Raw genomic sequence first — 144,179 nt, forward strand, 5'->3', positions numbered from 1 at the left:
GAAAAAAAAAAAATTGCCTCCTCCAAGATGGCGCCGTCTGAGCCTGCGCAGTAGCATCTATCGGCGATCAGGTCCAGCCGGCGCCATCTTAGTGGGGACATTTTTTTTTCTTTTCTCTAGCAAGATGGCACCTGCGCAGTAGCAGCCATCGGTGATCCAATAGATGCTACTGCGCAAGCGGCACCATTTTGGAGGAGGCAATTTATGCTTTCTCTAGCAAGATGGAGTCACCGGAGCCTGCTTAGTAGTAGCCATCGGATCTCCTTTTCACACTGATTTTTGTTATTTTTTTGAGATAAGTCAAAAACTTATCTCAAAAAGACTTTCATAGTCACGACACATGCATGGAGAGCCTGTTTGTTGGGCTCTCCATGCATGTGTTGTGACTGTCACACAGCCGCGACACATGCAGCTGCGGTGCCGATCAGCTGATAGGCCAGTGTGATCCAGGAAGCCGGGTTCCCTCTGCAGCTTGCCGAATAAGAGGGAACCGGAGCAAATTCCCTCAAGTCTAAAGGCCCCATACACATTAGATTTAAGTCAGCTAACCAGTCGATATCAATGGGTTCTGCCCACAGACTTTTAAAAAGTGGTAGATGCCTTCCTCAGCACATATGTCATTGTAGGTTATAGATAATTTAGTGACAAAAGAGTTTATAATTGGTGGAGAAAGGCTGAACTTGATGGACCCAAGTCTATTTTCAACCTATGTAACTAATGTGCATGGGGTACCAGCCAACTGAAGGTCAGGTGAGATGTTGATCAAAGCATGTCCAATTTTGTACTAATTATAGTTTTGTTGTCCTGGAGATAAGCAGTCAGCCAACTTGTCAGTTGGTGGCTCTCTCAATGAATGATCGGCAGAAGCATCGTTCTGTCAACAGCCATTTCATGTGTATGGCCAGCTTTAGAGAATATGTCCCACAATATTCTGGGAAGGACAAAGATTGTATCTGTATCCGTTATCTGACAAGAACCAAGAATATAATGTCGATCTCACACTGGTATTTGTTCTGTCCAAAATCTTACAGACTTTTCACACTTCCAACAGAAAGCAAACTTTGTATGTCAAATCATACAGAATTGACTGTCAGCAATTCGAAGTCTAGGTTTTTATAAAAATCCAGTGTCTTAAAAGTGCATTTATTTTTTTTTTTTTTACCTGGCTTTGGTTTTTAATAAAAAAAAAATAAAAGCAAGGTAAGGATCCCAAAGGATAAGTTAGCTTTATGGTTAGACTTGTGGCACATGTCCTGCTAGTGGGATAAGGTTAGTTGGATTTCAAATTGTGGAATCTGTTTTGACTGCAACACACACACGTTTTTGCTGCTTTTTTCAAAGAAAATTTTAAGCTGCGTTTTACAGTACCAGCAAAAGCTATGACATTTCAGAAATCTCATGCAGTTTTTTTTCCTGACCGATTTGGAAAACTGCTGGGTTTTTGCAAACTGCAGTATGTTACTTCTTTCAGCGTTTTTTTTCACCCATAGAAAGCAAAGCCCAGCAAAAAATGCAGGTATCAAGTTTTGCTGCATTTTTGGTGCAAAAACCTTAAAGGAACTTGCACCATGTTTCTTTGGGGGGGGGGGGTTATATGTAAACTTCATCAGCATGACACATGAGACAACAAAAACACAGTAAATACATAGCAAAACCTGCCCAGACAGGTCTTGCCTGCAGAAAAAAGTAGCAAAAAAGTAACGTGTGAACATAGCCATAAACACATGAAACTGTCGCAATATCTTTAACATTGAAGAGATCCACAGAATAAAAATGTAAATCTCCAAAGTCAGTTCAAAATAAACGCACACATAAGAAAAAGGCAATATTTAATTGCCAAGGTGCCATCATGGAGGACCAGATGTCGTTTTACCAATTTTCACATGACAGGAAAACAAAAAAAGAGTAACTGGAGCTCTAGAAAGAGGTAAAGCATTCTTATCCAGGTGGACAGAAAATTTTAACCACATTGGAGAACACCATGACAGGAAATTCCAGTTAGGAACATAGTAGTTCAGTAAATTTAAACCTGCATAGTTAAAGGCTCGTATAATGTAGTGCTACTCTACATCTTTCATCTATGTAATCTTTGAGTCACTACTTCCCGATACATAATCGATATGTAAATAAGTAGTAAAAATATCACAAATAAGTCATCCATGAAGCCAAGGATGCCAAATAGAGCTTCGGGAATAATGTCCAAGGGTGAAACCAGATAGAACAATGCTCCAAGCAGGCAGAGTACAATCCTTATTCGAAACATCCGAAATAAGCCACCAACGGAAAACATTTCACGGAAGGCATGTCGCAGAAGTGTTGGCAAGTCCATAATTCTATCCATGAGCTAAAATAATGAAAAAAAAAATGCTGTTATTTTACAGGCTTTCATCTACAGACTTGGGTTCTGTATAAAGGTTTACTACAAAAGCATAAAAACGATTTTATTTCACTTACTGATCGGGGCTGACCAGAAAATCTTCTATTATAACTATTAACTTCCTGCAATATTTCTTGGGCATCTTGCTCTTCGCTGGCTTGAAACACTGGAAACAATAACGTTACCTAGCATATGAAATATATCGTTAGTTTACTGTACAAGAGTAAAGCTGCAGTAAATGAATGATATAAAGGAAGGATTTTAAAAACAGTTGCTGCAAAAATTCTTCAGTAGAATTTTGCTATGGAATCTGCAATAAATCCTACAAACAGTTGAATAAAGAGTAAAATTTATTTATTAAAACACTAAAAACAGATATACTGTTAATACATCAAACTATATAAAAAGGTTCCAGAGAACCATCAGCACAATGAGCAGGTCTCAGGGGATTGAAAACATATTACTAATAATCAATGGGAAGTGAATTACACAAAGTTCATCAAATAAATATAATCAAAAATTATATACTGCATTATAAGTAAAGTGCAAGTGCATAAGCATAGCTTCCCCCTTGAGAAAGCTATGTGCGAAACGCGTCAGCGCGCAGGTACCTGGAGACTGGCATGGGTCACCAATGGTTAGTTATCTTTAATATAGTAATATATTTCCATTCCCCTGAGGACCACTGATTGCTCATTGTGCTCTCTGGTACCTTTTACGTATTTTCATGTACCGTATTTATATCTTTTATAAAGATTTAGTAAATATTTTACTCCATACAAGTGTTTTTTTGGTAGCATTTATGACTGATCCATTTTCCCACTTTTATTGTTATTTTTTTTAACTGGTAACCTATGGAATCTGTGAGCAGCATGAAAGGGGCAGACAGCCAGATTCCATCGACGTGTCCCTTGCTGGACTGCTTGTGTGTAGTTTGATAAAAATCCGTTTTCTCTGCTGTAGATGTAGCAGGGGTTATGAATATTGAGCTATGATTGGCAGCTTGCAGACAATGTACAGTGTACATAAGAAGCTGCCAATCAGTAGTGTGGGCAAAGTTACACAGAACAAGTTGACCGCTTCATGCCACATCTAGTCCCGTAGAGAGAAACTCCTACTGGTAAACACAGATTGTATTGAAACTACAGCAAGCTGCTGAGCAAGTGACACATTCCTGGAAGCAGGCTTTCCAACATTTACCATATGTCTACATTATATCAGAGAAGGTGTGAAATCCAGCACCGCAAAAACAATTAAAAAAGACGATCTTTAATACACGAATGTCTTCATAAAATAGAACAATAAAAATCCTATGGAAAGGTATAGAACACAAGACTTATGCGTTTTGGACTGCTGCGACTCAGAGACTTAAGGCCCCGTCTCACATAGCGAGATCGCTAGCGAGATCGCTGCTGAGTCACAAGTTTTGTGACGCAACAGCGACCTCCATAGCGATCTCGCTATGTGTGACACGTACCAGCGATCAGGCCCCTGCTGTGAGATCGCTGGTCGTGTCGGAATGGCCTGGACCTTTTTTTTGGTCGTTGAGGCCCCGCTGACATCGCTGAATCGGTGTGTGTGACACCGATCCAGCGATGTCTTCACTGGTAACCAGGGTAAACATCGGGTTACTAAGCGCAGGGCCGCACTTAGTAACCCAATGTTTACCCTGGTTACCAGCGTAAATGTAAAAAAAAACAAACACTACATACTCGCCTTCTGATGTCCGTCAGGTCCCTTGCCGTCTGCTTCCTGCTCTGACTGACTCCCGGCCGTACAGTGAGAAGTGAGAGCACAGCAGTGACGTCACCGCTGCGCTCTGCTCTCACTGTACGGCGGCTCAGTCAGAGCAGGAAACAGACGGCAAGGGACCTGACGGACACCGAAAGGCGAGTATGTACTGTTTGTTTTTTTTGGTAACCAGGGTAAACATCGGGTTACTAAGCGCAGCCCTGCGCTTAGTAACCCGATGTTTACCCTGGTTACCCGGGTGCTGCAGGGGGACTTCGGCATCGTTGAAGACAGTTTCAACGATGCCGAAGTCGTTCCCCTGATCGTTGGTCGCTGGAGAGAGCGGTCTGTGTGACAGCTCCCCAGCGACCACACAACAACTTACCAACGATCACGGCCAGGTCATATCGCTGGTCGTGATCGTTGGTAAATCGCTTAGTGAGACGGGGCCTTTAAGGCCCCGTCTCACATAGCGAGATCGCTAGCGAGATCGCTGCTGAGTCACAAGTTTTGTGACGCAACAGCGACCTCAGTAGCGATCTCGCTATGTTTGACACGTACCAGCGACCCGGCCCCTGCTGTGAGATCGCTGGTCGTGTCGGAATGGCCTGGACCTTTTTTTGGTCGTTGAGGTCCCGCTGACATCGCTGAATCGGTGTGTGTGACACGGATTCAGCGATGTCTTCACAGGTAACCAGGGTAAACATTGGGTTACTAAGCGCAGGTCCGCGCTTAGTAACCCGATGTTTACCCTGGTTACCATCGTAAATGTAAAAAAAAAAAAACACTACATACTCACATTCCGGTGTCCGTCAGGTCCCTTGCCGTCTGCTTCCCGCACTGACTGACTGCCGGCCGTAAAATGAAAGCACAGCACAGCGGTGACGTCACCGCTCTGCTGTTAGGGCCGGTGCTCAGTCAGTGCAGGAAGCGGACGCCGGGGGACGCGAAGGTGAGTATGTAGTGTTTGTTATTTTACACTGGTAACCAGGGTAAACATCGGTTTACTAAGCGCGGCCCTGCGCTTAGTAACCCGATGTTTACCCTGGTTACCCGGGGACTTTGGCATCATTGGTCGCTGGAGAGCCGTCTGTGTGACAGCTCCCCAGCGACCACACAGCGACGCTGCAGCGATCGGCATCGTTGTCTGTATCGCTGCAGCGTCGCTAAGTGTGTCGGGGCCTTAAGAATTTGGTGGGATTCTAACAGATTACAACAGTATATGAAAAAAAGAAAAAAAAAAAAAAATCACACTTCTACACTTACGGATTTTGGAAAAAAACTACCGTAAATTACAACAATTGGAAGTGGACGTTAATAAATTATATGATGCTTTAAAATTCACTCATTTGGAATTTGATAAACCTAATTCTAAAATGAATAATAAAATCATCAATACAGAGTAATCCATAATCTCCATTAAAATAGCAAAGCTTGATTGGGATTGTAAAGGTTATAAATTAAATATGGTATACTCATGAAAAACTGACAAGCCCAAAATCATCATACAGTCATAGATGCCAAAACAGACATGTCATTTTTCTTCCTCAGACCAGGACACCACAGAAGGTAATGCGTATATGTCTGATTCGAATAGCTTAGACAAACGTTCTACCAGACATCAATTTAATCCTACCAGCGCAGAAATAGAGTGGGCAGAAAGTACCATTAAAAGTCGCAGGTATCCTACTCGTTATCACAAATAGTGAACCGTGAAGATTTTTGTCTCCCGATTCTTCAGTTTTGGATTTTTTAGTGGTGAACTAACCTGCTAACATTATTTCTACTGCTCAAAACAGAGTGCTAGAAAAAGGACTACATTTTGCACCTACTACAAGAGGGGATTGTTTCAAAGATTAAAAACCATTAAACAGATTTGTGCGTCCTTCTTACTGTAAAGATTTTTTTTTTTTTTTTTTAAAGAGGATCAATACGACCATTCATCTGCTTCCGAATCTGCTCATAAGTAAACCTGGTGTACCCCCTGTATAAGGACTTTTTGGAGCAAATTTCTGCCATTACCATGATGGATTTGAAATCGGAAGGAAATAACACTGGGAATGTATTGCACGCTACATGGATATGCTCAAACATTTTATTTAGCAGGAAGTTAGTAATCTTTTATAAACTCAATCTTAGAATTCCCACAATCTTAGAACAGAAAACACCTATTAAAGAACTAAAAAACAACATTACACATCTCGTGGAGAAAGGTGGATCGTGGTCATTGCGGACAAAATGCTATATAAAAGAGGTGATGTCTACACTAGCTGATACTACTACATATCTTTCTTTACACAGTAATCCCACTTTTACAGTTAAAAAAATACTTCGCCTTTTATTGCAGGAAGGTGTTCACTTGGGTTGAATAGATAATAAGTTGGAGTATCTGTCAATTGATTTTCCAGTATATTCAATTTTACATGCGTTACCCAAGAAACACAAGGAATGTCTTTTCCCCCTCCCTTGTGACGGGCATCGGATCCCTTAATGAACGTCTTTCTGCCTGGCTGGATTGTCTGTTGCAACCACTGGTACTACGCACTACCAGATATATTCAGGACACTATAGAGTTACTTTTCAATCTCCAACAGGTTAAATGGTCCTCTAATTACATTTGAATTACTAGTGATGTTTCTTCACTATATTCAACAATTACTCATGAATTATCTCCATGTGCTCTTTCATACCATTTATCTAAATACAGCGACTATTCTCTAGAATTAGGCCAATTCATAATTACTGTAACCAAATTTTTGTTGGAAAAAAACTTTTTTCATTTCATCTCATATTTTCTTAAAATTTGTGGATGTCCTAAGGGAGTGTAATTTTCACCCTCCCTTGCAAACCTTTATATGTCTTAGCAGGAGGAAAATATTACAACAAAAATATATAACTTTATGGTATCAACTCCACTTTCCGTATTTAGAGGAAGAAGGATAAATACAACCCCAAGAACACTGTCCCAACCGTGAAGCATGGTGGTGCTTTTCTGCAAAGGGGACAGGACAACTGCACCGTATTGAAGGGAGATGGATGGGGTCATGTATCACGAGATTTTGACCAACATCCTCCTTCCCTCAATAAGAGCATTGAAGATGGGTCGTGGCCGGGTCTTACAACATGGCAATGACCCGAAACACACAGCCAGGAAAACTAAGGAGTGGCTCTGTAAGAAGTATTCAAAAGGTGCTAGAGAGGCCTAGCCAGTAGCAAAACCTGAACCCAATAGAAAAATCTTTGGGGGGGAACAAACTCAATGTTGCCCAGCAACAGCCACAAAAAAGATCTTGAGAAGATCTGTATGAAGGAGTGGGCCGAAATCCCTGCTGCAGTGTGTGCAAACTTGGTTAAGACCTACAGGAAACTTCCGACCCAACTCTGTAATTACAAACAACTATTATATCAAATAATAAAGTTCTATTGTATCAACTACTTATTTCATGCAGTAAACTGCAAATTAATTATGTAAAAATGAATGTGATTTTCTTTTTTAATTTTTTTTCTTAAAACTGTCTCTCACAGTTGAAGCACGCCTACGATAAAAAAATGCAGACTACTCCACTATTTGAAGGTGGGACTTGCAAAATCGTGTGTGCATATATGTATGTATGTATGTGCATGCATTCATATATGTGTGTGCATGCGTATGTGCGTGCGTGCGTGCTTATATACACACAGGTGCTTCTCACAAAATTAGAGCATCAAAAAGTGAATTTATTTCAGTTCTTCAATACAAAAAGTGAAACTCATTATGTAGAGTCATTACAAACAGAGCGATCTATTTCACGTGTTTATTTCTGTTAATGTTGATGATTATGGCTTACAGCCAATGAAAACCCAAAAGTCATTATCTCAGTAAATTAGAATAACAAAACCACCTGCAAAGGCTTCCTAAGCGTTAAAAAAGGTCCCTTAGTCTGTTTCAGTAGCTTCCACAATCATGGAGAAGACTGCTGATTTGACAGATGTCCAGAAGGCAGTCATTGACACACTCCACAAGGAGGGGAAGCCAAAAAAGGTCAGAAGCTGGCTCTTCACAGAGTGCGGTTATCCAAGCATATTAATGGAAAGTTGAGTGGAAGGAAAAAGTGTGGTAGAAAAATGTGCACAAGCAACTGGTATAACCGCAGCCTTGTAAGGATTGTTAAGAAAAGGCCATTCAAAAATTTTGGGGAGATTCACAAGGAGTGGACTGCTGCTGGAGTCATTGCTTCAAGAGCCACCACAGAGACGTATCCAGGACATGGGCTACAAGTGTCACATTCCTTGTGTCAAGCCACTCATGACCAATAGACAATGCCAGACATGTGGGCCAAGGAAAAAAAGAACTGGACTGTTGCTCAGTGGACCAATGTGTTTTCAGATGAAAGTAAATTTTGCATTTCATTTGGAAATCAAGGTCCCAGAGTCTGGAGGAAGAGTGGAGAGGCCACAATCCAAGCTGTTTGAGGTCTAGTGTGAAGTTTCCACAATCAGTGATGGTTTGGGGAGCCATGTCATCTGCTGGTGTCGGTCCACAGTGTTTTATCAAGACCAAAGTCTGAGCAGCCATCTACCAGGAAATTTTAGAGCACTTCATGCTTCCCTCTACAGACAAGCTTTTTGGAGTTGGAAATATCATTCTCTAGCAGGACTTGGCACCTGTCCACACTGCTAAAAGTACCAATACCTGGTTTAAAAACAACAGTATCACTGTGCTTGATTGGCCAGCAAGCTCGCCTGACCTTAACCGCTTGGAGAATATATGGCGTATTGTCAAGAGGAAGATGAGAGACACCAGACCCAACAATGCAGACGAGCTAAAGGCTGCTATCAACACAACCTGGGCCCCATAACACCTCAGTAGTGCCACAGTCTGATCGCCTCCATGCCACATCACATTGATGCAGTAATTGAAGCCAAAGGAGCCTCGACCAAGTATTGAGTGCATTTACTGAACATATATTTCAAACATTTCAGATTTTAAAATCATTTTTCAAGCTGGTGTTATAAAGTATTCTAATTTACTGAGATAATGACTTTTGGGCTTTCATTGGCTGTAAGCCATAATCATCAACATTAACAGAAATAAACACTTGAAATAGATCACGCTGTTTGTAATGACTCTATATAATATACGAGTTTCAGCTTTTGCATTGAAGAATGAAAATAAATTAACTTTTTGACGATATTCTAATTTTGTGAGAAGCACATGTGTGTGCGTGCGTGTATAGTGGCCGAGACCACAGAGAACAAGAAAAAATAATAATTTTTCAGAATAAGAGCAAAGTACAAGATCTGAGCCTGTAATCAATTAGAAATTAGACTCACCTGCCCCCCACCTTGTCAGTGGAGCGGGTCTTGACAGACGACATGTGCATCAGTGATAACAAGGACAGCAAAGTATGAGGCTGACAAACAAGTGGACCAGGTAGTATAGTGGAGAAGAGCCAGATGTGTGGATACACACAGGAACAGTAGCAATTTATGAAACTGGAATCTTTCGGCATGGAAGTTAATAACAGAACTGCAGTCTGGTATATTCCAGCAGGACATTGGTTAATGGCAGCAATGTAACAAAAAAGTATATGCAATGAAGTCATTAAAAGCTGGAGATTTTCTTGAGGAAATGCATTATCTTGATTGTACTAACCAAAAGTGAAAAGTTGCTAGAAATTAGTAACTTGCTGAGAGGTTGGTGAGGACAACACCTAAGTGCCCTGGACTGAGCTTGAAAATATCTGAATGTAGCTTAGAAGTCAGGAGTAGAATAGGTGGATAATAAGACACCAGGCTGAAACTCAGCTAATTGAAGTAGGCAAAGCCTCCTGTCAACGTGAGGCAACTGAAGCAATGAAACCTAATATACAATCACCAGGCCTCTGCCAAAGCCGGCCTTAAAGGCCTAGGGTCATGATGACATAGCATTTGCTGGTCTGAGAACCTGAGTGTGGACCACTGCAAAAGGAAGGCATCTATAGAAGAGGGGAACCAGATCTGGAACTTTTGCCAGGACAGGCAAGTAACATGTTCGTTATTCACAATAGCAATGACAAGAGAGCGGTCTGAGCAGACTATAAATTTAATTAAAGCCATGTACAAGCAGTCTAAAAGATTTAATTTAAAAAAAAACTCTCCAAGGTTGTGACATCACGGCTTTAATAGTTCGTAAAGTAATGTTTGCTATTCAAGAAACAATCAATCAAAAACCATCAAGAACATGGAGTAAAGAAGAAATTAAAGAATGCCACAAAAGTTGGTTCCAAATATGACAAAAACACAGATACTACATATAAAAGAACTTCATAGTGACCTGAACATTCCTGGAGTGATTGTTTCAACCCATATTAATACTGGACAAACCAGAGGCAAAGGCCAAGGAAGACTCCACTATTTAAAGAAATGCAAAATAATTGTAGGATTGTAGGAAAATGTTCATTAGCAAGGCAAACCAGAGTTATGTTTATGGGTGACGAAATGAAGCCTATAAAGAAAAATGCACCTCCCTACAGTTAAAAACATTGTGAAGGATTGATAATGTTGTGGGGATGATTTGCCACATCTGGGGTCTCTGGAGGACTTGAACGTGTTACAGGAACAATGAAATCAGAAGATCCTCAGATAATTTGAGAGTGAAATGTGCTCTCAAATATTAAAAAAGCTACATTTTAGCAGAACAAAATGAGTTCTACTGCACCATAATAAACCACAGCACACACCCAATAGTATGCTAGAATGGTTAAAATGACAATGAAAAAAATAACAGGCGCTCACAGGTGGCTACCAAAAAAAAAAAAAAGGTTTGAACTACGTCCGTTGCCAACGGTTGTGCAACCAAGAAAGACTTTTAATCTTGTCAATGTCATATACTATGTTTCATCTTTATTTAAATGAATACAGTAAACTTTTTTTTGCTAAATGTATCAAAATATTCTAATGATACACAGCAATCAGGGTTGCCAATAATGTTGACTACATCTTTACATGAACTTAAAGGGATTGTCCTGCCTTAAGCTACAAAACTGCAATCACTGTATGTGACTGCAAACCTTGTAAGTCCTCACGTTGCGAGCGGTGAGGATTCTCCAGTACAGGGAGGCCATGTGAACTGAAGTATGAGATTTACATACTTTCGCCCACATTCCAAATAGACTTTGTCCACCCTTGCTCAATAAACATACATTGAGTGAGGTCGCGCCTATCTAGTTGGTACACTTGCCGTCACGTGCCTACCATTCCTGGTACCATCACCGGAGAATCCTCACAGCACGAAGTCACAGAGTGACTGCAGACTTGCAGCATAAGGCCGCACAACTCCTTTGACTTGTTTTCCTTTAACTTGTTGGACTTTTAGTGAATATAATTTCAACATCAGAAGAAATTAAACCATGGGAGCTCACAAGTGTTTAGCTTGCTGACCTGGATGCAGTAAAGGAAACAAAGCTATACTATAAATCTTGTTCTCAACTCACACGCACTTATAACAGAAAAAAAAAATCAAACTATGAAAACATTGGTTCTTACGGTCTGTCGGCAAATAGGGCAGCTGATAGCACCAAGCCATGACCCATATCTCCAGTACGCCACAATGCATGGACCTATGCAGGGATAACAATTAGTACATTTTACATTTGTATACTAAACAACAAGAAAGACATTATACTATAAAAAAAAATATAAAGTATGTATATATATTTATAATATAAAATATAACTCAACAGTTTTAATTACCACAAAAAAGATGTCCACAGTTTGTTTCCACTGGAAACGTAGCTTGCTGCAAGCATACTGGGCAAGACATATCTGAGTAGAATTGATGTCGAGGTTGCACTGTTTCCTGTAAATACAAATCAGCAATGGAATAAAAAACTAGAATTTATAAATGTGACTATTTTTCCAAGACTCAATGCACTTTTTGAGAGAAGTCATTTACAAACCCTCTACAGTAAACAAAATAAACAAGAAAACAATCAATACCCCACACTAGTATACATAGACAACATGTACTGTACAGACCAAAAGTTTGGACACACCTTCTCATTTAAAGATTTTTCTGTATTTTCATGACTATGAAAATTGTACATTCACACTGAAGGAATCAAAACTATGAATTAACACATGTGGAATTATATACTTAACAAAAAAGTGTGAAACAACTGAAATTACCGTATTTTTCGGACTACAAGACGCACTTTTCCCCCCAAAAAAAGGGGGGGAAAATAGGGGGTGCGTCTTATAGTCGTAATGCATGTTTACCCGGTGTGGTGGCGGTGGCAGAGGTGCGGTATGGCGTGCGCAGGGTCCCTTCCACCAGTGAGGTGACGCAGCAGCCCGGAATGCAATGTGAGCAGCAGAGCCGGGTTGATTACCGGTTTATCGGTGGCTGCGGCCATCTTCCTGAGGCTGCGCGTGCGCAGATGGAGTGCTCTGCTTCACGGGGCTTCAGGAAAATGGCCGCGGGAGGCCGCACATGCGCAGATGGAGATCGCGGCGGCCATTTTCTTGAAGCCGAGTTCGCAGATTTAGATCTGCACCTCTGCAACCCCCCCATGGACACCAGGCCGTAGCGTCGCCCACCTAAGCAGGAAGGCACCCTGCTCAGGTGCACGCCACACCGCACCTCTGCCGACACCATGCCTCCTGTGACCCTGCTGTGCCACCGCCAGCCCTCAGGTAAGATACTGTAAATTCGGACAAGAAGACGGACCCCCATCTTATAAAAATCTTTTTTTCTGCAATTTTCACCCCAAATTTGGAGGGCGCCTTATGGTCCGGTGCGTCTTATAGTCCAAAAAATACGGTATGTCATATATTCTAGGTTCTTCAAAGTAGCCACCTTTTGCTTTGATGACTGCTTTGCACACTCTTGGCATTCTCTTGATGAGCTTCAAGAGGTAGTCACCGGGAATGGTCTTCCAACAATCTTGAAGGAGTTCCCAGAGATGCTTAGCACTTGTTGGCCCTTTTGCCTTTTAGCACCCCATCACTCTCCTTCTTGGTCAAATAGCCCTTACACAGCCTGGAGGTGTGTTTGGGGTCATTGCCCTGTTGAAAAATAAATGAAGGTCCAACTAAACGCAAACCGGATGGAATAGCATGCCGCTGCAAGATGCTGTGGTAGCCATGCTGGTTCAGTATGCCTTCAATTTTGAATAAATCCCCAACAGTGTCACCAGCAAAGCACCCCCACACCATCACACCTCCTCCTCCATGCTTCACGGTGGGAACCAGGCATGTAGAGTCCATCCGTTCACCTTTTTCTGGATCGCACAAAGACACGGTGGTTGGAACCAAAGATCTTAAATTTGGACTCATCAGACCAAAGCACAGATTTCCACTGGTCTAATGTAAATTCCTTGTGTTCTTTAGCCCAAACAAGTCTCTTCTGCTTGTTGCCTGTCCTTAGCAGTGGTTTCCTAGCAGATATTTTACCATGAAGGCCTGCTGCACAAAGTCTCCTCTTAACAGTTGTTGTAGAGATGTGTCTGCTGCTAGAACTCTGGGTTTCATTGACCTGGTCTCTAATCTGAGCTGCTGTTAACCTGCGATTTCTGAGGCTGGTGACTCAGATAAACTTATCCTCAGAAGCAGAGGTGACTCTTGGTCTTCCTTTCCTGGGGCGGTCCTCATGTGAGCCAGTTTCTTTGTAGCGCTTGATGGTTTTTGCCATTGCACTTGGGGACACTTTCAAAGTTTTCCCAATTTTTTGGACTGACTGACCTTCATTTCTTAGGCTATGTTCACACGCTGCGGGTTTTGCTGCGGACCCGCAGCTGTTTTACAGCTGCGGGTCCGCATCCTTTTTCCATGTAGGTTACAGTACAATGTAACCTAATGGAAAACAAAACCCGCTGTGCCGCCGATCCTTTTTTTCTGTGGAAAATCCGCGCGGATTTTCTGCAGAAAAAAAGAAGGACCATGTCACTTCTTGGTGCAGAATCGCAGCGATTCTGCACCCATAGAAATGCATTGAACCGCTAACTTCCCGCATGGGGCTGTGCCCACGTTGCGGGAAGTTAAGCGGATAATGTGCCGATGGTACCCGGGGTGGAGGAGAGGAGACTCTCCTCCAGGCCCTGGGAACCATATTTGGGTGTAAAAAAAAATAATTAAAATAAAAAATCATGCTATACTCACCTCTCAGCGCTGCCCGCGGCGTCCGGTCTCAGTTGCTGTGCCGAACAGGACCTGTAGTGACGTCGCGGTCACATGACCGTGATGACGCCGCGGTCACATGACCGTGACGTCACGAAGGTCCTTGTCGGCACAGCCGCTTGCAGCGCCGGGGAGATCGCGACGTCAGAGGGTGAGTATAGCCAATTTTTATTATTTTTATCATTACTATTGATGCTGCATATTGCTGCATATGCAGCATCAATAGTACAGCAGTAATCCCGCAGCGGAAACCACGGAACAAACCGCGACAAATCTGCAGGGATAACCGCAGCGGTTTTGCCCTGCAGATTTTCAATTCCGCTGCGGGATTAACCCGCAGAGGAACCCGCAGCGTGTGAACGTGGCCTTAAAGTAATGATGGCCACTCGTTTTTCTTTACTTAGCTCCTTTTTTCTTGCCATAATACAAATTCTAACAGTCTATTCAGTAGGACTATCAGCTGTGTATCCACCAGACTTCTGCACAACACAACTGATGGTCCCAACCCCATTTATAAGGCAAGAAATCCCACTTATTAAACCTGATATGGCACACCTGTGAAGTGAAAACCATTCCCGGCGACTACCTCTTGAAGCTCATCAAGAGAATGCGAATAGCGTGCAAAGCAGTCATCAAAGCAAAAGGTGGCTACTTTGAAGAACCTAGAATATAAGACATGATTTCAGTTGTTTCACACTTTTTTGTTAAGTATATGATTCCACATTTGTTAATTCATAGTTTTGGTGCCTTCAGTGTGAATGTACAATTTTCACAGTCATGAAAATACAGAAAAATCTTTAATTGAGAACGTGTGTCCAAACTTTTGGTCTGTACTGTCTGCCACAACAGCTCCCTGTATCAGATCCACCCAGTAGTAAATTGGTGGAATTCAGAAAAGAAAAACAGCACGTCTGCATTTCAGTTTAGATTCTAGTTTCAGACTGAACATGAGTAACAATATAAAAAAGATAACATACCTGTTCATTTTGTCGCTGCTCTCTAATGGCCTGTACTCGTTCTTGATTTTCAGGGTGAATATTTTGCTGCTCACCTCTGTTTTTTATAAAAAGATAACAATACGTTTGCAACACTAGAACAAAACATTCCCGATCCATTGTTATGGTATAAATTTGTTTTGCCATGAAATTAGTAAATTCTAGAAGTATCTGAAAGCAGCTTTTTTGAGTTATCTCTCGATAAACCATGCACAGTCAAGCAGCCAACACCTATCTAGGATATAACTAGCCTTAAAATGGCCATACACATAAGATGAATGTCTGCTGCACCCTTTGATTTTGGCAGAACTGGTCAACCATCCAAGGTGGATAGGGTGCCATAACTCTTGCCCCAGATGTTAGAAGAAAGATGGGTTTAGCATGTCGGATTTCAACATGACAGATGCTTACTTCTCAATATAGACAAGCCACAAAGTGACATGAATGGTTTTGAGAGATTGTGAAGAACAGCTATTGACTAAATGCACAGCTATCTAAATTGCATGGACCGCTTTAGAGTGATGGCCCTTTCTATATCGGCATCACCAGACTAGTAAACTGTTCAACCACATCACAATAATAAATAAAAAAAAAACAACACTATTCTCTCTGCAAATGTAGTAGATTCAAAATATAAACATTTTTAGGTTATATGTATAGATACCAGACAAAACATACCGTAACATTAAATATGTGAGAGCAGCGATAAAGATTAAACTGATGACTACTGCAACAAGCACTTGGTTGCTTACACCTTCAATTAACGACCCATCATCTAATAAAGGGTGTAAAATATCTTGTTGGTTTTCAGCCATTCCAAAACACAGACATTAAGTTTCTGAAAGACAAGAAATTTTAAAAAAGTTTGTTAAAATAAATGCACAAATAACAGGTTTATTCCATATTTTCAACAGATTTGAAGAAAAAAAGGAAGCTATTCTGAATGATTTTTAATGGAATGACCAAATAGTTAGCGTTCAAACAAAAACTTGTTTTTAAATAAACAACAACATTTAGGCTATGTGCACACGTAGGAAGGGTCCTCTGCGGGTCTCCCGCAGCGGATTTGATAAATCTGCAGGGCAAAACCGCTGCGGTTATCCCTGCAGATTTATCGCGGTTTGTCTTGCTGTTTCCGCTGCAGGTTTACACCTGCACTTGTTTTACTATTGATGCTGCAAAGATCTAATGTTAAAAATTATTTAAAAAATGGTTATACTCACCATCCGACGTCCCGATCTCCTCGGCGCTGCACGCGGCGGTCCGGTTCCAAAGATGCTATGCAAGGACCTTCGTGACGTCACGGTCATGTAACCACGACGTCATCACAGGTCCTGCTCGCATAGCAACCCTGCGACTGGACGGCCACGTGCAGCGCTGAGAGGCGGGAGGACTTCAGGGGCCATCAGAAGGTGAGTATATCATTATTTTTTATTTTAATTATTTTTATTTTTTTTTACACAAATATGGTTCTCAGGGCCTGGAAGAGAGTCTCCTCTCCTCCACCACGGGTACCATCCGCACATGATCCGCTTACTTCCTGCATGGTGGGCATGGCCCCATGCGGGAAGTAAGCGGATCAATGCATCTCTATGTGTGCAGAATCGCTGCCATTCCGCACAAAGAAGTGACGTGCTGAGGATTGTAAACTGCTGCGTTCCCGCGCGTTTTTTCCCCGCAGCATATGCACAGTGTTTTCGGTTTCCCATAGGTTTACATTGAACTGTAAACTCATGGGAAACTGCTGCGGACCCGCAGCAGCAGAAACGCTGCGGATCCGCAGCAAAATCCGCAACGTGTGCACATAGCCTTAGTTTGGATAAATCTTACTTTTATTTATTGTCACAAAGGTTTTCATTGCTTCCCAGTATCTTCTCAGGATTTTTCCGCAGCGGATTTGATAAATCTGCAGGGCAAAAACGCTACGTTTTTGCTGCAGATTTATCGCGGATTTACCGTGGTTTTTCTGCGGATTTCACTGCGGTTTTACAACTGCGGTTTTCTATAGGAGCAGCTGTAAAACCGCTGCGGAATCCGAAAAAGTGACATGCTGCGGAATGTAAACCGCTGCGTTTCCGCGCGTTTTGTTCCGCAGCATGTGCACAGCGTTTTTTGTTTCCCATTGGTTTAGATTGTAATGTAAACTCATGGGAAACTGCTGCGGATCCGCAGCGTTTTCCGCATCGTGTGCACATACCCTTACACTTGCTTCAATAGTCTTAGGCTACTTTCACACTAGCGTCGGCCCGACGTACCGACGCAAGTTGTGAAACAAATGCACAACGGGGGCAGCGGATGCAGTTTTTCAATGCATCCGCTGCCCCATTGTAATGTCCGGGGAGGAGGGGGCGGAGTTTCGGCTGCGCATGCGAAAATGGCGGACGCAACGCACAAAAAAGTTACATGGAACTTTTTTTGTGCTGACGGTCCGCCACAACACGACGCATCCGTCGCACAAAGGATGCGATGTGTGGCCATACGTCGCAATGTGTCGCTAATGCAAGTCTATGGAGAAAAAACGCATCCTACTTTGCAGGATGCCTTTTTTCTCCAAAACGACGCATTGCTACGTACGTCACACGACGCTAGTGTGAAAGTAGCCTTAGTCTATAGGCTTCAGCCCTGCTCTATGTAGCAGAGATGCTCACTTACCATGAGCACTGACCGCTGGGCGGTGCTCAGAGCAATCCAGTAATGACAACCAGAGGGGTCTGCTGCAGACCCCGGGTTGTCATGCCAACCCATTGGCGACCTGTGGTCATGTGACATGACTGCTGATGGGTAGGATTAGTGAACACTTCCGGTGCAATCATATTAAATGCTGCTGTCAGAGATTGACAGTGGCATTTAACAGGTTAACAGCCGCGGGTGAATTCATCTAGGGGTGAAGTGATCATATTGACCCCACAGGTGTGTCACAGAATTGTATACCATTGGGTGGTGAAGAAAAAATAAATACACTGGCATCATAATTTGTCCCACAATTTCTATTGAAGGTGGCAATACCCCATATGTGGCTGTACAGTACTACTTAGCCGTACGGAGCGACTCAGAAGGAATGGAGCACTATTTGCCCCCTGGAGCGCAGATTTTCCTAGAAGAGTTTGCAGACTCCATATACAGAGCCCTTAATTGCTACAAAAGCAGAATCCCCCATCAAGAGACCCCATTTTGGAAAATATACCCATTTGGGAATTTGTCTACAGGTGTAGTGACGATTTTGTCTCCATGGGTGTTCTCCAGAAACAAATAGCAATAAATGTTGCTAAGTGAAAATTGCAAACTGCTGTTGTAGTGCCCAGCACATTATGCCCAGCTCATGCTTCAGGAGGCATGCACCCGTAAATTAGGCAGGCTCTCATCATAGTTTTTATCTTTGACTGCTGTCACACACTAAAAGACGCTTTTTACTGCAAAAAATAGTTTTTTCATCACCATAATTTTCCATATTTTGGCCCACGGAGTCATGTGAGGTGTTGTTTATTGCGTGACAAACTGACATTTTTATTGGTACCATTTACGGGCACATGACTTTTTTTTACCGCTTTCTATTCCGATTTTTGGGAAGCTGATAATGTTAATTTTATAGAAAAAAATTATAATTTTTGCATTGCTTTATTCTGAGAGCTATAACTTTTTATTTTTCCGCTGATAAGCCGCCATACAGCTGTTTTTTGCAAAACAAGATGACGTTTTCAGCGGAACCATGTTTATTTACAGTATATACTCGAGTATATATAGTGCTGGGAGCGGTGCGTGACAGCTGCCAGAATCAGCTGACACCCAGTGGCGATCGCTCACACACCACGCGTGCGCGGATGTAATAATCCGTCCCTTGTTAAATAGACCCAGGTCACATGGACGGATTATTGCGTCTCATGTCAGAAAGGGGTTAAGTTAGTACTTTCTAGAGCCTCCTTTTGCTGCTATTACAGCTGCTAGTCGCTTTGAATAAGTCTATGAGCTTTCCATATCTTGAAATGGGGCAAAAAAAAAAGCAGATTTCTCTGGTAAAATATAACACCTTATCCAAACACATTCGCTCATTACTAGTAATTAAGTTTAAACAGCTCCTGCCTCAGCAGCGATGCCGATGTAGGATCCAGCGATCGACTGCAGCGGTCACAGGGGACGGACTAAACTGCATATTGGGATGATGGGATGATGGGATGATGGGCTGCAATACTAGACTTGACCACTAGATGGCAGCACATTTTCCAAATGCAGACCAGGAAATGACTTCTTGTAATATAGCAAGCAGGGAATTCAATGGAAATACTTAAATGAATCAGAACATCCACAGGGCTGGATTAAAGTGTAATAATAGAACCAGGGAAAAAAGATTGTAACTATATGGGATTATGTGTAGAATATCGGGTTACACACGCCTGGTGATATATCTCATCAACATCTCATAGGAATATGGGTATAACTATTGATCTGTGTGGGGATTATGGGTGAAATATCACACATACACATGCCCAGGAACATACTTCATCTACTTCTGATAGGAATATGGGTATATCTATTGTTCTGTATGGGGATTATGGGTGAAATATCACACATACACATGCCCAGGAACATACTTCATCTACTTCTGATAGGAATATGGGTATATCTATTGTTCTGTATGGGGATTATGGGTGAAATATCACACATACACATGCCCAGGAACATACTTCATCTACTTCTGATAGGAATATGGGTATAACTATTGTTCTGTATGGGGATTATGGGTGAAATATCACACATACACATGCCCAGGAACATACTTCATCTACTTCTGATAGGAATATGGGTATATCTATTGTTCTGTATGGGGATTATGGGTGAAATATCACACATACACATGCCCAGAAACATACTTCATCTACTTCTGATAGGAATATGGGTATATCTATTGTTCTGTATGGGGATTATGGGTGAAATATCACACATACACATGCCCAGGAACATACTTCATCTACTTCTGATAGGAATATGGGTATATCTATTGTTCTGTATGGGGATTATGGGTGAAATATCACACATACACATGCCCAGGAACATACTTCATCTACTTCTGATAGGAATATGGGTATATCTATTGATCTGTGTGGGGATTATGGGTGAAATATCACACATACACATGCCCAGGAACATACTTCATCTACTTCTGATAGGAATATGGGTATATCTATTGTTCTGTATGGGGATAATGGGTGAAATATCCCAAATACACATGCCCAGGAACATACTTCATCTACTTCTGATAGGAATATGGGTATATCTATTGTTCTGTATGGGGATTATGGGTGAAATATCACACATACACATGCCCAGGAACATACTTCATCTACTTCTGATAGGAATATGGGTATATCTATTGTTCTGTATGGGGATTATGGGTGAAATATCCCATATACACATGCCCAGGAACATACTGCATCTACTTCTGATAGGAATATGGGTATAACTATTGATCTGTATGGGGATTATGGGTGAAATATCACACATACACATGCCCAGGAACATACTTCATCTACTTCTGATAGGAATATGGGTATATCTATTGTTCTGTATGGGGATAATGGGTGAAATATCCCAAATACACATGCCCAGGAACATACTTCATCTACTTCTGATAGGAATATGGGTATAACTATTGTTCTGTATGGGGATTATGGGTGAAATATCACACATACACATGCCCAGGAACATACTTCATCTACTTCTGATAGGAATATGGGTATATCTATTGTTCTGTATGGGGATTATGGGTGAAATATCACACATACACATGCCTAGGAACATACTTCATCTACTTCTGATAGGAATATGGGTATATCTATTGTTCTGTATGGGGATTATGGGTGAAATATCACACATACACATGCCCAGGAACATACTGCATCTACTTCTGATAGGAATATGGGTATATCTATTGTTCTGTATGGGGATTATGGGTGAAGTATCACACATACACATGCCCAGGAACATACTTCATCTACTTCTGATAGGAATATGGGTATATCTATTGTTCTGTATGGGGATTATGGGTGAAATATCACACATACACATGCCTAGGAACATACTTCATCTACTTCTGATAGGAATATGGGTATATCTATTGTTCTGTATGGGGATTATGGGTGAAATATCACACATACACATGCCCAGGAACATACTGCATCTACTTCTGATAGGAATATGGGTATATCTATTGTTCTGTATGGGGATTATGGGTGAAATATCACACATACACATGCCCAGGAACATACTTCATCTACTTCTGATAGGAATATGGGTATATCTATTGTTCTGTATGGGGATTATGGGTGAAATATCCCATATACACATGCCCAGGAACATACTTCATCTACTTCTGATAGGAATATGGGTATAACTATTGATCTGTATGGGGATTATGGGTGAAATATCACACATACACATGCCCAGGAACATACTTCATCTACTTCTGATAGGAATATGGGTATATCTATTGTTCTGTATGGGGATTATGGGTGAAATATCACACATACACATGCCTAGGAACATACTTCATCTACTTCTGATAGGAATATGGGTATATCTATTGTTCTGTATGGGGATTATGGGTGAAATATCACACATACACATGCCCAGGAACATACTTCATCTACTTCTGATAGGAATATGGGTATATCTATTGTTCTGTATGGGGATTATGGGTGAAATATCACACATACACATGCCCAGGAACATACTTCATCTACTTCTGATAGGAATATGGGTATATCTATTGTTCTGTATGGGGATTATGGGTGAAATATCACACATACACATGCCCAGGAACATACTTCATCTACTTCTGATAGGAATATGGGTATATCTATTGTTCTGTATGGGGATTATGGGTGAAATATCACACATACACATGCCCAGGAACATACTTCATCTACTTCTGATAGGAATATGGGTATATCTATTGATCTGTGTGGGGATTATGGGTGAAATATCACACATACACATGCCCAGGAACATACTTCATCTACTTCTGATAGGAATATGGGTATATCTATTGTTCTGTATGGGGATAATGGGTGAAATATCCCAAATACACATGCTCAGGAACATACTTCATCTACTTCTGATAGGAATATGGGTATATCTATTGTTCTGTATGGGGATAATGGGTGAAATATCCCAAATACACATGCCCAGGAACATACTTCATCTACTTCTGATAGGAATATGGGTATATCTATTGTTCTGTATGGGGATTATGGGTGAAATATCACACATACACATGCCCAGGAACATACTTCATCTACTTCTGATAGGAATATGGGTATAACTATTGTTCTGTATGGGGATTATGGGTGAAATATCACACATACACATGCCCAGGAACATACTTCATCTACTTCTGATAGGAATATGGGTATAACTATTGTTCTGTATGGGGATTATGGGTGAAATATCACAAATACACATGCCCAGGAACATACTTCATCTACTTCTGATAGGAATATGGGTATATCTATTGTTCTGTATGGGGATTATGGGTGAAATATCACACATACACATGCCCAGGAACATACTTCATCTACTTCTGATAGGAATATGGGTATATCTATTGTTCTGTATGGGGATTATGGGTGAAATATCACACATACACATGCCCAGGAACATACTGCATCTACTTCTGATAGGAATATGGGTATATCTATTGTTCTGTATGGGGATAATGGGTGAAATATCACACATACACATGCCTAGGAACATACTTCATCTACTTCTGATAGGAATATGGGTATATCTATTGTTCTGTATGGGGATTATGGGTGAAATATCACACATACACATGCCCAGGAACATACTGCATCTACTTCTGATAGGAATATGGGTATATCTATTGTTCTGTATGGGGATTATGGGTGAAATATCACACATACACATGCCCAGGAACATACTTCATCTACTTCTGATAGGAATATGGGTATATCTATTGATCTGTGTGGGGATTATGGGTGAAATATCACACATACACATGCCCAGGAACATACTTCATCTACTTCTGATAGGAATATGGGTATATCTATTGTTCTGTATGGGGATTATGGGTGAAATATCACACATACACATGCCTAGGAACATACTTCATCTACTTCTGATAGGAATATGGGTATAACTATTGTTCTGTATGGGGATTATGGGTGAAATATCACACATACACATGCCCAGGAACATACTGCATCTACTTCTGATAGGAATATGGGTATAACTATTGTTCTGTGTGGGGATTATGGGTGAAATATCCCAAATACACATGCCCAGGAACATACTTCATCTACTTCTGATAGGAATATGGGTATATCTATTGTTCTGTATGGGGATTATGGGTGAAATATCACACATACACATGCCCAGGAACATACTTCATCTACTTCAGATAGGAATATGGGTATATCTATTGTTCTGTATGGGGATTATGGGTGAAATATCACACATACACATGCCCAGGAACATACTTCATCTACTTCTGATAGGAATATGGGTATATCTATTGTTCTGTATGGGGATTATGGGTGAAATATCACACATACACATGCCCAGGAACATACTTCATCTACTTCTGATAGGAATATGGGTATAACTATTGTTCTGTATGGGGATTATGGGTGAAATATCACACATACACATGCCCAGGAACATACTTCATCTACTTCTGATAGGAATATGGGTATATCTATTGTTCTGTATGGGGATTATGGGTGAAATATCACACATACACATGCCCAGAAACATACTTCATCTACTTCTGATAGGAATATGGGTATATCTATTGTTCTGTATGGGGATTATGGGTGAAATATCACACATACACATGCCCAGGAACATACTTCATCTACTTCTGATAGGAATATGGGTATATCTATTGTTCTGTATGGGGATTATGGGTGAAATATCACACATACACATGCCCAGGAACATACTTCATCTACTTCTGATAGGAATATGGGTATATCTATTGATCTGTGTGGGGATTATGGGTGAAATATCACACATACACATGCCCAGGAACATACTTCATCTACTTCTGATAGGAATATGGGTATATCTATTGTTCTGTATGGGGATAATGGGTGAAATATCCCAAATACACATGCCCAGGAACATACTTCATCTACTTCTGATAGGAATATGGGTATATCTATTGTTCTGTATGGGGATAATGGGTGAAATATCCCAAATACACATGCCCAGGAACATACTTCATCTACTTCTGATAGGAATATGGGTATAACTATTGTTCTGTATGGGGATTATGGGTGAAATATCACACATACACATGCCCAGGAACATACTTCATCTACTTCTGATAGGAATATGGGTATATCTATTGTTCTGTATGGGGATTATGGGTGAAATATCACACATACACATGCCCAGGAACATACTTCATCTACTTCTGATAGGAATATGGGTATAACTATTGTTCTGTATGGGGATTATGGGTGAAATATCACACATACACATGCCCAGGAACATACTTCATCTACTTCTGATAGGAATATGGGTATATCTATTGTTCTGTATGGGGATTATGGGTGAAATATCACACATACACATGCCTAGGAACATACTTCATCTACTTCTGATAGGAATATGGGTATATCTATTGTTCTGTATGGGGATTATGGGTGAAATATCACACATACACATGCCCAGGAACATACTGCATCTACTTCTGATAGGAATATGGGTATATCTATTGTTCTGTATGGGGATTATGGGTGAAATATCACACATACACATGCCCAGGAACATACTTCATCTACTTCTGATAGGAATATGGGTATATCTATTGTTCTGTATGGGGATTATGGGTGAAATATCACACATACACATGCCTAGGAACATACTTCATCTACTTCTGATAGGAATATGGGTATATCTATTGTTCTGTATGGGGATTATGGGTGAAATATCACACATACACATGCCCAGGAACATACTGCATCTACTTCTGATAGGAATATGGGTATATCTATTGTTCTGTATGGGGATTATGGGTGAAATATCACACATACACATGCCCAGGAACATACTTCATCTACTTCTGATAGGAATATGGGTATATCTATTGTTCTGTATGGGGATTATGGGTGAAATATCCCATATACACATGCCCAGGAACATACTTCATCTACTTCTGATAGGAATATGGGTATAACTATTGATCTGTATGGGGATTATGGGTGAAATATCACACATACACATGCCCAGGAACATACTTCATCTACTTCTGATAGGAATATGGGTATATCTATTGTTCTGTATGGGGATTATGGGTGAAATATCACACATACACATGCCTAGGAACATACTTCATCTACTTCTGATAGGAATATGGGTATATCTATTGTTCTGTATGGGGATTATGGGTGAAATATCACACATACACATGCCCAGGAACATACTTCATCTACTTCTGATAGGAATATGGGTATATCTATTGTTCTGTATGGGGATTATGGGTGAAATATCACACATACACATGCCCAGGAACATACTTCATCTACTTCTGATAGGAATATGGGTATATCTATTGTTCTGTATGGGGATTATGGGTGAAATATCACACATACACATGCCCAGGAACATACTTCATCTACTTCTGATAGGAATATGGGTATATCTATTGTTCTGTATGGGGATTATGGGTGAAATATCACACATACACATGCCCAGGAACATACTTCATCTACTTCTGATAGGAATATGGGTATATCTATTGTTCTGTATGGGGATTATGGGTGAAATATCACACATACACATGCCCAGGAACATACTTCATCTACTTCTGATAGGAATATGGGTATATCTATTGATCTGTGTGGGGATTATGGGTGAAATATCACACATACACATGCCCAGGAACATACTTCATCTACTTCTGATAGGAATATGGGTATATCTATTGTTCTGTATGGGGATAATGGGTGAAATATCCCAAATACACATGCTCAGGAACATACTTCATCTACTTCTGATAGGAATATGGGTATAACTATTGTTCTGTATGGGGATTATGGGTGAAATATCACACATACACATGCCCAGGAACATACTTCATCTACTTCTGATAGGAATATGGGTATATCTATTGTTCTGTATGGGGATTATGGGTGAAATATCACACATACACATGCCCAGGAACATACTTCATCTACTTCTGATAGGAATATGGGTATATCTATTGATCTGTATGGGGATAATGGGTGAAATATCCCAAATACACATGCCCAGGAACATACTTCATCTACTTCTGATAGGAATATGGGTATATCTATTGTTCTGTATGGGGATTATGGGTGAAATATCACACATACACATGCCCAGGAACATACTTCATCTACTTCTGATAGGAATATGGGTATATCTATTGTTCTGTATGGGGATAATGGGTGAAATATCCCAAATACACATGCCCAGGAACATACTTCATCTACTTCTGATAGGAATATGGGTATAACTATTGTTCTGTATGGGGATTATGGGTGAAATATCACAAATACACATGCCCAGGAACATACTTCATCTACTTCTGATAGGAATATGGGTATATCTATTGTTCTGTATGGGGATTATGGGTGAAATATCACACATACACATGCCTAGGAACATACTTCATCTACTTCTGATAGGAATATGGGTATATCTATTGTTCTGTATGGGGATTATGGGTGAAATATCACACATACACATGCCCAGGAACATACTGCATCTACTTCTGATAGGAATATGGGTATATCTATTGTTCTGTATGGGGATTATGGGTGAAATATCACAAATACACATGCCCAGGAACATACTTCATCTACTTCTGATAGGAATATGGGTATAACTATTGTTCTGTATGGGGATTATGGGTGAAATATCACACATACACATGCCCAGGAACATACTTCATCTACTTCTGATAGGAATATGGGTACATCTATTGTTCTGTATGGGGATTATGGGTGAAATATCACACATACACATGCCCAGGAACATACTTCATCTACTTCTGATAGGAATATGGGTATATCTATTGATCTGTGTGGGGATTATGGGTGAAATATCACACATACACATGCCCAGGAACATACTTCATCTACTTCTGATAGGAATATGGGTATATCTATTGTTCTGTATGGGGATTATGGGTGAAATATCACACATACACATGCCTAGGAACATACTTCATCTACTTCTGATAGGAATATGGGTATATCTATTGTTTTGTATGGGGATTATGGGTGAAATATCACACATACACATGCCCAGGAACATACTTCATCTACTTCTGATAGGAATATGGGTATATCTATTGTTCTGTATGGGGATTATGGGTGAAATATCACACATACACATGCCCAGGAACATACTTCATCTACTTCTGATAGGAATATGGGTATATCTATTGATCTGTGTGGGGATTATGGGTGAAATATCACACATACACATGCCCAGGAACATACTTCATCTACTGATAGGAATATGGGTATATCTATTGTTCTGTATGGGGATAATGGGTGAAATATCCCAAATACACATGCTCAGGAACATACTTCATCTACTTCTGATAGGAATATGGGTATATCTATTGTTCTGTATGGGGATAATGGGTGAAATATCCCAAATACACATGCCCAGGAACATACTTCATCTACTTCTGATAGGAATATGGGTATATCTATTGATCTGTGTGGGGATTATGGGTGAAATATCACAAATACACATGCTCAGGAACATACTTCATCTACTTCTGATAGGAATATGGGTATATCTATTGTTCTGTATGGGGATTATGGGTGAAATATCACACATACACATGCCCAGGAACATATTTCATCTACTTCTGATAGGAATATGGGTATATCTATTGTTCTGTATGGGGATTATGGGTGAAATATCACACATACACATGCCCAGGAACATACTTCATCTACTTCTGATAGGAATATGGGTATATCTATTGTTCTGTATGGGGATTATGGGTGAAATATCACACATACACATGCCCAGGAACATACTTCATCTACTTCTGATAGGAATATGGGTATATCTATTGTTCTGTATGGGGATTATGGGTGAAATATCACACATACACATGCCCAGGAACATACTTCATCTACTTCTGATAGGAATATGGGTATATCTATTGATCTGTGTGGGGATTATGGGTGAAATATCACACATACACATGCCCAGGAACATACTTCATCTACTTCTGATAGGAATATGGGTATATCTATTGTTCTGTATGGGGATTATGGGTGAAATATCACACATACACATGCCCAGGAACATACTTCATCTACTTCTGATAGGAATATGGGTATATCTATTGTTCTGTATGGGGATTATGGGTGAAATATCACACATACACATGCCCAGGAACATACTTCATCTACTTCTGATAGGAATATGGCTATATCTATTGTTCTGTATGGGGATTATGGGTGAAATATCACACATACACATGCCCAGGAACATACTGCATCTACTTCTGATAGGAATATGGGTATAACTATTGTTCTGTATGGGGATTATGGGTGAAATATCACAAATACACATGCCCAGGAACATACTTCATCTACTTCTGATAGGAATATGGGTATATCTATTGTTCTGTATGGGGATTATGGGTGAAATATCACACATACACATGCCTAGGAACATACTTCATCTACTTCTGATAGGAATATGGGTATATCTATTGTTCTGTATGGGGATTATGGGTGAAATATCACACATACACATGCCCAGGAACATACTGCATCTACTTCTGATAGGAATATGGGTATATCTATTGTTCTGTATGGGGATTATGGGTGAAATATCACACATACACATGCCCAGGAACATACTTCATCTACTTCTGATAGGAATATGGGTATATCTATTGATCTGTGTGGGGATTATGGGTGAAATATCACACATACACATGCCCAGGAACATACTTCATCTACTTCTGATAGGAATATGGGTATATCTATTGTTCTGTATGGGGATTATGGGTGAAATATCACACATACACATGCCTAGGAACATACTTCATCTACTTCTGATAGGAATATGGGTATATCTATTGTTCTGTATGGGGATTATGGGTGAAATATCACACATACACATGCCCAGGAACATACTTCATCTACTTCTGATAGGAATATGGGTATAACTATTGTTCTGTGTGGGGATTATGGGTGAAATATCACACATACACATGCCCAGGAACATACTTCATCTACTTCTGATAGGAATATGGGTATATCTATTGTTCTGTATGGGGATAATGGGTGAAATATCCCAAATACACATGCTCAGGAACATACTTCATCTACTTCTGATAGGAATATGGGTATATCTATTGTTCTGTATGGGGATTATGGGTGAAATATCACACATACACATGCCCAGGAACATACTTCATCTACTTCTGATAGGAATATGGGTATATCTATTGTTCTGTATGGGGATAATGGGTGAAATATCCCAAATACACATGCTCAGGAACATACTTCATCTACTTCTGATAGGAATATGGGTATATCTATTGTTCTGTATGGGGATTATGGGTGAAATATCACACATACACATGCCCAGGAACATACTTCATCTACTTCTGATAGGAATATGGGTATATCTATTGTTCTGTATGGGGATTATGGGTGAGATATCACACATACACATGCCCAGGAACATACTTCATCTACTTCTGATAGGAATATGGGTATATCTATTGATCTGTATGGGGATTATGGGTGAAATATCACACATACACATGCCCAGGAACATACTTCATCTACTTCTGATAGGAATATGGGTATATCTATTGTTCTGTATGGGGATTATGGGTGAAATATCCCATATACACATGCCCAGGAACATACTTCATCTACTTCTGATAGGAATATGGGTATAACTATTGATCTGTATGGGGATTATGGGTGAAATATCACACATACACATGCCCAGGAACATACTTCATCTACTTCTGATAGGAATATGGGTATATCTATTGTTCTGTATGGGGATTATGGGTGAAATATCACACATACACATGCCTAGGAACATACTTCATCTACTTCTGATAGGAATATGGGTATATCTATTGTTCTGTATGGGGATTATGGGTGAAATATCACACATACACATGCCCAGGAACATACTTCATCTACTTCTGATAGGAATATGGGTATATCTATTGTTCTGTATGGGGATTATGGGTGAAATATCACACATACACATGCCCAGGAACATACTTCATCTACTTCTGATAGGAATATGGGTATATCTATTGATCTGTGTGGGGATTATGGGTGAAATATCACACATACACATGCCCAGGAACATACTTCATCTACTTCTGATAGGAATATGGGTATATCTATTGTTCTGTATGGGGATAATGGGTGAAATATCCCAAATACACATGCTCAGGAACATACTTCATCTACTTCTGATAGGAATATGGGTATATCTATTGTTCTGTATGGGGATAATGGGTGAAATATCCCAAATACACATGCCCAGGAACATACTTCATCTACTTCTGATAGGAATATGGGTATAACTATTGTTCTGTATGGGGATTATGGGTGAAATATCACACATACACATGCCCAGGAACATACTTCATCTACTTCTGATAGGAATATGGGTATATCTATTGTTCTGTATGGGGATTATGGGTGAAATATCACACATACACATGCCTAGGAACATACTTCATCTACTTCTGATAGGAATATGGGTATATCTATTGTTCTGTATGGGGATTATGGGTGAAATATCACACATACACATGCCCAGGAACATACTGCATCTACTTCTGATAGGAATATGGGTATATCTATTGTTCTGTATGGGGATTATGGGTGAAATATCACACATACACATGCCCAGGAACATACTTCATCTACTTCTGATAGGAATATGGGTATATCTATTGTTCTGTATGGGGATTATGGGTGAAATATCCCATATACACATGCCCAGGAACATACTTCATCTACTTCTGATAGGAATATGGGTATAACTATTGATCTGTATGGGGATTATGGGTGAAATATCACACATACACATGCCCAGGAACATACTTCATCTACTTCTGATAGGAATATGGGTATATCTATTGTTCTGTATGGGGATTATGGGTGAAATATCACACATACACATGCCTAGGAACATACTTCATCTACTTCTGATAGGAATATGGGTATATCTATTGTTCTGTGTGGGGATTATGGGTGAAATATCACAAATACACATGCCCAGGAACATACTTCATCTACTTCTGATAGGAATATGGGTATATCTATTGTTCTGTATGGGGATTATGGGTGAAATATCACACATACACATGCCCAGGAACATACTTCATCTACTTCTGATAGGAATATGGGTATATCTATTGTTCTGTATGGGGATTATGGGTGAAATATCACACATACACATGCCCAGGAACATACTTCATCTACTTCTGATAGGAATATGGGTATATCTATTGTTCTGTATGGGGATTATGGGTGAGATATCACACATACACATGCCCAGGAACATACTTCATCTACTTCTGATAGGAATATGGGTATATCTATTGATCTGTATGGGGATTATGGGTGAAATATCACACATACACATGCCCAGGAACATACTTCATCTACTTCTGATAGGAATATGGGTATATCTATTGTTCTGTATGGGGATTATGGGTGAAATATCCCATATACACATGCCCAGGAACATACTTCATCTACTTCTGATAGGAATATGGGTATAACTATTGATCTGTATGGGGATTATGGGTGAAATATCACACATACACATGCCCAGGAACATACTTCATCTACTTCTGATAGGAATATGGGTATATCTATTGTTCTGTATGGGGATTATGGGTGAAATATCACACATACACATGCCTAGGAACATACTTCATCTACTTCTGATAGGAATATGGGTATATCTATTGTTCTGTATGGGGATTATGGGTGAAATATCACACATACACATGCCCAGGAACATACTTCATCTACTTCTGATAGGAATATGGGTATATCTATTGTTCTGTATGGGGATTATGGGTGAAATATCACACATACACATGCCCAGGAACATACTTCATCTACTTCTGATAGGAATATGGGTATATCTATTGATCTGTGTGGGGATTATGGGTGAAATATCACACATACACATGCCCAGGAACATACTTCATCTACTTCTGATAGGAATATGGGTATATCTATTGTTCTGTATGGGGATAATGGGTGAAATATCCCAAATACACATGCTCAGGAACATACTTCATCTACTTCTGATAGGAATATGGGTATATCTATTGTTCTGTATGGGGATAATGGGTGAAATATCCCAAATACACATGCCCAGGAACATACTTCATCTACTTCTGATAGGAATATGGGTATAACTATTGTTCTGTATGGGGATTATGGGTGAAATATCACACATACACATGCCCAGGAACATACTTCATCTACTTCTGATAGGAATATGGGTATATCTATTGTTCTGTATGGGGATTATGGGTGAAATATCACACATACACATGCCTAGGAACATACTTCATCTACTTCTGATAGGAATATGGGTATATCTATTGTTCTGTATGGGGATTATGGGTGAAATATCACACATACACATGCCCAGGAACATACTGCATCTACTTCTGATAGGAATATGGGTATATCTATTGTTCTGTATGGGGATTATGGGTGAAATATCACACATACACATGCCCAGGAACATACTTCATCTACTTCTGATAGGAATATGGGTATATCTATTGTTCTGTATGGGGATTATGGGTGAAATATCACACATACACATGCCTAGGAACATACTTCATCTACTTCTGATAGGAATATGGGTATATCTATTGTTCTGTATGGGGATTATGGGTGAAATATCACACATACACATGCCCAGGAACATACTGCATCTACTTCTGATAGGAATATGGGTATATCTATTGTTCTGTATGGGGATTATGGGTGAAATATCACACATACACATGCCCAGGAACATACTTCATCTACTTCTGATAGGAATATGGGTATATCTATTGTTCTGTATGGGGATTATGGGTGAAATATCCCATATACACATGCCCAGGAACATACTTCATCTACTTCTGATAGGAATATGGGTATAACTATTGATCTGTATGGGGATTATGGGTGAAATATCACACATACACATGCCCAGGAACATACTTCATCTACTTCTGATAGGAATATGGGTATATCTATTGTTCTGTATGGGGATTATGGGTGAAATATCACACATACACATGCCTAGGAACATACTTCATCTACTTCTGATAGGAATATGGGTATATCTATTGTTCTGTGTGGGGATTATGGGTGAAATATCACAAATACACATGCCCAGGAACATACTTCATCTACTTCTGATAGGAATATGGGTATATCTATTGTTCTGTATGGGGATTATGGGTGAAATATCACACATACACATGCCCAGGAACATACTTCATCTACTTCTGATAGGAATATGGGTATATCTATTGTTCTGTATGGGGATTATGGGTGAAATATCACACATACACATGCCCAGGAACATACTTCATCTACTTCTGATAGGAATATGGGTATATCTATTGTTCTGTATGGGGATTATGGGTGAAATATCACACATACACATGCCCAGGAACATACTTCATCTACTTCTGATAGGAATATGGGTATATCTATTGATCTGTGTGGGGATTATGGGTGAAATATCACACATACACATGCCCAGGAACATACTTCATCTACTTCTGATAGGAATATGGGTATATCTATTGTTCTGTATGGGGATAATGGGTGAAATATCCCAAATACACATGCTCAGGAACATACTTCATCTACTTCTGATAGGAATATGGGTATATCTATTGTTCTGTATGGGGATAATGGGTGAAATATCCCAAATACACATGCCCAGGAACATACTTCATCTACTTCTGATAGGAATATGGGTATAACTATTGTTCTGTATGGGGATTATGGGTGAAATATCACAAATACACATGCCCAGGAACATACTTCATCTACTTCTGATAGGAATATGGGTATATCTATTGTTCTGTATGGGGATTATGGGTGAAATATCACACATACACATGCCTAGGAACATACTTCATCTACTTCTGATAGGAATATGGGTATATCTATTGTTCTGTATGGGGATTATGGGTGAAATATCACACATACACATGCCCAGGAACATACTTCATCTACTTCTGATAGGAATATGGGTATATCTATTGTTCTGTATGGGGATAATGGGTGAAATATCCCAAATACACATGCCCAGGAACATACTTCATCTACTTCTGATAGGAATATGGGTATATCTATTGTTCTGTATGGGGATTATGGGTGAAATATCACACATACACATGCCCAGGAACATACTTCATCTACTTCTGATAGGAATATGGGTATATCTATTGTTCTGTATGGGGATTATGGGTGAAATATCACACATACACATGCCCAGGAACATATTTCATCTACTTCTGATAGGAATATGGGTATATCTATTGTTCTGTATGGGGATTATGGGTGAAATATCACACATACACATGCCCAGGAACATACTTCATCTACTTCTGATAGGAATATGGGTATATCTATTGTTCTGTATGGGGATTATGGGTGAAATATCCCAAATACACATGCCCAGGAACATACTTCATCTACTTCTGATAGGAATATGGGTATATCTATTGATCTGTATGGGGATTATGGGTGAAATATCACAAATACACATATCCAGTAACATATTTCTTGTACTTCTGATAGGAATATTGATATTATTCGTATTCTATATGTGGATTTTGGGTCACATATCAGGAATACATATGTGAACAATTTTCAAAAAGAATGATTTTCCCCGATCCTTTAGGAGTGCAATACATGGTGTTATCTGTTGCCTTGTATTCCTCTGGTACTGAAGGGGTTAATTGGAGGGAAGATATTTTCCCGCTATTTTTTCTTAGGTCATGTCAACAAGGTGATAGGGCTAAGTGATTAGTGAGTGGGTCCAGCCACTCAGGGGTCAGTTGTAGGGCAGACAGTATTTTTTGCCCTGGTGACTGCCCCCTGATTGGTCTGGACTTTGGTTACTGGGTAAGTGCAGGGTGATACAAGTGGCCAGCGCCAGAAGTGTGTGTCTGTTCTCCGGCGCTGTCATACCTGGGAGCTGCCCCACCCTCCCTCCCCTATTTTATGCGTTTAGTCATGGCCGGGGTTAGTTGTCCAGGGATCTGGATGGACAGGTAATTTTGGTTAACGGGCTTGAGCCTTATGGCTAAGCTGCGGGTTGATAAAGGTTTTAACTTGGTTTTTAATAAAGTTGAAATATTTATTGGTTTATACTTTAATTTTATGAGTTTTTAATATTTTAAATATTTAAATTAAGGCCATGGCCAATTGTTTTCCATCTAATCAATGTGTCGAGTATGTTGTTTCTTGCGCTGTTTATATAAAGGTTGGGGTAATGTATAATGCTATGTGAGTTGTGGCAGGTTAACCACAGTAATGCTAGTTGTTGGTTGCTAGGAGGCCATATGGACACCCATCCCTGCAGCATAGGGGTTAATCTATTGGGTGCGTCAATTTGGACACTGTTGGGAGGGTTATTTGTTGGCCCTATGCCCTTACAGCAGTATCGTGCATTGCTCCAGGAGGGAGCCGGACCCGGAAGTCTGAAGGATCCCTTGCAGGCGAGAGAGGCCTGTGGGCAAGGAAAATTATTGGGCCATGGGGTCCAAAAGTGTTTGAACAGTGCTGTAACTGAGCCGTATCTTTTTCTGTTGAAATTAACCTGGCAGAGCCATGCCGAAATAATTTGTATACAGGAATCCAAATTCAAACACACAGATAACCCAAAATTTTCACATAAAAACTTCCCATATATCTACAAGTCTGACAACACAAAAAAGAAAGCCGGCGTGGTCACCATCATCAAAGGAACTATCTAATTTGAATTTCTGGAGGAGATCAAAGATGCTAAAGGGAGATTTCATATTCTTGTTTGTTCTCTGAATAACCAGATTTGCGCAATTGTTAATATCTACGCCCCCAACACGGGTCAAATAGGTTTCCTGGACAAAGTAAATAAAAAAGTCATGTCAGTCAAGAGAGGTGCCATGATTTGGTTAGGAGTAGTGTTGAGCGATACCTTCCGATATCGGAAAGTATCGGTATCGGAAAGTATCGGCCGATACCGTCAAAGTATCGGATCTAATCCGATACCGATACCCGATCCCAATGCAAGTCAATGGGACGAAAATATCGGAATTAAAATAAACCCTTTATAAACTTGTAGGTTAATTCTACATGAAGGAAAACAACTAAGAATAATGTAGGATGTATTGGGGGACGTGGCGGAGACATTAAAGGCACAGAGGTTTAGCCCAATGTAATAGAATAGCAGGATTTTGGTTTTTTTTATGACGTTCGGCGTTAGAAAGATTTTGACTATGTTAATTTTTTTTTTATTTTGTCAGATATTGATGTTTCACTACTTCCACGCCCTTCACCTTCTTTTTTACTTCTCCCACACTTTCTTCTTCATTATCCTCATCATCAGCTTCTTTGACATCAACTTCTTCACCTTATTCATCTTCTTCTTCATCTTCTACCTATTATTTTTTTGGTTACATTGTTCATATTCTTTTTATTTTACTATTATCTTCATCATATTCTACTTCTTCATCATATTCTTATTTGTGACAGGCATTCCCGTAGTTGTTATCTATAAAAGTTTGAAGATTACACCGTCCGTTCTGCCTGTCACAAAACAGTTACATTTGTCCGCGTTCAGTTTGGCCTGCAGCATCAGGCTTTATCCAGGGGCACCACGAGGAGGAACGGACTCACCCCCATACACTGCTTAGTCTTCTTCTGCTTATAATTTAGATAATATTTTTTGCTCTGATATTTAGTGTTATGCTTAATGTTCTTCTGCTCTTTGTTCTGCAGCCTCTTGTTCTTCTGCTTCTCGGTCTTCCAGGTCGTCGTCGTCTCCAGGGTCGTCGTCTCCGGGGTCGTCGTCATCGGGGTGGTCTTCAGGGTCGTAGTCTCCGGGGTCGTCGTCATCGGGGTGGTCTTCAGGGTCATCATCTCCAGGGTTGTCGTCATCACGGTGGTTGTCGTCTCTGGTGTCGTCGTCATCTTAGGGGTGGTCTTCCGGGTCATCGTGTTTAGTCTCTTGAACTTGGAAATGTAGCAGAAGGTACAAGAAGGCTGAGAAAATGCCGAGAACCAGCTGATGGAACTGGAACTCGGATGGCTACCCGAAGGTCCAAGAGCCAATGGAACTACCGAGGACCAGCTGACGTTACTGGAACCCGGTTACTAAGCAGGAGGTACCCGTGCTTGAAAGCACTACCAAGGACCACCTGACGTTGGTGGAACTCGGATACCCAGAGGGAGGCACCTAAGCCAAAGGCTCTGCCCGGAACCAGCTGACGGTACTGGAACCAGGATGGGGAGCAGAAGGTACAAGAGCAAAAGACAGTGCCGAGAACCAGCTGACGGTGCTGGAACCCGGATGGGTAGCCGAAGGTCCAAGAGCCAATGGAACTACCGAGGACCAGCTGACGTTACTGGAACCCGGGTACTAAGCAGGAGGTACCCGTGCCTGAAAGCACTACCAAGGACCACCTGACGTTGGTGGAACTCGGATACCCAGAGGGAGGCACCTAAGCCAAAGGCTCTGCCCGGAACCAGCTGACGGTACTGGAACCAGGATGGGGAGCAGAAGGTACAAGAGCAAGTGTCTGCGTGGCTTTTGCAGGACACGATGCCGGCTGCACAGCAGGGGAACAGCTGGCGGTGCTGAACCCCACTGACACATTGGCTGGTGTTTTTCTCTGTGCAGCTAGCAGTACCGGGCCCCAACTGGCGGTGTTAGAGCCCGGGGTCAGCAGGAGGAGGAGAGGGAGCAGAGTGTAGGCCGAAGCCTGCACTGGCGGCAGCTTTGGGTCTGTTGTGCCTGCGTGGCTGTTGCAGGACACGTTGCCGGCTGCACAGCAGGGGAACAGCTGGCGGTGCTGAACCCCACTGACACATTGGCTGGTGTTTTTCTCTGTGCAGCTAGCAGTACCGGGCCCCAACTGGCGGTGTTGGAGCCCGGGCTCTGCAGGGGGAGCAGAGTGTAGGCCGAAGCCTAATTGAACCAATTTCAAAGGTAACCTTTAACCCCCCCTCAGGGGTTACAAAGTAGAAGAGCCACAGCTTATGCAGCAGTAGTGCTGCACAAGTCAAAGGTTGCTCTTTTAATTTTGCTCCTTGCACACGCTGAATGAAACACGTATAACATTTAGCCCTTTATACAGTCAAACTGTGTTGGAGGCGCGAGTTCCCTTTGTAATGAGACGCAGCACAGATGTCAAGAATCCCACCTTGGTGCTGGGTGCAGCCTCCTGAGCGTTATTATTTGCTGTACAGGAGTCTGCGCTGTCGTGTTATCCCCTGGCCTAGCGCTGTTAGCGCTGCCCATCTTCTGACCTCATTTAATGTCGGCCGCTGCGGTTCGCGATGACCATGAATCCCAGCCCCGCGGTGTCTTAACATTGTTAAAACACTGCGGGGCTGTGATTCATGGCCTGGCGCAGCACATATGTTCGCCTCTCGCACTCGGGTCCCTACACCCGCTTCAGACTGTGCGGCGTCAGCTGATCCCTTATCGCATGCCACGGCCATGAAGCCGCACAGTCTGAAGAAGGCGGAAGGAGATGAGGGACAGGCGAACTGATGCACTGCTCATGCCCATCAATCACACCCTCGCAGTCCCAATAAATAAGACACCGAGGGGCGTTGTGTGGGTCAGGGCGGCCGCAGAGGCGCAGGCAGCCAAACAATGATGCCAGAAGACGGGCAGCGCTACCAAGGGGGTTGCAGCGTGTCATTACAAAGGAAAGTCACACCACCGGGACGGTTAAATGGTCACACAGAGGACACATTTCAGACGTGTTTTCAGTTCCACATGTGCGAGGAGAATACGTTTATGAGCCACCTTGCACACATGCAGCATTACCGCTGTACAAGGTGGCTGTAAAACGTAGAAACGCCTGGGGGAGGGGGGACAGGTTCCCTTCAATTTCAGTTCTCTTGTGTCTGCGTGGCTTTTGCAGGACACGTTGCCGGCTACACAGCAGGGGAACAGCTGGCGGTGCTGAACCCCACTGACACATTGGCTGGTGTTTTTCTCTGTGCAGCTAGCACATCTGGGCCAAAACTGGCGGTGTTAGAGCCCAGGGTCAGCAGGAGGAGCAGGGGGAGCGGAGTGTAGGCCGAAGCCTGCACTCGAGCAAGTTGAAAGGAAACCTTTAACCCCCCCCCCCCAGGCGTTTGTAGCTGAAAGAGCCATTGTGTACAGCACTAATGCTGGAAAAGGTAAACTTAGCTCTTTTAATTATGGTCCTTGCACATGCGGAACCTAACAGTTATGAAATGTGTCCCCTCACAGCGTTAAACCGTCCGGTAGGTGGAACTTTCCTTTGTCGTGTGATGCAGCACAGCCATCATTTTTACCCCCTTGGCGCCGTGCGCCGCCTCCTCAGCGTTGTTTGAATCTGTCCCGGAGCCTGCGCTGTTAGGTTAGCCCTTGGCCATGCACACATGTTGCGCTGCCCGTCTTCTGACATCATTTGGTGTCAGGCTGGCTGCGCCTGTGCGGGTGCGCTGGCCGAGATCCCGCCTCGCAGTGTCGTCTAATGTAATCCCACCACGGGCCTGTGATCCGTGGCCATGCGCAGTGCATATCCTCGCCTCTCACTCCCCTCCCTACGGCTTCTTAAGACTGTGCGGTGTCACGGCCGTGGCATGCTATTAGGGATCAGCTGACACCGCACAGTGTGTGTTTTATGTGTCCCTCCACATGCTTGTGCAGGGCAGGGACGGCTTGCCTGCTGAAGTAAAAGCGGCTGGGCACATTGTACTGTGGGACTGCCAATGACATCAAGTCACGGAAGCTCAGTCTCCACCAGCCTGAATGACAGCATTTCCAGTGACAGTCAGAGCCTGTGCTCGTGGGTGGTTTGACGAGAAAGGCCGCCTTTTCTCCCATGCCTGTACTACCGATGGCTGTAGACTGGGCTGGGAGTGTGTGGATGACTGGGAAAGTGGTGCTGCGGGTGGAATTACAGCGGGTCTCTGGACAACAGGGCCAGAGGTTCTTCCACGGCGATCCTGGGAGGAAGCCGAACCAGCTGCGTGTGAGCTGGAGGAAGAGGCAACACGAGCTGAAGAGGTGGTAGCTGCCGCTGTTGGTTGGCCTAGCTCTTCAGTGTTTTTCTAACAACGCCAGGTGCCTGGTGCGCACATGTTTCCACATGTTGGAGGTATTGAGGCTGCTGACATTTCGACCTCTTTTGACTTTGTGATGACACACCTTGCATTTGACATAGCAAATGTCAGCTGCAACTGTGTCAAAAAAGGCCCAGGCACTGCAAGTCTTGGGAGCGCCCTTTTTGGCTTTTGGAAGAGACATGCTCCTAACGGGTGCCAAAGCGGAGGCTGCAGGATCCGCAGTCTTCCCCCTCCCTCTCCCTCTTTGGGCCGTACGGGGAATCTCTTCCTCAGAGCTGCTCCCACCACCTTCCTGTCCCTCACGCCAAGATGGGTCAAGGACCTCATCATCTACACTACCCTCTGCCCCCAACTGCTCCTCCTGGGTAGTCTCAGCAGCAGAGCACGCACCAGTAAGTGGCACCTGAGTGTCATCATCAGCTGATGCGGCCTGCGATGTGGTGACCGGAGCCACTGGCCCACCCGCCTCTTCAGAGGAAGAGAGAAAAAGCTGTTGGGCATCACTGCACCCTGCCTCTTCTTCCATTTCTCCAATGCTGCTTGGCTGGCCCCCTGTTTCCAAGCCAAGAGATTCAGAGAACAGAAGTAGAGACGGCTCCTGTCCTGGGCTCTCTGTCTGCCTGGGCAATTTGGCAGGTGGTGAAGAGACAGATGGCTGCTCTCCAGTGCTCTGTGTCTGAGAGGATGTGGCACTAATTGAAGTTGATGCATTAGCTGCCATCCATCCGACAACGGCTTCAATTTGTTTTTCACGCAGCAGCGGTGTACGGCGCTCTGACACAAAGCTGCGCATGAATGACTGTTGCCTGGTGAAAGTGGGTGCTGATGAGTCACCGGTGCCCGCAGCAGGCACAGAATCCCCACGTCCCCTCCCTGCTCCGCACCCACACCCACGTGCCTTACTCACTGCCTTCTTCATCTTGGTTGACTGATAAAGATAAGCAGAAAAGTACTAACGGATTTGTGTGCTTATTCCTAAACAACTCCTCCTAACAGGTATAAGAAACACTAATTTTCTAAAGTGTGGACTAGACTTTAATATGAGCTAATGTGGCCTACACAAATGTAAAGTGGTGTAACTGGTGTGTTTGGTGAACTTTATTATTTATTTATTTTTTGGGGGCTGAACTGACAACAGATAGAGCTGCAGTCACACGGAGACCGTGCAGACAGCCGTAAACGGCGCTGCAAGGCCCAAAAACCCTCCTCTACGTTATCCTATGTAGTGTTTTTCCACAAATTAGCTGGAGACGGGTGGAAAGACACTAATAGGATTTTTAAAAAAAAATTAGCAGCAGACTACACTACTTAAAAGAAAAGGAAAATTGATTTTACGGTATGACGCAGTGAAGAACCCTGAGCTGGAGACAACCAGGCTATGGCTGCTCACAGACTACAGGGCGAGCTGCAGTCACACGGAGACCGTGCAGACAGCCGTAAATGGCGCTGCAAGGCCCAAAAACCCTCCTCTACGTTATCCTATGTAGTGTTTTTCCACAAATTAGCTGGAGACGGGTGGAAAGACACTAATAGGATTTTAAAAAAAAAATTAGCAGCAGACTACACTACTTAAAAGAAAAGGAAAATTGATTTTACGGTATGACGCAGTGAAGAACCCTGGGCTGGAGACAACCAGGCTATGGCTGCTCACAGACTACAGGGCGAGCTGCAGTCACACGGAGACCGTGCAGACAGCCGTAAACGGCGCTGCAAGGCCCAAAAACCCTCCTCTACGTTATCCTATGTAGTGTTTTTCCACAAATTAGCTGGAGACGGGTGGAAAGACACTAATAGGATTTTTTAAAAAAAATTAGCAGCAGACTACACTACTTAAAATAAAAGGAAAATTGATTTTACGGTATGACGCAGTGAAGAACCCTGAGCTGGAGACAACCAGGCTATGGCTGCTCACAGACTACAGGGCGAGCTGCAGTCACACGGAGACCGTGCAGACAGCCGTAAACGGCGCTGCAAGGCCCAAAAACCCTCCTCTACGTTATCCTATGTAGTGTTTTTCCACAAATTAGCTGGAGACGGGTGGAAAGACACTAATAGGATTTTTAAAAAAAAATTAGCAGCAGACTACACTACTTAAAAGAAAAGGAAAATTGATTTTACGGTATGACGCAGTGAAGAACCCTGAGCTGGAGACAACCAGGCTATGGCTGCTCACAGACTACAGGGCGAGCTGCAGTCACACGGAGACCGTGCAGACAGCCGTAAACGGCGCTGCAAGGCCCAAAAACCCTCCTCTACGTTATCCTATGTAGTGTTTTTCCACAAATTAGCTGGAGACGGGTGGAAAGACACTAATAGGATTTTTTTGAATAAATTAGCAGCAGACTACACTACTTGAAAAAAAAAAAAAAAAAGGACAGTATGAGGCAATGAACCACCCTCCCTGAACTGAATACAACCAGCTATGGATGGCCTATGTGGCTGCACTCAGACTAGAGAGTGGGCTGCACTCACAAACACACACACACACAGACCTTGCAGATCGCTGTGAAAACCGCTACAAGGCAATAGCAAGGTGAATAGTAGGTGAACACAGCGGTTGCTAAATTAGCCTTTGGAAAGCACAAAGAAGCAAATCGCTATCTCTAAACTGGCCCTCAGTCAGCAAACAGCGTCCTGTCACTAACTGAATTCACAGCAGAGTGATCGCAAAATGGCGCCAGCGACTTTTAAACTGCAGCATGACATCATTTCAGCAGCCAATCACAGCCTTGCCAGTAGTTTCATGCCCTCCATGCTAAACAGGATGTGCCCACACTTGGAATCCTTCTCATTGGCTGAATTTGTGCATTTTGAATCTGGGAACTTCCGATTCCGGTATCCGATACGCGGCAAGTATCGGAATACCGGTATCGGAATTCCGATACCGCAAGTATCGGCCGATACCCTATACTTGCGGTATCGGAATGCTCAACACTAGTTAGGAGACTTTAATATGGTTCCGAATGCAAATATGGATTCCTCCAACCCAAATAGATACAGACCACACACTTTAGACAATTGGATACATAAAAATGAATTATTTGACATCTTTCGGTGCCTAAACACCACTTCAATTGAATTCTCCCATTTCTCTGACCCTCATCAATCAGCGTCAACAATTGACTTAATCTTATCAGATATCTTTCCATATAATTACTATAGAAAGGAAAACCTTCTCGGATCACTCCCCAGTTTCAGCGGAAATTCAAATTGGCCACACGATTAATAAAAATCCACTATGGAAATGTGACGCTAATCTATTACACAACCATTATCACAGATCAATAATAGAAAAATCATTAACAAATTATTTCACAGAAAATTCACCTACTGAAACAACCCCATTCACCCATTGGTGCGGCATAAAGCGGTCATAAGGGGCATCATGATCCAAATCTCTGCAAAAAGGAAAATAATGTTTAGAATCCAGATTGACGATATTCAAAATAAAATAAAAGATAAAGAAAGCGAACAACTAAATTCAAACCCTCCATCTACTCAAAATAAAACAGAGCTACTAAAACTCAGGCAGGAGCTCAAGAAAATCATATTTTCATCATACCACACCATGGTCAAAATTTCCAAAATGAAGCAGTATTCCTCAATTAATAAGCCAACACGATACATGACTAATAGAATGAAAAAAATAAGACAAGTAAACAGGATCACCAAAATACAAACGCAAGATGGTACAACAGTATCTCATCCCCAAGATATAGCCAACTCCTTTGCAGATTATTACAGCAAATTGTATAATTTACATTCCCAACCTTCCACCCCACATCCCAATATTTCTGACATCGAAAAATTTCTGACCTCAATTGACCTTCCAAAATTGACCCACAACGATTTAGAAAACCTAACTTCCCCATTCTCCCAAGAATAAATCGAAAAAACTATCCTCCAACTCAAGGACTTTAAATCACCAGGCCCAGATGGTTTCGGAAACGAATATTATAAAACTTTCACTAAATTACTCTCCCTACATCTCCAAAATCTTTTTAATATAGCTAGTTCCTCAGGTAATTTCCCAGCAGAAATGTTATAATCAACAATTATTTTGATCCCCAAACACAATTTCGACTTAACCCTTGTTAAAAATTACAGGCCAATTTCCCTAATCAATACAAATCTGAAGATTTACTCCAAGCTAATAGCAAATAGGCTCAAATCCTATTTGCCGTCATTGATTCATGGGGACCAGATGGGTTTTATTACGGGTCGTCAAGCGCCAGATGGCACTAGAAGACTTATTAACTCTTTCAAATTGATTCATTCCTCTAAAGTGCCAACGGTAATTATAACTCTAGACGCCGAAAAGGCTTTTGACCGACTAAACTGGCTTTACTTAACATCAGTTTTACGGAAATTTGGGTGTAACGAAAAATATATCAACAGTGTCATGGCACTCTATTCAAGGCCAAAAGCTAAAATTTATGCAAACAATTATTCCTCTACACCATTTGATATTTCAAATGGTACAAGACAAGGATGCCCCTTATCTCCGCTTCTTTTCATTTTATCAATGGAACCACTGGCGCAATCAATTAGGCAAAATAATAACATAAAAGGTTTACAAACGCGAACACGTCATTACAAGATCGGGCTTTTTGCCGACGACCTGATGTTTACCCTGAAGGATCCCTATGAATCAATTTCTGAGCTACAAAAAAACCCTTCAAATTTTTTCAAATATTACCTTCTTCAAGATAAATGAAAATAAATCAAAAATATTGCCATTTTACTTGACGGAATCAGAAACAAAGAAAGTTGAGGACATAGCTTCATTAAATTGGTCAGAAGGAGACTTAGACTTATCTAGGTACAATCATCTCAAAAAACTTAGACACAATAATGAGGAAAAATCTGGACAAACTCTTGGAGACTATAAACAAGGACCTAAATTTCCTCGGCACCAAAGATCTCTCACGGTGGGGAAAAGTATTGGTAATAAAAACTTTTATCGTCCCAAAAATTTCTTATATATTGAGAACACTCCCCCTAAAAGTCAACACTTCCTACCTGACTAGTATTCAATCCACAATTAATCTGTTTATTTGGAATAAAAAAAGGGCCCGCATTCCCACAAACATTTTATATAAATGCAAGAAATTTGGGGGCACAGGCCTACCAAACATAACCGCTATATATTTATCGAATTTAATAAAACAAAGCCAGTACTGGTTTATGCAAGCAGACTCTCCGAGATGGCTTGATCTTGAAATTGCACATAACCATAATAAATCACCTAAAGAATTGGTTTTTGACCATATTCTAAACAGACCTTGTAATGCCTACGCTCATCACCCTATCTTTTCTCCCATTATATACGCCTGGGACAAACTGTCTAAACGAAAGAGAGGATCCAACAGGAAAATCCTTCTTCACAACACCCCTATAGAGATTATCATGCTTATCCAAAGTATTAACCCCTCTCCCATATGGAGAGACAATGGGATCAAAATTAAATGATATTCACGATGGGGTTAAATTTCTCAGCTTCAGCTCTGTAAAACAAAAATTTAAAATTCCCTCCTCAGCCTTTTTCCCTTATTTGGCACTGAAGGACCAAGCTCAAAACTTCATCACAAACAAACCAAAAATATCTGAAGCAATTATTAAATTATGAAAAAACCCCAAACATCATCTATTTTGGAGCAACAAGCAAATATATCGGTGGTTTAACAATGATATACATTTTAATAAGTTATCTCACATGACAAAATGGGAAAGGGATCTGAATACAACGTTCACTCCAGAACAGTGGGAAAATGCGATCCACTTTACTTATGCCTCAAACATCTGCATGACATTGAAAGAGGCATACTATAAAATCATCACAAGATGGTACTATACTCCGGTTCGCCTCTCTCATCTACCGTCAGGAGGATCTCCATTGTGCTGGAGAGAATGTGGAGAACACGGAAGTTTGCTACATGTGTTTTAGACATGCCCCCGGGTGAAACCCTTATGGAGACAGGCCATAAAATTAATCAATAAACTATTAACAGACAACACTATAGTCACCCCTGCAATGGCCTTGTCATTGAACTGGGAAAGCACGGACACAAATGTGAGATCTATTATAATTCATATCTGTCTCGTAGTTAAACAAATTATAGCCTTCCATTGGAAAAATCCGATCTTACCGGCCTTTACCGAAATTATAGACCAAATTAACCTACACAAGACATATGAAGAAAACTTCGCAATAGCAAACAATTATTATAAGAAATATGATAGGAAATGGAAGAAGTGGGTTGAGGTAGACTCCAACTTATCGCATTAAAAGGAAAGATGGTGGTTACCGCATACCTGTGAGGATAATATATGTTAATCTGTTAAAATTGTTAATAACTATCAAATTCTGTTATGTCTGGACAGCGTGTCCACAAAGTTGTACTTACCTTTTCCCATTTCCCTTACCTCCCTCCCTCTCCTTACCCTTATTCCCTTGAGAGCTGATTATATGACTATCTTCGCATGTTAATACTAAATTTCAAAGATACAATAAAAATTATTTGAAAAGAAATAAACCTGGCAGGAGCCAGAATTACCTTTAAAACCCATGTGAAGTGGCTTTAATTGAAGAGTGGCATCCGCCTGGAGACGCTAGCGGACATCCCGAGACTGAAGTTGTCACAGGGTATAAATATTTTTACTGGGAATTATGTTTGAAATACAATGAATACACATGCCCAGTAACATATATGATTTACTTCTGTTAGGAATATGGGTATAATGGTTCTTTGTGGGTATTATAGGTGATATATCATGAATACACATGCCCAGTGTCATATTCGATCAATTCCTGGTAAGAACACGTATGTGTACAATTATTGTTTTATATGTTGATTATTGGTAAAATATGATGAAACATTTCATTAACTTCCGGTAAGAATATGGGTATATTTATTATTCTATATGGGGTTATGGTCAGAATGCCATGGATATACAGATCCTGTAACCTATTTGCATCTGACAGGATTACATGTCCATTGACTTCTCCCACCCCTGGGAGATGTGAGCCCTGGCATCATAGGTCTTTGACCCAGTGTTCCCACCTCCTTATTATGCCGGCCATGTCATAGAGATGAGCAGTCTTGCACCATACCTCTTGCTTATATACCTATATTATTCTCAATACATTGTTCTTTATAGGATGTTGGATATTTAGCAGGATTTTATTGGTTACTTAGGTTTGTTGACATCAATAACTTTTAATGGAGATATATAGAATTTTTTTGAAAAAACTTTTAATAAAATAACAGGTTTTATCTTAACAAAAATATTTGGAAATGGAACATGTATTTTAGTGTATACTGGTCTCTAGGTTAATACGAAGGCCATCATAACAAATCCAACAAAATAGCTTTCATGGAACAATAAATGATCCTGCTTACGTTCATATGTCTGATGTAGGACTCGGTATTGCTTCTTCGTCAGTAGGCAAGGCATAATTGAATCTTATGTGCCTGTTTTCCATCCAGGTTCACTTGAATGGGAATGGAAACTTTCATATTGTTCCCCGCTATACAGGGCAGATTTTTTTTTTTTTGTGTGGCTGTTTCTGTGCTGCCACTATCATCCTCTGCTGTGCTTCGGAAACCCAGGTCCAGTGCATGGCATATTTCCTTCTACTTCTTCAAGAGAATTCTGACCTCTGCCGGAACACTCATGTGGAGGGGTGGACATCAGAGGAGGATGATGTCTGCCTGACATAGGTCACAGACATCATCCTCCCTCTCCACTGCAATAGGGATTGGTGGTGGGCAGACCTACTCACCCCTCTCCCTCAGCCCTCACTGCCTCCCTGATTGCACAGTTTAGCTGTGCCACCATCAAAGTCCTATGTTCAGCGCATTCGTTCCTGATGTACAGAACACACATTATGCCAATTGAGAGCCTTGATATACTCTTTACTGTATTTTATGGGCACTTTTGGAAAATAATCAAAGTCTAAAGCGCCCATAAAATAGAAATTACTTGTAAAATTCTGGATTCCAAGCTAAAAATATCAATCTTCCTTGTTTTTAATCAGTTTAAAGAGTCAGTGTACTTTTTACTTGTCATTTTCAGCTCCGTGCCGTCCTCCAGATGCTTTTTGGACCCACGATGCTGGGTCTCCTCATGCTCCTTCACCGCTTCTGACCCGCCGCAGCTCCGGAGTCCGGTGTCAGCACTGCGCTCCAACAAATGAGAAAAATCGGAGCGCAGCACTGAGACCGTGTGCCTGATTGGCTGGCTGCTCGCTGGAGTTTGCAGCTAGCCAATCAGGATCGCTGTATTAGCGCTGGCACTTCCGTGTCATGTGACACAGCTTGCTCAGCGCTGATACAGGATCCGGGATCTTCAGCGGGTCAGAAGCGGGTGAAGGAGCGCGAGGAGACCTGGCACCGCTGGACTGAGGAGGATCTGGAGGACAGCGCGGACCTGAAAATGAAAAGTTAGTAAAAAGGACAGTAACTCTTTAAAAAGTAAGTCCACATTTAAATATAAAGGTTTTTTTTTTTTTAAATATCAAGTCTCTCACCGTAAACAAAATGGCAATAACATTTTGCACTAGTTTCTTTTACATTGTAAACATAGGAAATATTTTGGTGGTCGGCCCATCGGTCCCGCACACTTCTGGTGATACCAATTTCGACACATTACACACAGGATCTGTTTTTCTTCATGATAACTGTCACCTGTGCAATAGCAAGACCTGCAAAATGTCCACCCTTCTGAATTGCTGTAGCGGGATGCAAGAGTACTTATTTCCTGCTCTGTTTCCTTTTCAATTATTTTGATCATTGATGGGCTGTAGGTCTTCATTTTCTCAGCCACAATTTTTTGTTGTGGTGTTTGTTTGTAGCTGAAATGTGAGTAATTAACTTCCCTAATCTTGGTCTGTATCCACCTTCTAACATTATTGCTGTCAAACCAATGAACATAGTTAATACCATTACATATCACATATGAATTTAGTATGACATGCACTCCACAGTCATATGAATTATTCTGTTTTGGGCAGTCGGCGCTCACAATAAAAGTCCATTCATCTTCAAGAAACTCCACAGAGGAGCATAGAGAGTGGATGCCATAGAGAATTTTTTTGAGAACAGCACAGTGTATGTTGTATTCGGAGATCATAGAGTCCATTATTGTCACTGTTTTAGATTTTAGGTCTGCTAAAGCCAAAAACCAGTGGAAACCTGGTCCGTATAAAGTGAGGTCACTGTTTATTGGAAATAGCAAAATGTCATAGTTTAACATTGCTAAGGAATCAGCAAATCTTAAAAAAGATGCGTGTCCTCCATTACTAATAGCATTGAAAAAATATGGAGGAACAGTCAAACAACCACTGGAAATTCCAGATTCCTTAACCAACTGTATTATGGCACTGTCTATTACTTCTCCTTCAAGCCAGGCCTTTGGTTTTAGACATAGTGTCAGACTGTCAATTAGGTCTACTGGTTGATCCCAAGGCTTTCTGTCTATAAAGCTATCAGGCTTTCTTGGTGTGCTTTCATACTTTGGAGATTGTACTGCAATATTCTCATCAGTTAATTCTTTACACGTGAGACTTTCACAGGAAAACGGTGACACTGGTTGGTTATCAATTTGTTTGTGTGAACTGGCAGACTGGTCTTGAGTATTCTCTATTAACTGCATAACTGTAGGTATCAAGATTGCATGAGATTCATTTGCTACATTCTCCTCTAGGTTTTTTTGGTTAAGATTTGGCTGTGAAGAGTTTGGCTGAGTTGCCTTCTCGGAATCTGGTGCAGCCTCTGTTTCATAGTCATAATCTCTCTTTCTTGCCTTTTTACGTCCTGATTTTCCATCTTTCCGACGTTGTCGTTTCCTCAAAGTGGAAAGATTATAAGTGAAATTATCTGGGATAAAAATTCCACATGCCTTTTGGACTGCTATTAAATGGAAACACAGTCCAGAGCTATTACAGGAACATTGAGGTTTTCGTGACAAGCACACTGAATGGACATCATTTTTAAATGGACTCTTAACAACAAACACCTGTAGTTGCCCATTTAAAGAAACTAAATTGTTCTCAATGCATAAGTTTGCAATAGCTGTCTGTGTCATTCTGTTAGTGGATTCTTTTTTAAGGCTGGGAACAATTGTGGAATTTTCTGATTTCACCTTCTCAACAATTTTCTCAACTGGTATATATAATGGGAATTGTGTGTACTCATTGGGGACTTTCTGCAATTTCTTGAATGTTGCTTTCAAGTGATACATTCCTAGACTATAGTAAGCCCTTTGGAACTCATAAACATAAAACAATTGTAAATGGAGTAAGCACAATAGAAGGCAGTCCAAAGACAATTCTTTCCAATCTGTTGCGTTTTTCAATATTTTGTTCATGCTTTCACTTACATTATTTGTTGACCCTTTATATTGAAATGCTGCAAACTTCTTAGTATAGAACCTGCTTGCAAATTTGAATATGTGTTCATGCAAATTATGTTCAAAATATTCAGCGAATGAGTGCGACCAGAGTATTTTGAACTCTTCATATTTGTTCCTCCATTCTTCTTCACTTTCAGAATCTTTCAGCTGTTCTACATGATCCTTCAATACCTTTATGTCATCGTTTTTTCCTCTAGCAGACTTCACCCAATATTCAATATCTCTCAAAATGTGATTTTCACATAACACAAGTGAAATAGATTGTGCCACTTTCTTCACAGCATTAATAATTCCTTTTTCACGATCAGTCACAAATGGAATAGTTTTGATGTCTTTTAGATTTAACTGATTAACAAGTTCTCCAATGAAGAGTTCATGGTATTTTTGAAACTTCCTTTCATGAACCATAAAAGCTACTGGAAATATTGGATTTTTCTCCAACATTGTATTTCTCATAACAAAAGTTGACATGTAGAAATCACCAAGGTTAAAGGTGGTGTCATAGGCAAACATTTGTTCTATTTCCATGTCTTGTAAGGCACTTTTTATTAACTCTTTTCCAAAATCCAATAACTCTTTTGACCACGCAAACACCACAAGATCTGGATATATTGTGACATGTCTTACAAAATCTGTTTGTTCTGCCAGCTGTATTGTACTAAAAATTTCATCTTTACCAATTTTGCGTCTGATAATTTCTGAATAGCGAACATTCTGTACTTGTTTTAGATTTCTTGGGCGATTTACGGCTGCTCTTCCATCATCTCCTCCTGCAGATGCCTCACTATGCAATTTTGAGTATGTGTTTTTTGGAGCACTGGAGTAATGTTGTCTACATTTTAGTAATAGCGATGGAGTGGACGGTATGAACATACGGTTAGATTTTGAATTTCCATGAGGGGTTGGAAGATTTACAGAATGATCTCCAAGATATTGTATAACTTTTATATGTTTGTGTGGCCCAGTCATGTATTGCCATACCTGGGAAAAAATGAAATCTAATGTTAAACAAACATCTTTTTGAGATGAGAACTAAAGAGACATAGTAAAACATTGTTTTTCATAAGTTATTTTGCACATTCAAAATGCTATGCATGTTGTGTTGATCAAATGATAACAGTCCGTTTAAAGGGTTTGGCCCAACTATTGGGACTTTTGGGGAGGGCTGCCCAGTCGCCCCAGCAGCCTAATGATGCGTGTTGCACTGTGGTGCCAGCTCCCGCCACCGCAGCATGAACCACAAAAGTCCCGGCGTGCGCTCCCGCTGAACGTGGTGGATGGATGACCACCGCTAGGGGGAACGCGACTGTGTACCTGAGCTCATGGGAGACTAAATCTCCCATAAATGCTCGTGGTCATGGCACACATGGCGCATGTGTGGCTATAGCCATGGCTATAGACACACATGCGCTGCAGCGAGCTATAGCAAAGAATGCTGGCCAGGGTATGCGCTAGTGCTCATGCCTGGCCAGCCCAGTTATAGAACTACAGGACATATACCTGGGTGATGCAAATAGCATCGCTCTAGGGGTGTCCTGCTTCAGCCCCCCCAGCGGACACAGGGACATAGGAAGCATATTGCAAAAAGTAATATGCTGCTGTGTTCTGTATAATGAGGGGGGATCTTTAAGTTGGTCCTACCCCTTTAAGTCTATTGGATTTGAATTTGTGTTTGACAGCAGCAAAAAGGACAAATGGTCCCGCTCAGCGCTCCGATTTTTCTGGTGGTGCATGGAGCGCTGTGTCGGGACTTAACCAGGCCAAGAAGAGGGTGAAGGAGCCGTCGGGGACCAGGAGAAGCTAATCCAGATGTGATAATCGTGCCGCCATGGGTCTGAATCCGGCAGGTAAGTTAAACCTATACTTCCTCTTTAACAAGACCTCCGGCTGCCATGTGAGTTTCATGGACGGCCATGAATTTAATTGCGGGTGTATGTGTTTCTGCAAGACCATGTAAATGCCACTTTCAGTGTTCACAGTATGTTAAACAGCCACAATCAGTTATCTCTGGTCATAGCCGTTTGCAGGTGTGTCAGCTTTCACAGTAGACAAGCACCATGCATGTACACAGCATATACCGACACCAGACAAAAGATGTGTGTGTGTATATATACAGCTGATGTCAGGAAGGGGTTAAATATGAAAACATAAAAATACTGTATCGTTTGACAGTAAACTACAATTGCTCTTATTGCTGTACCTGCTTTCTGAATGTCAGTAGGTACTGTTTACCTTTGCCATTTGGATCCTTTAAAGCAAAATACCTATAAAAGGAGTATTTACAAAATTAGTTGTAGTACACAATATAAACTTTTGACATTCACAGTATAAATGGAAAGAGAACATAAATTTACTTCAGGTCAAAATTGTACTGTCTTGTATTCATTTACTTTTTCATTTACCTGCAGCGCATGTCACATATGCACTCTGCAGCCGGCCTAAAGGTGTCGGCTCCTCCGAGGCAGCAGCGCTGAGAGGGTGCTCGCTATTGTCTGGTTGCTGTGTCAATCAAGCATGACTTATCAATCAGCCAATAGCCTTCTCAGCGCTGCTCCCATGCATGAAACCATGTCGGGTCGGCTGCAGAGCATCGCACCGGGACCCAAAGCTGCAGATAAGAGGGGAGAAAACAGTGTATTCTCCTATACTAAGGTTAGGAGAATATACTGTTTCCAGGGGTCGGGGAACATTTGCAGCACATTGCTGCAATAAAAATTTTGCATTCAGTTGCTCTTTAACCCCTTCCCGACATCCGCCGTACATGTACGTCGTATTTTGTCCAGACCAATGGACAGCCGCCGTACATGTACGGCGGAGTGCTTCTCCGGTCCCCGCATGCCGGGGTCCTCGCCTGCCGAGAAGCACAGTCTCTGTGCTTCCCTGCAGCTACGAGCGCTGCTATTGGCTGGGGCTGCTCAGGCGTACTTTCACGAGCAGATCTGGCAACTCGGGGTACGATTTAAGAAACAGCTGAACCACGAGGTTAAGCACATGAGCCAGGCATGGTACGTGTGTGATCTCATCTAGCCTCAGAGCCGCCACCAGGTTACGGCCATTGTCACACACGACCCTGCCGGGATGTAGGTTCAGCGGTCTCAGCCACAGATCTGCCTGCTCTTTCACAGCTGTCCACAACTCACAAGCAGTGTGAGGATTATCACCTAAGCTTATGAGTTTCAGCACAGCCTGTTGCCGCTTGGCGGAGGCAGTACTGCAGTGCTTCCAGCTTGTAACTGATGTGGTGATTTCTGAGATGGAGGCTGAACATTAGGAGGAGGAGGATGATGCGCAGGAGCTATACACTGTGGGGGCAACTATGACTGACATAGGGCCCGCAATCCTCGGTGTGGGGAGGACGTGTTCTGTCCCAAGGTCCGACTGGGTCCCGGCTTCCACTATGTTTACCCAGTGTGCCGTCAGAGAGATGTACCGTCCCTGGCCATAAGCACTTGTCCACGTGTCCGTTGTCAGGTGGACTCTCCCAGTAACTGCGTTGTTGAGGGCACGGCAGATGCTTTGGGACACGTGCTTGTGTAGTGCGGGGATGGCACACCGGGCAAAATCGTGTCGGCTGGGGACCGAGTACCGAGTGACGGCCACCGCCATAAGATTGCGGAAGGATTCCGTCTCCACCAGCCTAAAAGGCTGCATTTCCAACGCAAGCAGTAGTGAAATGTGCAAATTTAGGACTGTGGCCTGTGGGGCGTTATCTGCGAATTTCCGCTTTCGTTCAAAGGTCTGGGATATAGACAATTGAACGCTGCCGTGGGACGTGGACGTAGATGCTGTTTCTTGAGAAACTGCCATAACAAGTGAAGACTGAGAGGAGGGGGCATCTTTACATGCAGTATGGACAGGGGATTGCCTTGCACACACAACAGGGGGTTCTATTGCACGCACAACAGTGGAAGAAGCAGTGGTTACACCCGATGGAAAAAGGGTAAGAAAAAGGAGATTAGAACTGTGGAAGAGGAAAACCACAGTTCTATTTCTCTGGCCTACACCAGACTATTTTCAACAGATATATTTGTGTCTGAACTGTCACAGACACACTTTTTTTTTGGGGGGGGGGGACAACAAAAGGTTAATAAGACGGGTATTTGTACAGTGTGAAGGAGGAAAAAAAAAAGAGGATATAGATGAAAAAAAAAGGATTTTTCCTGTCCCCCGAGACCTGGAGCTAAGTCCAGAAATTTCAGCAACAGGAGCACACAGGACTGTAATGCAGCGTTTGCTGGTATAACCACTGCGTCTCCTATACAGCCTGCCTGCTTGATATCTGGGATGGATATTAGTCCTGAGAAGGACTGCTTGTTTGATCTGGCAGCCTTTAGAGACCCTACACTAACTATTTTGCAGTATAAATCTCTCCCTAGCTCAGCAGCGCTGTCCCTACACTGTCTAATCCGGAGCGACTGTTTCCAAGATGGCGGCGCCCGGTTTTAAATACTCGAGGTGACGCTGTGCGGCCAGCCAATCACTGTAATGCCCACAAACAACATGGATGCAGCATTCCAGTGACTGGCTGGCAATCTCTGCATGTTCATTGGCTCTGTAAAGAGCGCCAAACATGCAGGGCGGAGACCGGAGCTACTGCCCGAGTAACCCGGAAATGCTCGGTGCTCGCCGAACATCCCGAGTAGCGTGATGCTCGGGCGAGTAACGAGCAGTGTCGAGCATGTTCGCTCAACACTAGTTACGGTATGTATTTAAATCTATGGAATTTTTAACGTTTGGATACAATAATCGTCACTTGGCCGCTGCCGAATAACGAGCGAAACTTCAGTCCTGATGTGTCAGTTGTCCGGTGACCATTATTATAACTGTGTACATTCGTGCCACTTGTGTTGTCAATCCAAGTCGATGGAGATTAGTAACGCTCCGCTACTTCACCGTAAAGAATGGAGTTGTTACCCTCTGGTCTTAAGAGTGAACTAAAGCATGTGCGAACCTAACCTAACAATACTGACGTACGATGTGGACCAGAAGCTGCCTTCTAGTAGCTGTGGGTGTGAAACGGCAATTTCAGCATTGACAATAGCCACCTGTTTTGAGCCAATGCTAATCAGGAGGGCTGCGCCGCATTGCATTACTCAGGTCTCGCTATGGCTGGCGCCCGCACTGAGTTTATGCTTCAGCTCAGTGCGGGCGCTATTGCAAGACCTGTGTGAGGCAGCCTGATGCTAATTTTGTGGCCGATGCTGCATCGGCATAATGCGATGCAGTGCCACCCATGAAATTAGAATCAGGCTGCCTCACACAGGTTTCGCGGTTGGGCCTGCACTGAGTTGATGCTAATGCATCAGCTCAGTGCGGGTGTCATAGCAAGACATGAGTAATGCAATGCAGCGCAGCCCTCCTGATTAGCATTGGCCCAACACAGGCAGCCTGTGTCGAGGCTGAAATTCTGGCTCATGGTCACACTCGTCACTGACATGCGATGCAGTACAAAAGCCTTAATATGTGGAACTGTAGGTGCAAAATACAAGGTCAACCACTGTAGTGACATAAATAAATAATTGGTCACAGTTGCTCTTTCCAGATAAACTGAAGCAACACATGACAAAAAAAAAGACAAACTGATTTATTTTTACAGTCAGCTTTGTTTTGCACAGATTTTTGCAAATTCCCTTTCACAATAGAAAAATGATTTAGAGCCCACCTTTTTTGGAGTTGTGTTTCCACATACCACTTGCGCTGCTTGTTGTTTCCTCTTGAAATCCATCTGTATTGATCTTTTGAATAATCATTTTCTTGAAGACTATTTAGAGGCACAAAGATGTAAATTTCTCCTCCTTTGGGAGTCACTGGTGGACCATGCATCATTAGTTCTTCTGCAATTTCTCCTCTAGCTACCTTTTCAATCAGGTCAATCACCTGTTGATTTGTAAGGTCATCCTTCTTGTCTCTTAAATATGGTTTGTTCGCCATTAGATTGGTACAATGGTCAGAGAAAGAAAACTCCGTTTAACCCTCCGTCAGGCGCAATAGATCTGACAGGCACACAGTAGTTTCACTTCTCTCTCCTTGCCCACTTATCAGAAAACCCCACCCATCCTAGTTATCTCCTGACTCTACAGGCTCTGTGAAACCTTATCTCACAGTGACTCAGCAGACCCTCTAGTGAGCAGATATCAACACTTTGGCTTCTCAGGCACATTGCGCCTGATTTCAACACAAATTGAAAGTTTAGTATTTTCTTTTTTTATTCATCACGATTGTGTATTTAGCTTGTTTTATGAAGGATTAATGCTAAGTTAGTGTACATAAGTACTGTTTTCTTAGACAAAAGGAGGGTGGCTTCTAAGGCACATTGCGCCCTAACACATAGGCTACTTTCACACACAGCATATTTGCTGCGTATTTTTACGCGCGCGTATTTTGCTGCTGCTTTACCTGCGTTTTTTTACGCAGGCAAAAAACGCAGCTGCTTTCACACACTGCGTTTTTTGCTGCGTTTTTTGCAGCTGCGTTTTTTTCAGCATTGTGTACTGAAACTAAAGTTTGTTTGAAAAAAAAAAAAAAGGGGGAAAAAAAAAGAGTCATTGAGGTCATTTCCTGTCTTTATGACTCAGAATACAATACACACTGGAGTTAACATCATGTCGATTCTGCCAGCTGCAATGGCCTTGAGCCAAAGACGCCTCAGCAAGCGGAACAGACATCAGCTGGGGATCATTATGATTGCTGAAGTCCTTCGCCGCAGACTGGTAGGTACCATGGATGTGACTACTAGCTGTTTCCGTGCGGTGTGTCTCGTCTCTGTCTCCCCCAGTGCATGTTTGGAAAGTATTCACCTCAGTTGTTTAATCACTATAAAGCGCCCGTCACACGGCACAATATCGCTGGTGACATCGCTAATAACTCCAGATGTTTTCATCGCTCATGTGACGTATGAGCGACGTTGGCCCGTGTGACAGGGCGCAGCAACCAGCGATTTGTTTTCTTGTTCGCTGATCGCTGGTTGATGATCATGAGCATTTCACTGGCAATAATTGAGTGTGGCAAAGTGTGCATCGCTGCGTGTGACAGGAGCTCAGCGATGTATTTTGTGCGATCTGCCATTCTGGAGATAGGGCTCGCTAGATCGCCCACAGCATCGCTGCTGCGTCGCATAGGAGTCCCTATGAGCGATATTGATAGGTGTGACGGGAAGCAAGCGATAATTTTACATCGCTCTATCGACTTCCCGTCAGCCTCTTCGCGCACAATATCGCAAGCAATATCGTGACGTGTGATGCCCGCTTATTAAGGTATAATTTTTTTTTAGGCACGTAAACAGCCAAAAAGGATTTGGGTGCATCCCATTCTGGAAGAACGTGACGAGAAGGGAACTTTTCAAAACCTATATCAGGACTTAAGAACGTAAGTTTGTACCCTGTTGGCCCCTAAAAATGTTTGGTCGGAAACATGCACCTTTTCTTCCAAAGCATGTTTTATTGCAACCTACTATCTTCCCCTTGCATCCCCCAATAGGGTATCCCTATAATCTCCTTCTTTGTAAGGGAACCTATAATATTATTTTTCCGGTACTCCACATTGTTTGCTGTACGTTATTCCTGACACTCCTGTGAGTTCTTCTACCATAGATATAGAGTGCCTTCTATTCAGCAGTTCCCCTCGTAGTATATCTGATTTCTAGGGGGTGTCCTCTATTCATGGCAAGTGGGTGTTATGTAATGTGTATTGTTTTGTTTTTTTTTTTTTTTTCCATTATCAATGTACAAAATCAAAATAGATATGTACTTATCTACATCATTTTTGATCCAAAAATGTTTCCTACAGCTTTCCAGACCGATTCCAGCGGTTCACACGAATGAACATTCAGGATTTCGATCGCCTGCTGAATATAGTTTGTGAAGACTTGACTTTCCAGGATACGAGGATGCGGCAAGCGATCTCTGCGGAACAACGGCTGCTCATCACCTTGCGGTAAGTATAGTCATTAACGTAGAGTCGAACCTCAATCTGCGAGTTCCTCGCAGTCCGAGTTTCTTGAAAGACGAGTTTACTATCTGGCCAAAATCTGCTTCGATCAGCAAGCAGACTTCGGTCAGCGAGCAAATCTCGCCTCCCAATGTGCCCGCCATCAGCGCTGATGGCGCGGCAGTATATGCCGCTCCATCAGCTGCTGAGTGCGCCCCGGCAACAGAGCTGCTGAGCGCGGCTGGATATACCGCGCACGTCAGCTGCTGAGCATGCCCGGGCGCTGACTGAAGATCCACTCACCTGTCTTCAGTCTCCCCCGGGTCCAGCGATGTCTTATCCGGAGCGCAGCGCTGAGTATAATAATCACATCGTACGGCTAGGACCAGTGGTGATGTCAGAGGACATGTGACTTGTCAGATGACCGATCACATGTCCCCTGACATCACCACAGGTCCTGGCCGTACGATGTGCTTATTAAACTCACCTCTGCGCTCCTGAGAAGACATCGCTGGACCCGTGGGAGACTGAAGACAGGTGAGATGCCCTTATACTCACCCCGCTGCGCTCTGCTGGATGAAGACAGGTGAGTATGAGCATCTGGGGGCAGGCATGTAGCAGAGCCGGCTGTGTCCCTGCCCCCAGATGAGGTGTAGAACCGATCGTCTGCGTTTCAATGATTTCTTATGGAAATCATTGACTGTCCTGGAACGGATTATGCTCGTAGACCGAGGTGCAACTATATTCATGTTCCTACAACTGCCATATTAGATCACTTTTTATAAAACCAGGCTTGAAGCACATGATGGCAGTGACATAGGTTTATTTTTTTAAAACTGTTGTGTGTAGCTGGTCAGCAGTGTCATGTTTTAGATAGAAAGGAAGATGTAGGTAGCTTCAATTAGAAAGGTAGCCCTTTTTTTTTTTTTTTAAATTACAGGATGTGTTGGTATTTTTTGTATGACTTTTGGGTTTCAGATTCTAAATTGTGTTTAGAAATTTGTTTACTATATAGTGTCCTTTTTCTTTTTTAGATTTCTGGCCACAGGAGAGAGCTACACATCACTGCACTTTCAATTCCGGGTTGGTATATCCACCATCTCCGGAATTGTGAGGAGCACATGTGACGTGCTTTGGAAAAAATTGCAGCCCATCGTGATGCCTTCCCCAACCGAGGAGACTTGGCTACAGGTTGCAGCAGGCTTTCAAGCTGTAGCCAATTTCCCAAACTGTGTGGGAGCACTGGATGGCAAACATGTAAGGGTGCAGAAGCCACCAGGATCTGGATCAGTGTACTTCAATTATAAAAAGTACTGTTCCGTGGTCCTCATGGCAGTGGCTGATGCACATTACAAGTTTGTCTCCATTGATGTTGGTGCACCAGGCAGTTGTGGGGATTCGGGGGTATTTGGAAGATCAGAGCTTGGTCAGCAAATTTTTCAAAATCACGGAACGCTCCCAGCCCCACAACCTCTGCCGGGTTCCACAGATCCAGTACCCTTCGTGTTGGTATCGGATGAGGCTTTTCCTCTGAAGCCAAACCTGCTGCGCCCATACCCACGGAGGGGACTGAATACCCAGCAGAGCATATTTAACTATCGGCTGAGCCGGGCACGTAGATATGTGGAGTGCGCCTTCGGAATCCTGAGTAGTCAGTGGAGGGTGTTACACACAACTATCCAGTTGGAGGAGGAAACAGTTGGCAGTGTAATTAGAGCCTGCTGTGTTCTTCACAACTTTATGAGAGAACATGCATCCGAACCTGTAGATGAAACACAGCAGGCAGACCTTACTCCTTTCTTCTACATGTCAGCTGGTCGTCCATGCAACTCAGGTGTTAGTGTGAGGGAAACCTTCGCTAACTATTTTCAGAGTCCCGAAGGTGCCGTGCCCTGGCAATACTTCTGTGTTGGTGTTGAGCAGCTGGACCCGCAGAGAGCCCAAGGAGAAAGTCCCACACCAACTTCATAGGAATTCAAGTCCCAGCAGCGATGAACATGTTGGCGCCATTTTTTGCCATGGTCGACAAATCAAAGAAGCAGACTACATCATAGTTAAAAGTTCAAATATTTATTTGTAGTAACTGTCAAAATTGAAAAACTTTTCTAATAAAATTTAGAATAGAATGATTTGTTGTTTTTTTTTTTTGTTATTAACAAAATTCCACACGGAAACACTGTAAACATCCCCAAAATGGGATTATAAACCTGTGGATGTCCAAGTCCACTCATTAATTGCCGCCAGGAGGGCATGCTTCCAGCTTTCATTAGTATTGCGCAAGGCCCTTTCCTCGTCACCACTGACGGTGAGTCATTCGGCACTTGCGCAACACTAATCAGAGCTGGAAACATGCCCTCTTGGCGGAAACTGAGGAGTGGACTTGGACATCATGGCGTTCTCAAAATGAAAAGCCTCTAAACATCACAAACTTTTTATTAAAAAAAATTTAACTAACATGTTGATGTCTAAGTCCACTCATTAATTGCCGCCAGGAGGGCATGCTTCCAGCTTTCATTAGTATTGCGCAAGGCCCTTTCCTCGTCACCACTGACGGTGAGTCATTCGGCACTTGCGCAACACTAATCAGAGCTGGAAACATGCCCTCTTGGCGGAAACTGAGGAGTGGACTTGGACATCATGGCGTTCTCAAAATGAAAAGCCTCTAAACATCACAAACTTTTTATTAAAAAAAATTTAACTAACATGTTGATGTCTAAGTCCACTCATTAATTGCCGCCAGGAGGGCATGCTTCCAGCTTTCATTAGTATTGCGCAAGGCCCTTTCCTCGTCACCACTGACGGTGAGTCATTCGGCACTTGCGCAACACTAATCAGAGCTGGAAACATGCCCTCTTGGCGGAAACTGAGGAGTGGACTTGGACATCATGGCGTTTTAAACATGAAAAGCAACATTATGCCTACTGGTCCTCATATAGGCTTTGTGAATATGAGTAGTAGCTCCAGTCTGGATAACATCCCCAAAATGGGATTATAAACCTGTGGATGTCCAAGTCCACTCATTAATTGCCGCCAGGAGGGCATGCTTCCAGCTTTCATTAGTATTGCGCAAGGCCCTTTCCTCGTCACCACTGACGGTGAGTCATTCGGCACTTGCGCAACACTTATCAGAGCTGGAAACATGCCCTCTTGGCGGAAACTGAGGAGTGGACTTGGACATCATGGCGTTTTAAACATGAAAAGCAACATTATGCCTACTGGTCCTCATATAGGCTTTGTGAATATGAGTAGTAGCTCCAGTCTGGATGGTGTTCTTCAGACTGGGCTACTACTCTGGATGTTGGTGCACCTGCAGCAGCACTTGGAGCAGATGGCAGAGGTCTATTGAATGCTGCTGCAGGTGCAAGAGGAGTCGGCGTCGGTGGATGCCAGATGTGGTTTAGTGAACAAACCATTTCTTCAAAGGTTGGATTTATATGCGGATACTTCTTAAAACATGTCACCGCCATTGAAATATACGTCATGCAGGAGTCCTGGACCTCGGGGGACAGAGTACGCATTCTGGAAGCTAGAGTGGTTCCATATGCTGAGAATTGATCCTCTTCAGGTTGGCGATCAATTAGAGAAATTGCCCTTGCCAAGGCAGCCGTCTCCTCATCCTCCTTTGAAGAGCCTCTTTTCCTCTTCCTCTGTGTTGAGGCTGGAGGTGGAGGTGGTGTTGGTGGCGGTGGTGGCGGCGGCGATGCCAATGAACTAGTCTCGGAGAGGGGCAGATCATCATTTTGGGTAGAAGGGTCAGGCCTTGGCTCATTTGGAAGAGAGCTGGTAGCAGGCTGTGAAGCATGTTCATACACTGGAGTTGTTGCTGTGGCCGGGATTTCGGTCATCGGCTGGACATTGCCTATGGTTCTGTAAAGAGAAACATCAAAACAATAGTTTTAATACATTTTATTTTCTATTCAAAATTAAAGACGTTACTGATACTTACGGTCGGTAATGTAGACTGCCGCTTAAAAATTGGAGTTCCTGTTCAAAACGCCCTTGAGAAGCAGGTGCCGCAGAGCCACTTGGTGCTTCTGACCGTGACCGTGTAAATCTGTCCCTCACCGACCTCCAGCGGGTTCTCAAGGCTGAAACTAAAAAGTGAAAAATTGAACCTATTAATATACTATTCAACTACATACAGACAAGAAATTCAAAAATACTCCTCCAAAATGGAAAATATTTACCAATTTCTTTTTGCCGCTCCTTTGTGTATGACTCGTACAGGGGATAGAGGGTGACACAGACCTTGTGCCAGGAAGCAGTTTTTGTATATTTGTTGGAAAACTCCCGGCACCCCTTATCCCAAAGACATGGGAAGTTTTGAACCTAAAAAAGGTAAAACATTAACTACTAGTTATACACACAAAATTTGACAAACTTGATAGAGGCAGAAAAAGTAACACAGGCTGCTGAGGAATGACAACCCCAACTGCTTGTTATTACCTTCACACGCATACGGGACACACACGCACAGGGGACACACACGCACAGGGGACAGAAAATCCGGTGAAGAGCGTTTTTTTAATAAATATTTTGCTAGGTTTAAAACTAAATTGGAAATAAATAGGGATTCAACGCAGGGCGCAGAGAACGCAGCAAGTTGCGTATCTAAGTGCCACGTATCACGTATTTCGGTGCCACGTGCCAAGTATTTAAGTGCCACGTATTTAAGTGCCACGTATGTAAGTGCCACGTATGTAAGTGCCACGTGCCACGTATGTAAGTGCCACGTATGTAAGTGCCACGTATGTAAGTGCCACGTGCCACGTATGTAAGTGCCACGTATGTAAGTGCCACGTGCCACGTATGTAAGTGCCACGTATGTAAGTGCCACGTATGTAAGTGCCACGTATGTAAGTGCCACGTATGTAAGTGCCACGTATGTAAGTGCCACGTATGTAAGTGCCACGTGCCACGTATGTAAGTGCCACGTATGTAAGTGCCACGTATGTAAGTGCCACGTATGTAAGTGCCACGTGCCACGTATGTAAGTGCCACGTATGTAAGTGCCACGTATGCAAGTGCCACGTATGTAAGTGCCACGTGCCACGTATGTAAGTGCCACGTATGTAAGTGCCACGTATGTAAGTGCCACGTGCCACGTATGTAAGTGCCACGTATGTAAGTGCCACGTATGTAAGTGCCACGTATGTAAGTGCCACGTATGTAAGTGCCACGTATGTAAGTGCCACGTATGTAAGTGCCACGTGCCACGTATATAAGTGCCACGTATGTAAGTGCCACGTATGTAAGTGCCACGTGCCACGTATGTAAGTGCCACGTGCCACGTATGTAAGTGCCACGTATGTAAGTGCCACGTATGTAAGTGCCACGTGCCACGTATGTAAGTGCCACGTATGTAAGTGCCACGTGCCACGTATGTAAGTGCCACGTATGTAAGTGCCACGTGCCACGTATGTAAGTGCCACGTATGTAAGTGCCACGTGCCACGTATGTAAGTGCCACGTATGTAAGTGCCACGTGCCACGTATGTAAGTGCCACGTGCCACGTATGTAAGTGCCACGTATGTAAGTGCCACGTGCCACGTATGTAAGTGCCACGTATGTAAGTGCCACGTGCCACGTATATAAGTGCCACGTATGTAAGTGCCACGTGCCACGTATTTAAGGACAATGGCTCCTGCAGTGCATCACTGAGGTTACTATAGTTCACTGGTCTCACTTTATGGCAAAAAGCTGCGTGGGAACTTTCTCATACAGCATGCCATAAAGTGAAACTAGGGACTATTTTCTCACAGGGGCGTAGGAATACATTGTGGGGAATACATTGTGGAAGGATACCTTCCTCCCCTCATTGTCTTCCTGGTGCCCCTGGAGAGTGGTTGCATCAGCAGATGCTCCTGTTCTCCACGGGAGATCGTCGTGGGACACTCGTTTTAATTGGATTTCTGCGGATCAGGGAGTATATTGGTTGTTTATTATTTTAATATTTTTTATGACACTGGCTTCGGGGATCAAAGTGACAAGTGATGGTGAGTATGTAATGTATGTTATATGTACTGTATGTCTGTATGTATGTACTGTATGTCTGTATGTCTGTATGCGCATGTCGTCGCATGGCGCCGCATGGCGCATGTCGTACGCCGTCGCATGGCGCATGCAGTCGCATGGCGCATGCCGTTGCGTGGCGCATGTCGTCGCATGGCGCATGACGTCGCATGTCGTTGCATGGCGCATGCAGTCGCGTGGCGCATGCCGTTGCGTGGCGCATGTCGTCGCATGGCGCATGTCGTCGTACGCCGTCGCATGGCGCATGCAGTCGCGTGGCGCATGCAGTCGCGTGGCGCATGCCGTTGCGTGGCGCATGTCGGCGCATGGCGCATGTCGTCGCATGGCGCATGTCGTCGTACGCCGTCGCATGGCGCATGCAGTCGCGTGGCGCATGTCGGCGCATGTTCTGTATGTGTGTATGTACTGTATATGTGTGTGTGTTTTTTTTTTTTTTTTGTTTGTTTTTGTTTTTTTTTTACATTCAACACATTAGCCGGATGATGGGACTACTACTGTCCCATCATTGGCTACTGTGTCACTGACTGTCACTGTAGCAGGCAGAGCCCGATGGGACTTGTAGTCCCATCGGACAATGCCTGCACACAGAGACACACACACACACACACCAAAGACCACCCCACCCCCCGCAGCAGACCCAGCACATACCCATACATACACACGGGGGGCGGGGGCGGGGGGGACACGGCACACACACAGGGCGCACACGGCACACACACAGTGGGGGGACACACGGGGGATACTTACCGTCTCGATCAGCAGCCCCACGTTTATGGTCATTCTGTTGAATGACTCCATGCTGCTTCACTGGGGGGGCGGGGGCTTCCCTCTTCCTGTCCGACGTCACGTCCGGTCCTGGGTGTCAGCCCCTCCGTACAAAGACGCCGACACCCAGGACAAAGGCGCTGTGTGTGGACGGTAAGATGGGGCCCTATGGGGACACGCAGACACGCCGCTGCGTAAAGAATTGACATGTCAATTCTTTTTACGCCGGCGTGTTTGCAGACAAAAGCGCCGCGTTTTTTTGCGGTGTGTCTGAACGGCAAAGTGAATTTCTCATTCACTTTGCCGGCAGACGAAAATGACATTGCGCATTTTTGAAAAGCGCCCGCAAAATAGCGCTCAAAAATGCGCTATGTCTGAAAGTAGCCTTACTCTTTCTCTCTTGCTTCAGATTTTCTGCTGCAATGGCCAGAAAACAGTATGATTTATCTAAACCCCTTCATTTAGAAGAAATGAAGATTTTTTTGTTAGAAGATGATGAGGAAGAACCAGCAGTAACTGAGGATTTAGAGGAATCTAGTGACATTTCATCTGAAGATGAGGTAGCAGAATGTAACACTGATTCTGGAACAGAGCAGGATGGTGATGACACTGATACAGAGGAAACAGACACAGATCTAGGTTATTATTTGGGCAAAGATAAAAATACAAAGTGGAACAAAAAGGCACCCAAGAACAAACAGGGCAGAGAATCCCACAATATTATTCCACACCTTCCTGGAGTTATTGGAAGTGCTAGAAAAGCTAAAACTGCAGTGGAATGTTGGAGTAATCTAATTACAGATAGCATGTTGGAAACTATTGTTCGGTTCACTAAGGGTACCGTCACACATTGAAATTTCCATCGCTACGACGTTACGATTCGTGACGTTCTAGCGATATCGTTACGATATCGCAGTGTCTGACACGCAGCAGCGATCAGGGATCCTGCTGAGAATCGTACGTCGTAGCAGATCGTATGGAACTTTCTTTCGTCGCTTGATCACCCGCTGACATCGCTGGATCGTTGTGTGTGACAGCGATCCAGCGATGTCTTCGCTTGTAACCAGGGTAAACATCGGGTAACTAAGCGCAGGGCCGCGCTTAGTAACCCGATGTTTACCCTGGTTACCAGCGTAAACGTAAAAAAACAAACAGTACATACTCACCCGTCGGTGTCCTTCAGGTCCCTTGCCGTCTGCTTCCTGCTCTGAGTGCCGGCCGGAAAGTGAGAGCAGATCACAGCGGTGCTGCGATCTGCTCTCACTGTACGGCTGCACTCAGAGCAGGAAGCAGACGGCAAGGGACCTGAAGGACACCGACGGGTGAGTATGTACTGTTTGTTTTTTTACGTTTACGCTGGTAACCAGGGTAAACATCGGGTTACTAAGCGCGGCCCTGCGCTTAGTTACCCGATGTTTACCCTGGTTACCCGGGGACTTCGGCATCGCTCCAGCGCCGTGATTGCAACGTGTGACCGCAGTCTACGACGCTGGAGCGATATTCATACGATCGCTGCGACGTCACGGATCGTGCCGTCGCAGCGATGAAAATTTCAATGTGTGACGGTACCCTAACCAGTATATTGACACAATCCAAAGAGCAATTCTCCAGAGAGCGGGACATCAAAAACACTGATGTGCTTGAACTCAAGGCATTTATTGGCTTGTTATACCTAGCTGGTGCTTTCACAGCAAATAGGCAAAGTGTGGCGGAGCTGTGGGGGACAGACGGTGATGGCATCGAAAAATTCAGCCTTGTGATGAATCTGAAATGATTCAAAGTCCTGATCCGTTGCCTCCGTTTCGATGATCGAAGTACCCGGACAGAACGAAAAGGTTATGACCGGCTTGCACCAATTCGGGACATATTTCAACAATTTATTATGAATTGTCAAAAAAGCTATTGCCCGGGGCAAAACCTCACTATTGATGAGATGCTTCCAGGTTTCCGTGGAAGATGTGGTTTTCGGCAATATATACCATCGAAGCCAAACAAATATGGAATTAAAATTTTTGCCATGGTTGATGCAAGGATGATGTACACTATGAACATGGAAGTTTATTGTGGAAGACAGCCACCAGGTCCTTTCAATGTGAGCAAGAAGCCTAGTGATGTGGTAAAGAGAATTGCTGAGCCAATGTTTGGATCTGGTCAAAATATCACTGCTGACAACTGGTTTACTGACTTTGATCTGATTGATTTTTTAAAAACGAAAAAGCTGTCATATGTGGGAACTGTTAGAAAAAAACAAAAGGCAGTTGCCGCCAGATTTTCTATATACAAAAGGCAAACAACAGTATAGCACTATGTTTGGGTTCAGTAATGGAAAGATTTTAGTTTCTTACATCCCACGCGAGAGGAAAAATGTGATTTTGGTCTCTTCATTACATAATGATTACACCATTGATCCAGAGTCTGGGGAGCTAAGGAAACCAGGAATCATAACTTTTTATAATTTGACCAAAAGCGGCGTTGACACTGCTGACCAAATGTGTGGCAATTTCAATGTAAGTCGAAATACCAAACGCTGGCCGATGGTAATCTTCTTTACAATGCTGAATGTGGGTGGCATCAACTCACAAGTAATTTACCTCGGTAATGAACTTAAACAAATGCGCAGAAGAATGTACCTAAAACAATTGGCTAATGAACTGGTGAGTGGAGAGCTAAGCCTAAGAAGTACAAAGACGGTTGGAATGCCCCTTGCCCTGCAACACCGGTTGAAGAGATATCGTCCCAAGGACGTTCCAGAACAAACACCGACTCTACCACCTTCTAAAAGACGCAGTTGTACTACCTGCTCATTTGTATCTGGTTTCAGAAGGCTTTCTAAATATGACTGCAAAATATGTAAAGAATCAATCTGCCTTTCCCATGCAACTTTCGTCTGCCAGCCTTGCTTTTCTAAGTGTACCTGTGCTGCTTCTGCTGCAATTGAAACCACTGAAGATGAGTAGAAAATAATTAAGTAACATCTAAGTGCAATATCCTTTAAGTTTTTTTCCATAATTTTATATTTAAGCAATAGTTAAGTAAAGATAACTGGAGCCTATTTGGCGTTACTACCGAAAAGTGGTACTTTTACTTTTAATAAGTTTATGGTTAATAAATGGGTTTTTTTGCATCTGATTTGGTGTAATCTCTTTTAATACATTCCTATGAAGGTCACTGACTACTTCTATAGTCCTGAAATTGAAATATGTAGCTACTATCGGTGGTTTTCTGACCTGTGCTTGTCAGGCACATTGCGCCTGAACTGACGAGAATCTATATTGCGCCTGACGGAGGGTTAAGAATGTAGGCAGATTCTCCTTCATCCTGGGAGGGTCACTGAGAGGCTAGTAGTTGCATCTAATATATGTAACTTTTCCCCTAAGATGTTGCTTTGGTAAGAGTCAGGTGACCATCCTGAGCTGGATCTCTCCATGTATAGAGAAAGACATGCTGCAGTTGTAAAAGCCATTTAATCTGCCACCTCAAAATCATCTTTGCTTCTGACCTGCATTGACCTGCTGACACAGAGCATAATGAGACCAGCGGCGCTCCGATCCGATGTACAGTAAGGGTGCTACGGCCCCTGGAACGGAGCGCGTGCTGGGCTGTCATAGCGCTGGGACTAGTCCCATGATGCAGCTCCTCCATTGAACTCAATGGAGGAAACCATGTGACCGGACTAAACCCGACTCTGACAGGCAGCGTGCGCTCCGTTCCAGGGGCCGTAGCACCCTTACTGTACATCGGATCGGAGCGCCGCTGGTCTCACTATGCTCTGCGTCATCAGGCAAATACAGGCCTGCTGAGCACAGCACAGTGATCACAGCCACGCTCTGATCCAATGAGCTGTGCTACGGCCCCTGGAATGGAGCACATGCTGGCTGTCAGAGCCGAGATTAGTCCCGGTCACGGGGTCACCTTCCATTGACTTGAATGGGGGAGCTACGTCACAGGACTAGTGTCAGCGCTGTGACAGCCCAGCACGCGCTCCGTTTCGGGTGCCGTATTGCCCGAACGGCTCATTGGATCGGAGCGCGGCTGGGATCACTGTGCTGCTGTGCTGTGCGGCAGCAGGTCAATGCAGGCCTGCTGAGCACAACACATGTGATTTGGCACTGGCAGTCCCTTTAACAAAAAAGAAATTATATTCATTTTTTTTTTTGTGTGTGTGTTTTTTTTTTTTTTTTGGTGTGTATGTGGGAAAAAGATGAGGGTAATGTATACAGTCATGGCCAAAAGTTTTGAGAATGACACCAAAATTATATTTTCACATGATCTGCTGGCCTCTGGTTTTTATTAGTGTTTGTCTGATGTTTATATCACATACAGAAATATAATTGCAATCATATTATGAGTACCAATAGGTTATATTGACAGTTAGGCTGGAGTCACACTCAGCGTAAGACAATACGGAACGTATTATACGTCCATAATACGGCCATAATACAGAGAAATGTTCCCATAGTGATCCGTAGTCAGGGTGTGTCAGCGTATTTTGCGCATGGCATCCTCCGTATGTAATCCGTATGGCATCTGTACTGCGATTTTTTCTCACAGTCTTGCAAAACCGACATCTAATGGATTTATGTGCTCAAATGTTCGGTAAATCATAGATACAGTATATATATATATATATATATATATATATATCATTGAGACACATATATATGTATATATATATATATTCTGTATTTATATTTACTTCAGCGCGATATCTGTGAAAAGCCGGTAATTCAATTGCCGGCTTTTTATTTCTCCTGCACAAACCCGACAGGATATGAGACATGATTACATATAGTAAACCATCTCATATCCCCATTTTTTTTGCATATTCCACATTACTAATGTTAGTAGTGTGTATGTGCAAAATTTCAGCGCTGTAGCTGCTAAAATAAAGGGTTAAATGGCGGAAAAAATTGGCGTGGGCTCCTGCGCAATTTTCTCCGCCAGAATGGTAAAGCCAGTGACTGAGGGCAGATATTAATAGCCAGGAGAGGGTCCATGGTTATTGGCCCCCCTGGCTACAAACATCTGCCCCCAGCCACCCCAGAAAAGGCACATCTGGAAGATGCGCCAATTCTGGCACTTGGCCACTCTCTTCCCACTCCCTGTAGCGGTGGGATATGGGGTAATGAAGGGTTAATGCCACCTTGCTATTGTAAGGTGACATTAAAACAGATTAATAATGGAGAGGCGTCAATTATGACACCTATCCATTATTAATCCAATTGTTGGAAAGTGTTAAAACACACACACACACATGATTTAAAATTATTTTAATGAAATAAACACAGCGGTTGTTTTAATATTTTATTGCTCTCTCAATCCGTTAGGAACCCCTCGCTTGGCAAAACAATAAACACACAATATACATACCCTCCGATGAAACGACCTACATTTCCTTCAGTCGCGGTGATGCGCCCCCTGGTGGATGTCCTCATATGACCTGGAGCGTGGGAAAAAGTTCCCAGGCTGCAGTTCATGAGGACATCCAGCAGGGGGCGCCTCACCACGACTGAAGGTAACTATAGGTCAATGACCTACATTTCCTTCATTCTCCGGGGAATTACAAGCACGAGCACACCGCTGCATTAGCAGGGCTCCTGCTTGTAAATTATTTTAACCCCTTCAGATGGATTACTTCATGGGACGAGACAGTTCATCGGAGGGTATGTATCTTGTGTGTTTATTGTTTTGCCAAGTGAGGGTGTTCCCAATGGATTGAGAGAGCAATAAAATATTAAAACAACCGCTGTGTTTATTTCATTAAAATACTTTGTAATCGTGTGTGTGTGTGTGTTTTTTAACCCTTTCCTACAATTGAATTAATAATGGATAGGTGTCATAATTGACGCCTCTCCATTATTAATCTGGCTTAATGTCACCTTAAAATAGCAAGGTGGCATTAACTCTTCATTACCCCATATCCCACCGCTACAGGGAGTGGGAAGAGAGTGGCCAAGTGCCAGAATAGGCGCATCTTCCAGATGTGCCTTTTCTGGGGTGGCTGGGGGCAGATGTTTTTAGCCACTGGGGGGCCAATAACCATGGACCCTCTCCTGGCTATTAATATCTGCCCTCAGTCACTGGCTTTACCACTCTGGCAGAGAAAATTGCGCGGGAGCCCACGCCAATTTTTTCCACCATTTAACCCTTTATTTTAGCAGCTACAGCGCTGAAATTTTGCACATACACACTACTAACATTAGTAGTGTGGAATATGCAAAAAAAAAGGGGATATGAGATGGTTTACTGTATGTAAACCATGTCTCATATCCTGTCGGGTTTGTGCAGGAGAAATGAAAAGCCGGCAATTGAATTACCGACTTTTCACTAACACCGCTGCTTATTTCTCGCCATGCACACGCATGGTCCGTGTGGAATCCGTATTTTTCTCGCCCCCATAGACTTTCATTGGTGATTTTTTTGCACAATACGCTGACAAACTCAGCATGCTGCGATTTTGTACGGCCGTAGAAAGCCGTATATTACGGATCCGTAATATACGGCTGATAGGAGCAGCCCCATTGAGAATAATTGTGCCGTATGTAATGCGAGTTTTACGGACGTAGTTTCTGCGCTCTTACGTCCGTAAAACTCGCATGTGTGACGCCGGCCTTAGAATGAGTTAATGCAGCAAGTCAATATTTGCAGTGTTGCCCCTTCTTCTTCAAGACCTCTGAAATTCTCTCTGGCATGCTCTCAATCAACTTTTGGACCAAATCCTGACTGATAGCAGTCCATTCTTGCAAAATCAATGCTTGCATTTTGCCAGAATTTGTTGGTTTTTGTTTGTCCACCCGTCTCTTGACGATTGACCACAAGTTCTCAATGGGATTAAGATCTGGGGAGTTTCCAGGCCATGGACCCAAAATCTCTATGTTTTGTTCCATAAGCCATTTAGTTATCACCTTTGCTTTATGGCAAGGTGCTCCATCATGCTGGAAAAGGCATTGTTGGGCGCCAAACTGCTCTTGGACGGTTGGGAGAAGTAGCTCTTGGAGGACATTCTGGTACCATTCTTTATTCATGGCTGTGTTTTTAGGCAAGACTGTGAGTGAGCCGATTCCCTTGGCTGAGAAGCAACCCCACACATGAATGGTTTCAGGATGCTTTACAGTTGGCATGAGACAAGACTGGTGGTAGCGCTCACCTCTTCTTCTCCGAATAAGCTGTTTTCCAGATGTCCCAAACAATCGAAAAGGGGATTCATCAGAGAAAATGACTTTGCCCCAGTCCTCAGCAGTCCACTCCCTGTACCTTTTGCAGAATATCAGTCGGTCCCTGATGTTTTTTCTGGAGAGAAGTGGCTTCTTTGTTGCCCTCCTTGAAACCAGCAGCCCTTGCTCAAAGAGTCTCCACCTCACAGTGCGTGCAGAAGCACTCACACCAGCCTGCTGCCATTCCTGAGCAAGCTCGGCACTGCTGGGAGTCCGATCCCGCAGCTGAAACAGTTTTAAGATACCGTCCTGGCGCTTGCTGGTCTTTCTTGGGCGCCCTGGAGCCTTTTTGACAACAATGGAAGCTCTCTCCTTGAAGTTCTTGATGATGTGATAGATTGTTGACTGCGATACTTTTCCCTGTTAGGCCATTTTTGTGCAGTGCAATGATGGCTGCACGTGTTTCTTTAGAGATAACCATGGTTAACTGAAGAGAAACAATGATACCAAGAACCAGCCTCCTTTTAAAGTGTCCAGTGATGTCATTCTTACTTAATCATGACTGATTGATCGCCAGCCCTGTCCTCATCAACACCCACACCTGTGTTAATGGATCAAGCACTAAAACGATGTTAGCTGCTCCTTTTAAGGCAGGACTGCAATGATGTTGAAATGTGTTTTGGGGGTTAAAGTTCATTTTCTGGGCAAATATTGACTTTGCAAGTACAGTAATTGCTGTTAAGCTGATCACTCTGACATTCAGGAGTATAGGCAAATTGCCATTAGAAAAAATGAAGCAGTAGACTTTGGAAAAATTACTATTTGTCTCATTCTCCATAGTTTTGGCCATGACTGTACAGCACTTTGCCAGCCAATTTACTGCTTTATCCAAGCATCCAGGCGGCTGCCCAGGGCTCCCCTTTTAGACACAAAAAAGGGACAAAAGCGGACAGTAGAACATAAAAGAGAAGTAGGATGACACAAAAGGAGGATACTCAGAGGGACAGAAGGATACAAGAGGGACAGGAAGACCCAAAGCGGGACAGCAGGATACAAAGGGGGGGCATTTTATTCAGTTGTTTGAGTTATCCCAGTTTTTCACAAATCCAAGCACCCTCTGCTCCCGTTTAGCTTGGATAAAAGAGACTCTACTGGATATTTTTATCAGGTAAAGGATAAATATGGGAGTTGGGATTTGAAGCCATGTTATCCAAATCATAATCCCCATATAAATGAATATTGATAATAATCAATAATATAATCATCCACATCTAATGATCATATCACATTACATTTTATGTGAAATTAGTGGGGTAAGGTGTTTGTTGGTTGACAGCACACGCTATGCACAATTGAGCAGCTAAGTATTAAATTTCACAAGGAAAACACTGGCTATTTTCAACTCGACGCTTTAAAGAGGACCTGTCATCACATTCAATGCCACCAAGCCGCAGCTATGGTGGCAGAGTTGACAGGTCCAGCTGTGTGGAGAGACCTTTGTCCACCTCCCTGGGTGCCGCCTGATTGAAATACTAAACTTTATTGCCCCCTTGACGCGCGTAACGGGAATCAAGAAGTGGTCCTGTTGGTGTTTTGGAGTGTGAACCAATCAGTGCTTGAGCCCTGCGCTGTGCCGTGTCATCAGTCGCTGGGCAGTAAAAAAATTCCTGCCCAGCAACTGATGACGCAGTGCATTGTAGATAGCGCAGATTTGTTCACACTCCATCGGACCGATACAGACACTTCATGCTTCCAGTGGTGCCCGTCGAGAGGAATAAAGTTTAATATTTTAGTGCGGAGGCACCAGGGAGGCGGATAGAGGGCTGTCCACACTGCTGGACCTGTCAGCTATACCACCATAGCTGCGGCTTGGTGGCATTGAATGTGATGACAGGTCAGCTTTAAGCCTTCTTTTCAGTACTGAAGATAAGCAGTTAAAAGTCTCTTAAATCAGCCTTTATTTACTTATTTCAGCAACCTTGACGTCCAACCACAAAATATATCAATAAAGTCACAAAAGCTATTTTCAAGTCAATGCTTCAGACAGTTTTCACGATCTTGAACAAAAAAAAAAAAAAAAAAAGCAAAAACTTTGTTAAACCCGTCTTTCCAGGCCTGTTTCAGCATCTTCGAGCGTATAAACACTGCATATGTCCAGGAAATCAATGCAGATATTTTCAAATTAATAGTTCAAACTGTTATCGCTATATTAATGAAAAGCCGTCATATAGAGACAATAAACAGCCTATACTGACTTATTACAGCGCTATTGAATGCAGAATTACCAAGCTGTAAAAGCAAATTACTTAGCCTATTTGACGCTGTAATATAAATGTACATATAGGCATTCATTTATTATGGAGCTTAGGTGCCCACAAGTTTTTAAAGATATTTTTTCAAACAAAGCTGCAAAATTATTTGGCCTCTGTAAATATAATATTTCACATTGAATTACCATGGAGGTGAATAATTCTATTCATATTTTTATGGGAAATTCATCAAATGTGGTACTGGGCATGACTATTTGGGATAAATATATATGTTCTTAAAATAATGATAAAATATGTTCCTGGGCATGTGTATTTGTGATATTTCACCCATAATCCCCATACAGAACAATAGATATACCCATATTCCTATCAGAAGTAGATGAAGTATGTTCCTGGGCATGTGTATTTGTGATATTTCACCCATAATCCTTATACAGATCAATAGATATACCCATATTCCTATCAGAAGTAGATGAAATATGTTCCTGGGCATGTGTATGTGTGATATTTCACCCATAATCCCCATACAGAACAATAGATATACCCATATTGCTATCAGAAGTAGATGAAGTATGTTCCTGGGCATGTGTATGTGTGATATTTCACCCATAATCCCCATACAGAACAATAGTTATACCCATATTCCTATCAGAAGTAGATGAAGTATGTTCCTGGGCATGTGTATGTGTGATATTTCACCCATAATCCCCATACAGAACAATAGATATACCCATATTCCTATCAGAAGTAGATGAAGTATGTTCCTGGGCATGTGTATTTGTGATATTTCATCCATAATCCCCATACAGAACAATAGATATACCCATATTCCTATCAGAAGTAGATGAAGTATGTTCCTGGGCATGTGTATGTGTGATATTTCACCCATAATCCCCATACAGAACAATAGTTATACCCATATTCCTATCAGAAGTAGATGAAGTATGTTCCTGGGCATGTGTATTTGGGATATTTCACCCATAATCCCCATACAGAACAATAGATATACCCATATTCCTATCAGAAGTAGATGAAGTATGTTCCTGGGCATGTGTATTTGTGATATTTCACCCATAATCCCCATACAGAACAATAGATATACCCATATTCCTATCAGAAGTAGATGCAGTATGTTCCTGGGCATGTGTATGTGTGATATTTCACCCATAATCCCCATACAGAACAATAGTTATACCCATATTCCTATCAGAAGTAGATGCAGTATGTTCCTGGGCATGTGTATGTGTGATATTTCACCCATAATCCCCATACAGAACAATAGATATACCCATATTCCTATCAGAAGTAGATGAAGTATGTTCCTGGGCATGTGTATGTGTGATATTTCACCCATAATCCCCATACAGAACAATAGATATACCCATATTCCTATCAGAAGTAGATGAAGTATGTTCCTGGGCATGTGTATTTGTGATATTTCACCCATAATCCCCATACAGAACAATAGTTATACCCATATTCCTATCAGAAGTAGATGAAGTATGTTCCTGGGCATGTGTATTTGTGATATTTCACCCATAATCCCCATACAGAACAATAGATATACCCATATTCCTATCAGAAGTAGATGAAGTATGTTCCTGGGCATGTGTATGTGTGATATTTCACCCATAATCCCCATACAGAACAATAGATATACCCATATTCCTATCAGAAGTAGATGAAGTATGTTCCTGGGCATGTGTATTTGTGATATTTCACCCATAATCCCCATACAGAACAATAGTTATACCCATATTCCTATCAGAAGTAGATGAAGTATGTTCCTGGGCATGTGTATGTGTGATATTTCACCCATAATCCCCATACAGAACAATAGATATACCCATATTCCTATCAGAAGTAGATGAAGTATGTTCCTGGGCATGTGTATTTGTGATATTTCACCCATAATCCCCATACAGAACAATAGATATACCCATATTCCTATCAGAAGTAGATGAAGTATGTTCCTGGGCATGTGTATGTGTGATATTTCACCCATAATCCCCATACAGAACAATAGATATACCCATATTCCTATCAGAAGTAGATGAAGTATGTTCCTGGGCATGTGTATGTGTGATATTTCACCCATAATCCCCATACAGAACAATAGATATACCCATATTCCTATCAGAAGTAGATGAAGTATGTTCCTGGGCATGTGTATGTGTGATATTTCACCCATAATCCCCATACAGAACAATAGTTATACCCATATTCCTATCAGAAGTAGATGAAGTATGTTCCTGGGCATGTGTATGTGTGATATTTCACCCATAATCCCCATAGAGAACAATAGATATACCCATATTCCTATCAGAAGTAGATGAAGTATGTTCCCGGGCATGTGTATGTGTGATATTTCACCCATAATCCCCATACAGAACAATAGTTATACCCATATTCCTATCAGAAGTAGATGCAGTATGTTCCTGGGCATGTGTATGTGTGATATTTCACCCATAATCCCCATACAGAACAATAGATATACCCATATTCCTATCAGAAGTAGATGAAGTATGTTCCTGGGCATGTGTATTTGGGATATTTCACCCATAATCCCCATACAGATCAATAGTTATACCCATATTCCTATGAGATGTTGATGAGATATATCACCAGGCGTGTGTAACCCGATATTCTACACATAATCCCATATAGTTACAATCTTTTTTCCCTGGTTCTATTATTACACTTTAATCCAGCCCTGTGGATGTTCTGATTCATTTAAGTATTTCCATTGAATTCCCTGCTTGCTATATTACAAGAAGTCATTTCCTGGTCTGCATTTGGAAAATGTGCTGCCATCTAGTGGTCAAGTCTAGTATTGCAGCCCATCATCCCATCATCCCATCATCCCAATATGCAGTTTAGTCCGTCCCGGTCACAGCAGTAGCAGACACCTGCAATTGGGGAGTGAGGCTTATGTTGATATTTTTACAGTTAGAAGCCTATGGGAAAAAAAGGCAAACCCATGTAAGAGCCATTAGACGTGAATAACACACATGGCTGCTTCCTCAGTGTGGTGCACAGTCTATGAACACCCTACGTGTGTGAAGAGACGTGGGGCGCACAGCACTCAGGCCATTACCTGCACAGGGCTCATGGACGCGGGCTCCAGCAGGAACTGTCACTTTAAGGTAACAAACTTGTGCTGCAACTCCAGGAGCGAGCACAGAGGAGTCCTGTCAGTTGCTCCGGAAATGCCCGGGAAAGCGCACGGCAGGCAGCAGCGCGGGGCTCACGTTCCCATTCAGGCAGCCGCCTGTCAGCTACTGGGGCCGACTCATGACTTCCTGGAGGAGGGTTCTGAGCAGAAAGCCCAACTGCCATCACTTCCTGCTGCACACAGCACAGGGCTGCCCGGTGCTCGCCCCCTAGTGGCACGGTGCAGTCAGCACAGTTACATGAGGCTGCCTGTTGTGTCAGGGGAGGAAGCGCTCTTCCCTAGCAGCCCCATGTAATGTAGGAGCCATGTCTCTGCCTCAGTGTACATGTGAGAGGGGTCCTGAGACTAGTTGCATGCAATCCCCCCTGTTTCTCCTCCTCAGCTGCAGTGCATGTCCTCTTCTTTCCGAGCTATATATAACATTATATCTGTCCTCTATGTGTTCAGGGTTTCCAGACTAATGTCTGCCGTTCTCTATGTAGCTGCAGATGGCTGAATCGTGACAGTGTTTGCGGTGTGTAAATCTCAGCCGCGCAGTCTTGTATCGGGAACACGGGAATCGCGACAGTGTGCACACTGCACGCTCGCAATTCGCCAAGCTGCGGTCTATAAATGTGATGGTAGGAATTGGTCTAGAGCAGTGTTTCCCAAACCCCGTCCTCACAGCCCCCCGACACATCCGGATTCCCTTAGTATTGCACCGTCCTCACAGCCCCCCGACACATCCGGATTCCCTTAGTATTGCACCGTCCTCACAGCCTCCCAACACATCCGGATTCCCTTAGCATTGCACCATCCTCACAGCCCCCCGACACATCCAGATTCCCTTAGTATTGCACCGTCCTCACAGCCCCCCAAAACATCCGGATTCCCTTAGCATTGCACCGTCCTCACAGCCCCCCGACACATCCGGATTCCCTTAGCATTGCACCGTCCTCACAGCCCCCCAAAACATCCGGATTCCCTTAGTATTGCACCGTCCTCACAGCCCCCCAACACATCCGGATTCCCTTAGCATTGCACCGTCCTCACAGCCTCCCAACACATCCGGATTCCCTTAGCATTGCACCGTCCTCACAGCCCCCCGACACATCCGGATTCCCTTAGCATTGCACCGTCCTCACAGCCCCCAACACATCCGGATTCCCTTAGTATTGCACCATCCTCACAGCCCCCCGACACATCCAGATTCCCTTAGTATTGCACCGTCCTCACAGCCCCCCAACACATCCGGATTCCCTTAGTATTGCACCGTCCTCACAGCCCCCCGACACATCCGGATTCCCTTAGTATTGCACCATCCTCACAGCCCCCCGACACATCCAGATTCCCTTAGTATTGCACCGTCCTCACAGCCCCCCAACACATCCGGATTCCCTTAGTATTGCACCGTCCTCACAGCCCCCCAACACATCCAGATTCCCTTAGTATTGCACCGTCCTCACAGCCCCCCAAAACATCCGGATTCCCTTAGCATTGCACCGTCCTCACAGCCCCCCGACACATCCGGATTCCCTTAGCATTGCACCGTCCTCACAGCCCCCCAAAACATCCGGATTCCCTTAGTATTGCACCGTCCTCACAGCCCCCCAACACATCCGGATTCCCTTAGCATTGCACCGTCCTCACAGCCTCCCAACACATCCGGATTCCCTTAGCATTGCACCGTCCTCACAGCCCCCCGACACATCCGGATTCCCTTAGCATTGCACCGTCCTCACAGCCCCCAACACATCCGGATTCCCTTAGTATTGCACCATCCTCACAGCCCCCCGACACATCCAGATTCCCTTAGTATTGCACCGTCCTCACAGCCTCCCAACACATCCGGATTCCCTTAGTATTGCACCGTCCTCACAGCCCCCCGACACATCCGGATTCCCTTAGTATTGCACCATCCTCACAGCCCCCCGACACATCCAGATTCCCTTAGTATTGCACCGTCCTCACAGCCCCCCAACACATCCGGATTCCCTTAGTATTGCACCGTCCTCACAGCCCCCCAACACATCCAGATTCCCTTAGTATTGCACCGTCCTCACAGCCTCCCAACACATCCGGATTCCCTTAGTATTGCACCGTCCTCACAGCCCCCCAACACATCCGGATTCCCTTAGTATTGCACCGTCCTCACAGCCCCCCAAAACATCCGGATTCCCTTAGTATTGCACCGTCCTCACAGCCCCCCGACACATCCGGATTCCCTTAGTATTGCACCATCCTCACAGCCCCCCGACACATCCAGATTCCCTTAGCATTGCACCGTCCTCACAGCCCCCCGACACATCCGGATTCCCTTAGCATTGCACCGTCCTCACAGCCCCCCGACACATCCGGATTCCCTTAGTATTGCACCATCCTCACAGCCCCCCGACACATCCGGATTCCCTTAGTATTGCACCGTCCTCACAGCCCCCCAACACATCCGGATTCCCTTAGTATTGCACCGTCCTCACAGCCTCCCAACACATCCGGATTCCCTTAGTATTGCACCATCCTCACAGCCCCCTGACACATCCAGATTCCCTTAGCATTGCACCGTCCTCACAGCCTCCCAACACATCCGGATTCCCTTAGCATTGCACCGTCCTCACAGCCCCCCGACACATCCGGATTCCCTTAGCATTGCACCGTCCTCACAGCCCCCCGACACATCCGGATTCCCTTAGTATTGCACCATCCTCACAGCCCCCCGACACATCCGGATTCCCTTAGTATTGCACCGTCCTCACAGCCCCCCAACACATCCGGATTCCCTTAGTATTGCACCGTCCTCACAGCCCCCCAACACATCCGGATTCCCTTAGTATTGCACCGTCCTCACAGCCTCCCAACACATCCGGATTCCCTTAGTATTGCACCGTCCTCACAGCCTCCCAACACATCCGGATTCCCTTAGTATTGCACCGTCCTCACAGCCCCCCGACACATCCGGATTCCCTTAGTATTGCACCATCCTCACAGCCCCCCGACACATCCGGATTCCCTTAGTATTGCACCGTCCTCACAGCCCCCCAACACATCCGGATTCCCTTAGTATTGCACCGTCCTCACAGCCTCCCAACACATCCGGATTCCCTTAGTATTGCACCATCCTCACAGCCCCCTGACACATCCAGATTCCCTTAGCATTGCACCGTCCTCACAGCCTCCCAACACATCCGGATTCCCTTAGCATTGCACCGTCCTCACAGCCCCCCGACACATCCGGATTCCCTTAGCATTGCACCGTCCTCACAGCCCCCCGACACATCCGGATTCCCTTAGTATTGCACCATCCTCACAGCCCCCCGACACATCCGGATTCCCTTAGTATTGCACCGTCCTCACAGCCCCCCAACACATCCGGATTCCCTTAGTATTGCACCGTCCTCACAGCCCCCCAACACATCCGGATTCCCTTAGTTTTGCACCGTCCTCACAGCCCCCCGATACATCCGGATTCCCTTAGTATTGCACTGTCCTCACAGCCCCCCGACACATCCGGATTCCCTTAGTATTGCACCGTCCTCACAGCCCCCCGACACATCCGGATTCCCTTAGTATTGCACCGTCCTCACAGCCCCCCGACACATCCGGATTCCCTTAGTATTGCACCGTCCTCACAGCCCCCCGACACATCCGGATTCCCTTAGTATTGCACCATCCTCACAGCCCCCCGACACATCCGGGTTCCCTTAGTATTGCACCGTCCTCACAGCCCCCCAACACATCCGGATTCCCTTAGTATTGCACCGTCCTCACAGCCCCCCAACACATCCGGATTCCCTTAGTATTGCACCGTCCTCACAGCCCCCCGACACATCCGGATTCCCTTAGTATTGCACCATCCTCACAGCCCCCCGACACATCCGGGTTCCCTTAGTATTGCACCGTCCTCACAGCCCCCCAACACATCCGGATTCCCTTAGTATTGCACCGTCCTCACAGCCCCCCAACACATCCAGATTCCCTTAGTATTGCACCGTCCTCACAACCCCCCAGCACATCTGGATTCCCTTAGTATTGCACCGTCCTCACAGCCCCCCGACACATCCAGATTCCCTTAGTATTGCACCGTCCTCACAGCCCCCCAACACATCCGGAATCCCTTAGTGTTGCACCGTCCTCACAGCCCCCTGACACATCCAGATTCCCTTAGTATTGCACCGTCCTCACAACCCCCCAGCACATCTGGATTCCCTTAGTATTGCACCGTCCTCACAGCCTCCCAACACATCCGGATTCCCTTAGTATTGCACCGTCCTCACAGCCCCCCGACACATCCAGATTCCCTTAGTATTGCACCGTCCTCACAGCCCCCCAACACATCCGGAATCCCTTAGTGTTGCACCGTCCTCACAGCCCCCCAACACATCCAGATTCCCTTAGTATTGCACCGTCCTCACAACCCCCCAGCACATCTGGTTTCCCTTAGTATTGCACCGTCCTCACAGCCTCCCAACACATCCGGATTCCCTTAGTATTGCACCGTCCTCACAGCCCCCTGACACATCCAGATTCCCTTAGTATTGCACCGTCCTCACAGCCCCCCGACACATCCAGATTCCCTTAGTATTGCACCGTCCTCACAGCCCCCCAACACATCCGGATTCCCTTAGTATTGCACCGTCCTCACAGCCTCCCAACACATCCGGATTCCCTTAGTATTGCACCGTCCTCACAGCCTCCCAACACATCCGGATTCCCTTAGTATTGCACCGTCCTCACAGCCCCCCGACACATCCGGATTCCCTTAGTATTGCACCATCCTCACAGCCCCCCGACACATCCGGATTCCCTTAGTATTGCACCGTCCTCACAGCCCCCCAACACATCCGGATTCCCTTAGTATTGCACCGTCCTCACAGCCTCCCAACACATCCGGATTCCCTTAGTATTGCACCATCCTCACAGCCCCCTGACACATCCAGATTCCCTTAGCATTGCACCGTCCTCACAGCCTCCCAACACATCCGGATTCCCTTAGCATTGCACCGTCCTCACAGCCCCCCGACACATCCGGATTCCCTTAGCATTGCACCGTCCTCACAGCCCCCCGACACATCCGGATTCCCTTAGTATTGCACCATCCTCACAGCCCCCCGACACATCCGGATTCCCTTAGTATTGCACCGTCCTCACAGCCCCCCAACACATCCGGATTCCCTTAGTATTGCACCGTCCTCACAGCCCCCCAACACATCCGGATTCCCTTAGTTTTGCACCGTCCTCACAGCCCCCCGATACATCCGGATTCCCTTAGTATTGCACTGTCCTCACAGCCCCCCGACACATCCGGATTCCCTTAGTATTGCACCGTCCTCACAGCCCCCCGACACATCCGGATTCCCTTAGTATTGCACCGTCCTCACAGCCCCCCGACACATCCGGATTCCCTTAGTATTGCACCGTCCTCACAGCCCCCCGACACATCCGGATTCCCTTAGTATTGCACCATCCTCACAGCCCCCCGACACATCCGGGTTCCCTTAGTATTGCACCGTCCTCACAGCCCCCCAACACATCCGGATTCCCTTAGTATTGCACCGTCCTCACAGCCCCCCAACACATCCGGATTCCCTTAGTATTGCACCGTCCTCACAGCCCCCCGACACATCCGGATTCCCTTAGTATTGCACCATCCTCACAGCCCCCCGACACATCCGGGTTCCCTTAGTATTGCACCGTCCTCACAGCCCCCCAACACATCCGGATTCCCTTAGTATTGCACCGTCCTCACAGCCCCCCAACACATCCAGATTCCCTTAGTATTGCACCGTCCTCACAACCCCCCAGCACATCTGGATTCCCTTAGTATTGCACCGTCCTCACAGCCCCCCGACACATCCAGATTCCCTTAGTATTGCACCGTCCTCACAGCCCCCCAACACATCCGGAATCCCTTAGTGTTGCACCGTCCTCACAGCCCCCTGACACATCCAGATTCCCTTAGTATTGCACCGTCCTCACAACCCCCCAGCACATCTGGATTCCCTTAGTATTGCACCGTCCTCACAGCCTCCCAACACATCCGGATTCCCTTAGTATTGCACCGTCCTCACAGCCCCCCGACACATCCAGATTCCCTTAGTATTGCACCGTCCTCACAGCCCCCCAACACATCCGGAATCCCTTAGTGTTGCACCGTCCTCACAGCCCCCCAACACATCCAGATTCCCTTAGTATTGCACCGTCCTCACAACCCCCCAGCACATCTGGTTTCCCTTAGTATTGCACCGTCCTCACAGCCTCCCAACACATCCGGATTCCCTTAGTATTGCACCGTCCTCACAGCCCCCTGACACATCCAGATTCCCTTAGTATTGCACCGTCCTCACAGCCCCCCGACACATCCAGATTCCCTTAGTATTGCACCGTCCTCACAGCCCCCCAACACATCCGGATTCCCTTAGTATTGCACCATCCTCACAGCCTCCCAACACATCCGGATTCCCTTAGTATTGCACCGTCCTCACAGCCCCCCGACACATCCGGATTCCCTTAGTATTGCACCGTCCTCACAGCCCCCCAACACATCCGGAATCCCTTAGTGTTGCACCGTCCTCACAGCCCCCCAACACATCCAGATTCCCTTAGTATTGCACCGTCCTCACAACCCCCCAGCACATCTGGTTTCCCTTAGTATTGCACCGTCCTCACAGCCTCCCAACACATCCGGATTCCCTTAGTATTGCACCGTCCTCACAGCCCCCTGACACATCCAGATTCCCTTAGTATTGCACCGTCCTCACAGCCCCCCGACACATCCAGATTCCCTTAGTATTGCACCGTCCTCACAGCCCCCCAACACATCCGGATTCCCTTAGTATTGCACCATCCTCACAGCCTCCCAACACATCCGGATTCCCTTAGTATTGCACAGGTGAGAGACCTGATGCTGTAGTAATCATTCCATCTGTCAATACTAAGGAAATCCTGAAACCGTGATGTATTGGGGGCTATGAGGACGAGGATTGGGAAGCCCTGATCTAGAGCCTTCCACACCTACTTATACAGCATGGTGTATGTGCCCATGATGAGGAAGAGCAGTGTTTCGGATGTAGCTTGCCTGCGCTGCGCCCAAAACGCTGCGTTCTACATTAGAAGCACAGTGGATTGGATTTCTCTGAGTAATGCTGCGTAGACTCAGGTTTACCAGCTACAGCATGTCAGTTATTTGCAGAGGAGACGCTAGTCTCCACAACAGAAATTTTCACAAAAGTTTTGGATGCTGTAAAACCTGCGTGATTAGAACGCAGCAAAAATACACTGTATCCAAAACTCTGCTACTTCCTGATCGAGGGCACATAGCCTAAGGGTATGTGCACATGACGTCTTTCCCAGTAGGTACACTACAGGACCTGCCTGAGGGCTCATACCCATCATCGTGAAAAAAAACGGTCCGATTTCGGTCCAGGAAAGTCACACGAGTGTCATGCATTTTTCATGCAAATACAATGCGATTTTTAACACGTACCATCCGATTTACATGCGATTGCTATCTGAGTGCAATGCAAATTTAACATGAGCTTTTACATAGCACAATCCTCTATGTCTTTTACACAGTTTTCCAAGGAAATATTCTTCAAGATACATATATATAGACAGAGATTAGATACAAATATGCATATATATATATAGATATATGTAAGTGAAATATGTAATTGGTGCTTTGTGTGTAGTTTACTGTACATGGTTTTTTTTACTAAATAAAATGGTGTGGGGTCCCCATGTCCTTTGAAAAGCCAGCAATTCATCTGCCGTGTATACAGTAAAATCACAGCAAAACCTGACAGAATAGATAGAACAGATATATACACATGTAATCCATAGATATAAAAATGTCAGTGACATATACAATTAGTACAGTGCTTGTGCAGCTTACTGTGCAAGTATTTTATTACATACATTTTTTGTGAAAAAAAATGGCATGGGATCCCCCAACATTTTAATAACCAGCAGAGGGAAAGCGCACAGCTGTTGGCAAATGTTTATAGCCTGGAAAGGGGGTAAGAAACATGCAGATTTCAAGGGTATTAATAAAAGCTCACAGCTGTATACTTAGCCTTTACTGGCCATTAAATTAGGGGACCCACCCAAAAAAATGACAAAGGATCCCCCTATAATTAAAGGGAACCTGTCACCCCCCTCAGGCGTTTGTAACTAAAAGAACCACCTTGTGCAGCACAAATGCTGCATTCTGACAAGGTGGCTCTTTTAGTTATGATGCCTGCACACGCTGAAATAAACGTTTATAAAATGTGCCCCCTCAGACGTTGTGCGCTTATACCCTTAGTATTCAATTCAAGAATGTTGAGATCATGTTTGGCGTGTGTGTCTGAAAGGCTAGAAGAATGTTCTTTTGGCCTCCATTGGACCAATATATACTGTTACAACACAAAAAATATGGAATTAAATAGTAGACTACAATATGTAGTATGAAGGTTTCTAGTAAAAATCGTATATTGCAATACATACAGTATTTTATAGACTGCATAGATCATAAGCTACACACCCAACCATTGCTTATGGACTCATTTTTTACTACACTTTAATAAATCACTGACACATTGCTCTTTTGATGGACAGGATTGACCACAGCTTTAGTTTATTATTATTTCTCTTAGTATAACCCAAAACTTTTTAATCATTAAACTCTGCACCACCAACATCCAAAATGGTATGCCCCACCAGACTTCCAGTGGGCAAGTCAGTCTTCAGCTCCATCTACTCCATTTCTTTTAGATAAATCCACTGCCAGGTGTCACTTAACTTCATAGCTCTATAATACAAAAAGAAGTATAAGTAAAACACTTCACATAGTAACCAAAACATCTAAGGGGAGAGAGGAAGGGGCTCATTCAGCTGGTGCTGGTGAAGAGGGGCAAAAAAGCCTAGGCAAAACTTTTATACCCCTGGTGTTAACTATCTAATGAAACTGGAGCGGGGGGGAGGGGAGGGATGATGAAAGGGGGACGGCATGCTAAACACCCCATGCATACTTGCCAGTGGGAGGGGATTACTATATGGCATAAACCTCCATTTACCTCTCATGTTGGAACCAGCTTAAAATGTAATCCTTTGAAGCAAGAAAGAGGAGAGGAACGAGAAAAATGACAAAGAGGGAGACATACAAGGCTGCACACTTTAATGACACAGGGCCTATGCAGTCAAGAGCCACTTCTCTACCTACGCTTTGCGGTCCACAGGACTGCATAGATCATAAACCAACATCCAACCAATGCTAATGCCCTCCTTTGTTACAATGCTTGAATAAATCTGACACATTGCTCTTTTGATGGATATGGTCGACCACAGCTTTACTTTATTATTATTTCTCTTAGTATAACCCAAAACGTTTTAACCATTAAACTCTCTAACACCACCATCCGAAATAGTATGCCCCACCGGATTCCCGGTGGGCAAGTCCATCTTCAGCTCCATCTACTCCATTTATTTTAGATAAATTCATCTACCACCTACTTCAAAGAATAAGAGCCTGCTCGACCAAGTCCTGAAGATCTGATAAGAATATGTCTAAATCCACTTAATTTAAATGACCCCCATCCTTACCCATGCGCCGACTGTTACCCTCTTCTAATTGTCTGTGCCTTATAACAACACCAGCCTTTGAACTAACAAAATGCAGCAGTTGACTGTTCTATGGACTTTTTCGACCGCCACAGCGTCCCTGGCTCCTTGCCTTGTCACCCATGGAATTATTTCTCTGAAGAAATCGGAAATTCTCTCTAGATTATGCATTAAAGTCATGAGCTCTGCCGTCTTCAAAAAACATAAATCATTGCCTCCCGCATGTATTACCAGGATGATTGGAGAGCTGGCATTTCTGCTTATTTCCATAGCTTCAGGAAACACTTGTGACCATTTCAGAATACGAATCCCTTTCCAAACTGTTTAGATGTCATGAAATCCTCCTTTGCAGGTCTACAAGCAGCCCTCTGGGCTGCCCGAAAGATGTAAGAGTTCCCAAGGACGACACTGACGTGCAAACTTTAACCACATCAATCTAAAAGATCAGGATGAATGTAACCTGCAAAGCAATCAGATTTCAATCTCCCGATTCTCATGACCTCTAGATTAGACAAACATTTCAGTGGCTGCACCTATACGAAAATAAAGTGTACCAAACTCCTTAGGTGATGCACCAACTTCAGATAGCCAGCGCTTAAAAATAGAGTGAAACTGAAAACACATCAATGGTGTCCAGTCATGATCCGAAAGGAAATTTCTTCCCGAACGCTGGATAGACAAATAAGATATGACCATCCAAAAAGGGCAGACAAAACTGTTGACCCTCTTTAACGGTATCCAAACACCTTGACTGAATTGGTCTGTTTTAGAACACCTCACTCTCACCCGAATAGCCCCAGTCTCAGTTATTATATCATTATTTTGTAAACCCCCTTCTTTTAATTTTGGTGGGAGAGCAAGTTTCCCAACCCGTAAGGCCTCAAAAAAGGCAAAACAAAAAGCAGTCCTGCTTAATACGGCTTCAAAAGGGTCCCCACATACTACCTCAGCTGCCCTAATAAGCCGCCCCAAAGAGCATATGAAATAGGTGGCAACACTCTCTGGTAACATGGTCACTTCTCCAGCCACTCAACGCCTATCTAATGCTAAATGCTTTTGTGACGTCCACTAAATCATATAACCGGAAATGAAAACTTATGCACGCTAACCTCCTCCTAACCCCTGTATAGGATAACCCACTGGAGTCCCTGAGCTGAATAAAATAGCCCATCAAAAATTTTGCCTGATCCAACTGTGGATGTTTCACCCTGGTCATGCTACACCACTCGCTCCATGCCTTACCATAACTATTCCATGTAGCAGAAGCCACCGAAGAACAAATCAGCTCCATCATGTGCTTGTCAGTATTTCCCATAGTTCTGCCCATCTCGGATGCTTAATACGATAAAACTCCTGCCAACGCAAACAAGAAAGAGCATCAGTACAAGTATTTTGAATATCAGGTACATGGTGAGAACTGAACCAGGTATTCCGTTGCAAGCAATGATGAACCAGGTGCCTGAGTAAAGCCAATACTGGCAGAGAGGATGATGTTAAATTACTAATCCCGTACACCATCCACAACCACATTATTAGACCAGAAGCAAACCTTTTTGTTACTTAAATCCTCTTCCCACAGTTCTACTGCTACCACTATTGGGAATAATTCCAGGAAAACTAAATTCTTACCCAGGGGACTAGTTTTCCTTTCACCAGGCCAGCTAACGGCACACCGCTCCTTACCAAAAATTTTACTGAAGCCCTTGGAACCAGCCACATCCGTATACAGTGAAAAATCCGAATTTGAAATCTCAGTATCCTGGCAACAAGTGCGGAGGTTCTATATAAAACTAGGAACCCTAAGGGTATGTGCACACGTTCAGGATTTTTGACTATCTCTTGAAGCGCATCAAGAGAATGCCAAGAGTGTCCAAAGCAGTCATCAAAGCAAAATGTTGCTACTTTGAAGAACCTAGAATATAAGATATATTTTCAGTTGTTTCACACTTTTTTTGTTAAGTATATAATTCCACATGTGTAAATTCATAGTTTTGATGCCTTCAGTGTGAATGTACAATTTTCATAGTCATGAAAATGCAGAAAAATCTTTAAATGAGAAGGTGTGTCCAGACTTTTGGTCTGTACTGTATACTGCGTGGGCTGTGTTATATACTGCGTGGGCTGTGCTATATATTACGTGGGCTGTGATATATACTATGTGGCTGTGTTATAGACTGCGTGTCTGCTATATACTACATGGCTCCTATATACTACGTGGCCTGTGCTATATACTATGTGGCTGCTACATGCATACATACATATGCTAGAATACCCGATGCGTTAGAATCGGGCCACCATCTAGTATATATATATATATATATATATATATATATATATATATATATATATATATATATGTATATACACTCACCGGCCACTTTATTAGGTACACCTGTCCAACTTCTTGTTAACACTTAATTTCTAATCAGCCAATCACATGGCGGCAACTCAGTGCATTTAGGCATGTAGACATGGTCAAGACGATCCCCTGCAGTTCAAACCGAGCATCAGTATGGGGAAGAAAGGTGATTTGAGTGCCTTTGAACGTGGCATGGTTGTTGGTGCCAGAAGGGCTGGTCTGAGTATTTCAGAAACTGCTGATCTACTGGGATTTTCACGCACAACCATCTCTAGGGTTTACAGAGAATGGTCCGAAAAAGAAAAAAAATCCAGTGAGCGGCAGTTCTGTGGGCGGAAATGCCTTGTTGATGCCAGAGGTCAGAGGAGAATGGGCAGACTGGTTCGAGCTGATAGAAAGGCAACAGTGACTCAAATCGCCACCCGTTACAACCAAGGTAGGCCTAAGAGCATCTCTGAACGCACAGTGCGTCGAACTTTGAGGCAGATGGGCTACAGCAGCAGAAGACCACACCGGGTACCACTCCTTTCAGCTAAGAACAGGAAACTGAGGCTACAATTTGTACAAGCTCATCGAAATTGGACAGTAGAAGATTGGAAAAACGTTGCTTGGTCTGATGAGTCTCGATTTCTGCTGCGACATTCGGATGGTAGGGTCAGAATTTGGCGTAAACAACATGAAAGCATGGATCCATCCTGCCTTGTATGGAGCATCTTTGGGATGTGCAGCCGACAAATCTGCGGCAACTGTGTGATGCCATCATGTCAATATGGACCAAAATCTCTGAGGAATGCTTCCAGCACCTTGTTGAATCTATGCCACGAAGAATTGAGGCAGTTCTGAAGGCAAAAGGGTGTCCAACCCGTTACTAGCATGGTGTACCTAATAAAGTGGCCGGTGAGTGTATATATATACTGTATATATACAGTGCCTTGCAAAAGTATTCGGCTCCCTGGAACTTTTCAACCTCTTCCCACGTGTCATGCTTAAAACATAAAGATACCAAATGTAAATTTTTGGTGAAGAATCAACAAGTGGAACACAATTGTGAAGTTGAACGAAATTTATTGGTAATTTTAAATTTTTGTGGAAATTCAAAAACTGAACAGTGGGGCGTGCAATTCGGCCCCTTTACTTTCAGTGCAGCAAACTCACTCCAGAAGTTCATTGTGGATCTCTGAATGATCCAATGTTGTCCTAAATGCCTAATGATGATAAATATAATCCACCTGTGTGTAATCAAATCTCCATATAAATGCACCTGCTCTGTGATAGTCTCAGGGTTCTGTTTGAAGCACAGAGAGCATCATGAAGACCAAGGAACACAACAGGCAGGTCCGTGATACTGTTGTGGAGAAGTTTAATGCCGGATTTGGATACAAAATGATTTCTAATACTTTAAACATCTCAAGGAACACTGTGCAAGCGATCATATTGAAATGGAAGGAATATCTATCATACCACTGCAAATCTACCAAAACCTGGCCATCCCTCTAAACTTTCATCTCAAACAAGGAGAAGACTGATCAGAGATGCAGCCAAGAGGCCAACGATCACTCTGGATGAACTGCAGAGATCTGCAGCTGAGGTGGAACAGTCTGTCCATAGGACAACAATCAGTCGTACACTGCACAAATCTGGCCTTTATGGAAGAGTGGCAAGAAGAAAGCCATTTCTCAAAGATATCCATAAAAAGTGTTGTTTAAAGTTTACAACAAGCCACTTGGGAGACACACCAAACATGTGGAAGAAGGTGCTCTGGTCAGATGAAACCAAAATTGAACTTTTTGGCAACAATGCCAAACGATATGTTTGGCGTAAAGGCAACACTGCTCATCACTCTGAACACACCATCCCCACTGTCAAACATGGTGGTGGCAGCATCATGGTTTGGGCCTGCTTTTCTTCAGCAGGGACAGGGAAGATGGTTAAAATTGATGGGAAGATGGATGGAGCCAAATACAGGACCATTCTTGAGGAAAACCCGTTGGAGTCTGCAAAAGACCTGAGACTGGGACGGAGATTTGTCTTCCAACAAGACACTCATTACAAACATAAAGCAAAATATACAATGGAATGGTTCACAAATAAATTTATCCAGGTGTTAGAATGGCCAAGTCAAAGTCCAGACCTCAATCCAATCGAGAATCTGTGGAAAGAGCTGAAAACTGCTGTTCACAAACGATCTCCATCAAACCTCACTGAGCTCGAGCTGTTTGCCAAGGAAGAATGGGCAAGAATTTCAGTCTCTTGATGTACAAAACTGATAGAGACATACCCCAAGCGACTTGCAGCTGTAATCGCAGCAAAAGGTGGCGCAACAAAGTATTAAGTTAAAGGGGCCAAATAATATTGCACGCCCCATTTTTAAGTTTTTGAATTTCAACAAAAATTTAAAATAATCAATAAATTTAGTTCAACTTCACAACTGTGTTCCACTTGTTGTTGATTCTTCACCAAAAATTTACTTTATGTTTGAAGAATGATATGTGGGAAAAGGTTGAAAAGTTCCAGGGAGCCGAACTGGAGTGGAGGGATATCGTCGCATTCTTAAGTTAAACACCAAATATCCCAATGGAATGAATTTAAAAAATGATTTATTTTATAATTACTGACTGATTATTTATTCTATTTCATTTTTTGTCTTATTTTGTGGTCATTATATATGTTTTTTAACTGTTAACACTGTTGTCTTCTTCCTATATCAAAGTGTATGCCTTGCCTTCTTTCCACAACCTATGACTAAGGGTGCTATTATCTCGCCTGAAATGAGTCAGGTGTTTTTTCATATTTTTAACATGGCTTGATATCCTAATAAAGTTTTTGGATTGTATTTACAAGTTGAGGTGCCGACTATATCCCTCCCCTTCTTTCCACATGGCTGTCCTTCTTAGCGGGACCACCACTCACCTGTTACACATTGGACCTGGCCTCATTTGGATTGGATTGCTATGGCGTGCAGCTCCCTGACCCCGTCTTGCCTTCTTACGCCACTACTTAGCATCTCTGATAGCAGGGCTTTTACTTCTTGGTACAGATTAGGTGGAATTTGTTTATATCACTCACGGATCGGAGTGTCTCCCATTGGAATTTTGTGTTCAATGCGGGTTTTACATCCAAAACCATCTTCATTTCTGGAGAAAGCAACTTAAAACTCCCATAACATGTCTTCTATCCGCTGAATTTGTTCGTAGGAGAACTGACTGGTGTCCAGTTGTATTATTTTGAGGATCTTCTGGCCATTCCGCTCCAGAGTCGGTTCTGTCCTCAGAGCTTCAGGCACAGACACAGTCCACTGTTCCTGTTCCTCAGCAATCAGGGCTAGTTGGACTTCAGGGACTGTCTCTTCTCCATATATGTACAATTACACAACTTATTCGCCTGCACGTGGCACGACAGGAGAATCTTTGGCACACCGGACGGCTACTTGCCCATCTACCAATGTCGCCATAGTGCTTGCGATCATCATGACTTCTCTTATTCCTGTTGGCTTCTGGGGCTCAATATTCCGTTCAGTCTTCGGTGGCTACCCACATCCATCTGTACGATTTGCTCCTGACAAGGCAAAATAATATTTTGACGCCCTGGCGGGACATTTACAATACCTACCATTTCATCTTTGGGAACACTGTAGCGAATCCCACATACTCAGCTCAGTCTCTGGAACACCTGTGTAGGCTGATGTTTGGTGACTCTCTACCAGTATCTTGGGCCATCTTTGTTGAACATCAACCGATATAGATCACGCAGAATATTCATTCCAAATATAATCGAGGTTCCTGACCGTGAATCCCCATCCACCTGCATAACCTATTCTTGAACCCCATCCATGTCTCCAATCTCCACATGCATCTACGCTATCCCGTGGACTGGATTATTCATCTGGTTAGTGGCCATCAGCTTAATCAGTTCTCCTTGCTCGACTTTGATAAAGTGACCTAAATGGGTCTCAAAGTACTCCAATAACATTGAGAAGACTTTGGCTCCTGTATCCACTAGGCAGTGTATGGTCTTTTTCTTTAACGTTCCTCACTGGGCTTAGGGACACCAGGTTCATAGGGCATTTCAGGCCTTGTCTACATGGGGCATTCCCTCCATTGTGCCCTACCACCAGAGGTGATCCTCATCTAAATGTCCTGGCTCTACCCCCTGTTGTCTGAGCTGAGGCCAAATCCAAGAGAAATGCCCTCTTTCTCAGCACCTCTAAGATATTGGGTCATGGGGTCGAGAGTGTTCAGGTGTCCTTATGTGTCTTGGGTTTGGTCATGATTTGGACAAGGTTGTCCTTGAGGGTGAGTCAGGCCGTGCTGGGGTAGTTCAGTCTCTGGTCTCTTCTTGTGACCTATATGAAGGGATGTTTGTTGGATGTCTCAGTTTTTCACACCCCATCTGTCGGGGTGACAGGTCATACGTTGAATGGACTGGCTTTCCCCACCCCACTTAACAGGGTGATGGGGTTGTGAGACCTTCTTAGCTGATCCACTGGCCGAGGCAGTTACTGGATTGTGGCCATCATCTCAGCCGAGGAGTCGGACTGCTGATTTTCAGTTTGGACTCCCTGTCCTCTGGGGCCATACATCCGCACAGTGCTGGAGCCCATATCATCGTCACCTTCACACGCCAAAGCTTCTGTGGCAACCTGGTCAAACTGAAGTGTCTAATTCGCCCGTATCTGGTCCCGCAATGTCCACCTCAGTGATGTATCTATCAGTCCCTGAACAAACTGTTCCTTCAGGATAGTGTCAGGATTGGTGAAAATAGAGCCTCCAGCCTTGCATTTTTTTAGCAGGTTACATTCTCTGTAAAGCATTTATATACTGGGAGATGCTTTCATCTTCTTGCTGACACGTTTAAAGAAGCGCATCTGGAAACAAGCGACTGAGACTTTGTAAGCATTATAAACTGAGTCCATTTATATGAACAACTCTGAACAGCGTTTGTGGTGTTGCTTACCCATAATGTAGCTAAGAACCAAGAAGGCCTGCAACCAGTTTCACATGGTTTTAGCCACCTTTTGTCTCCTATCAAAACGCCTGTCTGAAAGTGGTGTCCGTTCTTTGTCTGTTGTGCGTGTTATGCCCAATGGTGACGCACATGGTTACTGTTCCACAGGGCCTGGCCTGCCTATGAAGTAGGAGTAGCTAATCGGCTACCTGGTGTTAATTGGAGCTTCTGATGGTGGAGACAGGCTTGGCTGCAGTTCGCCGCCAGGTACCTGTTTTAGGCAAAACCCAGTCCTGCAGCTGCTGTCCCCAGAACTCATGTTAACTGACACCGATTAAGGGCTAGGGCTCCATTCAGACTGGTAAGTTCTGGCTCCTCTACAGAACAGTTATTGACATGGATTTGGGCTATGTCCACATTTGGCTGATTCGGAGACTGGTTCTAGCAGGCTGGATAGAAACAGGCCTGGGGACGAGGCTTCAGGCACTGGCCACCACGGACCAGGGGAGCAGGTTCAGGAATTGGCAGCACGTGGACCAGGGGATCAGGTTCAGGGACTGGTCGCACACGGACCCGGGGAGGAGGTTCAGACACTGCCCACACAGGGACCAGAGATTCATGTTTAGGACATTGGCCACACCGGGATCAGGGGACCTCACAACTCACTAATAGGAGAAACTACACACTAATGAATATCGTTGCTTCGACAATTGGCTGGGAGCCATCTTGCAGGTGTACCCTGATACTAAATGCCTATCAGCAATTCTCTGGGGTCATGTTTCTATAGGTGCGTGCTACCCCTTTAGAATGGCGGAGTTCACACTCACACACATTAGACATGTTGCCAGGAAGTGCAGCATGCTCAAGCAGGAGACAAGCCAGCAGAAGGGTACCACATCGCGGGGCTGTGGCACTGAGTATACCAGCTTCCCTGTGAGTCGCCCGCCAGGGCCGTGGGGTACCCGGCCCTGGGCACCCATGTAAAAGGGAAATTGAATAAAGTTTATGTTCGTGACGCCACCTGTGGTATTCGGTCAGTGGGGACCGACGTTGCTTAGAGGGGTCCACTGGGGTGATGTTATATCAGCTAGCTGGTATAACTTCCCACAGGTGAAGTATGTCCCCAGGGCTCCCGGTGTATAGATGAGGATGGTGAACAGTGCTGTAAAGAATGAGGACTCAGGTTTGCAGTCTCTTTACCTGGTTTACTGTAGGCTTCAGGCAACCGCAGTCCAGGTTACCAGATCACAGGGCAGGCAGGGTCCAGCCAGCTTGGAAGCGAATCCAGAGTCCCCTTTACCAGGTGGAGTTAAATGCCTTCCTCTAGTGCCGTGGTGTTGTAGTCCCTTACTGCATATGGCTTCTGATAATGTCCTCAAAGTTCTCTCTCTCTCTGCCCTCCGTATAGGATAGGACACAAACCCGTATGGCAGGTGACTCGAGCCTTTTTGCAGGGACTCTCTATCATGAATCACTATGCGTCACTGTGCCTCCTGGGTATTGAGGCGGACAGGTAACTTGCAGTTCAACTGTCCTGCTGGTCTCTGCTGTAAGTCGTAGAGTCCCTTACAACCTCGGTATTCTGGCTACTGGTTATCTGCACATCAGAGGGAGGCAGCTCATTTGCAGCTGGTCTCCCCTGATATCACTCTCCTGTGCTTCGCTCTCCTTCACGCTCACTGAACAATATTCTGCTTTCGGTATTATCTCTGTTCAGGAGCTGCAGCACTTTATAGTGGCTGCACGGCTCCTCATACGTTCTTCCTGCCTCAGACTGCTCCAGTCTGCTCTCTGGCACTATCTATCTGACTTTCCCTCCAACCACAATATATATAGGGGAGTCACCTAGGAATAGGATCAAAAGTTCCCCCTTGTGGCTTGGAGTGTGAACATGTTGTGTGCATTGTAATTACCTGATAAAGAGATATCCTTCATCGCTTCCAAGTGTAACATCAATCTCCCAGTGAGGAAAGCAATGTCACTGTAATGACCAGGACCCTGTGGCATCACACCTGCATGAAAAGAGAACATGGAGGGGGGCAATAATGATACAGTATCCCCCCTTTACATCCCCTCTTCTCTGCAGGGAAGTTCTTGGTCGACACCTCTTTACGTACTCCCATGACTTCTCTTCAGGACCATGACTTCTGTCAACAAGGAGAAAAGTGACATCTTTCACCATCTTTACTACTAAGATGCTTTTTTCCAACAAGCCGTCTACAATGTAGGACGCAGTTGGCGTAATACCATAACTTGGCATTATATGAATCAAACTGACCCTAAGAGATAGGGAGAAAAAAGGGGAACAAACGCCACGCACGATCTAAGTGTAGTAAAAACTGTTTCTAAATTGCATGCTATAATAGTTGCATTCACCAAAAACCAGCAAAATGAGGCATAAACAGGATCTCACAGGAATCTCGAGGAGGCGGACTGCAGCTCGACCAGCTGGGCTCACGGGAGGCTTCAGACAACCGTGGTGAAAGCAATCAATAGACAAAGAAATACCCAGATAGTTGTCAGCGCTTCCGTCACAAGATTCTCGTGCAAATGAAATATAATCGTTTATTTAGGAGTTACAGGATAAAACAACGTGTTTCGACTCCAACATCCTGGAGTCTTCTTCAGGTTATTTAAAAAATATGTATATCATATATAAAAAAGTATACCACATTCGCTTTATATGTACATTGCTTCACAAGAAGCCAAAGGAGCAGAATGTTGAGGGAGCTCTATAGCCACACCCAACCAGATGAAAGGGAGGCTAATCCTACATTTAAAAAAAAAAATCCCAAAAAATTAAAATCTTTTTTTTTTTTTTCCTTTTTCCCTAAAATTCAACAACAATGCATGATTCAGTCGGCATTATTGATCAAACTTTTTCAACCACATCATTCAGACCATTGGGAAATAAAGTCTGGAGTTGGTAAATCCAAAAAGATTCTTTCCTATTCAGCACTTGATTGCGATTCAATACATTTTCATGGATGGATTCTGATTCTACAGGAATGAATATGATATTATTTTTTTTTATGTTTAATTAATAAATGTCTAGATAAACTGTGTTGGACAAAACGTTAGCGTTTGGTTCGTACGGCCAACATATTGCAGGCCACATGAACAGATGACTACATAAATTACAAAAGTGCTTTCGCAGGTTAAATGTTGTTTTATCATGCATTTTTCACTTGTGCTATTAGATGTTATCGATTTTGACCCATGTTGAATGATAGCACAGGTACAACAGTTCCCTGATCTGCACTTACTGTATATGCTCCTGTGTTTTTTGTTTTTCCCATAAGGTAAAAACCTTCTTTTTTTCTGAGAATCTTACTGGGTGCTATTAAGTTTTTAATTGTCCTGCCCCTCCGAAAAGTTATACCAGGTTCATTAGGTAGAATGTTTTTTTTTTTTAAAAAAAGAATCTTTTAGGCCGCTTTCACATTTGCGGTTGTGTCCGCAGCGTTTGTTCCGCAAATATCCGCATGCGTTGTGTATTCCTATCTTTAACATTATCGATGCATGCGTTTTTGTTTGTTCGCGTTTTGCCGCGTTTGACGACGCATGCGTCGTCTAGTCGTCTGCGTCTTGGCGCGGAAATGCAACATGTAGTAATTTTTAGAGGCGTCATTTTGCCGCCTGGAAACGTATGCGGCTGATTGCGCAAGGTTTGCGCCAAAAAAACGCATTGTAGTCTATGTAAATGCATGCGTTTTTCAGCACATGCATTTGCTTGCGTTTGCCGACGCATGCGTCTCAATTGAGAAAAACATGTCTAGACACTGATAAGCCACCCCCCACATACAAGGTGATAAAGGGAGGGAGTGGACATTTGCAGTTCACTACTCATCAGACTGTCTTGCAGACTAGACGCCTCACAACCTCTTGGAGCAGCAAACAAGCCTCAGAACTATGTGAGTATATCCTATCCAATGCATTTCTTTTCTATAATCTGTGTCTATATGCCCTAATTTCTGTCATTTCTTTCTTTCTGCACACATCAGAATGTCTTCTTCTTCTGATGAGGAAACGCCTGGGCCTGCACAAGGGGAACATGTCAGCGAAGTGAGTATTCACCTCCTCAGATTGGTAAGTATTCACTGTCACATCTACACATATGACAATGTATATTTTCCTTTTTTCAGACCACTTCTACAGCGGAAGAGACTGGGCAGGAGACTGGGCAGGAGACTGGGCAGGAGCAGCGTAGTCACGGTCGGGTGGCACGGCGGCATCGTGTAAGTATACCTGGCTGACTGTTTATTGTATCCTCACTTTACAATTCTTGAATCTTCATTTCTTTCTACTTCTCTCTTTCTTTCCCTTTTGCTTCAGCACCAGTGTTTTTTTTTATTTCAATATTCATGCCATTCCTCTGATTCTGTTTTCTGTCTTCCGTATTCCGTATGTGAATGCCTCCAATATTAATGTCCTTTTTGTTTTTAGGTTCCAGAAGGGGATGAGGACCTCATTGAGAATGAACACCTCATCTCCCTGGTCCATGAGCGAGTCCCATTGTGGGACACCCGGGATCCACTGCACGCCAACAACGTGACGATCCGGAGGCTTTAGAATGAGGTGGCCACAGCGTTGTGGGATGGCTGGGCCAATGCCCCGGCTCGGGTCCGTTCTGCATTTGGTAAGTATTGCAATGCAGTGTGATGTATTCAATACCTTGGCCATGCTCACACAACTGTGTATGATGAGAGAAAGTCATTACTTTTTCACAGCACACACAGTTGTGTGACCACGGTCAAAAGACCATTGTCCTAACAATTATGTTTTGTTTTGTCAACAGTGTCAAAAGTCAAAACACATTGGCGATCGATGAAGGACCGCTTCAACAAGGACCTGCGCCAAGAGAGCCGGCTTCCAAGTGGTTCTGGAGCAAGGATACGAAAATACAAGTACCACCGCATCCTTGCGTTTTTGAGACCGGTCCTTGCACGAAGAACGTAAGTATATTGGTTAAAAAAGAAAAAAAAAAAGTTTTGTTTAATGCTAGCTTTTTTGGGTCACTATTTTGAATCAGTATTTGGAATCTAAAACCATGAGTGATTGATACATGCAGAAGTGGGGTACGTGTTCTTTGAATACTTTCCCTCACATAGTTCCTCTCCAGGTTTTGGCTTACCAATACTGATTTGAAATACAGAGCAAATACTGACAGTGTGACAGCAGCCTACACAAGAGATCTATACTCATCAAGTCAGGTGTCAGAAATAATGAATTCAGGATGCCAATGGCTCCTCAATTCATTTTTCCTGGCACTTGTCCTGGTGAGTATATATGTGGCTCGTATGACCTCCATCGTCCATTTGTATTTTCCATCAGTATTTGGAATCCAAAACCATGAGTGTTGTGGATTCTGTTTGTGGGCTCCCTCTGGTGGTTACTGCTGGTACTGGGTGACTTTGGTGGGTTGCGGCCTTTGGTTTCCACCTGTCCATCAGAGGCTGGGTGTTTCCTATTTTACCTGGCCTTTCTGTCATTCCCTTGCCGGCTATCAATGTATTCAGATGTGCTCTGTTTGGTTCCTGCCTACCTGCTCCCAGATCTTTCAGGATAAGCTAAGTGCTGATTTTCAGTTGTTTGGTTTTTTGTCCAGCTTGCTTATTATGTCTCTATGCTAGCTGGTAGCTCTAGTGGACTGAGGTTCTCCCCATGTGCCATGAGTTGGCACATGGGTTCTTGTAATCTCAGGATGGTTTTTTGATTAGGGTTTTTTGCTGACCGCTCAGACCCCTTTTGTATCGTTCTGCTTTCTAGTTTACAGCGGGCCTCAATTTGCTGAACCTATATATATCATCTCTATGTGTGTGCCTTCCTCTCATTTCACCGTCAATACATGTGGGGGGCAACTATACCTTTTGGGGTTCATTCCTCTGGAGGCAAGTGAGGTCTTATTTTCTCTGCAGTACTAGTTAGCTCTTAGGCTGGTGCGTGGCGTCTAGAACCAACGTAGGCACGCTCCTTGGCTATCTCTAGTTGCGTTTGTCAGGCGTAGGGCAGCGGTCAGCCCAGGTTCCATCACCCTAGAGCTCGTCCGATATTTTGTATTACTTTGCTTGTCCTTTGCTATCCCTAGCCATTGGGATTCATGACAGTATAGCCGGCCCACAAAGTGTTAATTGTTTGGGCTGAAGCAGGAGAAAAAGAAGTGTTTAAGGGAAATTTTTTTTTTTTTTTTTCCCTTCAGAGTTTTGCTGCCTAGCCCTTAATTGCTGTCTAGCTGCTTCTTACCTCCTCTTAACCCTTGAATGGCTCTGATATTAGCTGTTTAACATGGATGTCTAGAGTTTGGCTTCCAGCCTGAGTAATCTAGCGGCAAAAGTTCAAAACATACAGGATTTTGTTGTTCACACTCCCATGTCTGAACCTAGAATTCCTATTCCAGAGTTCTTTTCTGGAGATAGATCTACCTTCCTGAATTTCAGGATCAATTGTAAATTGTTTCTTTCTTTAAAATCTCGCTCCTCTGGAGACCCTGCTCAACAGGTCAAGATTGTAATATCTTTCCTGCGGGGCGACCCTCAGAATTGGGCATTTGCATTGGCACCAGGGGATCCTGCATTGCTCAATGTGGATGCGTTTTTTCTGGCATTGGGATTGCTCTATGAGGAACCCAACCTGGAGATTCAGGCTGAAAAGGCTTTATTAGCCCTCTCTCAGGGGCATGATGAAGCGGAAATATATTGTCAAAAATTTCGGAAATGGTCGGTGCTTACTCAGTGGAATGAGTGCGCCCTGGCTGCTAACTTCAGAAATGGTCTTTCCGAGGCCATTAAGGATATTATGGTGGGGTTCCCTACGCCTACAGGTCTGAATGAGTCGATGGCTATGGCCATTCAGATTGATCGGCGTTTACGGGAGCGCAAACCCGTGCACCAGTTGGCGGTGTCTTCTGAACAGGCACCTGAGACTATGCAATGTGATAGAATTCAGTCCAGAAGTGAACGGCAAAATTATAGGCGGAAAAATGGATTGTGTTTTTATTGTGGTGATTCAGCTCATGTTATATCAGCATGCTCTAAACGCACAAAAAGGGTTGATAAATCTTTTGCCATTGGTACTCTGCAGCCTAAGTTCATTTTGTCTGTGACTCTGATTTTTTCACTGTCTTCCATTTCCGTCGATGCCTATGTGGATTCAGGCGCTGCCCTGAGTCTTATGGATTGGTCATTTGCTAAACGCTGCGGTTTTAGTCTGGAGCCTCTGGAAGTTCCTATCCCTCTGAAGGGAATTGACTCTACACCATTGGCTATGAATAAGCCGCAGTATTGGACACAAGTGACCATGCGCATGACTCCCGTTCATCAGGAGGTGATTCGCTTCCTTGTACTGTATAATTTACATGATGTACTAGTGCTTGGTCTGCCATGGTTACAAACTCATAATCCTGTCCTGGACTGGAAAACAATGTCTGTGTTAAGCTGGGGATGTCAGGGGGTTCATTATTATGCACCTCCGATTTCAATCGCTTCATCTACTCCTTCTGAGATCCCTGCGTTTTTGTCTGACTATAGGGATGTTTTTGAGGAGCCTAAGCTCAATTCGCTCCCTCCTCATAGAGATTGTGACTGTGCTATAGAATTGATTCCTGGCAGTAAGTTCCCTAAGGGTCGTTTATTTAATCTGTCACTGCCAGAGCATACTGCTATGCGGAATTATATTAAGGAGTCCTTGGAAAAGGGACATATTCGTCCATCTTCGTCCCCTCTGGGAGCAGGTTTTTTTTTCGTGGCAAAAAAAGATGGTTCCCTGAGGCCTTGTATAGATTATCGCCTTCTGAATAAGATTACAGTCAAATATCAGTATCCACTGCCATTATTGACTGATTTGTTTGCTCGCATTAAGGGGGCTAGGTGGTTCACTAAGATAGATCTTCGCGGTGCGTATAATCTGGTGCGGATAAAACAGGGTGACGAGTGGAAAACCGCATTTAATACGCCTGAGGGCCATTTTGAGTATTTGGTAATGCCTTTTGGACTCTCCAATGCTCCGTCAGTCTTTCAGTCCTTTATGCACAATATTTTCCGTGAATATCTGGATAAGTTTATGATTGTGTATTTGGATGATATTTTGGTGTTTTCTGATGACTGGGAGTCTCATGTTTTACAGGTCAGGAAGGTGTTTCAGGTTCTGCGGGCCAATTCTCTGTTTGTGAAGGGCTCAAAGTGTCTCTTCGGAGTCCAGAAGATTTCTTTTTTGGGATACATTTTTTCTCCTTCTACTATTGAGATGGATCCCGTCAAGGTTCAGGCGATTTGTAACTGGACACAACCTACATCTGTTAAGAGCCTTCAGAAGTTCTTGGGGTTTGCTAATTTTTATCGTCGGTTCATTGCTAATTTTTCCAGTATTGTTAAACCTTTGACTGATTTGACTAAAAAGGGTGCTGATGTTGCTGATTGGTCTCCTGCGGCCGTGGAGGCCTTTCAGGAACTTAAGCGCCGGTTTTCTTCTGCTCCTGTGTTGTGTCAACCAGATGTTTCACTTCCTTTTCAGGTTGAGGTTGATGCTTCCGAGATTGGAGCGGGGGCGGTTTTGTCACAGAGAAGTTCTAATGGCTCGGTGATGAAGCCATGTGCATTCTTCTCTAGAAAATTCTCGCCCGCCGAGCGCAATTATGATGTGGGTAATCGGGAGCTTTTGGCCATGAAGTGGGCATTTGAGGAGTGGCGTCATTGGCTTGAGGGTGCTAAACATCGTGTGGTGGTCTTGACTGATCACAAGAATCTCATTTACCTTGAGTCTGCCAGGCGTTTGAATCCTAGACAGGCTCGTTGGTCGTTGTTTTTTTCTCGTTTCAATTTCGTGGTTTCATACCTGCCAGGTTCAAAGAATGTGAAGGCAGATGCTCTTTCCAGGAGTTTTGTGCCTGACTCTCCTGGAGACTCTGGGCCTACTGGTATCCTTAGGGATGGGGTAATATTGTCCGCCGTATCCCCAGACTTGCGACGTGCATTGCAGGAGTTTCAGGTGGATAAACCGGATCGTTGTCCACCAGAAAGACTGTTTGTTCCGGATGATTGGACCAGTAGAGTCATCTCCGAGGTCCATTCTTCTGTGTTGGCTGGTCATCCGGGAATATTTGGTACTAGAGACTTGGTGGCCAGGTCTTTTTGGTGGCCTTCCTTGTCTAGGGATGTGCGTACCTTTGTGCAGTCTTGTGAAGTGTGTGCTCGAGCTAAGCCTTGCTGTTCTCGGGCCAGTGGGTTGTTGTTATCCTTGCCCATCCCGAAGAGGCCTTGGACGCACATTTCCATGGATTTTATTTCTGATCTCCCGGTTTCACAGAAAATGTCCGTTATCTGGGTGGTGTGTGACCGCTTTTCTAAGATGGTTCATTTGGTGCCCTTGCCTAAGTTGCCTTCCTCCTCTGAGTTGGTCCCTTTATTTTTTCAGAACGTGGTTCGTTTGCATGGGATTCCGGAGAATATCGTTTCTGACAGGGGATCCCAGTTTGTGTCTAGATTTTGGCGGACGTTTTGTGCCAAGATGGGCATTGATTTGTCTTTCTCGTCTGCATTCCATCCTCAGACGAATGGCCAGACGGAGCGAACTAATCAGACCTTGGAAACTTATTTGAGGTGTTTTGTTTCTGCTGATCAAGATGACTGGGTTGCTTTTTTGCCGCTGGCCGAATTTGCTCTTAATAATCGGGCTAGTTCTGCCACGTTGGTCTCTCCTTTTTTTTGTAATTCGGGGTTTCATCCTCGTTTTTCCTCTGGTCAGGTGGAGTCTTCGGATTGTCCTGGAGTGGACGTGGTGGTGGACAGGCTACATCAGATTTGGAATCAGGTGGTGGACAATTTGAAGTTATCTCAGGAGAAGACTCAGCAGTTTGCTAATCGCCGTCGCCGCGTGGGTCCCCGACTTCTTGTTGGGGATTTGGTGTGGTTGTCTTCTCGTTTTGTCCCTATGAAGGTCTCTTCTCCTAAGTTCAAGCCTCGGTTCATCGGTCCTTATAGGATCTCGGAGATTCTTAACCCTGTATCTTTTCGTTTGGATCTCCCAGCATTGTTTGCTATTCATAATGTGTTCCATCGGTCGTTGTTGCGGAGGTATGAGGTGCCCGTTGTTCCTTCGGTTGAGCCTCCTGCTCCGGTGCTGGTGGAGGGAGAATTGGAGTATGTTGTTGAGAAGATCTTGGATTCTCGTGTTTCCAGACGCAAACTCCAGTATTTGGTTAAGTGGAAGGGTTATGGTCAGGAGGATAATTCCTGGGTGGTCGCCTCCGATGTTCATGCGACTGATTTGGTCCGCGCCTTCCATAGAGCTCACCCTGATCGCCCTGGGGGTTCTCGTGAGGGTTCGGTGACCCCTCCTCAAGGGGGGGGTACTGTTGTGGATTCTGTTTGTGGGCTCCCTCTGGTGGTTACTGCTGGTACTGGGTGACTTTGGTGGGTTGCGGCCTTTGGTTTCCACCTGTCCATCAGAGGCTGGGTGTTTCCTATTTTACCTGGCCTTTCTGTCATTCCCTTGCCGGCTATCAATGTATTCAGATGTGCTCTGTTTGGTTCCTGCCTAACTGCTCCCAGATCTTTCAGGATAAGCTAAGTGCTGATTTTCAGTTGTTTGGTTTTTTGTCCAGCTTGCTTATTATGTCTCTATGCTAGCTGGTAGCTCTAGTGGACTGAGGTTCTCCCCATGTGCCATGAGTTGGCACATGGGTTCTTGTAATCTCAGGATGGTTTTTTGATTAGGGTTTTTTGCTGACCGCTCAGACCCCTTTTGTATCGTTCTGCTTTCTAGTTTACAGCGGGCCTCAATTTGCTGAACCTATATATATCATCTCTATGTGTGTGCCTTCCTCTCATTTCACCGTCAATACATGTGGGGGGCAACTATACCTTTTGGGGTTCATTCCTCTGGAGGCAAGTGAGGTCTTATTTTCTCTGCAGTACTAGTTAGCTCTTAGGCTGGTGCGTGGCGTCTAGAACCAACGTAGGCACGCTCCCTGGCTATCTCTAGTTGCGTTTGTCAGGCGTAGGGCAGCGGTCAGCCCAGGTTCCATCACCCTAGAGCTCGTCCGATATTTTGTATTACTTTGCTTGTCCTTTGCTATCCCTAGCCATTGGGATTCATGACACATGAGTGATTGATACATGCAGAAGTGGGGTACGTGTTCTTTGAATACTTTCCCTCACATAGTTCCTCTTCAGGTTTTGGCTTACCAATACTGATTTCAAATACAGAGCAAATACTGACAGTGTGACAGCAGCCTACACAACAGATCTATACTCATCAAGTCAGGTGTCAGAAATAATAAATTCAGGATGCCAATGGCTCCTCAATTCATTTTTCCTGGCACTTGTTCTGGTGAGTATACATGTGGCTCGTATGACCTCCATCGTCCATTCGTATTTTCCATCAGTATTTGGAATCCAAAACCATGAGTGATTGATACATGCAGAAGTGGGGTACATGTTCTTTGAATACTTTCCCTCACATAGTTCCTCTCCAGGTTTTGGCTTACCAATACTGATTTGAAATACAGAACAAATACTGACAGTGTGACAGCAGCCTACACAACAGATCTATACTCATCAAGTCAGGTGTCAGAAATAATGAATTCAGGATGCCAATGGCTCCTCAATTCATTTTTCCTGGCACTTGTCCTGGTGAGTATACATGTGGCTTGTATAGAGATATGGCTTGTATCGCCTCCATCGTCTCTTCATATTTTACATCAGTTTTTTTAATCCATAACAAGGAGTGGTTGATGCATGCAGAAGTTGAGCATGTGGTTTTATGAAACTTTTCTTCCTACTGTTGTACTCCTGGCTTGCAAATTCTGATGTAAAATTCACTCCAAATAGTGCTAGTGTGACCTTTCCCTATCTGAATGTTTATATAACTCTTGAGTTATCTTTTTGTAAATGTTTTGTATTAATTTTTAATTTATTTTTTTTTCACAGCACTTAGAGCTCCACTGTTGGCCCAGGTTCTGGAGCGGTCCTTCATCAGTCAGCCACGGACCCGTCCCAGCCATCCTCCAGCGCTGCAGCAAGTGGGCCTGCCACACAACCTGGAGACCAGGAAGCTGGTCCATCAGGTGTTCCCCTTCCCCAGTCCTCTGCCTCTAGCCAATTTTTTATGGGCTCCTCCCGGCAGCGGCAGAGGGCCACGGACAGGTCACTCATGCCCGAGTTTTTGCACTTGAGCTCGGTCTTCCATGAGGGACTCAAGGCGATGGGTGACCGACTGGATACTGCCATTAGTCATATGAGCACACGTATCCAGGAGGTTACCACAGCCCTTGCCCAAGTGAAAGCCGACCTCCAGAGGCCAGCACATCATTTTTTTAATCAGATAGAACAGGGCATGTCGGTACACCTTAGTTCCGAGCTCCAGATTACTGTTATGCAGGCCTGCAATGCTGCTTACGTGCAGGCTATGCAGCAGAGTTGGTATTTTCAGCAGACAGTGGGGGCATTTCCACCAGTGCCCACACTGTCACACTTTACGTCAATGCCGACATCTGCTGCATACCACTGCACGGCCACCTCCATTCCAAACACGGCCGGACCGTATTATAACACCACCACCATGCCCAGTGCAGTGGGTCAGCCCACCGCCACCACCATGACAACTGCTGCTCCTGCTTGGGCCTCCTCCACTGCCACCACCATGCTGCCGCCGCAGGACCCTGGCCTGGCGTTCCCCGCCACCACCACAAGAGTGCCGCCGCAGGACCCTGGCCTGGCGTTCCCCGCCACCACCACAAGACTGCCGTTGCCGGACCCTGGCCTGGCGTTCCCCACCACCACCACAAGACTGCCATTGCCGGACCCTGGCCTGGCGTTCCCCGCCACCACCACAAGACTGCCGTTGCCGGACCCTGGCCTGGCGTTCTCCGCCACCACCACAAGACTGCTGTTGCCGGACCCTGCCCTGACGTTCCCCACCACCACCACAAGACTGCCGTTGCCGGACCCTGCCCTGGCGTTCCCCGCCACCACAACAACGAACCCGCGCCAACCAAAGAAAGGGAAAGGCAAAACAAAGCAAAAAAAAAACATAGCTATCCCTCCCCCCTCACCTCCCAATGTGTCTGTAATGTCTGGTTTGTCTCACCCTTCCAGTGTGTCTCAGCCCTCTCATGTGTCTAGCCCAATCCCTGAATTTCCTGACCCCAGCAGTTTTATAGCGCCTTCTCCTGCCACCCCTATGTCGGCTACAATAAGCCAGACCTCACAACTCGACACCCAACAATATCGGCACTCAACCCCAAGCAGGCGCAGTTAATTTTTTTTTTTTTGTTCGTGTTTAATAAACCTGTGTTTTGCCCCAATAAGGTTTGGTTAATTGGGTATTTCGCCGCCGTCACGACACACCGTGCGCCAATAATAAACAATGCGTCGAACACTTTTTTGGGGGCCACCTCCAACCTCCAGTACTTACTTAGCAGAACACTGAAGCTTGGTGTGTGTTTGGTTGAGAGATATGAGGTTGACCCCAAAAATATCACTTGTATTTTCTCCAAAAACACTTCTTTCTGTTTACTCCGTGACTTTTGGTCGCACACAGAAGACAAAATGGTGGTAATACACAGCACAACTATACTCAACAGGTCGTGTCTTATCAGAAACATTATTTATGACCCCTGACCTGCTGATTTGAGAAATGCATTGTATTACCTCCATTTTATCTTCTTGGTACATTACATATATATTTCACAGAAAGTGAAGGGACAATGTACGTCATACATGGCATATCTATACTCACCCGGACAAGTGTCAGGAAAAATGAATTCAAGAGCAATTAGCATCATGAATTCATTAGTTCTGACACCTGACTTGATGACTATAGATCTGTGGTGTAGGCTGCTGTCACACTCTTCAGTATTTGCTCAGTATTTTACAGCACTATTTGTAAGCCAAAACCTGGAGTGGAACTATGATAGGAAAATTTCAATAAACACATATGCACCACTAAGCATTTAACTACCACTCCTGGTTTTGGCTTACAAATACTGATGTTAAGTACTGGACAAATACTGCGACAACCAACAGCCATCGTCTATACAGTCTGCGGCAAATAGCTACTGGTGAACCAAGACAGGACGCAATGACGTCAACAACCTAAGCCCAAAAACCCTAAGTGGTTTGTTAAGGAAATAGATAGGAGACAAGGTGAAGAAAGTAAAACACAATTATTTTATTAGAAAAAACATTAATATTTCAAACTTTACAGACCCGAAGCCACCAGTACATTTTACACCATATTGTCCTACCATGGCACATGCCCAATGTCAGAATCAAAAAAGGCAGCAAATTGGTCCCGCATGTGGCCTACTTCAACTGTTGACCGCAGCGGGTGATGACGGTAATCAGGCAAAGGGTTTGCAACAGGTTCATCAAGTTCTATGGTGGGTTGCTCCTTAGCCAGAATGAAATTGTGGAGAACCACACAGGCTTTAACCACCTCGTCCACTGTCTCCATTTTTAGATTTATGGCAGTTGCTAGAATGCGCTATTTGGACACCATAATCCCAAAGGCACACTCTACTGTTCTGCGTGCCCTGGTTAGTCTGTAGTTATAGATCCGTTTTGTGCGGTTCAAGTCCCGACTTGAATAGGGCTTCAGGAGATTTACACTCATCTGAAAGGCCTCATCCCCAACCATTACAAATGGCAGCGGTGGGCCTTGAGTGTAGGGGAGTGGTCGTGGCTGTGGGAAATTAAAATTTTTGCCATAAACACGTCGGCCCATATCAGAGTTTTTAAAAGTCTGTGAATCGTTGCCACGGCCAAAAGCTCCAATGTCCACAGCAATGAAGCGACAGTCCGCATCGGCTATTGCCATGAGAACTACTGAAAAATATTTCTTGTAGTTGAAGAACTGTGATCCCGTTCTGGCTGGTTTGATAATCCGGATGTGCTTCCCATCCACCGCTGTTGTGAATTTACTTTTTGCTCCCTCTAGTGGTTACTAGTTTTTTGACTCTGGTTTTTCTGTCATTCCTTTTATCCGCACCTGGGTCGTTAGTTAAGGGTGTTGCTATTTAAGCTCCCTGGACCTTCAGTTCAATGCCTGGCAACGTAGTTATCAGAGCTAGTCTGCTGTGCTCTTGTCTACTGATCCTGGTTCCAGTTATATCAGCTAAGTCCGCTTTTTGCTTTTTGCTATTTTGTTTTTGTATTTTTGTCCAGCTTGTTCCAAATATATATCCTGACCTTTGCTGGAAGCTCTAGGGGGCTGGTGTTCTCCCCCCGGACCGTTAGACGGTTCGGGGGTTCTTGAATTTCCAGTGTGGATTTTGATAGGGTTTTTGTTGACCATATAAGTTACCTTTCTTTATTCTGCTATCAGTAAGCGGGCCTCTCTGTGCTAAACCTGGTTCATTTCTGTGTTTGTCATTTCCTCTTACCTCACCGTTATTATTTGTGGGGGGCTTCTATCCAGCTTTGGGGTCCCCTTCTCTGGAGGCAAGAAAGGTCTTTTGTTTTCCTCTACTAGGGGTAGCTAGATTCTCCGGCTGGAGCGTGTCATCTAGAATCAACGTAGGAATGATCCCCGGCTACTTCTAGTGTTGGCATTAGGAGTAGATATATGGTCAACCCAGCTACCACTGCCCTATGAGCTGGATTTTTGTATTCTGCAGACTTCCACGTTCCTCTGAGACCCTCGCCATTGGGGTCATAACAGTTTGCCAGGCCAGTATTAAATGTTTAATGCATTGCAGAAGAGGGATTATAGGAAAGAAGATTCTGAGTTTTTTTTTTGTTTTTTTTTTCTTCTTCCCCTTTACCTCAGAGTGGCTATGCTTGCTGCAGACATGAATGTCCAGACCTTGATTACAAGTGTGAAACCTTTGACGGATATGACCAAGAAGGGCTCCGATGTAGCTAACTGGGCTCCTGCTGCCGTGGAGGCTTTCCAGGAGTTGAAACGCCGGTTTACTTCGGCGCCTGTTTTGTGCCAGCCCGATGTCTCACTTCCCTTTCAGGTTGAGGTGGATGCTTCAGAGATTGGAGCAGGGGCCGTTTTGTCGCAGAGAGGCCCTGATTGCTCTGTTATGAAACCTTGTGCCTTTTTCTCTAGGAAGTTTTCGCCTGCCGAGCGAAATTATGATGTGGGCAATCGGGAGTTGTTGGCCATGAAATGGGCATTTGAGGAGTGGCGTCATTGGCTCGAGGGTGCTAAGCATCGTGTGGTGGTCTTGACTGATCACAAAAATCTGATGTATCTCGAGTCTGCTAAACGCCTTAATCCGAGACAGGCCCGCTGGTCATTGTTTTTCTCCCGCTTTGATTTTGTTGTCTCGTATTTACCAGGTTCAAAGAATGTGAAGGCCGATGCTCTTTCTAGGAGCTTTGTGCCTGATGCTCCTGGAGTCGCTGATCCTGTTGGTATTCTTAAAGATGGAGTTATCTTGTCAGCTATTTCTCCGGATCTGCGACGTGTGTTGCAGAGATTTCAGGCTGATAGGCCTGAGTCTTGTCCACCTGACAGACTGTTTGTCCCGGATAAGTGGACCAGCAGAGTCATTTCCGAGGTTCATTCCTCGGTGTTGGCAGGTCACCCGGGAATTTTTGGCACCAGAGATCTGGTGGCCAGGTCCTTTTGGTGGCCTTCCTTGTCAAGGGATGTGCGGTCATTTGTGCAGTCCTGTGGGACTTGTGCTCGAGCTAAGCCTTGCTGTTCTCGTGCCAGCGGTTTGCTCTTGCCCTTGCCTGTCCCGAAGAGACCTTGGACACATATCTCCATGGATTTCATTTCTGATCTTCCGCTATCCCAGGGCATGTCCGTTATCTGGGTGATATGTGATCGCTTCTCAAAGATGGTCCATTTGGTTCCTGTGTTTTTCCAGAACGTGGTTCGTTTGCACGGCATCCCTGATAATATTGTGTCAGACAGAGGATCCCAGTTCGTTTCCAGATTCTGGCGATCCTTTTGTAGTAGGATGGGCATTGATTTGTCGTTTTCGTCTGCTTTCCATCCTCAGACTAATGGACAGACGGAGCGAACCAATCAGACTTTGGAGGCTTATTTGAGGTGTTTTGTCTCTGCTGATCAGGACGATTGGGTGACATTCTTGCCGTTGGCTGAGTTTGCCCTTAATAATCGGGCTAGTTCCGCCACCTTGGTTTCGCCTTTTTTCTGCAACTCTGGTTTCCATCCTCGCTTTTCTTCGGGTCATGTGGAGCCTTCTGACTGTCCTGGGGTGGATTCTGTGGTGGATAGGTTGCAGCGGATCTGGAATCATGTGGTGGACAACTTGAAGTTGTCACAGGAGAGGGCTCAGCGCTTTGCCAACCGCCGCCGCGGTGTGGGTCCCCGACTACGCGTTGGGGATTTGGTATGGCTTTCTTCCCGCTTTGTTCCTATGAAGGTCTCCTCTCCCAAATTTAAACCTCGTTTTATTGGGCCTTACAAGATATTGGAAATCCTTAATCCTGTATCTTTTCGTCTGGATCTTCCTGTGTCGTTTGCTATTCACAATGTATTTCATAGGTCCTTGTTGCGGCGGTACATTGTGCCTATAGTTCCTTCTGCTGAGCCTCCTGCTCCGGTGTTGGTTGAGGGCGAGTTGGAGTACGTGGTGGAGAAGATCTTGGATTCTCGCCTCTCCAGGCGGAGGCTTCAGTACCTGGTCAAGTGGAAGGGCTATGGTCAGGAGGATAATTCCTGGGTGGTCGCCTCTGATGTTCATGCGGCCGATTTAGTTCGTGCCTTTCATGCCGCTCATCCTGATCGCCCTGGTGGTCGTGGTGAGGGTTCGGTGACCCCTCACTAAGGGGGGGGTACTGTTGTGAATTTACTTTTTGCTCCCTCTAGTGGTTACTAGTTTTTTGACTCTGGTTTTTCTGTCATTCCTTTTATCCGCACCTGGGTCGTTAGTTAAGGGTGTTGCTATTTAAGCTCCCTGGACCTTCAGTTCAATGCCTGGCAACGTAGTTATCAGAGCTAGTCTGCTGTGCTCTTGTCTACTGATCCTGGTTCCAGTTATATCAGCTAAGTCCGCTTTTTGCTTTTTGCTATTTTGTTTTTGTATTTTTGTCCAGCTTGTTCCAAATATATATCCTGACCTTTGCTGGAAGCTCTAGGGGGCTGGTGTTCTCCCCCCGGACCGTTAGACGGTTCGGGGGTTCTTGAATTTCCAGTGTGGATTTTGATAGGGTTTTTGTTGACCATATAAGTTACCTTTCTTTATTCTGCTATCAGTAAGCGGGCCTCTCTGTGCTAAACCTGGTTCATTTCTGTGTTTGTCATTTCCTCTTACCTCACCGTTATTATTTGTGGGGGGCTTCTATCCAGCTTTGGGGTCCCCTTCTCTGGAGGCAAGAAAGGTCTTTTGTTTTCCTCTACTAGGGGTAGCTAGATTCTCCGGCTGGAGCGTGTCATCTAGAATCAACGTAGGAATGATCCCCGGCTACTTCTAGTGTTGGCGTTAGGAGTAGATATATGGTCAACCCAGCTACCACTGCCCTATGAGCTGGATTTTTGTATTCTGCAGACTTCCACGTTCCTCTGAGACCCTCGCCATTGGGGTCATAACACACCGCACCCGAACAGTTGGGAAAATCACAAACAGTCCAAAATTTGTCAGCAATTTCTTTCCACATGTCCTCCGTGGGTATGGGTATAAATTTCTCACGGAGAATGGTCCATAAAGCCCGGCAGGTGTCAAAAACAATTCCGGACAGCGTGGAAATTCCAAGGCGGTACTGGAAATGAAGGGATGACAAGCTCTCTCCAGTTGCTAGAAATCTGTAGAAAGAATAAATAATTTACAAAAATGCCAAAAATACATGTCAGACCTGCAAAAATTATGGCTAGCTTTTGTTTAAAATTATTACGTACCTTAAGGTAACCAGGAGACGTCCCTCTGGTGGAATGGCTCTACGGAGCTGTGTGTCCTGTCTCCGGATGGCTCCTTGGACACGATCAAGCAAATTCCGGAAAGAGTCTTGTGTAGTGTTGAGCATTCCGATACCGCAAGTATCGGGTATCGGCCGATACTTGCGGGTATCGGAATTCCGATACCGAGATCCGATACTTTTGTGATATCGGGAATCGGTATCGGGATTAATATCAATGTGTAAAATAAAGAATTAAAATAAAAAAATATTGCTATACTCACCTCTCCGACGCAGCCTGCACCTTACCGAGGGAACCGGGAGCCTTCTTTGCTTAAAATGCGCGCGTTTACTGCCTTCCGTGACGTCACGGCTTCTGATTGGTCGCGTGCCGCCCATGTGACGGCGATGCGACCAATCACAACAAGCTGTGACGTAATTTCAGGTCCTGAATGCCTAATTCTAGGCATTCAGGATTTGAAAATTACGTCACGGCTTGTGATTGGTCGCGTGCCGCCCATGTGACGGCGACACGACCAATCACAAGCCGTGACGTAATTTTCAAATCCTGAATGCCTAGAATTAGGCATTCAGGACCTGAAATTACGTCACGGCTTGTTGTGATTGGTCGCGTCGCCGTCACATGGGCGGCACGCGACCAATCACAAGCCGTGACGTAATTTTCAAATCCTGAATGCCTAGAATTAGGCATTCAGGACCTGAAATTACGTCACGGCTTGTTGTGATTGGTCGCGTCGCCGTCACATGGGCGGCACGCGACCAATCACAAGCCGTGATGTCACGGAAGGCAGTAAACGCGTGCATTTTAAGCAAAGAAGGCTCCCGGTTCCCTCGGTAAGGTCCAGGCTGCGTCGGAGAGGTGAGTATAGCAATATTTTTTATTTTCATTCTTTATTTTACACAGTAATATGGATCCCAGGGCCTGAAGGAGAGTTTCCTCTCCTTCAGACCCTGGGAACCATCAGGGATACCGTCCGATACTTGAGTCCCATTGACTTGTATTGGTATCGGGTATCGGTATCGGATTAGATCCGATACTTTGCCGGTATCGGCCGATACTTTCTGATACCGATACTTTCAAGTATCGGACGGTATCGCTCAACACTAGTCTTGTGACATCCTTGTATATTCTGGGAATTTTTCTGGGTTCTCATTGAGCTCACCGTACAGGGTGTGATATGCACCACGGCTCTCCCGCAGTTCTACTATGGGGTGTTGCCAAAACCGCCTACGCCGTGTCCTTCTCTGTCTTTCCCGGTTTCGGTGTTGCTCCCAAGCAAACGCACACGCCAGAAAAATCTTGATGCTCAGATCCAGTTTGAAGTAAAAGCTATCCACGTGAAGATCCATCTTGTCACAGGATACAGGAGCAAAATCTGAAGATTTCAGCTGTCCTAGGGTCTATATATAGATTTCCCATAATACACGCCCTCTGTAGTCCCATTGGCTGTTTCTTGTGATCTAGATTTTTCTCCTGTAAATTTTTTCAACATGCGCACAAAAAACGCAAACGCATGGAAAACGCAAGCAAAAGCATGTAAACGCAGCGTTTTAGTGCCACATGCGGTAACCGTAAGCGGTTTTAAAACGCTGCGTTTACACGCGTTTTCTTGCGTTTTTCATGTCCTTGCGTTTGCAGATTAAACGCTGCAGATTAAAACGCAAATGTGAAAGTAGCCTAAGTAACAAATGCCAGTATTTCCTTTATTACAATCTGTAATAAAATTAAACTTAAAACGACGCTGGTTATTTTCAGGGTTTTTTTAAAAAAAATTCTCTGTAGTTTTACACCCCTCCTTAGATTTTTGTTCAGTATTCTGTAGACATTCCCATTGTGTTTTATTTAAGTTTTTTTCAAAGGCCAAATGTATTAATTTTTGTGGGTATTTTTTCTCCAAAAATCTCTTTTTTAAAATTTCAGATTGATTCACCTTGGCCCAATCGAAGGAAAACTGATACCCGAAAACTTCTTAGTGCCACATGCGTTGCTCCAGGAACCCATGGCACTGCTTCAGAGCCCCATAATACCATGGCAGATCAGCCAGGATGGGTTCCACTCCAGAGACAAAAGTTTCTAGTTACTTAACCACAACCGTAGGTGGTTCAACTTGGGCTGGCACAACACCTGATGTTCACTGGAGCTCCTGATGGTGGAGACAGGCTGGGCTGTAAGTAGCTGCTAGGTACCATTCCTAGGCAGAATCTGATACTGCAGCTGCTGACCCCAGGAATCAGGTCCGCTGTCATTGATTAAGGACTAGAACGCCATCCAGACTAGTAAGTTGTGGCTCTTAATAATAATAATAATAATAATAATAATAATAATCTTTATATAGCGCCAACATATTCTGCAGCGCTTTACAGTTTAACAGTTTCAAACACAACAGTCATAAGTAACAACGTTAACAATACAATAATTAAAGCGAAATAAGAGGACCCTGCTCGTGAGAGCTTACAATCTACAATGAGGTGGGGGAGATACAAAGCACAGGTGTATATTTACAATGGTGTATTTACAATGATGGTCCAGCCATCTTCAGGGGGTGGGGGATAGATGGGGATAGTGAATGGGCTACACACACACACAAATATAAAATGAGTTTGATTAGTGAACGTGGTAGGCCGCTCTGAACAAATGTGTTTTGAGGGAGCGCCTAAAACTCTTCTACAGAACGGTTACTGACACGGATTTGGGCTACATTCAGACTTTGCTGATTTGGAGACTGGTTCTAGCAGACAGGATAGAAACAGACCGGGAAACGAGGTTTTAGTAACTGGCCACATGCGGACCAGGGGAGCAGGTTCTTGATCACAAAAAATGTAATTTCCCCCTCAAATCCTGCTGTAACCTGGGAAGCATGTGCGCCGCTGGATGCCACAGGCTGAGTGGCAGGAGAAGTCAAAGGCTCATCCGAAGCAGACCTGCTAGATCTGTTACCCATGGCTCCAGCAGATGTTGATGTGCTTCTGCACTGCAGGAAGGGGACAACTGAGGCAGAGCTAAAGATGGCACTCTCGGAGTCGCGAAGGGAACCTCAGAAACCCCTTGCGCTGTCTACTGCTTTTCCCATCGCCTCTATGACGCTGGGAAACTGAGATGCTGGGGTTTAGACGCTGCAGTAGACTTGGCCACCGGGTAGAATGCCGACCACCCGTACTCACCAGAGCAGTGGATGCACTCGGGACCACCGGAGAGACGCCAAGTTCTTACAGGAGGCAAGGTAAGAACCACTGAACCTCTGCCTGTACCTGCAATCTCAGGGCAGAAAACAAGTCTTTGTCGGCCATGGTCAACTGGTGTGATGCTCCACCCTCATTCAGCTGGTGCCAGTGAAAAGCCTGGGCAAAGCTTTTACCCCAGGCGCTATCTAATAATACAAGAAGGGGAGAGCATGCTAAACCCCCTGTGCATACTTGCCAGTGGAAGGGGATAACTATATGACATAAACCCCCTTTCACCTCTCATGTTGGAACCAGCTCAAAATTTAACCTGTTGAAGGAAGAAGAAGAGGAACCAGCAAAATCACAAGGAGGAACACATACAGGGGTACACACCTTAAAGGCATAGGGCCTATGCAGTCAAGGACCACTTCCTTACCATGGCTTGTGGTCCACAGTTTATGTATATATTTTTTACAAATCGGTCCTATGGGCGATAGTGGAGGATATGTTGCAGCCCTCTGTCTCTGTATGCCAGGATTTCCCAATGCACGCAGTAAACGGAAAACTGTTATATGATCTGAAACCAGGCTTAGCATCAAAGTCTTAAAATTATAACTATATTTTCTATTTTACTGTTTTTGTCAAGAGAAAAGGCAAAAACACTTTGTACAGTTAGCAAACTATCTGACAAGTGTAAATTTGATACAGCATGTAATTTTTTAAGAATGCAATGATAGTGCTTGCTTTTTTTTTAATGGCTTGATATTGAGTCATGGCAACTTGATGGATAAACAGTCTGTAAGAAGATTAATCTTATACAAGCCTGGATAGGTCCACCAGGATCTTCTCCGCTGTTATTTTGATCAAGTGAATGGGTTGCTGATGTTCCTCTGAACATATTTAACAACAGTATGTACAGTATACAGTACTATAGAAGAATACGAGTAAAGATTTTGCATGTCTTGCTACAAAAAGTGAAATGATCATGGGGGTAATCAAAACCCAAAATAGATTAACAAGTGTTACATCTTCAGGCAGTGGGCTCCAACCCTTCTTACATTTTCAGCTCTGAGAAAGGGTCGCGAACCAGATCCAGATCCCCTCCCCCAGAATAGTGATATCTAAAGCTTTCCCAAATCACTCTGAGGCAGTATACTTACTTCCAGGGGTTACCACCTTACCCTAATTTGGTATTTTCGCATCATGCATTCCCACCAAACTATTACATCCAGCTTCAAACACCTTCTCCACTGGCAGTATAAACCTATCTCCAGATTACTATACTTAAATGGGTTGTCCGGTCCAAATCAATAGGTTTTCCTCCTGACATGTGCGCAAACCTCATCATCAACTACAAAAAACGTCTGACTGCTGTGCTTACAACCCCAGTTTGTCCAGCAAATTGCCCCCAGTGTGTCCAGCATCTCTGGGTCACAAATCCCGGGCCCGTTAGCCACATGTGGCTCCTAAGCTACAGGTTGGGGATCTCTGTCTTAAGGTGTAGGTGCCCTGACAAAGTTGGGAGCTGTATTAATGTGCTATCAAAGTATATGAAGGAGGAAACATTAAATAGGCTCTCCGGTCTCAAGCACATTCTATGCATTCACATAGACAGACCGTTGCACTCAACTGTAGGGGGCGTGTCAGAGATAAAAGGGATGGTGCGCAGGAAAGCGGGACACTTTTCGGGAAGAAAGAGTGTGTAGCAGGAGAAGGTTGACTCACTCTCTATGGGGCTACACGATAGTTCAGGCCCACCCTGCAGCTCCTCAGACCTTGCGCACACTGACTGTGAGGGATGTGAAGTCGTGCGCCCATTCATCCCGACGACTGAAGCTACGGCCCGCATCGTTCCACTGACTGAGTGTGCGGCCTAAATCTGACCAGGTGAATTTTTGAGAACCGTGTAGCTTCATCCCCATCACCAGCACTGTACTGAGACACCTTCCGGTGGTGTCAGAGACTGCTTCAATTCGCGAATGTCGTCCCGGTAACCCAGGACCTCGCCTCGGAGAACCAGGATACGCCGCTTCCATCAGGAGACAGTGCATCACCTTCCTTCAAGAACAGGCCAGAGACTTCACACCCCACTTTTGGCGCCACCAAGGGATGTCAAGCTTCCACAGCCCAGAAACCATCAGACTGATAAGTTTACCAGTTTCATAACTGTATATTCTTACCCTGACACAATGCCCAGTTATACTCCACTCTTAACGCTTTCTCTCCCTGCGTGGAGTAGCCCTTGTAATAAACTCTTTAACTCTTGTTCTGCCTCCTGCTCATCACTGCATCCTGCGTTTCTGCTTTCTTACATTTGGCGTAGTCAGCAGGATGCAGTCTAACAGCACGGAGGCAACAGATCAAAGAGTTGGGGTGAGCCCTAGGTTCAGTATATCTCTGGGGCAATGTTGAACAATCTCCCTAAGTTTACAAGGAATAATACCATGTTATGGAGCTGGACTGAGCGCATGAGGGGGATGATAAGGATGCATCCCTGACCCTTGCATTAGAGGCTAAGGTGGCCATGATGGGTTTGGATGGAGAAGCCAGATACTCATTCATGTTACGATCCCCCAGGGAACGAGACACCTTTAACAAAGTGCTACAAATTTTGGAGGAGACTCATGGGGACCCCACGGACATAGGAGAGTTAAGAATGCGTTTATTTAGCCATTTGCAAAGGGAGGGGGAGATGGTGATGTAGTACATGAACACTCTCTAGGAGATCCATACTGCTATTATTAGAAAAGACGGCATAGGCGTAGGACCGACTGATGTAATGTTGCAAGATCAGTTGGTGACAGGTTTGCGGGACGTGCTGACGAAGCAGGCTTTGGGAGCGCTTGTTGTTAAATTGTGACCTTTTCTAAAATAGGAAGCAAAGCACGCACACGCGAGCAGGAGCAGGGGATGACGGTCCCGGTAGGGAAGAGCCGGAGCGGAGAGGTATCTGTGAACATGATAGCCAAACCACAATGGGTGGAGACATTGTGGAAGGAGATCCAGGATATTCGAGGAGAGTTGGCTGATGCAAAGAAAAAATCAGTAGGTACCTCTGTGACGGGGTGTACGGCAGAGCAAGAAGGGACAACAGGCCAAGGGATGATTCCACAGATTTATTATCCAGAACGCTGGAACAACACATGCAGGTAGATCTACAGAGTCCACAATTAGTCCACCGGAACCGGTTCGGGGGCACTTCCCGATAATCCTTGTGCCAGCTAACAAAACAATAGTCCACACGAGTCCAAGGGATCCCAAAACAATCCCACAAACGACGAGATATGTCCTCAGCTCAAGTCTCGCCCCGTTCGCTTCCGCAGTCACAGATGGACATGGGGTCTTGCCTCAGCTAAGAATCCCCACTCCTCCTTCAAGGATCAACTCACATCTGATCTCAAAAATAAGAATGGCTTGTCTGAGCTCCTGGGATCCGCCCATGAAGGGGGTAGGGGTCACACCTTCTATTCAATGGTTGGGTTCACCAGAAGATTCTATTCTGGTCGGCTCCGCTTAGTCTACGTAGTATGTACATTTGACTAGCCACCTGCTGTGAGGAAGAATGGCTATTCCTTCACTAGTTGACAAGGCTTAATTACATTAAAGCTTAGGGCTGCAAGTATTGGGGGAAGGAGACATTGTTACAGGTGACTCCCAGCACAAGAAAATACATAAATTACTGCTAATAGAAACCAGAGAATAGTTACATACATCAAATGGCATATTATTCAAATACAGGACAGGGTAAAAGTACATATCATGACAATCCCTTCCCCTCCCAATTTGTGTACGTACTAGGGACCTCTACAGGTCGCTGGTTAAGTACACACAGGCAGAGCGTAACTTACATGTGGCTTCATGCAGCCACGAATTGGCATTGTAGCTCTCCCACATCATTGCCCAGGAGAACATCTGCAGGCAGACCACCCATCACCCCAACCACACATCGCCTGACCCCAAAACCAAAGTTCAGATCCACAGTGGCTGTGGGAATAGTCCTCCATTGCCCACCAGCCAGTTTAATGACAATCCCAGGTCCTCTATGAATTGCCTCAGGCCGAACCACTCGGGGATCAGCCAGTGTGAGGAAAGCCCCTGAGTCACAAAATCCAATAAGTCTCTGTCCATCCAGCACGACCTCCTGCAAGTGCTTACCTCGATGAGCAGAAGTCGTCATAGCTGCAGGTCGCACACCATAAACTCAGTTATGGATCCCAATGGCTAGGGGATCGCACTGGACAAGCAAAAAATAACTCAAATAACGGACGAGCTCTAGGGTGATGGAACCTGGGCTGACCGCTGCCCTACTCCTGACAAACACAACTAGAAATAGCCAGGGAGCGTGCCTACGTTGATTCTATACGCCTCGCGCCAGCCTAAGAGCTAACTAGCACTGCAGAGAAAATAAAGACCTAACTTGCCTCCAGAGAAATAAACCCCAAAGGTATAGTTGCCCCCCACATGTATTGACGGTGAAAATGAGAGGAAGGCACGCACATAGATATGAAAATAGAGTTAGCAAAACGAGGCCCGCTATAACTAGAAAGCAGAAGGATACAAAAGGGGTCTGAGCGGTCAGCAAAAAACCCTAATCAAAAACCATCCTGAGATTACAAGCACCCATGTGCCAACTCATGGCACATGGGGAGCACCTCAGCCCACTAGAGCTTCCAACTAGCATAGAGTAATATTTAGCAAGCTGGACAAAAAACAAAACAACTGAAAAGCATAACTTAGCTTATCCTGAGAGATCTGGAAGCAGGTAGTCAGAACCAAACTGAGCACATCTGAATACATTGATAGCCGGCAAGGGAATGACAGGAAAGCCAGGTTAAATAGGAAACACCCAGCCTCAGATGGACAGGTGGAAACCAGAGACCGCAACCCACCAAAGTCACCCAGTACCAGTTGTAACCACCAGAGGGAGCCCAAAAACAGAATCCACAACAGTACCCCCCCCTTGAGGAGGGGTCACCGAACCCTCACGAGAACCCCCAGGGCGATCAGGATGAGCTCTATGGAAGGCGTGGACCAAATCAGTCGCATGAACATCAGAGGCGACCACCCAGGAATTATCCTCCTGACCATAACCCTTCCACTTAACCAAATACTGGAGTTTACGTCTGGAAACACGAGAATCCAAGATCTTCTCAACATACTCCAATTCTCCCTCCACCAGCACCGGAGCAGGAGGCTCAACCGAAGGAACAACGGGCACCTCATACCTCCGCAATAACGACCGATGGAACACGTTATGAATAGCAAACGATGCTGGGAGATCCAAACGAAAAGATACAGGGTTAAGAATCTCCAAGATCTTATAAGGACCGATGAACCGAGGCTTGAACTTGGGAGAAGAGACCTTCATAGGGACAAAACGAGAAGACAACCACACCAAGTCCCCAACACGAAGTCGGGGACCCACGCGACGACGGCGATTAGCAAACTGCTGAGCCTTCTCCTGAGACAACTTCAAATTGTCCACCACCTGATTCCAAATCTGATGTAGCCTGTCCACCACCACGTCCACTCCAGGACAATCCGAAGGCTCCACCTGACCAGAGGAAAAACGAGGATGAAACCCCGAATTACAAAAGAAAGGAGAAACCAAAGTAGCAGAACTAGCCCGATTATTAAGGGCAAATTCGGCCAGTGGCAAAAAGGCAACCCAGTCATCTTGATCAGCAGAAACAAAACACCTTAAATAAGTTTCCAAGGTCTGATTAGTTCGCTCCGTCTGGCCATTCGTCTGAGGATGGAATGCAGACGAGAAAGACAAATTAATGCCCATCCTAGCACAAAACGTCCGCCAAAATCTAGACACAAACTGGGATCCCCTGTCAGAAACGATATTCTCCGGAATCCCATGCAAACGAACCACGTTCTGAAAAAATAAAGGGACCAACTCAGAGGAGGAAGGCAACTTAGGCAAGGGTACCAAATGAACCATCTTAGAAAAGCGGTCACACACAACCCAGATAACGGACATTTTCTGTGAGACAGGGAGATCTGAAATAAAATCCATGGAAATGTGCGTCCAAGGCCTCTTCGGGATAGGCAAGGACAACAACAACCTACTGGCCCGAGAACAGCAAGGCTTAGCCCGAGCACACACTTCACAAGACTGCACGAAGGTGCGCACATCCCTTGACAAGGAAGGCCACCAAAAAGACCTGGCCACCAAGTCTCTAGTACCAAATATTCCCGGATGACCAGCCAACACAGAAGAATGGACCTCGGAGATGACTCTACTGGTCCAATCATCCGGAACAAACAGTCTTTCTGGTGGACAACGATCAGGTTTATCCACCTGAAACTCCTGCAATGCACGACGCAAGTCTGGGGAGACGGCGGACAATATTACCCCATCCCTAAGGATACCAGTAGGCCCAGAGTCTCCAGGAGAGTCAGGCACAAAACTCTTGGAAAGAGCATCTGCCTTCACATTCTTTGAACCTGGCAGGTATGAAACCACAAAATTGAAACGAGAAAAAAACAACGACCAACGAGCCTGTCTAGGATTCAGACGCCTGGCAGACTCAAGGTAAATCAGATTTTTGTGATCAGTCAAGACCACCACACGATGTCTAGCACCCTCAAGCCAATGACGCCACTCCTCAAATGCCCACTTCATGGCCAAAAGCTCCCGATTACCCACATCATAATTGCGCTCGGCGGGCGAGAATTTTCTAGAAAAGAACACACATGGCTTCATCACCGAGCCATCGGAACTTCTCTGTGACAAAACCGCCCCCGCTCCAATCTCGGAAGCATCAACCTCAACCTGAAAAGGAAGTGAAACATCTGGTTGACATAACACAGGAGCAGAAGAAAACCGGCGCTTAAGTTCCTGAAAGGCCTCCACAGCCGTAGGAGACCAATTAGCAACATCAGCACCCTTTTTAGTCAAATCAGTCAAAGGTTTAACAACACTGGAAAAATTAGCAATGAACCGACGATAAAAATTAGCAAAACCCAAGAACCTCTGAAGACTCTTAACAGATGTAGGTTGTGTCCAGTCACAAATCGCCTGAACCTTGACGGGATCCATCTCAATAGTAGAAGGAGAAAAAACGCATCCACACTGAGCAATGCAGGATCCCCTGGTGCCAATGCAAATGCCCAATTCTGAGGGTCGCCCCGCAGGAAAGATATTACAATCTTGACCTGCTGAGCAGGGTCTCCAGAGGAGCGAGATTTCAAAGAAAGAAACAATTTGCAATTGTTCCTGAAATTCAGGAAGGTAGATCTATCTCCAGAAAAAAACTCTGGAATAGGAATTCTAGGTTCAGACATAGGAGTGTGAACAACAAAATCCTGTATGTTTTGAACTTTTGCAGCGAGATTATTCAGGCTGGAAGCCAAACTCTGGACATCCATATTAAACAGCTAAGGTCAGAGCCATTCAAGGGTTAAGAGGAGGTAAGAAGCAGCTAGACAGCAATTAAAGGCTAGGCAGCAAAACTCTGAGGGGAAAAAAAAAAAAAAAATTCCCTTCAACACTTCTTTTTCTCCTGCTTCAGCCCAAACAATTAACACTTTGTGGGCCGGCTATACTGTTATGGATCCCAATGGCTAGGGGATCGCACTGGACAAGCAAAAAATAACTCAAATAACGGACGAGCTCTAGGGTGATGGAACCTGGGCTGACCGCTGCCCTACTCCTGACAAACACAACTAGAAATAGCCAGGGAGCGTGCCTACGTTGATTCTAGACGCCTCGCGCCAGTCTAAGAGCTAACTAGCACTGCAGAGAAAATAAAGACCTAACTTGCCTCCAGAGAAATAAACCCCAAAGGTATAGTTGCCCCCCACATGTATTGACGGTGAAAATGAGAGGAAGGCACGCACATAGATATGAAAATAGAGTTAGCAAAACGAGGCCCGCTATAACTAGAAAGCAGAAGGATACAAAAGGGGTCTGAGCGGTCAGCAAAAAACCCTAATCAAAAACCATCCTGAGATTACAAGCACCCATGTGCCAACTCATGGCACATGGGGAGCACCTCAGCCCACTAGAGCTTCCAACTAGCATAGAGTAATATTTAGCAAGCTGGACAAAAAACAAAACAACTGAAAAGCATAACTTAGCTTATCCTGAGAGATCTGGAAGCAGGTAGTCAGAACCAAACTGAGCACATCTGAATACATTGATAGCCGGCAAGGGAATGACAGGAAAGCCAGGTTAAATAGGAAATACCCAGCCTCAGATGGACAGGTGGAAACCAGAGGCCGCAACCCACCAAAGTCACCCAGTACCAGTTGTAACCACCAGAGGGAGCCCAAAAACAGAATCCACAACAAAACTCCTAGTGGTGCAACATGGGTGGGTGAGGCACTAGGCCAGTCCTCACGTAGTGGTGACACATCTTCCTCCATGGCACTTGGCTGTACATAATTAATAATATGACTGGGTACAGGATCAATCCTCATTTGAACAGCTGGGCAGGAGGCTTGCAGATGCCCCGGCTGCCCACATCGATAGCATCTGTGCTGGGTCTCACTCCATCTAAGGCGTCCTCTTGGGCGAGGGGTAAGGGAACCTGGAGGCCGGCTCCCACCTAAAGGTGCTGTAGGGGTTTGAGGACGACTCCTCCATGGGTGGGCTGGCTGGGCATGAGGCCTGCAGATGCCCCGGATGCCCACAACCATAACACCTGCGCTCTGCTACTTCCTCTCCTCGTCGTATTCCAGAAAATGCAGTAGAAGCAACTGGAGGCACATTTACACGGGTATCAGCATGAGGTGGTGGCTTAGAGGAACAAGGAACAATGGGGACAGAAGAACTGGGGGCCACCGATGTTGTGGAGCTGGTAGGCCTCTCTCCATCCTCCAACAGAACCCTCCACTGAGGCTTGATGGTGAGAGCCTCATCAGCGAGAGACGCAGCTTCTTCCACTGTCGCTGGTCTCCTCTCACGCACCCATTCCCGGATCTCAGCAGGGCACTTGAAGTAAAACTGCTCTTTTAGGATAACCTGGAGGAAGGTCTCCCAGGTTAAGGCCTCCTCTGCCTCCAGCCAGCGATGACATATTTGTTTGAGTCTATGAGCATATATCTTAAAAGACACTTCCCCATCACAAGCTAAAGTACGGAACTGAGTCCTGTAAGTGTCTGGCGTCACAGCATAATGTTCTAGAATAGTCTGTTTAATCTCCGCATACTCACGGTTCCCTCGAGGGTCCATAGCTCTATAGGCTTCGGCAGCTCCACCCTCTAAGAGCCCCACAAGATGTCGGACTCGCTCCCTGTCCGGGACTTCCATTAATCGACACTGATGCTCAAAGTCCTGGAAGAAGCCCTCAATGTCGCCTGCAGCCTCATTAAACGGCTTGAAGTCTTTGCGGGACACTCTGGGGAGTTCCCTCATGGTGGGTGCTGGGGTTACAGTCTGTCTGGAGCTTCTAGCTGCTTCCAAAGTGATCTGCCTCTCCAGCAATGCCATCTCCTGAGCTCTGTGAATGGCCTCTCTCTTATCGTCTATGGTGGCCTCTTCTCCGAGCAATGCCAACTCCTCCTTGTACCACACAACCCACTGACTTTTTGGGGTATTTACCTCTGGCTGCAGTCTTTCCTCCATTTGCTGTGAGGATCCTTCCTCAGCGTCATCTTGCAGGCGACCTCCTTCCAAAGCCTCAATTAGCTGCTCCTTGGAGAGCCCTTTAAAACGGACTCCTACTTCACGGGCCTTTGATTGTAGGCTCCCCAAAGTCCAGTTCTTGCGCTCTGTGGTGCTGGTTCCCGATGTTGGGCCATTGTCCTCCATTCCTTCTGTTCTGATCCCGCTGCTTGCCACCAGTTTGTGACGGGGTGTACGGCAGAGCAAGAAGGGACAACAGGCCAAGGGATGATTCCACAAATTTATTATCCAGAACGCTGGAACAACACATGCAGGTAGATCTACAGAGTCCACAATTAGTCCACCGGAACCGGTTCGGGGGCACTTCCCAATAATCCTTGTGCCAGCTAACAAAACAATAGTCCACACGAGTCCAAGGGATCCCAAAACAATCCCACGAACGACGAGATATGTCCTCAGCTCAAGTCTTGCCCCGTTCGCTTCCGCAGTCACAGATGGACATGGGGTCTTGCCTCAGCTAAGAATCCCCACTCCTCCTTCGAGGATCAACTCACATCTGATCTCAAAAATAAGAATGGCTTGTCTGAGCTCCTGGGATCCGCCCATGAAGGGGGTAGGGGTCACACCTTCTATTCAATGGTTGGGTTCACCAGAAGATTCTATTCTGGTCGGCTCCGCTTAGTCTACGTAGTATGTACATTTGACTAGCCACCTGCTGTGAGGAAGAATGGCTATTCCTTCACTAGTTGACAAAGCTTAATTACATTAAAGCTTAGGGCTGCAAGTATTGGGGGAAGGAGACATTGTTACAGGTGACTCCCAGCACAAGAAAATACATAAATTACTGCTAATAGAAACCAGAGAACAGTTACATACATCAAATGGCATATTATTCAAATACAGGACAGGGTAAAAGTACATATCATGACAACCTCAACTCCGTCATGGGGCAGAGATGGCCCGAACCTCGGGGCGAATCAAGGATGTACCATCAAGAGAGATCCCTCACCTGTTACATTTGTGGAGAAATTGGACATGTTGCTCGGGAGTGCTCGCGACGGGGTAGGACCCTTCACTGTCGTCTGTTAAACTAGAGGGCTCTGAGCCTGGGGGATGCCGCCCGGAGCCTGAACAGTCATGAAGGGTAACAGAAGTCCCACAAATTTAGTCTCTATGTGCCCCCTTGTCTGGGTCGAACTGGATGGTCGAGCAGTACGTTGCCTGCTGGATACTGGCTCACAGGTGACTACGATGCCTGAAACTTACTTTCAACGACACTTTCCTGAAACAATGCGGCCTGAGTGGGGCCCAGTGAAAAAACTGATAGCTGCCAATTGCTTGCCCATCCCAGTTGCAGGGGTGGTCTGGATGCAAATAACCATCTGTGTCAAAGATCTGGGTCGGAAGAGAGTAGTGTTGACCAGGGGAGAAGCAAGACATGGACATGCCATTATCCTGGGAATGAATGTATTGGAGGAATTCGGGAGTCTCCTCATCAATGAGCCCTCAGATGTAACCCTGAAACAATGGAGTTCGCACACTCCCCAAAGAAGAGTGTTCCAACAGTTAATCCGCATGGCTCAAGCTCAGGAATCCTCCAGTGGCGGAGGAACGTTGGGAAAAGTGATCGTCTCAGCCTCTGCTAAGCTCATTCTGCCACCAGGACAAACCGTGCTTAAACTGCCTGTACGGGCTTGTACCCCACTAGAAGGAGTTGAAATCCAGATTGAACAAGCTACTATGGAACAATTACCCCCAGGACTCCTTGTGGCGCGAACACTAGCCATTGTACGTGATGGGACTATCCCAGTATGCTGTGTTATGATCTGGTGGCCTAGAAGCAGCATGAGATGTACTCTGGAGAAGGTGGTACCTGTACTAACCGCAGACCCTGAACTTAACACCGCAACTAGAAGTAGCCGTGGAATGTACCTAACACTCCCTAGACATCTCAACACAGCCGGAGGACTAAATACCCCTAGAGATAGAAAAGGGAAAACTATCTTGCCTCAGAGAAAATCCCCAAAGGATAGACAGCCCCCCACAAATATTGACTGTGAGAGGAGAGGGAAATAACATACGCAGACTGAAATCAGGATTTAGCAAAGGAGGCCGCTCTAGCTAAATAGAAAGGATAGGACAGAGTACTATGCGGTCAGTATAAAACACTAGAAAATATCCACCACAGAAAATACAAAATCTCCACATCTAACTAAAGATATGGAGGGTATATCTGCATCTCCAGAGATACCAGCTTGGCTGAACAAATCCTTATACAGACCAAGCTGGACAAGATAAAACATGGAAAAGAACTGAACAATAAGGCCCACAGCATGTGGACTGCAAAAAACAAGGCCAGAACTTATCTTTGTTGAAATGAACAGCACAGCAGGAGAGACCAGGCAGGGATGTGAATCCTCCAGGAACAATGGACAACTGGCACTGACTAAAGGGTCAAGCAAGACTAAATAGCCCAGTCAGAATTGCAATAAGTGGACACACCTGATGAATGCAGCGATCCAAAGACAGCAGCGCTACCACTTATAACCACCGGAGGGAGCCCAAGAGCAGAATTCACAACAGTACCCCCCCCTTGAGGAGGGGTCACCGATCCCTCACCAGAGCCCCCAGGCCGATCAGGACAAGCCAAATGAAAGGCACGAACCAAATCGTCAGCATGAACATCGTAGGCAACAACCCAAGAATTATCCTCCTGGCCATAACCCTTCCATTTGACAAGATACTGAAGCTTCCATCTCAAAAAACAAGAATCCAAAATCTTCTCAACCACATACTCCAACTCCCCATCAATCAACACCGGGGCAGGAGGATCAATGGAGGGAACAACGGGCACCACATATTTCCGCAACAAAGATCTATTAAAAACATTATGGATGGAAAAAGAGGCTGGAAGGGCCAAACGAAAAGACACTGGATTGATAATCTCAGAAATCCTATAAGGACCAATAAACCGAGGCTTGAACTTAGGGGAAGAAACCTTCATAGGAACATGACGGGAAGACAACCAGACCAAATCCCCAACCCGAAGCCGGGAACCAACACACCGATGACGGTTAGCAAAACGCTGAGCCTCCTCCTGAGACAACACCAAATTGTCCACAACATGAGCCCAAATTTGTTGCAACCTGTCAACCACAGAGTCCACCCCAGGACAATCAGAAGGCTCAACCTGCCCTGAAAAAAAACGAGGATGAAAACCAGAATTACAAAAGAAGGGCGAAACCAAAGTAGCAGAACTAGCCCGATTATTAAGGGCAAACTCGGCCAATGGCAAGAAAGCCACCCAATCATCCTGATCAGCAGACACAAAGCATCTCAAATAAGTTTCCAAAGTCTGATTAGTTCGCTCGGTTTGGCCATTTGTCTGAGGATGAAATGCGGAAGAAAAAGATAAATCAATGCCCAGCCTAGCACAAAAGGCCCGCCAAAACCTAGAAACAAACTGGGAACCTCTATCGGACACAATATTCTCCGGAATACCATGCAAACAAACCACATGTTGAAAAAACAATGGAACCAAATCAGAAGAGGAAGGCAATTTAGGTAAAGGTACCAAATGAACCATCTTAGAAAACCGGTCACAAACCACGCAGATAACCGACATCCTCTGGGAAACCGGAAGATCTGAAATAAAATCCGTAGAAATAAGCGTCCAAGGCCTCTCAGGGACCGGCAAAGGCAAAAGCAACCCACTAGCGCGGGAACAGCAAGGCTTGGCTCGCGCACAAGTCCCACAGGACTGCACAAAAGAACGCACATCCCGTGACAAAGAAGGCCACCAAAAGGACCTACCAACCAAATCTCTGGTACCAAAAATCCCAGGATGGCCAGCCAACACAGAACATTGAACCTCAGAAATCACTTTACTAGTCCATCTGTCAGGAACAAACAGTTTCCCCACTGGACAGCGGTCAGGTTTATCAGCCTGAAATTCCTGAACAACCCGTCGTAAATCAGGGGAGATGGCAGAAAGAATCACCCCTTCCTTCAAAATGCCGAGCGGCTCAAGGACCCCAGGAGAATCAGGCAAAAAGCTCCTAGAGAGGGCATCAGCCTTAACATTCTTAGAACCCGGAAGATACGAGACCACAAAATCAAAACGGGAGAAAAACAGGGACCATCGGGCCTGTCTAGGATTCAGCCGCTTGGCAGACTCGAGGTAAATCAGATTCTTATGATCAGTCAAGACCACAATACGGTGCTTGGCCCCCTCAAGCCAATGTCGCCACTCCTCAAATGCCCACTTCATAGCCAACAACTCACGATTGCCGACATCATAATTGCGTTCCGCAGGCGAAAACTTTCAAGAATAGAAGGCACACGGTTTCATCAAGGAACCATCAGAATTCCTCTGAGACAAAATGGCCCCTGCCCCAATCTCAGAAGCGTCAACCTCAACCTGAAATGGAAGAGAAACATCCGGCTGACACAACACAGGGGCAGAAGTAAATCGGCGTTTAAGCTCCTGAAAGGCAGAAACAGCCGCAGAGGACCAATTCGTCACATCAGCGCCTTTCTTCGTCAAATCGGTCAGGGGTTTAACCACACTGGAGAAGTTGGCAATGAAACGGTGATAAAAATTAGCAAAGCCCAAAAATTTCTGACGGCTCTTCACGGATGTGGGCTGGATCCAATCATGAATGGCCTGAACCTTAACCGGATCCATTTCTATAGATGAGGGAGAAAAAATGAAGCCCAAAAAAGAAACCTTCTGTACTCCGAAGAGGCACTTAGACCCCTTCACAAACAAAGCATTATCATGAAGGATCTGAAATACCATCCTGACTTGCTTCACATGAGACTCCCAATCATCTGAAAAAATCAAAATATCATCCAAATATACAATCATGAATTTATCAAGATAATTCCGAAATATGTCATGCATGAAGGACTGAAACACAGATGGAGCATTAGAGAGCCCGAATGGCATCGCAAAGTATTCAAAATGGCCTTCGGGCGTATTAAACGCAGTTTTCCATTCGTCACCCTGCTTAATACGAACAAGATTATATGCCCCTCGAAGGTCAATCTTAGTAAACCAACTAGCCCCCTTAATCCTAGCAAACAAATCAGAAAGCAAAGGCAAAGGGTATTGGAATTTGACCGTGATCTTATTCAAGAGGCGATAATCAATACAGGGTCTCAAGGAGCCATCCTTCTTGGCAACAAAAAAAAACCTGCTCCCAATGGTGAAGAAGATGGCTGAATATGCCCCTTTTCCAAAGACTCCTTAACATAACTCCGCATGGTGGCATGTTCTGGCACAGACAGGTTGAAAAGTCGGCCCTTAGGGAACTTACAGCCTGGAATCAAGTCAATAGCACAATCACAGTCCCTATGCGGTGGAAGGGAACTGGACTTGGGCTCATCGAATACATCCTGGAAATCTGACAAAAACTCAGGAATTTCAGAAGAGGGGGAGGAGGAAATTGACATCAAAGGAACGTCACCATGAACCCCCTGACAACCCCAACTAGTCACAGACATAGATTTCCAATCCAATACCGGATTATGCACCTGTAACCATGGGAAACCCAGTACAATAGCATCATGCAAATTATGCAACACCAGAAAACGACAATCTTCCTGATGGGCTGGCGCCATGCACATGGTCAGCTGTGTCCAAAACTGAGGTTTATTTTTAGCCAACGGTGTAGCATCAATGCCCCTCAAAGGAATAGGACTCTGCAAAGGCTGCAATGGGAAACCACAACGTCTGGCAAATTCTAAGTCCATTAAGTTTAAAGCAGCGCCTGAATCCACAAATGCCATGACAGAAAATGACGATAATGAGCAGATCAGGGTCACAGATAACAGAAATTTAGGTTGTACAGTACTGATGGTAACGGAACTAGCGATTCTCTTGGTACGCTTAGGGCAATCAGAAATAACATGAGCAGAATCGCCGCAGTAAAAACACAACCCATTCTGACGTCTGAATCCTTGTCGTTCAGCTCTAGACACAATCCTATCACACTGCATAGGCTCAGGACTCCGCTCGGAAGACAACGCCATAGTGTGCACAACTCTGCGCTCGTGCAAGCGCCGATCAATCTGAATGGCCAGAGACATAGAATCACTCAGACCCACAGGCGTGGGGAACCCCACCATAACATCTTTAACGGATTCAGAAAGACCCTTTCTGAAAATTGCTGCCAAGGCATCCTCATTCCATTTAGTCAGCACAGACCATTTTCTAAATTTCTGGCAATACGATTCTGCCACTTCTTGACCCTGACACAGGGCCAACAAGGTCTTCTCAGCATGATCCACTGAATTAGGTTCATCATACAATAACTCTAGCGCCTGAAAGAAGGTGTCTACATTAAGCAAAGCCGGATTCCCAGATTCCAGGGAAAATGCCCAATCCTGAGGATCACCACGCAGCAGAGAGATGACAATTTTAACCTGCTGGGTGGGATCACCAGAGGAACGGGGTTTCAGAGCAAAAAACAGTTTACAGTTATTTTTAAAGCTCAAAAATTTGGACCTGTCCCGAAAAAACAAATCAGGAGTTGGAATTCTAGGCTCTAAAACCGGAGTCTGAACGATATAATCGGAAATACCCTGTACTGTAGCAGCAAGTTGATCCACACGAGAAGCCAATCCCTGAACATCCATGCCAGCGCCAAACTCCTGAGCCACCCAGAGGTAAAGAGGGAAGAAAAGACACAACAGACTACAGAAAAAAAAATGGCTCAGCACTTTCCTTCCCTTCTTCTGAGATGCGATTAACTCATTGTTGGCCAGTTGTACTGTTATGATCTGGTGGCCTAGGAGCAGCATGAGACGTACTCTGGAGAAGGTGATACCTGTACTAACCCCAGACCCTGAACTTAACACCGCAACTAGAAGTAGCCGTGGAATGTACCTAACACTCCCTAGACATCTCGACACAGCCGGAGGACTAAATACCCCTAGAGATAGAAAAGGGAAAACTATCTTGCCTCAGAGAAAATCCCCAAAGGATAGACAGCCCCCCACAAATATTGACTGTGAGAGGAGAGGGAAATAACATACGAAGACTGAAATCAGGATTTAGCAAGGAGGCCGCTGTAGCTAAATAGAAAGGATAGGACAGAGTACTATGCGGTCAGTATAAAACACTAGAAAATATCCACCACAGAAAATACAAAATCTCCACATCTAACTAAAGATATGGAGGGTATATCTGCATCTCCAGAGATACCAGCTTGGCTGAACAAATCCTTATACAGACCAAGCTGGACAAGATAAAACATGGAAAAGAACTGAACAATAAGGCCCACAGCATGTGGACTGCAAAAAACAAGGCCAGAACTTATTTTTGTTGAAATGAACAGCAAAGCAGGAGAGACCAGGCAGGGATGTGAATCCTCCAGGAACAATGGACAACTGGCACTGACTAAAGGGTCAAGCAAGACTAAATAGCCCAGTCAGAATTGCAATAAGTGTGAAACTATAGAAAAAGGGTGCACTCTAGCTGTGTACTCGTTATGAGTAGGGGTGCAGTGCCAAGTCCAATAATATACATGACCACAGCAAAGAAGAAAGAGATTGGACTAAAGTAGGCCCGCACAACCACGTGATATAGAAAAATATGAAAAACGTTTATTAGAACACCACAACAAACAACATAAAAACATTTAAAAAATGCACAGATGAGTACATAACACCCCAATTGAAGTAAATATACAAAATAAAGAGTGTGTGTAAAATACACTAATATACTCAGCTGAACCAGCTCGTATGTACCAGCACAATAGTCAGGACCCAATAAAGTGAACCGAACAATGATAAGGGAAGTTCAGAACAATATGTATAATGGGTCTCTATGCTCTATAGCCAAGAAGAGAAAGGAAAAATAACGAGTAGGCAGAATAACACTGCTAAGTATGCAAAGAAACGGCATCATACCGTACCTACTCAACCTGAAACAGGAGTAAGTCAGAGCCACAAGAGTATAAGGCTATAGAGGTCACCTAGAGCCCACATGCCGGAGATGGTCAGCTGGAAATAAAGAGCGGCTTCGTCAGGGGAAGTGGGTTTGTGTGGTGAACCGCCCACGTTATATACTGAAAACATAATTACCTAAAGTGCCAGCCGCTGAGTCGCCTTGGAGAAGGGAGACGTGAACCGCATTACAGACGCCGACCGGAAATGGAGGGGAGCTGGGCGGAAATCATAGAAATCTCCATGGAGAGGGAGTTGCGCATGCGCACACACGGCTCTGGTAACGAGCCGTGTTGCGCAAGCGCTGAGCAAAGGAGACAGGCCAGGTAGGAAAAGTAGAGGCACGCAGTGCAATTGTCGCAAAAGATAACGTCGAAAATAGTGCTAATGAGGGCTCCAAAGAAAATGGAGGAACATGAGGCAACCTAGAGAGCACGGGAGTAAAATATATGGTTAATACAGCAGTATAAACAAGTATACATATGCATGCAAGCCAAATGGCCATATATGAATAAAGATATAGATACAAGAGAGACAATATGGAAGACATCTAATATATTGCGAAATAGGACACATAATCAAGATGTTTCCTCTTTGTTTTCAAGCGCCGGACTCCCAAAAAGGGGGCACAAGTCCTGCTAATAGCGGGGTATACTTGGTTTCCTTCTTAGATATCCAGAGAATGAACATGACAGTGTCCATAGAGACTTGGTCCACAGGTCCATTATTCACAGAATGAGTAGATGCCTCCAATCCCTGTTTCATAGATTCTACCAGAAGGGTAATCTCAGCAAGGACGTATCCGATAGTCGCATGCTTCCAGATTGAAGTCCGTGGATGTCGGACAGTGCCCAACCCCAAATTGCTATGGAAAGTCAGAAAACCGTAATATCCAAAGGTCACGTACAGGAGAGCAAATGATAGCCAGCAAGTAGAGATGTGGATCCGAGTAGGCAGAAATGGCTGCCAGAAGAGGCTGATGAAAGAAAGAGAAGATATGTGGCGTTAGTGTAAAACAATAGGTGTTGCTGTAGGGGTTCAATTGCCCAAAAACCCTGTGAAGAGAAGTTCCTCATTGAGGCCCGAGGGAGCCACTGATTGTAGCTCAAAAATCCATCTGGACTCCATTTGTAAGAGGAGCTTACGACTGTCTCCTCCTCTCTCATTGGGGGCGAGTTTTTGTAGGCCCACCATCCTAAGGTTAGTGGAAGAACCCCGATGTTGATTTAAAAAGTGCTCGGCCACTGGGGTAAGTGTTCTGCCCTTCTTAAGGTCTGAGGTTGCTAAGTGTATTGTAGAAATATGTTTCTGTGTACGTTTCCTCAGTTCCTGCGAGGTTTGCCCCACGTACACCATTTTGCACGGGCAAATAAGGGCATAAATTACATCCCTAGATCTGCAGTTGATATATGTTTTCAAGGGATGTCTACTCAGAACTGTAGGATGGACAAAAAGGTCACGAGTAGGAGCCATGTGGGGACAGACATTACATCCTCCGCATGGAAATGAGCCCCTCAGGATAATACCTCTATTTAGCCTCACCGTAGATCTTTTAAAGTGGCTCCTCGTCAATATATCCCTCAAGTTTGGTGCCCGTCTGGCTGTCATAAAAGGTCTGTCACTCGTAACTTCCATTGTTTGAAGATCTGCTCGTAAAATTGGCCAATGCCTGCATAAAATATCACTGACCTGCTTCCAGCTGTTATTGAAGTCGGTGATGAATCTAGTCTGCGTCTCCTGGCGTTGTCTTCCAGATGATAAAAGGGACTTCTGGTCCTGCCCTTTCGCTCTTTGATAGGCTGTAGAAATAATACGTCGAGGGTAACCCCTTTGCTTAAAACGGGAAGACAAATCTCGAGCCTGGGTTGAAAAATCAGAGTCACGGGTACAGTTATGTCTTACACGCAAAAACTGCCCTGTAGGTACACCCACCTTGGTGTGCCAAGGATGGAAACTGGAGAATTCCAGAAGCGCATTGGTCACCGTAGGTTTGCGAAACAGATTTGTCGCCAGGCGATTCTCATAAGGAAAGATCTTCAAATCCAGAAAGGTGATTTCTCTGTCAGAGATGGAATAGGTTTGGAAGATGTTGTAGGGGTTAGAATTTAAAACCTTAAAAAATTCTATACATTCCCCCTCTGTACCTCTCCAGAGAATGAAGACATCGTCTATAAAGCGAAACCAGGCGTGTACGTGGGCTGCGAAGGAGGGTAAGGGATAGACAAATTTCTCCTCCCACCAGCCTAAAAAGGTGTTAGCATAGGCTGGTGCACACTTCGCGCCCATCGCCACGCCTGATCGCTGCAGGTAATAGACTCTATCAAAAAGAAAGAAATTATGGTGAAGGACAAATGTCAAAAGATCAAGTAAAAAAGAGTCATGTCCTCTATCCGTGGAGCTGTTCTTATCCAAGAAGTAAGCTACCGCCTCTATGCCCTCTTTATGACCAATATAAAACATGGAAAAGAACTGAACAATAAGGCCCACAGCATGTGGACTGCAAAAAACAAGGCCAGAACTTATTTTTGTTGAAATGAACAGCAAAGCAGGAGAGACCAGGCAGGGATGTGAATCCTCCAGGAACAATGGACAACTGGCACTGACTAAAGGGTCAAGCAAGACTAAATAGCCCAGTCAGAATTGCAATAAGTGGACACACCTGATGAATGCAGCGATCCAAAGACAGCAGCGCTACCACTTATAACCACCGGAGGGAGCCCAAGAGCAGAATTCACAACAATGCTGTGTCAATTTGGGAGAAGGTAACATCACTCTAACTCCCAGAAGTGAGGTGGCTCGAATTATGGGCATGCCGGAAGAAGCAATACCACCTCAGGCCATGCAGTTGACGGTGAAGCAGGGAGACTCTTGGACCGTCATGTGGATACAACTCTGACACCAGAACCTCAGCATATCTGGGAAGGACATCGTATTGTTATGGTTTGTCTGGGTCGGTTCTTCTAGGGTTAATTCCTGTAGCCTCCCACTGATCCTGGGTGGACATTTTATAGCCTCCATCTGGGAGTTTCCTTTGTCAGTGACACTTCTGCCCTTGGCTAAGTGTATTGACCCCTGAGCGAGTTTTATGCTGTGTGCTGGTTTGCTTGATCCCTTGGCTTTTTGACTCGGTCTGTTCTCTGGATACTGTTTGTTGGATTCCGTCTCTGTACTTTCTCTGTCCGTTTGGTATTGACATCTGCTTGCCCCTACTATCCTTTCTGACTAGTCCCTTGGTACCATTATGCTATTCCATGCTCTGACCCCGGCCTGATCTGTTTATGTCTCTGTCTGTGCCCCTTGGTAGCTCTGTTCTTTAGTTACCTTTCTAGGAGTTTTCCTTCAGTTTCTAGCTCCCTGGAGTTTAAGCTATGCCCCTCAGCAGTCAGGTGCTTCAGGTCCTGTCAATCCTGAAGCCAGGGCCGGCGTCAGCACCCGGGCAAGTGCCGGGGCCCTGAGCAGGCAGGGGGCCCACTTGCCATCAGGGACACTGGCGCGCTATAGTGCCGGCCCCTGCGAGTGGACCCCCGTCTGCTCCGGGCCCCGGCACTTGCGATACTTACCTCTCCCAGTTCCAGCGCTGCAGAGTCTTCCATCCTCTGACTGTGACGTTCAGGTTCAGAGGGCGCGATGATGTCACCAGTGCGCGCCCTCTGCCTGAGCAGTCGCAGCACAGAGAGCAGGAAGACGCTGACGGTGAGGAGTCCAGAGCAGAGCAGCGTCAAGCAATGAGAGGTGAGTATTTCATTTTTTTTTTATATTTGGAGCAATATATGGGGACCATCAGAAGGGGCCCATATATGGAGCATTATATGGGGCTAATTCTATATGGAGTATCTTATGGGGCCAATAATATAGGGAGCATCTTATGAAGCCAATTCTATAGGGAGCATTATATGGGGCCAATTTAATATGGAGCATCTTATGGGGCCAATTCAATATGGAGCAGTATATGGGGCCAATTACATATGGAGCAGTATATGGGGCCAATAATATATGAAGCATCTTATGGGACTAATTATATATGGAGCATTTTATATGGCCTATTATATATGGAACATTATATTCCGTCTCTGTACTTTCTCTGTCCGTCTGTTTATGTATTTGTCTGTACCCCTTCATAGCTCTGTTCTTTAGTTACCTATTTAGGAGTTTTCCTTTAGCTTCTATCTCCCTGGAGTTTAAGCCACGCCCCTCAGCAGTCAGGTGCTTCAGGTCCTGTCAGGCCTGAAGCCAGGGCCGGCGTCAGCACCCGGCCAAGTGCCGGGGCCCTGAGCAGGCAGGGGGCCCACTCGCCGTCAGGGACACTGGTGCGCTATAGTGCCGGCCCCCACGAGTGGACCCCCGTCTGCTCCGGGCCCCGGCACTTGCGATACTTAAGCCTGAAGAAATCTCTCTCCAGTCTTGCTTGCCCCGCATTCCTGGGAGTCTGTGGCTCTCTCTGGATCCTGTCTTCCCAGGAGATAGCATCACATATAACTCCCTTCATGATATTATCACTGACCACTAAGTTATTTCTGTTTCACTGCTGAGTTTGGGGCGGGTGTTGTGGGGAGGGTTATAGATCCCATACAGTCTTTATCTGAACAGGTGAAAAAACTGAGTCAGATGTTTCAGGCTTCTGGAGCAGCAGGCCCTTGCTCGTTCTCAGCGGCAGGTCACTGAGACTGTGCAGGGGGCATTATCTTCTGATCTTCAGGGGGCTATAGCGAGTGACGTTGCGCTGGTGTCCCCAGAACTTCCTGTTAAATTGCCTGACTTTTTTTCTGGGAACAAGAAGGAGTTTAGGGTTTTCAAAGTGGGTTGTAAACTCTTCTTCAATTTGAGACCACGGTCCTCTGAGGATGAAAGTCAGAGGGTAGGGGTCGTCATGTCCCTGTTAAGGAGGTCCCCTGCAGGCTTGGGCATTCTCCCTTTCTCCCACCGCCCTGAGAGAGAGTCGGTGAATGCGTTCTTTGAGGCCCTCGGGCACATATATGATGAGCCTGACCGAATGCGATTGGCAGAGGACAAGGTGATGAGTGTCTGTCAGGGGAAACACTCTGCCGAGTGGTTCTGTATGGAGTTCCACCACTGGGCCACGGAGGTTTCTTGGGATGATGATGCTCTCCGAGGACTCTTTCATAGAGGCTTGTCCAAGCGGCTGCAAGATACCCTGGCGTTACACCCCAGGCCCCCACCAAACTCTTTCAAGGATGCCATGACTCAGGCCGTCCGGAAGGACCGCAGGTTGTGGGTCAGAGGGGTGATGCAGGTGGAGACTCAGATGTTTCCCAGTGGAAAAGAGACTGTTCCTGAGCCCATGGAAGTAGGCGCTCTCACCTTAAAGGAAAAAGAGAGAAAACGCCGGTGGAAAAAGCGGTTATGCTTCTACTGCGGTGAAGCTGGACATTGGAAGAAGGAGTGTCCTTCCTGCCCATCATCGACTCGGTTGGCGGAAAACAACTAGGTCTGGGTAGTTATCGAGGAGACTACTCAGACCCGCAGGTACACTTTTCCTCGTGTTGCTTCATGTGGAACTGTTAGTGGACGGTTGTTCTTCTTTCTCTACAGCGTTTGTGGACTGCAGGTCATCCATCAATCTGATTGACTCCCAATTGGTCACATGTTGCAAGATAGGGACAGCTAGGCTCAAGACTCCGATCAAGGTGGTGGCCATTGACTCCTCCCCCTCATGAAAGAGGGAATTATCTTTATGTCTGATTTGTTTTCGCTCAGAGTGAGCACTGCTCACGAGGAAAAGTTAAATTGTTTAGTTCTGGACAATCTGTCAGAGGGGTTGGTGTTGGGCATGCCCTGGTTACAACGCCATAACCCAGTTATTAATTGGAAAACAGGGGAGATTGTTCAATGGGGGTCTAATTGTTCTAAGTTATGTTATAAATCTGCACTGTTGGTTGAACCTGTCAAATCTGTGTCTGTGTCATCTGTCGAGCTGATAGGTATTCCGAAGTACCTGATAGACTTTGAAGATGTGTTCTCAGAAAGCGAGGCCGAGACGTTGCCGCCACATAGACCTTTTGATTGCGCCATCGAGTTAGTCCCGGGGGCTAAACTACCTAAAGCCCGTCTGTTTAATTTCTCTGTCCCGGAGCGCTTAGCTATGAAAAATTATATTGCAGAAAGTCTTCCCAAGGGACATATATGTCCCTCTGTCTCACCTGTGGCAGTGGGGTTCTTTTTTGTAAAAAGAAAAGATGGCAGTTTACGTCCCTGTCTCCACTTTCGTGAACTTACTAAGATAACAGTATACGGAATACGTATCCCCTTCCGTTAATTCCTGATTTATGTAATCAACTATCAGGGGCTAAATGGTTCTCCAAACTGGATCTTCAGGGAGCATATAATTTGATAAGAGTCCGGGAGGGGGACGAATGGAAAACTGCGTTCCTCACGTCTGAGGGACTTTTTGAACATTTAGTCATGCCATTTGGTCTTACCAACGTCCCCACCATATTTCAGAATTTCATCAATGTTGTATTTGCTGATCTTAGAGATGATATTCTGATATATTCATCTGACAGTCAGTCTCATCTGATTCATGTATGAACCGTCCTCCAAAGACTTAGGGAAAATCATCTGTTTGCTAAATTGGAGAAATGTTTGTTTTTTGTTCAAGAGTTATCTTTTTTGGGGTTGATTGTGTCCTGTGAGGGTTTTCGTATGGACACCAAGAAGGTGCAGGCCATTGCTGATTGGGTGCAATCCCAAGATCATAAAGGGCTCCAGCGCTTCTTGGGGTTCGCCAATTATTGTAAATTTATTCTGGGGTTTTCGCAGGTAGTCAAACCACTCACAGATTTAACACGCAAAGGTGCAGATGTGAAAAATTGGTCCTCGCCCGCAAAAGAGGCCTTTGTTGCTCTGAAGAAATGCTTTACTGATGCCCTGGTTTTGGTACAGCCAGATCTGTCCAAACCATTTATTGCGGAAGTAAATGCCTCTGAGGTGGGGGTGGGTGCTGTGTAGTGTTGAGCATTCCGATACTGCAAGTATCGGGTATCGGCCGATACTTGCTGTATCGGAATTCCGATACCGAGATCCGATATTTTTGTGATATCGGGTATCGGTATCGAAACAACATTAATGTAAAAATGTGTAAAAGAGAGAATTAAAATAAAAAATATTGCTATACTCACCTCTCCGACGCAGCCTGCACCTTACCGAGGGAAGCGGCAGCGTTCTTTGTTTAAAATTCGCGCTTTTCTTTCCTTTACGTGAGTCCCGGCTTGTGATTGGTTGCGTGCCGCCCATGTGACCGGGACGCAACCAATCACAGCAAGCCGTGACGTAATTTCAGGTCCTTCAGGATTTTAAAATTACGTTCCGGCGTTGTGATTGGTTGCGTCGCAGTCACATGGGAGACGCAACCAATCACAGCAAGCCGTGACGTAATTTCAGGTCCTTAAGGATTTTAAAATTACGTCCCGGCTTTGTGATTGGTCCGCGTCCCGGCAACATGGCCGCCATTAACCAATCACAAGCCGTGACGTCACGGGAGGCTGGACACGCGCGCTTTTTAAAATGGGCGCGTGTCCAGCCTCCCGTGACGTCCCGGCTTGTGATTGGTTGCGCCGCGGTCAACCAATCACAAGCCGGGAGGCTGGACACGCGCCCATTTTAAAATTTTAAAATGCGCGCGTGTCCAGCCTCCCGGCTTGTGATTGGTTGACCGCGGCGCAACCAATCACAAGCCGGGACGTCACGGGAGGCAATGGGCGCGTGTCCAGCCTCCCGGCTTGTGATTGGTTGACCGCGGCGCAACCAATCACAAGCCGGGACGTCACGGGAGGCTGGACACGCGCCCATTTTAAAAAGCGCGCGTGTCCAGCCTCCCGTGACGTCACGGCTTGTGATTGGTTAATGGCGGCCATGTTGCCGGGACGCGGACCAATCACAGCAAGCCGTGACGTAATTTCGTCACGGCTTGCTGTGATTGGTCCGCGTCCCAGCAACATGGCGCCGTGACCAATCATAAGCCGGGACGTCACTGGAGGCTGGACACGCGCGCTTTTTAAAATGGGCGCGTGTCCAGCCTCCCGTGACGTCCCGGCTTGTGATTGGTTAATGGCGGCCATGTTGCCGGGACGCGGACCAATCACAGCAAGCCGTGACGTAATTTCGTCACGGCTTGCTGTGATTGGTCCGCGTCCCGGCAACATGGCCGCCCTGACCAATCACAAGCCGGGACTTCACGTAACCAAGTAAAAGCGCGAATTTTAAACAAACAACGCTGCCGGTTCCCTCGCTGAGGTCCAGGCTGCGTCGGAGAGGTGAGTATAGCGATATTTTTTATTTTAATTCTTTCTTTTACACATTTATATGGATCCCAGGGCCTGAAGGAGAGTTTCCTCTCCTTCAGACCCTGGGAACCATCAGGAATACCGTCCGATACTTGAGTCCCATTGACTTGTATTGGTATCGGGTATCGGTATCGGATTGGATCCGATACTTTGCCGGTATCGGCCGATACTTTCCGATACCGATACTTTCAAGTATCGGACGGTATCGCTCAACACTAGTGCTGTGTTGTCCCAAGGGCCCGTCATTCTGACCAACCTCAGGCCATGTGGGTTTTTTCCAGGAAGTTCTCTGCTGCTGAAAGGAATTATGATGTAGGCAATAGAGAGCTTCTTGAAGTCAAATTGGTGTTTGAAGAATGGAGGCACTTTTTGGAGGGGGTCAGTCACCCGGTCACTGTGATTACCGACTATAAAAATTTATCGTATATCAAGTCTGCTAAAAGACTTATACCCAGACAGGCCCGTTGGTCACTTTTTTTCTCCCGTTTTCAGTTTACAATTATGTTTTGTCCGGGGTCAAAGAATATGAAGGCTGATGCCTTATCTCGTAGTTTTCTTCCGGTGCCTCCCCCTGAGCCACCGTCCTCCATACTTCTCCCTGGGGTAGTGTTGACAGGAGTCTCGTCTGAGTTGGAACAGGAGATTGAGGGGGCCCAGTCTCTGGCTCCTGCTGCCAAGCCTGGGGGTAAGTTGTTTGTCCCGTTGCAACTTCGGCTTAAACTCCTGCAGGAGTTTCGTGAATCCAAGCTTAGGGCTCACCCTGGTATCTCGGCCACGCGCCTAGCGGTGGCTAAGATCTTTGGTGGCCTACTCTAAGTTCTGATGTTAAAAGATTCATTTCTTGTTGTGGGGTCTGCGCTCGTTCTAAAAACTCACACAGCCAGCCGGCTGGGGAACTTATGCCCTTGGCAGTTCCCAAAAGGCCATGGACTCACTTGTCCATGAACTTTATTACCAATCTTCCCTTGTCTAGGGGCAATACGGTGGTATGGGTAGTGGTGGACAGGTTCTCGAAGCAGGCTCATTTTGTACCTTTGGTCGCACTAACCTCAGCTGAGACTTTGTCCAGATTGTTTTTGCAGCATGTGATCCGGTTGCATGGGGTACCCTTGAATGTGGTGTCTGA

The 144,179-nt window shown here is 44.7% G+C and overlaps 2 protein-coding genes across 2 annotated transcripts; both read right to left on the minus strand.

Annotated features, from left to right (window-relative positions):
* Positions 1 to 1,812: 1,812 nt before the first annotated feature.
* Positions 1,813 to 78,642, minus strand: RNF170 (ring finger protein 170). The gene is made up of 7 exons (XM_077252148.1): positions 78,272 to 78,642; positions 15,919 to 16,078; positions 15,223 to 15,298; positions 11,822 to 11,927; positions 11,615 to 11,688; positions 2,455 to 2,562; positions 1,813 to 2,344 (listed from the first exon to the last, which is right to left on the minus strand). Exons 2-7 carry the CDS (start codon positions 16,053 to 16,055, stop codon positions 2,075 to 2,077), a joined length of 771 nt encoding a protein of 256 aa, XP_077108263.1. The 5' UTR covers positions 16,056 to 16,078; positions 78,272 to 78,642; the 3' UTR covers positions 1,813 to 2,074.
* Positions 61,188 to 63,278, minus strand: LOC143765452 (uncharacterized). The gene is made up of 3 exons (XM_077252134.1): positions 63,140 to 63,278; positions 62,899 to 63,046; positions 61,188 to 62,819 (listed from the first exon to the last, which is right to left on the minus strand). The coding sequence occupies exon 3, from the start codon at positions 62,795 to 62,797 to the stop codon at positions 62,165 to 62,167; it is 633 nt and encodes a 210-aa protein (XP_077108249.1). The 5' UTR covers positions 62,798 to 62,819; positions 62,899 to 63,046; positions 63,140 to 63,278; the 3' UTR covers positions 61,188 to 62,164.
* Positions 78,643 to 144,179: the final 65,537 nt, after the last annotated feature.

This window comes from Ranitomeya variabilis, chromosome 1 (genome assembly GCF_051348905.1).
Source record: "Ranitomeya variabilis isolate aRanVar5 chromosome 1, aRanVar5.hap1, whole genome shotgun sequence".
Lineage (NCBI taxonomy): Eukaryota > Metazoa > Chordata > Amphibia > Anura > Dendrobatidae > Ranitomeya > Ranitomeya variabilis.

Bases quoted from the DNA above. Each gene is read 5' to 3' on its own strand.
- RNF170 (XM_077252148.1), bottom strand. From the start codon at position 16,055: ATGGCTGAAAACCAACAAGATATTTTACACCCTTTATTAGATGATGGG. The intron at 11,928-15,222 runs GTATGTTATCTT...TTGTATTTACAG, and splicing joins AGCAGCGACAAAATGAACAG to GAAACAGTGCAACCTCGACA. The intron at 2,563-11,614 runs GTAAGAACCAAT...TTCATATGCTAG, and splicing joins GCCCTATTTGCCGACAGACC to GTAACGTTATTGTTTCCAGT.
- LOC143765452 (XM_077252134.1), bottom strand. From the start codon at position 62,797: ATGACCGAAATCCCGGCCACAGCAACAACTCCAGTGTATGAACATGCT.